Here is a 132,831-nt window from a genome sequence, read left to right as displayed (position 1 = left end):
TCTTGTCCATGAAGCTTCATGGTCTTACTTTTCCTTTCTCTTTTTTTACATTTTTGGGTACCCTGGTTTTGGGCCCTCCTCTTTTTTTGGCGCATAAGCCTTTACATTATATAACCCTTCTCAGTTGAACCTGACCTTCCATCTATTGATCAGGCAGGTAACTACTCGAGTACCTGTCCCATCAACCGCCTCCCCCTACTTTCTGTTAGTTGCAATAACCAAAACCACACTGTTCAGGAGTCTTTTCCCATCAATATGGCTAGGACGTTTGTTGGCGTATTCAATGCGGAGGTGACGTCTTTTCCTCGAACCATTCCCACTTCATATTCCCATGCGAGTCCCATTCTACTCGCCTTTTCTTCTGGGAGCACTTTGGAGGCTGCCTTTGATGACATGTCGTTCTTCCCTTTTAAGCCTTGGGATGCCGAGAACAGGGTCGTCCTCGGCTGCATTTCTAGGCTACTTGGTCTTTCATTACTTGTCCTCGGAAAATATTCTCCTCGGCACGGGCCTTGGGCCCTAATGAAAAAGTGGGCCGGGACCACAAATTCTCTGGCCTCACGATAAGTATTTAACACCAGTTTTTTATTTTCATAATTTTATTGGGGGGTGGGGGGTGGGGGGTAGGTGTTGGTTGGTTGGTTGGTGGGGGTTGGGAGAGAAGGCTGTGCTTGAGTGGTCTAGTTTCTAACTTCGATGGGACTGAAGTGATTTTGACTGGAAGCACACAATTGTGATTCTCGTGCGCATTTGCCAACTTATATGGATCCTTTGTGGTTTTCATATATTATAAAAATTCACATCATATATTATAAAAATTCATATGGTGAAATTATGTTCTGCAATTTATAATACTTACATTGAGTAGCATGTACAAGTGGGTCATATACTTCCCAATATTTATTATTAAAAACAAAACAATTGGTAGATTATTAAAAAATAGATAAATAGTACACATTTTATAGAAACTCTTGGTAGTAGAATTTTAGTGGAAGTAGTTAAAACTTTGAAATAAAGTATCAATTATAAAGATACCCCTTGTGGTATCAGGTGTGGGTCATTATCAAACACATCACATATGCTACGAAATTGACATTTTAAACCTTTATGACATTTATAATAACGCAATTGCCCCTTTTGTTAAGACTTTTGTCATTTTTATTGGATGAAAGATGACCATGCAAGCCAAAACAAGTGTACAACAACTAAGTCCTGCTAAACACATATGTTCACGACTTCACGTGTTTATTTTTCGTCTAATAAAAGTGATATGAATCTAATAAAATGGTCAATTACATCATTTTAAATATCATAAAGATTTAAAAGGTTAATTTTTGTACATAGAGAGTGTTTCATAATGACTCGTACTATAGGGACTCTCTTTGCATTTAACCCCTATTTTAAGGTACTTATAATGTGTCATATGACATAAGAAGAAGAAAATGAAGAAAAAAAAAGTGAGGGTGTCCACTTGGCACAAGCACAACGTGGATTATATAATTTTATTATAATTTTTTTTATAAAAAAAGGATTTAATTTGAAACAATCCCAAACTCTAATGATAGACTGTAATGATGATTATATAGGAATAAAAAATAGATATTACAAGGAATGCAAGATGTTGTAATATAATAATTATTCCTATTTAGTTGTTTGGTAATCCTATAGTAATAGAACCCTGAATCTGTATTCCACATTTTTGGTGCAACATCTTAAGACGGTGTAATGAAAGCATTTTAAATCAAATTGCCTAAAATGCCCTTATTATAATAAATTCATTTTTGATGAGAATTACTTTAATGAACCCAATCCTGAATGGAGACCTCTAATGAAAAAAAAAAAAAATATATATATATATATATTTTAATAATAAAGTTGCTTTCATTTTATTGCATTAAAATTAACTTGTCTTCTTCTCTCTTAAACAAGTTTTGCTTCTCTACGTGTCTAGGGGTGGGAAGTTGGTAAAATCTTCAATGGTCATGCTCATGTCTCACACCTGTAAAATTTGCCCAACAAACACTATCACCTGTAAAACTTTATTAACTCAAGAAAACAATACATGAAAAAGTCACAAATCAAAGTATTATATTATTAAACCATATTTCTCTCCTATTTCTCAACATATTAAACTTTTCATTTGTCGAATTGGTTCTCCATGCACTCCATTCACAATACCATTAATAAAATTTGTACATAATTTAAATAATTGAACAAGATGATAATTAAATAGAATATTAAATATGAATGACCTGAGTACCAAGTGCGGGGGTAACCCACCTCCAAATTCCTTGAGAGTAATGTTCATACTTCAATAAATAACTTTGACACAGACCCACACTTCAATAGATAACTTTCAACTCTCTGCCTCCTAATATTAATTAATTGATTTTGAATTTCAGAATTTTGATTTTTTAAAGTCACCCCATTGATTACATTTTGCTATATATCAGACACGTTAATATATATACTCCTAAATATAATGCCAAAATGCACAATTGAATAAAAATCTTTTGTTAATATATATATTGTGTGCGCCGAAAATGAAATTATTGGGCCTAACTTCACTTGGGCTCACAACTTATTTATGAGGTGGGTTTTAGGATTTCCTACTTTGGGTCGTTCTCTGCATAGAGACTCAAAGTAATATTCCCACTCTCTCTCTCTCTCTCTCTCTCTCTCTCTTGTTTTTCCCTCTTTTTTTCTAAACCACCTTTTCTTCCCCAACTTCTTCTATTTATAGTTCTAAGTGGGGAGGTCATAATTACTACCATTGTTAGTGCAATCAAAGGTCCAATATTATCTATTGTAAGTGGGTGTTTAGGTGAGAGTGGAATGCTGAGATTATGGCTTTGGAACTTGGTTTCAACTCAAGCTAATATGCTCGGTAGTGATGTTTCCTGGAACTGCCGAGCACCCTATGATATGTCTGGATAAAAGACTTTCTTAGTTGTTTGGGAAATTTATGCCGAGCATCGGTTAGGGGACGAGATTAAAACTCCCAGTTTATGAAGGTAGTTTAAAGCAAATATTTGAAAAATGGGGCCGTGCTATTGGGCCTGAACCTAGGGCCCAATTGAGTCTGGGTACCTTGGTGCCGTACATTAGCCCCCTCTTGATTCATGCCTGGCTGCCGGGAAGAATCAAGGAACCGACCAGACCCTCTTGTTTCGAAAGCCCTACAGCTAGGGACTCATGCGGTTATGGCTTCCCATTAATGCTCTTCTTAAAAGACGCGCTATTCCGAAGCGCCAAGTTCAGTTGTCATTATTGCCTGACGGTTCGTGAACCGAGGCGGCGCGCGTGTTGGTTATCATTGGCATTCGTAGGGTTTTTCGCGAATCGTGCCTATTTATTGCTGATTAAACGTTCCCATGTCCTCTTCTACTCCTATAAATAGTTATCTTTAGAACATTCTTTCACTTTTTACTTCCTATTTCTTGAGCATACTCTTTGCCGATCACTCCTTTGAGCGCTTACTCACCAGCCCAGAGTCCATTTCTTCCTTACAGCCCAAAGTAAGTTCTCTTCCCTTTCCTTTTTCTTCAACTTCTTTCTACGAGTTCCCTCTCTTAGTATTAGATTTCAAAAATGGGTTATTCTTTTCTCCTGGAGGCCCCGGCGGTTTTGGCCACCTTTAGGCAAAAGTTTGATATCCCTGGTGACGTGGAAGTGGCTTACTACCACGAAAGCGAAATCGCTCTCCATAGAGGGCATGGTACAACTTTTTTTTTCCTTTAATGGCAGTTCTAAAGGGTGAGGTTAGGTTCCCCGTGGACCCTCTTTTGACCAGCACACTTAGGTACTATGGGCTGTGCCCCGACCAACTCCTTCCCAATTTTTACCGGGTAGTTAGCTGCATTAGTAGGTTGAACCACACATTTGATTTACAGTTGGATCACCATGACATAAACCACATGTACAGTCTCTGTGGGAATAAAACTTCCAACTATTACTTAAAAACTAAGGATAATCGAGTACGGCTGATATCATGCCTACCTGATTCGAATAAGAACTCGGCCGGGGAATTTGTCTGGGTGCGCGGCAACTGGTTTATCGGGGAGATCCCCTACCCTTTTTCACGGCGTGAAGTGGGTTCGTACCAATCTCTGACTTAACCGTTTCTTTTTATTTATTTATTTATTTATTTTTTATTGAAGTAACTTTTTATTACTGGTTGTTGATATCGTATCTCATTCCTTTGCAGAGGGTAAGCTGTTCGTCCCGGACATTAGGACAGTCCACGTTAGAGACTTGAATTTCATCCTTCGGTCCGAGATATTTGTGCATTGGGATGGACAGCTCTGAGCCTCACATCTGATCCTCGAGGTTGAACCAGTTTATTCTACCTGGAAGTCCTTCAAACAGGCGCTGTTAGTTGACAGCCCGCTTTTGTCGTACATAGACGTTCGGTACGCGAATTTTCTATCGCTGAAGCTTATGATCGGTGAGGCGAGGGAATTTGGAAAGCGTTACACCTGCTCAGATGAGCTAGCGCCTCTGCGGGACGAGTCTGCGAAGCGCGTGTCTCGGCGTCTTCGAGAGTTAGCTCACGAGGCTATCCAAGAAGAAGCTCTTGTTTAACGACCCGCTCACCCCGAGAATCCTGTTGAACCCGAGGCCCCTGTAGAGGAAGTCGAGCACTTTGCAATTGACGTAACCAACTTGTTGGCCATTGATTCCTTTCTTGGCGAAGACATGGTGACCAGGAAGACCATGACCATTGATTGTTTCGTACCCGATGCGCGGCAAGCCGTTTAGCCTCCACCCTCTCAGAGCCAAACCCAGGCACCTCCCCCTCCACCCTCTCCTCAAGCTGGACGAGCTCGAAAAAGGCAGAGAGTCGCCGATCAGCCGCCCACGAGTCCGAGAGATGTAGCCACTCAGACTCCTCCCCAGCCAACAGGAGGTATTGTCATTCACGAGCCGCAAACTCAGGTCGGGCCGGGTGTTGCGTCCTCCTCTCAAGCCGTGCCGGCGTGGAAGCCTAAGTTTCTGCTGGACAGCAAGCCTTTGCCTTTAACTGCCTGTGTGCGGATGTGGGAGAAAGGCGAGGGGGGCCGCATTGTTCAGACCTTGGCCACGGGTCTCTTTCTGCCCGATGATGTACATGCCTTCGAAGAAGGGTCGGAGGAGTCCGTGGGGCGCAGGTTACAGTGGCATACTATCGCGGTAACTTTCTATTTGTCAATTACTTATCATCCTCTTCATTTCGTTGCCGTACTAATTTCTGTCTTTGTTAGGCTGCTTAATTGGCCCATATTCTGGGTGGTTGTGCAAAGGATCTTGCCGAGGAGGTTGATCGAGAGAGGGAGGCACGGGAGACAGCTGTCAAAACGGCTAAGGAAAAACTAAAGGCAGCTGATTCTATCGAGAAGAAGTCTGCTGCTGCGGAGAAGAATAGAGCTTTGGCGGAGAAGAGGTGCGTGGAACTCCTGGCTAAGCAGAATGAAACAAATGTCAAGCTGGCCCAAGCAATTATCTTAAACACGGCCCAAGCCGAGGAACTTGCCGACCTGAAGGCGGCTTTGGAGGCTTGCGAAGAAAAATGATACAACAAAGGGCTTGTCGATGCCGAGAATTCCGCGAAACCAGTGGTGAACCAAGCTCGAAGGCTGGGTTTTGAGGCCGGGTGGTTTGCTGCACTGCAAGTTTTAGGGGTTCCCGAGGATTCCCCTTTGAGAGATCCCAACCAAATTCCCTTTCCAAGCTCTGTCACTACCGTGTAGGATCCCAGTGCCCGTTGAGGAGGAGGAAACAGCAAGTATGAGGGAGCTGGTGGAACAGATCGACGCTCATGCAGAGCCAGATGAAATGGAAGCCACCAGCATCCCGAATGCCCAAGATTAGCTTGGTGGGGACCTACACTTTCCCGTGGCCGACCAGTAGCAGCTCGAAGCAGCAGATCAGACTGGACCCTCCACCTGACTAAGTTACTTGCCGTACTGCTTTTCTCATGCTTTTACTTCTTTTTACTGCATTTTTTTTTACTTGGTAAATTTGCCTACGTCATCGGGCTGTGGTGACTGAACAGCTTATTTATTTTGCGGGGATGACCCGTACACAGTTGTCGAGTTTTGGCGATGAGACATTAATTTTGCTTTTAACTTTATTTGAATGACTATCTATTCGTTGTGTGTTTGTTTGGACCATGCCTGTGAGTGCTTTACTTTGATCTTTGGTGTTGCTTTTCTTCATCTATTTTTGTTGTTGCTATTTATTCTTTCGCATATTTGGCCGGGAATTGCCTGCACGGTGGGTTAAATCAAGCTCCAATATATTGTGTTTATACAACGTATGTTTGTTTTCCTGAGAATGTGAATGGCACGGTGCCTCAAACCCTGGTGCATAGTTCTCACCTACTCGGCGATTTTGATTAAACCGAGAATGAGGTTTCTGTCCTTAGAATTTTTTGTAAGAATGATAAAATTTCCACCTACTCGGTGATTTTGATCGAACCGAGAATGAGGTTTCTGTCCTTAGAGTTTTTGTAAGAATGATAAGGTTTCCACCTGCTCTGCGATTTTGATCGAATCGAGAATGAGGTTTTTGTCCTTAGAGTTTTTTGTAAGAATGATAAGGTTTCCACTTGCTCGGCAATTTTGATCGAACCGAGAATGAGGTTTCTGTCCTTAGAGTTTTTGTAATAATGATAAGGTTTTCACCTGTTCGGCGATTTTGATTGAACCGAGAATGAGGTTTCTGTCCTTAGTGTTTTCCATTCGTACTAAATATGCAATTTGATTGAACCGAGAATGAGGTTTCTCGGTGATTTTGATCGAACCGAGAATGAGGTTTCTGTCCTTAGAGTTTTTGTAATAATGATAAGGTTTTCACCTGTTCGGCGATTTTGATTGAACCGAGAATGAGGTTTCTGTCCTTAGTATTTTCCATTCGTACTAAATATGCAATTACTTAAAGTGCAATAACGAAATCGGAAATAGCTTAGACAAGTAACTTCATCATTAAATTGATTACAGCGGAGTACAAGATTTGGACTTATGTTTTTGTGCATGAATGGTCATAGTTAAAACTTCTTTAGGTTGTGGACATTCCATGGCCGAGGGAGTGGCCTCTCGTCAAGGTCTTCTAGGTAGTAAGCCCCCGCGCTTGCAATGGCGGTAACTCTGTACGGTCCCTCCCACGTTTGAGCTAACTTCCTTGCACCTACGTCTCGCATATTTCCCACGACCTTTCTCAGCACCAAGTCCCCAGCGCTGAATTCCCTACCTTTTACATCTCGGTTGTATCTTTGGGCGAGTCTCTGTTGAAACTCCGCGAGCCGTTTGGTTGCTGCTTCTCGGTACTCTTCTAACCAATCCAAGTGCTCCATCATTACCGTCGTTTTGGATGGGTTCAAATCCCGCGACCCGTGCACTACACAAACTCACTTCGGTCGGTATCACGGCTTCTGCCCCATATGTTAAGGAGAACGGGGTCTCCCCTGTGGATTTTCTAAGAGTTGTATGGTAAGCCCACAAAACGTTAGGTAACTCTTCGGCCCACCTCCCCTTTGCCCCGTCCAACCTTCTCTTCAACCCGTTCAAAATGGTCTTGTTCACTACCTTAGCTTGGCCATTGCTTTGAGGGTACGCCGGGGTAGAATATTTGTTCTTAATGCCGAGATCGTTGTAAAAGGTCTGGAAAGCTTTGCTGTCAAACTGTAGCCCATTGTCTGATATCAGTGAGTCCGGCACCCCAAACCTTGTGACTATGTTTTTCCATACAAACTTCTTCACGTCCACATCCCGGATATTGGCCAGAGCCTCGGTTTCCGCCCATTTTGTGAAATAATCAACCGCCACCAACACGAATCGGCGGTTATCTATTGCTCGGGGAAAAGGGTCGAGGATGTCTAGCCCCCATTGTGCAAACGACCATGGACTGTTGACGTGGTTGAGATGACTTGTCGGCTGGTGGATTAGAGGGGCATGTTTTTGGCATTGTTCACACTTTCAGACATATTCCGCTGCATCCTTCTGCATCTGCGGCCACCAAAACCCTTGAGTCATCGCCTTGTGTGCTAACGATCACCCCCCAACATGACCACCACACACTCCGTCATGTAGCTCGGTCAGAAGTTCATTTACTTTCTCGGGATGTCCAGCCCCCATTGTGCAAACGGCCATGGACTGTTGACGTGGTTGAGACGACCTGCCGGCTGGTGGATTAAAGGGGCATGTTTTTGGCATTGTTCACACTTTCGGACATATTTCACTACATCCTTCTGCATCTGCGGCCACTAAAACCCTTGGGTCATCGCCCTGTGTACTAACGATCACCCCCCAACATGACCACCACACACTCCGTCATGCAGCTCGGTCAGAAGTTCATTTACTTTTTTGAGATGTAAGCATAAAAGGTACGGGCCTCTGAAAGACCTCCAGTACAATTTGCAATCTGCCGACAGCCAATACCGGGGAGCCACTCGACGAATCTTTTTAGCCTCTTTTTCATCGTCCAGAACTTTATCCCCAGCTAGGAAGTCTATGATTGGGTTCATCAAACACGGCTTGGTTATTGATACCACGACCACATCAACCCCGGCGAGGTTACAGTTATCTTCCATACCGATACTTGGCTCCCTTATAAGTTCTATTTTGATGAGCCCTCGGTAGTCGACGAGGCCAGCGTGGCCAGTGAGTCAGCGTGTCTGTTTTGTACCCGACCTACCTGGGCTACTTTCACTGTCCCAAACTTGCCAATGATTTGCTTAGGTGCGCTCAGATAAGCTTTCATCTGAGAGTCCCGAGCTTCAAAGCTTCCCAGGATCTGATAAACAACCAGTCGAGAATCTGAATAAATCTCCACATCCTTCACGCCCAGGCACAATATGGCCCTCAATCCGGCTAGAAAGGTCTCGTATTCGGCTTCATTGTTAGAGGCTTTGAATCCTAATCTGAGGGAATGCTCCAATCGTATGCCCTTCGGGGTGATTATGACAATACCGACTCCGGCCCCCACCATAGCATTTGAAGCGCCGTCCACAAACACCTTCCACGGGTGATTCTCTACATTACAGATTATCTTCCCATCGTTCTTAGGGGTGAATTCTGCAATGAAATCAGCAAGAACCTGTCCTTTCACCGAGCTTCGCGACCTGTACCTTATGTCGAACGAACCTAACCGAGTTCCCCACTTGGCTATTCGACCCGTGAAGTATGATCTTTTTAACATTGGTTACAGGGGATACTCGGTGAGGACGAACACAGTATGAGCCTGAAAGTAATGCGGCAGCTTTCTTGTTGTGTGCACCAGAGCCAACACTAACTTCTCCAAGGGCAGATATCTCGTCTCAGCATCTACCAAGGTTTTGCTTATGTAATACATCGGCTGCTGCACTCCTCAGTCCCTTAGCAATACAGTGCTCATGGCGTGATCGGACACCGAGAGGTACATGAACAAATCTTCTCCGGACTCCGGGGCCGTTAACATGGGCGCTTGCGTCAGATACTCCTTCGGGTCTCAAAAGGCCTTGTCACATTCCTCATCCCACTGAAACCCCTTCCACTTCTTTAGAAGTTGATAAAATGGTCTGTAGCGATCAACAAATTTGGAGATGAATCAATTTAGTGCGGCTAACATCCCGGTTAATACTTGTACTTCCTTGGGATTGCTCGGCGGTCTAAGGCGATTCACGGCCTCTATTTGGTCGGGATTGGCCTCTATCCCCCAAGTAGAGATCAGATATCCCAAGAACTTACCAGCCCCCACATCGAAAGTACACTTCTCGGCGTTCAGGCATAACTTATGCTGTCGAAATACCTCAAATAATCCCCGGAGATCTTCTGTATGTCGTGGTTCCTGTTTACTCTTTACCACCATATCGTCAATGTACACTTCTACCGTGCACCCAATTTTCTCTCGGAACATTCTCGTCATCATCCGCTGGTAAGTGGCTTTGGCATTCTTCAACCCAAATGGCATGACTTTATAGTGATAGTTTGCATCCGGGGAAATGAATGCTGTCTTTTCTCAGTCCTTGGGTGTCAGGGCAATTTGGTGATACCCCTGAAAAGCGTCCAAGAAACTCATCCTCGGGTGCCCATATGTAGCATCTACCAATTGATCAATCTTGGGCATTGGGAACGGATCTTTAGGACATGCCCGATTTAAGTCCGTGAAATCCACACAATCCCTCCATTTACCATTCTTTTTCTTCACTACCACTGTATTCGCTAACCATTCCGGGAAGAATATTTCTCTTATCACTCCTGCTTCCTTCAGCCTTTGGACTTCCAAGTTTACTGCGTCAATATGCTCCTTCGATGCTCTTCTCGGCCTTTGCTTTTTCGGGGGGAATGATGGGTCCACGTTGAGCTTATGGACAATGAACTCGGGATCTACGCCGGGCACTTCGTATGAACTCCAAGCAAATACATCCACATTCTGCAAAAGGAATAACAACATCTCTACCTTCTCTCGGTCATTCATGCTCGTGCCTATTTGGAAATACCTGTTAGTATCTGGAAAAATTATAACCTTCAAAACCTCCTCGGCACAATCTGCCTCTGTTTCTCTTCGGGGCTTCTGTAATTGCTATAAAGTTGCTATTTCGGTGGTTTCTGTTTGTCCAACTTGTTCGCCCTTCCACCTGACCGCGGCGACCAGACACTGCCTAGCCACTGGCTGGTTTCCCCGTACCACGACAACTCCATACTCGGTGGGAAATTTAACTTTTACGTGCAGGGTGGACGGAATAGCCTTCATTGCGTGAATCCACGGCCTTCCCAGGATTGCAGTGTACAGCGAGAACGACCTGACTACTATGAAGGTCACCATTACTTCCTTGCCTTCCATATTCACCAAGAGAGAAATTTGACCTTTGGGAATCACCACTCTTCCGTCAAACGAGACCAATGGCGTATCATATTTCACCAAGTCCTGATTCTTTAATCCGAGCCCCTCGAACAAATCTGGGTACATTACATCAGCTCCGCTTCCTTGGTCTATCATCACTCTTTTCACCAAGAAGCCGCTTATCTGTGCTGTTACTACCAATACATCATCATGAGGTTGGATCGTCCCCTCCAAATCTTCCTCGTCAAAAGAGATTGTCAGCCAACCAACTTTCATCCTTTTCTCGGGTGATTGTCCCTCCACGCAGGCCACTGTCAATACTCTCCTAACTGTGGCCGCACTCCTCGGGGCAGCGTGGATGACCTCGATCACTCCCAACGGTGGTGGGAGGGGATTCCCTTTCTACTGAACACCCTGGCCGGCATCTCGGTTACCAGAATCCACTACGAACTCTTTCAAATACCCTGCCTTTACTAGTTGCCCTAGATGATCTTTTAATACCCTGGCACTGCTCGGTGGTGTGCCCTTTATCTATGTGGTATGTGCAGTACAAGTTTTGATTCCTCCAAGATGAGTCGCTCCCCATCTTGTTTGGCCACCTGAAGAACGACTCATTCTTAATCCGATATAGACTTTTATGCATCGGTTCTTTGAACGCCACATTCACTCCTTCAATTTGCGCTTCTGATTCCTGTATCCTGAAATCCTTTTTTGGTATTGTCAGAATAATCCCCTGTCGAGATCTACTGGGCAACGGGGCCTTCCCCTTATTCTGCAGCCGATCATCTTCGAGACGCTTATACTCCTTAATACGCCTCATAAGTTGCCTCATATCCTCGGGAGGTCTTTTCATCAGCGACTCCCGTAGTTCGGAATCTTCGGGAAGCCCCATCCTGAAAGTGCTTGCTACAATCTTCTCATTTCCCAAACCGATCTCATTGTATAGTTCCCAATATCGACTGGCATAACTTAGAAGGGTTTCGTCGACCCTTATTTTTATGGAAAGTAGCACGTCCACCGGTTGCGGCACTCGGCTGCACGTCACGAATCGAGCGCCAAACTCCTGGATCAGCTCGGCAAAGCTGCAAATGGAACCTTTTCGTAGTCCATTGAACCATCTTAAGGTCGTGGAGCCGAGACTAGAGGGGAATACCTTACACATCAGTGTATCATTGTGTGCATGCAAGGACATCATGTGAATATAATGATTGACATGCTCCACTGGATCCGTTTTCCCATCGTAGGAATTGAATGGCGGCCGTGTAAACCGACTCGGCATAGGGGCCTGTTCAATTTCATTTGAGAATGGTGACCGAGCAGCTCTTCGTAAGGCTTAGCTCATGGCGTCCATGGCAGCATTGTGGGTTCGCCGTTCCTCTGGTGAATCCGAGCCTCGATCGTCATATCCACGTGAACGTGAACGATTCCGGTGCTGACGCGTCTCTCGGGAGTGCGAGTGGTTCCTGTGTCGGCATAATTCTCGGGAAAGTGACCAGTCCCAGAATCGTCGGGGACCGGACTGGCTAGAGCCCTCTTCGACTCGATTTCCCATGCTATCATCCCTCCTTTCTCGGTTGTTTCGGTTCCTTCCCTGGCGTCGACCCCTTGCTTCCAACTCTAGATCCCTCACCAGTCTGCGTAACCGCTCTAATTCTCGGTCTCTACCATCACGCTGCCCGTGTCCCGAGGCACTCGACATCGTTCAGTGAGTCTGGTCTGATCCTTCTCCCAGGCCAAATTCTTCTTCTCCTCGCACACACTCCCTATCCTCACGCCTTTTCTGTCTTCTTTCCTACCATGTGGAACCCCGAGAAGATCCTATCGATCCGCTCTCAGCTTGGCCTCCCGAACACCCTTCGGACATTTTCCGTGTTTGAGTCTCAATCGAACCACAGCTTCGTAGGATAGCCCCATGGTGGGCACCAATTGTGTGCGCCGGAAATGAAATTATTGGGCCTAACTTCACTTGGGCTCACAACTTATTTATGAAGTGGGTTTTAGGATTTCCTACTTTGGGTCGTTCTCGGCACAAAGACTCAAAGTAATATTCCCACTCTCTCTCTCTTGTTTTTCCTTCTTTTTTTCTGAACCCCCTTTTCTTCCCCAACTTCTTCTATTTATAGCTCTAAGTTAGTGGGGAGGTCATGATTACTGTCATTGTTAGTGCAATCAAAGGTCCAATATTATCTGTTGTAAGTGGGTGTTTAGGTGAGAGTGGAATGCTGAGATTATGGCTTTGGAACTTGGTTCCAACTCAAGCTAATATGCCCAGTAGTGATGTTTCCTGGAACTGCCGAGCACCCTATGGTATGTCTGGATAAAAGACTTTCTTAGTTGTTCGGGAAATTTATGCTGAGCACCGGTTAGGGGACGAGATTAAAACTCGCAGTTTATGAAGGTAGTTTAAAGTAGAGATTTGAAAAATGGGGCCGTGCTATTGGGCCTGAACCCAGGGCCCAATTGAGTCTGGGTACCTCGGTGCCGTACATATATATATATTTATATATATATATATATATATCATTGATATGCTTTGTCGCCAAATTGACTAGCTGATCAAGGTCACTGTTTCCAATCTCAATATCATAGAACCTCACAGCTATACAAATATCAAATATGGCAAATCTAAAATTGTTATGAATAACAGAAATAGAGGGTAGTACCTATAGAAATTACAAATCTAAGGGTAGAAAAAAAAATCCTGAGAAGAGAGAGCAACGACTTAGGGTGAGAAAAAGGAAGTACCCATACAAATAGATCTCTAGTAGCAAAAAACAATAGAGAAGAAGAGAGAGAGGGAGAAATACCTATGGAAATTGCAGACCTAAGAGAAGAAAGAAAGAAAAAACTTCCTTGAGAAGAGAGAGCAGCAACTAAGGGTGAGAGAAAGACAATACCCATATAAATAGATCTCTAGTAGCAGGAAAATAAAATTTTAGAGAGGAGGGAGATAGAAAATTTAGGAAGGAGATGAAATTTTGGAAAAGATGCAGGTAGTGGGGGATTATGAGAATTTTGTTAACAGAGCAAAGAGAAGGAATTTTGGAGTAGATGCGGGTAGTGGGGGATTTTGGGATGCGGGTAGTGGGGGATTTTGGGATTTCTGTTGACAGAGCAAAGAGAAGCAATTTTGGAGAAGATGCCGGTAGTGGGGGATTTTGGGAATCCTGTTAAGTAAAGTCCATTATATTTAGCAAGGGAATAGGAATTCAAAACTTTTAATAAGGAATGACTATTCCTCATTTTAAGGAATAGGGATTCATATGGAATGATTATTACATGTAATAAAAATATAACCAAACAACTGTATAGTTAAACCATATGAATAGTTATTACATTATAGTATCTATTACAGTTTACTAAACGTACCCTGAAAAACTTATGTAATTTACCAAATAAATAAATGATAGACACTTTGTGAAATGCACAAATACAATATAGGTTCATTGTAAAATGTTTTCTAAGTAATTATATTTATGGTCTAATATTTGGTATAAAGCACAATATGTGGTATAATATTTGGGAAATTAATTTCAACTATATTACAATAAAAAAAAGGGAGTGTGCAAAGTGAAAAAGTTCTAACGTTGTGGGCAATAAGCAGAACTTCTACTAATCACAAGTCCAGAATTATAATTTCCGACAATTAATCTCAGCATTTTTTGTATGGCCACAGATAAAAAGGCGGTCGGGAAAACGTTTTTGTCTTCTTCCCCTAACCGTTTCGTTCACCAAATTTTCTCAAACAAATAATTTGCTGGTCTTCCTATTTGACAATATAAACAGAATGATTAAATTCTGCACGACAACTTTTTCGCTAAGGCATCTTTATAAGAACCCAAAAAAAATAAAAAAAAAATCATATATAATTATTGACAAAATTTATCTATAAAATTAGTTGTAACTTAAAATTACAATCTTACTTAATATATTTTTTTTTATTAGAGGTGAATTTTGATAAATCTAACATTAAATTACATTTTTTTTCTTATATCTTCTATGCTTGCAAAAATTTTAGAAATTTAAATATCAATAGTTATGTCATCAATAAATTGTTTATGTGGGGACCGGCTCAAAATGACAGGCCGGGCCTTGGACCTGTCCGAGGACCCCGGCCCATCCAAGGAGGCAACGTGACTCAAGCCATCCATATTCAAACGTCACTAGAAACAAAGATGACATGTCCGAGGAGGTATTTCTCCTCGGATACTAAAAACTAGAGCTAATGTACATCCCAACCATTGAAACCCCTCTCCTAGATGCGTGAACAAGAAAAGAACACGAAATATCTAAATAAAGGCTGCCACCGCCACATTGAATGCACTCCAGCTACTCTCTTGACCACATTAATGTGAAAAAGATCCCTGAACAGTGCTATCTTGGCTACCGCAACTCACAAAGAACTGAGAGGGGTGTCTAATGGGACAGGTGCTCAAGTAAGGGTTTAGATGATCGACAAGTGTAAGGCCCAAATGATAAGAAATGACCTATATAATGTGTATAAGTCCCCGTAAGAGGGGGCATGAAAAAAGAGGGGAAAAAGAAAAGAGGAAAGATTATTGCATGTAAAAAGGTCCTGCTATATCATTTTGTACCCGAAAAATTAGGTTTTATCTTAATCCTTCTGGAGATTCTGAAACTCCAATGACTTTGTTTCTTGTTCATATATTCCCTCAACCCATGCAGTAATCCGTTTAACTTATCTAAACCTAGTTCTTAAACCTATACTCTACAAGAATTCATTGTGTTGGACTTTTTGGACCAAGACCAGAACCATAAGGACTGGGTCACCAAATTGTTCCCTTACAGTTTAAATTGCAAGTTTTTGTAATTTAAAATTATGTATAAAATATAAATTTATAGATCACATAATAAATAATATCCAATTGACACAAAATTTGACATATATATTAAGAGCATAAAAAACATGCAATTTAACGGTTAGATTTTCAAAATATATAGTAATATTTATTTTATTAAGTAAAGTTATAATATAAGATTACAACTAACTTTATAGCTACAATATGTCCTATAATAATTACCTAAATTAGCATAATCAAAATATTTTCATAATTTGTCATAGTACGAGTTGTAAAAAAAAATTATATGATTATTTGTAATCTGACATTACTTAGGAGGATCGACTAATCAAGTACATCTTTTTGACAGTAGTGTCAGGATGGTTATTTCTTGTGCTCTGAACTCTGAACAAAAACTGTTTGCTGATCCATTAACTCAAATGGGCATGTCAATGATTCTAATGGTGATTTGAAAGCAGCTATTTTATTTGAGCTGTTGAGGTGCATTCTAGTTCTACATAAGGCTTTTAGTAATCATTCACTCATTCATATGTTTATTATTTATTAATGCGTATTTTCAGCATATGATGTTTAAGAATAACATAAGTTGTGTCATAGAGAAGCCTAGCAAAGTCCTGTGCGCACAAATGCCATCATGGGTGTGAAATTAATAAGGATGTCATTTGTCAAGTTGTGTAGTCAACTTTCACGGATTGATGTGATTTTCCCAACAACTTACTTACAGTAGACGATCGTGAATCTCGTGCTCCATGTCTCGATCGTGAATCTCGTGCGCCTTTGCATTAAAACATTTATAGCCACCTTTTTTTTTACTGTTATTTGATTTTCATGGAGATTAACTTTTTTTACCACACAAGTAAATTCCCAAAAAGTCTTTGGCTACCATTTTTAGTTAGCAGTTGCAAGTATATATATTCTCAGCTCAATTACAAGAAAACAAGGTACCTTTTTTATTCTAAAGTTTTCCTAGGACTAGGAGAGCATGAAGTACCTTTATTTGTTTATTTATAATTACAATAATGAAAACATCCAAATTTTTTTTTTTTTGAGAAACTGAAAACATCCAAATAGACATATAGTCTCAACTCTCAAGCATAATCAAATATGATTCTGAAAAAAAGAGATAAAGAAAGAAGTACAATAAAATACAACTTCTACGTGGTGGTGGGGTAAGCTTGGCTTGATGTGGCATCAAGTGAGTAAATGCATGGAAAGGCCTCAAATCAAATGGTGGGTAGGTTGTGTTTCACTGTTCCCACTACAAAATACTGCAAAGGGATATTCAAAAGATTCCAATTCTAAAATACTACCTAGGCACTTCTTTCACAATAAGCCGTGAAGCATCAAAAAAAGTTTGCACTTGACCATTGTATTATGGTACAACTCCACTCAGTCCACATTCTTCATCTTCTTCTTTAATTTTGGTTCTTTTTATTTTTATTTTTTTTAGGACATCTAGATTGGGTTCATGAGTAGTTTTTTCATTAAACTTATTAGGAAACTATTTATTCGTATCTCTAAAAAGAAACATGGTTTAAATTTTTTTTGATTTAATTACTCATTTAGTCTTCAACATTTTTCTCATATTTCAAAATGATTTATAACATTTGAAATGTTTATTTTAGTCTTTATACTTTAAATTTGTGTAAAAAATGTCTCTACTGTTTAAACTTGTGTTTTGATTTTGAGTTGGGATTGTCCAAAGAAAGCCCAAAAATTTGATTTTGGATGGCATCCAAGAAGAAAATATTTTATTCAAATATTTTATTTTCTTCTTTTATGTTTGTTTGGAGAATGAAAAAAAATTAAAGCAATGACTAATGGTAGGGACTTTTTTAACAAAACGTTAAAATAGACTACAGTACACTTTTAATTCTTAAAGATTAAGGTAGTTTTTATTTTGACCTTCAAAATTAAATTTTTTTTATTTTAGTTCTTTATATTTAATTCTATTTTCATATTGACCTTTTCATCTATTTTCATTAGTTACTTTATCTTTAATGAAAAAGAAGAAGAAAAAAAACACATTTAGGATTAAGTTCAGGTTATATGTGATGTAACTCTAAATAATATTACACTACCTAGTAACTTGTTATTAAATTCATATTTTGAAAACTGCATTATTGGATTACATGTTCTATATATTCTTAAAATATACGTCAGTTTTCATGCCAATTGAATATTATTTATCATTCGATCTATAAACTCATCTTTTATGTATTATTTTAAATTACAAAAAATTAAATTTAAAAAATTGATTAACGCCACCACTATTGGTTTTTGATCATTTTAAAATTTTGCAAGTATGAAAAATATACAAAAATAATGTAATTCAACCATAAATTTTTCAAAATTTACGTTATACCAGATGTAATTTGATCTTCTCTCTCCATATATATATATATATGTGTGTGTGTTTGTATATATATATATATAGCAAAGTGAAAAGGTTCTAAAATATTGTGGCCAAAAAGCAGAACTTCGACTAAAGAAAAGGCTAAAGAACAAAAAGTTATAATATTGTGGGCAAAAAATTGCAACTTTTGTATGGTGCGGGTAAAAGATGCCAAGAAAAACGTTATTGTCTTCTTCCCTGACGTTGCTTTCACCAAACTGTTTCAAAAAAAAAAAAAAAAAAAAAAAAAAAAAAAAAAAAAAACAAAATTCAGAAAAAACATTATTCAGAAAATCGTTAAAAACAGAGGCCTGGGAAGTGAAACTCCTCCTACCACTAGTTCTAGTTCTGGTTCCTCCTCTAGATCCTTCCCTTTCACTCTCCTTGAAAAGCCCACTTCTAGCTCAGCTTTTAAGGTAAACTACAACCACAGGTCCACATTTTTAAGCTCTGTCTATAAAGCTCAATTCATTTTTGTATACAAATTCTGGCTTATCTGAAAAGCACTTTGTATTTGTAATCAAAACAAGTGTTTATTTCTGTTTTGGTGTTTTTAAGTGTTTTGTTTACAATTTGAGAGTTCTGGTTCTGATCATATAGTATAGAGTGATCAATACCCAATTAGTTAAAAAGACTAAAAAAAGGTAAATTTTGTTAGTTATTATTATTACTATCTTTTGTGAATATTTACTGCTAAAGTAGGAAACTTTTTTTTTTTTTTTTTTCGTTTGGTTGCTGAGAAAGTTTAGGGAACGAAAAGGACGATGATTTTGAAGGAAAATTGGTTAATGATTTATCAATTTTCTCAGCAACTAAACGGGGTGTACAATTACAAATTTGCAAGTAGTAATTTTGATGAGCTGAATTAATGTTGAATTACGTTTTTGAGACTCTGAAGGTGAACAGAAATGGCTACCGGAGCTGCTGTACCGGCTTCGTTTACGGGTCTGAAGAGCAGGGACCTGAGTTTGGGGTTCACGAAAAGTATGGATTTTGTGAGAGTTTCTGATATGAGAAGGGTTAAGGCTAGTAAAAGAAAGGTCTTGATGATAAGGAACTCGAATCAGGGCTCGGATATTGCTGAGCTTCAGCAGGCATCAGAGGGAAGCCCTCTATTAGGTATAATTACTTAATGCATGTGTTATGTTTAGTCTTTGGTGCTCTCTGTTATGTTTGTCAATGTCTTGGCTTCATGTTCCTTCGAATATTTGAAAAAGTAATGCAATAGTTTTGAGACTACTATGTTGGATGAATTGCTGATAGATATTGTTAGAAGTAATTAAATAGGCATGTGATGTTGTTATAGCTTTCCCATAATCCACTTACCGGAAAAATGTTTCCCCCATCAAGCACTAATAGATATTTTTTTATTTTGATTAGATCAGGAAATCATTCAAAACATGAACAGAAGCTTCTTGATTTTTTTTAATAAATTTTTTGGGTTTCCTATAATTGGACTCACAATTTTAATTAAGTTAATTTTTGTTCGAGAATTCAAATGGAGTTTCTAATTTTTTTTTTTTTTTTTAAGGAGTGTAATTACAGAAAGTAATTTTGGTTTCTATAATCAACTAAGCCAAAAGGTTGTACTAAACTCAATTTTGTTTACCTCAGTTGAGTGGTGATAAATTTTTTTAATCACTTTTTGTTCACTGTTTTTCATTCATGTTATTTAAATCGCTCAATATCTAATTGATAAGTATATCTGTTCTGTCTTTGTGGGTAGTTTTGTTCATGATGGATGAATAATTATGTGAATGTAGTTCCTAGGCAAAAGTATTGTGAATCCATACACAAAACTGTCAGGAGGAAAACACGAACAGTGATGGTGGGAAATGTGGCTCTTGGTAGTGAGCATCCTATAAGGATTCAAACAATGACCACAACTGACACTAAAGATGTTGCCGCAACAGTTGAACAGGTTCTTTTACTTTCCTCCTGATAGAGCCATTCTTATCTATGTAAAAAATTGCTATGTTTTTCTAAGATAGCAAAAGGATTTGGAGCAAATACATTTCCTTCCGTATCTGCAGATGTGATATAGGTTACTGGCATATGATGTAATATGTGTTGGGAACTGGATGACAATTATTTATATTTATAAAGCGAAGTTTATGTTGGTAGAATTATTACTGAATGGCCCATGTTGCTGTCTATTTGATTAAGCCAGGCAATAATGAGGAAATTTAGGTTTTACTGCTGGAGCAGCATGACGGGTCTGAATCAACAGCACCCAAAAGTGCTTTTGTTCTCAGTACTAGGTTCTAAATTTCAAATTTTGCAGGACATGACACAATGGTTTTGTGTCCAATTAACATCTTTTTAAATATCATAAACTACTTGAACTAAATAGAAGTAAAATAGGTGAAAGTGGCAGAAGAGTTCTAGCAAAAAATGTCTTGTATGATTATCATTCATTTCATTTTCCGGGAAACTTTCATTGAACCAAATGCCAATCTGCTGGTAGGTAATGAGAATAGCTGACAAAGGAGCAGATATTGTTCGGATAACAGTCCAAGGGAAGAAAGAAGCAGATGCATGTTTTGAAATCAAAAACTCGCTTGTGCAGAAAAAGTAGGTCTGAATTATTGTAAGGAATGTTGGGCATTATTTGAAACTTTATATTCATATTTGATAAAAAGATCAACTAGTGACTAACTACATATCTGGGCAGTTACAATATACCTCTGGTGGCAGATATTCATTTTGCTCCCTCAGTTGCACTGCGGGTTGCAGAATGCTTTGACAAGATACGTGTCAACCCTGGAAATTTTGGTATGCAGTTTGCCATTCATTAATTTTGTTTTCAGAAGCTTGAAGACAAGTATTCTGAATATAATAAGGTGATTCACTGCAGCTGATAGGCGGGCTCAGTTTGAGCAGCTAGAGTACACAGAAGAGGACTATCAGAAAGAACTTGAGCACATAGAGCAGGTCAAGCCACTTATATTTCGATTTTATGGGAACTCCTAAATTGTTTTTAATTACAAGCATGGATTCCTACGTGACTGAGAACATGTTATAGGGGAAATGAGAAATGCTGTGTGTCTCTGTTTTCAAATTTCTACCCTTATGTTCTTCTTAAAGTGACCCTACATATGTTACAACCTTTATGTTCTTCTGCAAAATTTGACACATTTTTTTGTGTGTAAATCCTGATAATACTCTAATCTCTTTATGGTTTTAACTTTTAAGTCCAGAACCTGTGAAGTGTAGAAGTAATTTATTTTATTTACAAGCACATTTTTTCACTTCAGTGGGCCAGATGGAACTCAAAGATTAAAGCTATTATTCTTCTACCATACTGCCATCTATTCTTTAGCTGTATTCATGTTTGTAGAAAGTTTATCTTGTCCAAAAGTAAAGCTGTCATGGTAAAAATGGGGGGTCAGTCAATATCACCTGTTCAACAATGTAAATGAGAATGTACTGAAACTTTTATTTTGGCTTTCAATTGCACCAGGTTTTTACTCCATTGGTTGAGAAATGTAAGAAGTATGGAAGAGCAATGCGTATTGGAACCAACCATGGGAGTCTTTCAGATCGTATAATGAGCTACTATGGGGATTCTCCTAGGGGAATGGTGAATAGTTATTTTTATCTATAGTTCTGCCAAACAAAACTTTTGTGCTTTTTTCTTCTACTTTCAAGTTCAGTGATGACATAACTCACTGAAAAATAAATAAATAAAAACTCAGTGATGCCATACTATTCAGCATTCCTTGAACAGGTTGAATCTGCATTTGAGTTTGCAAGGATATGCCGGAATTTGGACTATCACAATTTTGTCTTCTCAATGAAAGCAAGCAATCCGGTTGTGATGGTCCAGGCATACCGACTGCTTGTAGCTGAAATGTATGTTCAAGGCTGGGATTATCCATTACACTTGGGAGTTACTGAAGCTGGAGAAGGTGAGGATGGGCGAATGAAATCTGCAATTGGCATAGGGACCCTTCTTCAGGTCTGGTTTAACTGCATATTCAATGAAATGGATGATCATTTTGAATTCTTATACTGTTTTTATGTTGTGATGTGTTCATTTGCTGTCAAGTATGAATTATGCTATCTAGGATTATTGGTAATATGCTGTTCTTTAAACTTCAATAATGTTGTAGGCTTGTGCTGATTTTGAACTTATCCAAACAATGTGAAATTAAATTTCTGTGGATTTCAAACCCATCAATTAAAATTCTTTCATTTTGATAATTCTATAAATTTCTTAAATTTTTAATCCAAACATAACTTAATTGAAATTAGTTGGCACATATGCATGTATGGGATCCTGCACTTATAAAATCCTTTTTTCTTTAAAAAAATGTTTAGTAGTAAATTTTACATCTTAAAAAGCATAGAGTTTTCAAAGCCATATAATTACTGTAGTTGGAACTTTAAAACACACTGTTGGATTTGCAGGATGGTCTGGGTGATACAATTAGAGTTTCTCTCACAGAACCACCAGAAGAGGAGATAGACCCCTGCAGAAGATTGGCCAACCTTGGTATGAGAGCAGCTGAACTTCAGAAAGGGGTGGTAGGATACTTATCCTCTAAAAGATTGAATTAACTTGCTTAAGCACCTCAATAGTGATTTTAAGATGATCCTTTGAAATTGCTCTTGATGACACTATTTCCATCAGGCACCATTTGAAGAAAAGCACAGACATTATTTTGATTTCCAACGGCGAACTGGTCAATTGCCAATCCAAAAGGAGGTACATCTTAAATTTTTGGGAAATTGTTATAGAATTGTGCATTCATTTTGCTCTATTTACAGTTTTCTAACAGATTTAAAATTTAAAGTACAGGGTGAGGAGGTGGATTATAGAGGTGTCCTGCACCGTGATGGCTCTGTTCTCATGTCAGTTTCCCTGGATCAGTTAAAGGTACTACTTGGACTGCCGTTACCTTGTTTCCTTGTATAAGTACTTTTTTTTTTTTCCTCTCAATCTTTTTCTTGAAAGAAAGAGGTGCAGGGGTTTGATTCTGAAGAACAGTCTAATTAATCCTTTTTCTTTTCTCCTATTTTTATTCTTTGAAATACAGATGCCAGAACTCCTTTACAAGTCACTTGCAGCAAAGCTTGTTGTTGGCATGCCATTTAAGGTCTATTCTTACTCCATGTGGTTGCATAAAAAGATTGTTGAGCTTTACAGTTTGTGGGATTTATATGTATAATTTTAGTGACACATTGATTTTGATTTAGGATTTGGCAACAGTGGACTCAATTTTATTGAGAGAACTTCCGTCAGTTGATGATGATGATGCTGTAAGTAACCTACTTCTCTTTGGCTTCATTACTTCAGGAAAAGAATTCCATATGCTTTCTCTCTCTCTCTCTCACACACACACACACTCAATTCATCAGTTCTGCCTTAGCATATCAATAAACCATTTTGCTGCATTATTATTTTAATCATTGAAACAATTTTGGAATGAATTGATATCATTCTTTGTATCGTGAACAGCGGCTAGCTCTCAAAAGGCTGATAGATATAAGTATGGGGGTTATAACTCCCTTGTCAGAGCAGTTAACAAAGCCATTGCCCAATGCCCTGGTTTTGGTAAACCTTAAGGAATTATCAACTGGTGCATACAAGCTTTTGCCAGAAGGTGCCACTTAGCATTTTACTACTATCAAGTTCTTGCATGAACGCATGCTTGTTCTTTTCATTTCCCTATTCCATTACAGCCATAACTTTTATAACTTGTTTTATATTTCTTTGATTACCTCCCAGGTTCACGTTTGGTTGTGTCTTTACGTGGCGATGAGTCCTATGAAGAGCTAGAAATCCTCAAAGACATTGATGCTACCATGCTTCTTCATGAACTACCCTATACTGAAGAAAAAATCAGCAGAGTGCATGCAGCAAGGAGGTAATAACTGATAACGTTACTTATAAATTCCACAAATAAGTCAATTGAAGAAATATGGTAACCCAAGGCAATTGGCAAGTAGTTCAAGGCCAATTGTTTAGTTTATTTACGTCTTCTTCTTTTTCTAACTACTTTTATTTACAAATTATTGAAAGAAAAAAGGAACATAATGCACTAGTAGGGATTGCAGGGAATACCAAGTTCGGACAAACATTCCCCTTTGGCTTTTCGTAGGTTCAGATGACCCGTGTCTGTTCAGAACACTGATTGGATTCCCCTTGGTGCTGAAATGATGATTTATTTTATGCATAAAGTTATATATATGCTCGTGGAGAGAGAGTTACATCAAATATGGAGTCATGTTTTTAGTACCTGAGTTCCATTATAAAACCATTCTTGAATCAGTCTTCTTGTATTTGTCATTGGGTCCACCTCTATTGTCTATTGGTTTGGCTCCAGTGACCTAGACATTTTTTCTTTAAAAATTGCCTATAAGATCGAAAAACCGGTTCTGGTGTGAACCAATGAAGCATTAGCTTTAGGCAGCAGATAGACTATATTTGAAGAAGTTTTCTCTCTTTCTATCCAGGTGCTTAGTTGCAAATTGTACAAATCTTTCCTATCCTGATAATTTTACTTTTATCTGCAGGCTATTTGAGTACCTAGGAGACAATTCTCTGAACTTCCCTGTTATTCACCATATTCAGTTTCCAAATGGGATTCACAGGTAATTCAGCCCACGCTTGTTCAGGCAGATGGAATGAATGAGTAGTTTTTGATCATGTTACTTTTCTTCTGCTTGCAGGGATGACTTGGTCATTGGTGCTGGTACAAATGCTGGAGCACTTCTAGTAGATGGACTTGGGGATGGTGTCCTATTAGAAGCCCCAGATAAAGATTTTGATTTTCTTCGGAATACGTCTTTCAATTTACTACAAGGTTGCAGAATGCGGAATACGAAGACCGTATGTAGTTTCTATGCTGAAAAGAAAAAGGATCTAACATCTGAGGAATAAATGACACTATCGTACCATTTCTTAATATGCCTAAACATTGTTTCAGGAGTATGTCTCATGCCCGTCCTGTGGAAGAACTTTGTTTGACCTTCAAGAAATTAGTGCACAAATACGGGAAAAGACATCACACTTGCCTGGTGTTTCAGTAATTACTTAATCCTTTTGTTCTGTTATCAGATGATACTGAATATCAACTTCCTGTTCCAAGTTACCAAGATATATAATGTAGTTTCTTGTCATTGGTCTAAATTCTTTCTTTCTTTACTGTGCCAGATTGCAATCATGGGTTGCATTGTAAATGGACCAGGAGAGATGGCTGATGCAGACTTTGGATATGTTGGTGGTGCTCCTGGAAAGATTGACCTATATGTTGGGAAGGTTTGAAATCTTTTTGTGGATTTAACTGTAATATCTTTTAAGAAATTTTGCATCCTATAGAAAAGTTGAGCAATACTTGCCACTCTCGATTGCAACCTATGATATGACTTGCATGCATAATTAATTTTTTTTCCTTTTAAATACAGTTCTATGAATGAAGTGTGCTTAATTAAAGGGAACTTATTAGTTTAATTATTAAGTTGTAGTTTTTTTGACTGAATTTAAGTTGTAGTTAATAATAAGAAGTATGAAAGTTATCAAGTTTCTGAATTAAATCTGCACATTTTGCTCACTAAGTCAAGGTATCTAACAGCCAAACTTCAGTAGAGTAGGGATACTCTAGGGATACTACGATACAAGGACACAGTATGTCTTCATTATGACCAGGAAGTAACCTGGAATTTCCATATTGCTGACCTTCATGTGCATATGACCGTGAGATTTATTTGGTCACTGCCTGTTGAGTGATGTTATAAAAGCATGCTGTTCATAGAGATCAATAACATACCAGATTTGGGAACCAAGATAGTTATCATGTGATTGTCAATTACTGATATGATCTGGTCAAATGTTAATTACGAACCACTTGTAATGGAGCTCAGAAACTGTAGGAATGAGTGAATAGTAGTGGAATAATTCCCTATGCTCTTATAAAAACAGACTGAGTATCATTGCTATGTTTGTCATTTATTAGGAACATAAAAACCCAAAAATCATCAATAGAATGAGGAAATTTTTCAGTAAAAAAAAAAGAAGAAGAAAGAAAGAAACTATATTTCTTTTCTTGAACACAAATTTGGTAAACCATATTGATGCTATACATTGTTGGCATTAAATCCCTTTTATCCTTTAGAGTCCTAAACCACACAGTGGGACTTGACAAGGGCTTGTAAATGAATGTAAGTTCCCCAGATCCTTTGTCAATTAATCATGAGACTACTGAATGTATCTCCACAGCTCAGTTGGGAATTTCCCTGGAACATTTATTTAACCCATAACCACTTTTTCCTATTTAGTGATGCAGTGGAATGGTTATTCTTAAAGTACTTTGTTTTCTTAAATCAGAAGGTAGTACAAAGACATCTTTGAGTAGTTGGCATATCATTTGCAGTACCAGTACTTTGTTGTATTCATGATAATATCGTTCACAATCTCAACAATTGTGTGAACTTGACGAAAGTTGGATTGTATTTCAGACGGTGGTGAAGCGTGCAATTGAGATGGAGCGTGCAACTGATGCCTTGATCCAGCTTATAAAAGATCATGGCCGCTGGGTTGACCCTCCTGCAGAAGAGTAAGCGCTAGCACAAGCAGTTCCGGCTGGCTGATAGGAAGTAAGACTGTCAAAGGGAAACCACTGTCCCAATCCTGTTATATAACTCCACTCCCAAAAGTTGTAGTCAATACAGGATAAATAGAAGAGAAACTACATGTAAGCTTTGCATATGCAATATATGTTCATCAATTGCTATGCAAACATCCGTGTACTACTTCCATCATTAGAAATAAATTCAAGCTGCATATTTTTACTGATATCTGTGGATCCCTTTGATGCAACACTATGATTGTAAAAAAATCTTTCTTTTTCTCCATTTCCACATAATAACCACACTTAAAGAAGCAACTTAGTTCATGATGAGGTTAGGCCAATGATTATGAAGCTTTACCTCCATCAACACCAATTTTAAAGAATTCCCCACCTCATCAATCGTGATCATTACCTTGCCTTGGACGCTATATGCACCCTTCTTCCTTAATTCTTGCACGGTTGCACCACAATAAAATTTAAAATATAAAAAGGGATGTGTCAAATATTAGAGTTTCATTCTTTCGTAATTTTATTTTTTGCAAGTTAGAATCTCACAGCAGTCACGATGGACTGAACCATCCTTTCTTCACGTTTCACACAACCTTTATGAAGCCCAGCAATTTTGTCTGACCAAAGAAAATAAGATAGTTGCTGTCACTTTTTTTGCTAGGTGATTGCGGGGCTAGAACCCCCGAGCATCAGGACACAAAGGTACCTGGGTGCCAATAGGCTACTGAGGCCAATGGCAGATAGTTGCTGTCACTTGCTGCCCCATAGCTCTTTCTTTTACATTTTTTCGTAGGGCTTTACCCGGAGCCTTTTAAGTAATGACAAAATTTTTAAAGTAAAAGTTAGAAACTCTCTTTCCAATCTACTCAGTGGAAAAGAAACGGAAACAAATTTTTGGTAATTTTCTTTTTGTTTTAGATCACTTTGAGACTGACACGCGTATGATATTGGTTACCAAATTTCCTTTTTATTAATTGAGTAAACATTTGGGAAAGTTGAACAATTAGCGTATTCATCCCAAAAAATAAGTTGAACTATTACCCAATTAGCGTAGCAATAGCAAAAGTATCAAATTTCAACAAATTATATTAATGACTTAATAATAAGAATGAAATTGAAAACAAAAACGTTCAGTTGACTCAATCGGTTGGACTTAAAACACGATGACCTAGCACCTAAACCGATCCGAATGTTTAAAAATGGATTGTTTCTGCATAAGACCTAATCAACCCCGACAGGTTTGTGGCAACTTGAATAACCCAGATGGGTTTATATAACCCGATTGGGTTTGTGAAATTTATAAATTACATCTATAGATCTATTTTATTGACCATTTTTTTTTTACTGTTTAATGTATGATAATATGGTAATTTGAAAAATAGAATACTTAAATAAATGCACTTCTCTATTTGTCTACCTATTTCTAAGACTCATATTCTATCAAAAGACTACTATTTTATCATGAAACATTGATTTTGAATAATAATTGTCAGTTTAATTTAGAAATATGCCATTTTTTTTAATTTATATATTTATGTTATGATTTATTAAACTTATTTTCATAAATATTTTTTTTTTTAAATTTTGTTTGATGTTATGATTCGATTAATAATTCATTGGTTGAATCGATAACCTGACTTATAAACTAGGTTAATGTTTGGATTGAGTTTAATAACTATGGGAATAACAACAAAGAGCATTATTAAAGCCTAAGTAACCAAATAACTTATCACATGTGCTAGTTACATCGAATGTCTCTTTCATAAAAACTCACACATTTCATAGTTTTGAAAGAACCCCTTCTCACAAGTAGCAGGGTTCATGCTCTTTTATAATAGGGAATACTTTGTTTCACGCATTTTTACACAAATGCAAAATTGCACTGAAATTGAAATTTGAAGTTGCAGTCTCCAAACAAGAAATCGTGACTTGAAGTCATGATTTGAATGCAGCTGTATAACGTGTAGACGCTTGTGCAGCAAGTTGTATAATTTTGTAATATTCAAACCTCTTTCTTTTCTCTCACCTCAAACAAACCCTCATCAAAATTCAGATTTCAGACACCTTTCAGTTTCACCTTTAAGAATGAATTAGCACAGCTGGCCATTGTCAGGGACAGCTATAAACAATTTCCAGGAAAAGAAAAAAATACGACACTTTAGCACAATAATAAAGAACAGCGTTGCTTTGTGGCTCTCACGTAATTAACAAATGGTCCCACGAACAATGTTTTACGTACGGAATGGGGGTCATGTTCTACTTCTACCACATGTGCATTTGCATGACACTTTTGACAGGTCTCGCAGGTCGCACGTTAAAATTGTTCTCCATTTTTCATTATCAACGCAATGATATTCCAAGATTTGACAAAATTCCCCATAATAATAAAGGTAAGAATCCTTCGTATTCGCATTAAGAAATTTCTAACATCACAAGAACTCAATAATCCAATTCATTATTAACAAAAATAATTAGTGTCAAGAGACACTATAGTAATTTTTTTTTAAGACTATAATAATATGTTGATTCCAATTATTCAAAAATTTCATAAGAAATTACTTCTATCTATTATATATAAGTATATTTCTAAACACCTAACATCAGATTAGTGACACTTAACATCAGATTATATTTCACTAAAATATCAATCAGGTTTCAAATAGGTAAAAAAAGAATAAATTAACTAAATGTAAAATAAATTGTGCATAATAAATTTACTTGGTTACTATAACAACCAGATGCGCGGGTGAATTTTAGATTTAATTAGTTAAAATGTGATTTTATTTTTCTATTAATCAGCAACAATTTACTTACGTTTGGAAGTCCCTTTTCCTCCACCAACCAAAATGGAAGAAGAATCTAAAGTAGCTTAAAGATTAAAATTAATAGCATAAACCAACCACAATTAAAAAAAAAAAAACAAAACAAAACAAGTAAAAGGTAGACTTTTTGTATAACAATATTTTTGAACACTAAAACTGAACTCAATATCTGTAATTGTAAAGACATTATTGACTAAAAAAAACATATAAACTCCAAATATCAAATCCAAAAGAATGAAGCATGAAAATTCAATTAACTCCTAAACACCAATTCACCATCTCAAAATAATGTACCAATCATTTAAAAAAAAAAAAAAAAAGCTATCACAATGATCTGATATAAACTATAAAGCAATTAATTACTATAAAAGAAAATTATAGCAGTAATAATAAAGCCTCTAAATCATCAAGAAATTTTTGTAGTGTATGAAGTGGAATTCCATTGTTGAGAGAATGAAGAGTTAAATAGTTTCAGAGAATCTCTCTCCTGGCTCCGTACCCGTACTGAGCTCGCTGAATGTTGTCCTTGCGCTTCTTGTACACCATGCCTCCCACCGCCACCAAAACGAACGCGAATAACACTCCGATCGCGATCCCGACCTTCTTCCCAGCGCTCATTCCGCCGCCGGACGAGTGGTTCGAATCGGAACTCGCCTTGCTGTTGACGTCGCTCGCCACCGTATCATCGGCCGGTGCCGATATCGGAGTCGGAGTCGGAGACGATCCTGGTGCCACAGGAGGCGACGGAGGAGATGGACTCGGAGACTGATTCGTTGGAGAATGCGCCGGTGCCGGACCCGAAGCCGGAACAGGAGCTGGCGGAGACGACGGCGAGTCGGATCCGGGTTGAAGAACCGGAGATGGAGATGGAGATGTCGCCGGCGGCGAAGATTGAGAAACGGAGAATCCAACCAAGGAAACCGCCAAGAGTAAAGCGACGTAGAATTGTGCGAGTTTCGCCATTAGCGAGATATAAGAACTGATAACTTCGTGGATCTGAGAAAGTTGTATTGAGTATAACAGTGTAGTTCAGCAAAATATAAACAAAACGGTTTCAAACTTTGAAGCAAAATGTAGCACTGAGAAGTAGTAGATCTAAACTTCTCGGGCGGAGAGAAAAGCGGAGGGGCCTAGATTGATGGGAACGGAAATGGATCTAGCCACGTAGGCAGCGTAGAAGAGAAGAGAACTGAGGCAAAGCAGTGGATCGGAAGTGTTTAGAATTCGAGGTAAAATGGATTCTTGGAAATGAAGGGAATTTGGAATTTGGGGGGATTTTAAAATGAGAGAAAATGGAGTTAAGAAAGAAAACGAAATCCGTGAGGTGAGTAATTTTGAGTGTAAAAGGGAGAGTGTGATGTTTGTTTACGAACTGATGATAAGGCGTGAAGATGAAGGGAAAGAGACTGCGGAGGAGGAAAATCAAAATTTTAACCCTTTTACGGTTTTCCTTTGGTTTCTTTGTGGTAATCTTGTGTGAGTATATATCGGTGAAGAAAATTTGTTTTTGTTTTTGTTTTCGTATTTGGATTTCTTTTCACGGGTTTGGGTTTTCTTTCTTTTCTCTCAATCAAAAGCCAGCTATGTGTGTGTTGTGGAACGTGATTAGATTTGCACTTGCACGCTATTTATGGGATATACTTCGTGAATTCAGGTTTGGCCATTTAAGAAAGTCTAGTGGGTGATGACCCGTGTATTACACGAAAAATATTAATGTTATGTGGATTTTTTTTTTTTTTTTTTGGTTCAAATATAGAATTTGATAATGATGATGTTTATTTATAGACATTTTATATATGTTTATATGTTTATTATGATTGTGGATGTATGAGGAACTAAATATACTAAAGCTAATATTGATAATTAAGATAGTTATTAATAATATTTTTTTTTTTTTTGAGAAAGTATTTTATTTATTTTCTAAATATAAAAATTTAATAACTATGGTATTTATAGGAATTATGATCGTAGTTATTATAATAGTTTATTTTAATTGGGTTAATAACTTAATGGAGAGTATAAATACAGAATATAATTAAATATAATTTATTTATTTCCAAAAAAAATTGAATTGATTTAATATTATATATTGAGTAATGCTACAGACACAAACTAATTTACAAAAATTTTACAAAAATTTACAAAAATTTTCCAAAAAAAAATACTCTTATATATTTTGGACAATGACTTGTAGAATCGTGAAGCTTCAAAAGCTTATGCAACAAAATATTATGAGGTCAATTAAAAGTCAAATGTCTCGTGCTTTATAAATACTAATCAGCCCATCATTAAATGAAAAAAAAAATTGAATTGATTTAATATTATATATTTTGGACAATGATGTGTAGAATCGTGAAGCTTCAAAAGCTTATGCAACAAAATATTATGAGGTCAATTAAAAGTCAAATGTCTCGTGCTTCATAAATACTAATCAGCCCATCATGAAATGAAAGTTCAATAAAATATGATTTTTATCTATCAAAAAAAATTATATCTCTTTATTTTGTATATAAATCTAATACTTGTTCATAATTATGAATAGACATTCATTTTGATTATGTTTTTATATTGAACTCTTTATTCTATTAATTAAAAAAATGATGATACAAGATTTTAATTGATAGCTCAAATATAGAATAAAATTTAAATTCAATTAATATATATATATATATATATATCAGAGTATTGATGTGTAAAATTGTGAATAACAAAAACTTATGTAACAAAATATTAAGAGCTTAATATAAAAAAGACAAATGCCTTTATTTTTATATAGATTACTAGTAAAAGTCTTGTGCGTTGCATGGCTTTAATCATGAATTTTCTTTATATATATGTGTGTGTGTGAGAAACCTCGAAAAAAGTGTCTCAAAAATGAGATTTGGGTACCTTTTGGGACACCTCTCTTTTTGGATAAGTGGTGTGGAGTCGCTACTTATTTTTTTATGCAAAAAAATAAGAAAAAATAAATATATACAAATACATGACTGAATTATTCTCTTCATTGATTGAATAAAAAATTACATATCTTGAAAAACTTGAAAATTACACAGCTTTGGGTCCTTGTTACAATCTACCAAAAATACATGGCTTGTTGTCCTAGTTACATTCTACCCAAAATAAAAAGTAAAGACAAGGCTAGATCTACTTAACCAATGACCAAAATTCGGAGGCTAGGTTACGGAATGGGAAGGTGTTAGGCACCCATTCCGCCTAGACAGAGTTTGGTCTTCTAGACTCTTGTGACCAATGTATCTTTTTATGCATATCATGAATGATATGTTAAACATATGAAGCAAAGATCAAATCACATAAATTTATTTATGAATGAAGTCTCTTCTTTCGTTTAAAAAAATTTCAGATATGTTTTGATTGGTAAAAAAAATTGATTTTGATTTGTCAAAATACCAAATCTGTTTTGTAGTATGTAAAAAAAAAAGTGGTTTTTGGAGAATTCTGATCTATTTTGTGATGATAAAAAAAATGATTTTTAATGACATAAAAATTAGACCTATTTTTTATATGTTTTAAAAGAATGAAAAAGATTTTTTAAGAAGAGAGTTTCACTCATAATTTAAATTAATGCAACATGAATTAATCAAAACAAACACAAACACCATCATGCTTAACCTTTTCCTTTATTTCAAAAATCTGCATGTACTAAAAAATTCAGATTTACATCTAAGGAAGATGAGATTCGTTTTATTTTGAATAAAAATTCAGATATGCATCTAAGGAAGATGCAGATTCGTTTTATTTTGAAGAAAAATTCAGATTTGCATCTAAGGAAGATGCAGATTCGTTTTATTTTGAAGAAAAATTCAGATCTACATTTAAGGAAGATGTAGATCTGTTTTATTTTGAAGAAAAATTCAGATCTGCATCTAAGGAAGATGCAGATCTGTTTTATTTTGAAGAAAAAGAGTTGATTACATGCAGATCTTTAAAACTAAGAAACATATTTTCATAAACTAAATTGACAAGGTAGAAAATGAATATTTAAAACAATTAAGCACGTATCATCATGATAAGAGAAGCATAAAAACAAAAGGGTTAGAAAGCAACCTCTTGCATGAGCACTCTTCTTCTTGAGAGGATGTTTTAGGATTCAAAGAAATTTGTTCAATTCTCTTTGAAACCTAAAAACCCTAATTTAAGCAGCAACACTCAGAGAGGGGATCAGAAAATATGAGCAATTTGAGAGTCTAAAACGTATGCCCCCTAGAGCATAAAAAAAAAAGGTTCTGAATTATGAGGTTTAGTCTCTATTTATAGAGGTTAGAGGACTCTAAAAAATAGACACGGACAATTAGGGTGTGAATTTGGACACATCTTTTTGCAAAAAGATCGAAAAGAGTATGCATTATCATCACTTGAAGGCCTTTAGGCCAAAGCCCAACAAAGGAAAATTCAACCCTTTTAGAGTGTCGTTTGGCACTCCAAAAGTGCCAAATTGGCCTTTGGACACCGAACACTCTTTCGTGTTTGGGTGCCGTTTGGACTCTCTTTTAGGGTTTTTTGACTGGTCCTTGTACCTAGACATGTTTTCATCCTTCATCTATGATTTTTCATCTCTTTTTTTGGATAATTCAGGCTATTTAAGAACAATTATCTTGTAGATAAATACCCTAAAATAAATCTTGATGAAGTTCAGATTATCCACAATTTTATTGTTATCCAATCATCCCTTTTATTCTTATGCATACAATCCTATTTTAAACACCAATTATCAACCAATCATAGAATTATTTAATTAATTTTAATGGTTTAACCAATCAGAATTAATTTAAACCAATCATGTGTGGCCGTCCTTACCTAAACACAATGCATGTTGACTGTGCAAACTTGATCATACAATATCTTTCGATCCGATGGTCCGATTTGAAAACTGAAAACACCATTGCGACCGTTAGACTCTTAAGATCATTTTTATGATATGCAATGAATGAATTAATGCATGTAATGCAAAGACAAGTTGATGAATGTAATGCAATCATGATTTTTGAGGTACATGGATGGTCATTCAAGTTATTTTTCTTAATTAAATTATGGGTGCAAAATTGAGTGTCTACAGAATGCCCCTCATTGATAGAGCTTGAAAAGCGAATGTCAATGTAAAACAAAGACACTGATTTTAGCGACCATGATTTAATTGAGGTTAAATTTTCAAAGATTACCTAGCCCTTGTACCTAAAACCTTGGAACATAGAACTAGTGCCTTATCTTTTGACAAAAAATGAAAATACCGGACTTAGCTGGTAATTGATGACTCTGGACATGATTCTTGGCAATTGGGGTGACCAAAGGACTTTTCTACCTCAAAACTGGAATTTTGAAATGTTGATAAAAGGTCTTCTTTTACTTTGATCTGGAATTGTTGGAGTGTCGATCAAAGGTCTTCTTCTACTTCGATCTGGAATTGTTGGAATGTCAATCAAAGGTCTTCTTCTACTTTGATCTGGAATTGAAACGTCGATCAAAGGTCTTCTTCTACTTTAATTGGGATTTCTGGAATGACGATCAAAGGTCTTATTCTACTTTGATCGAGATTTTTGGAATGACGATCAAAGGTCTTCTTCTACTTTGATCTGGATTTGTAATGTCGATCAAAGGTCTTTTTCTACTTTGATCTGGAATTGATGGAATAACGATCAAAGGTCTTCTTTTACTTTGATTTGGATTTGTTGAAATGTCAATCAAAGGTCTTCTTCTACTTAGATCTGGAGTTGTTAGAATGACGATTAAAGGTCTTCTTCTACTTTGATCTAGATTTGTAATGTCGATCAAAAGTCTTCTTCTACTTTGATCTGGATTTGTTGAAATGTTGATCAAAGGTCTTCTTCTGCTTTGATCTGGAGTTGTAATGTCGATCAAAGGTCTTCTTCTACTTCAATCTAGAGTTGTTGGAATGACGATCAAATGTTTTCTTCTACTTTGATCTGGATTTGCTAGAATAATGATCAAAGGTTTTCTTTTGCTTTGATTTGGAGTTATAATGTCAATCAAAGGTCTTCTTCTACTTTAATCGGGATTTGAATTGTCGATCAAAGGTCTTCTTCTACTTTGATCTAGAATTGAAATGTTGATCAAAGGTCTTCTTCTACTTCGATCGGGATTTGAAATGTTGCCTGCAAAAAGTCAAAATTTAGAGTTAGACTTTAACTGATAGGTGCTTCATGGTTCCACTGTTTCTAAGATGTGTGATTTTCATTTGCTCATTCTTGATTTGAACTTTATCAAGAAAAGTTTAATTGACACAAGATTTTTGTTTTGAGAAACATTTGATTTTTGAAACTTGGAAGTTTTGTAATTCTTATTTCAAATTTTAAGACTTTGGAACTTAGAAATTTTTACTTGAAATCTAGAACTTAAAATCTGAAATTTTGAGCCTTAGAATTTTGAAAATCAAGGCTTGGATTTTTTATCATGAAATCTAAAATTTGAATTTTTTGAATACTGAAGATTTGAGTTTAAAATTTGGGCATTGAGAATGTGAAATTGAAAATTTGGGAATGAAAATTTTGAATTGAAAATTTGGATTTTGAAAGATGCTTGAGAACTTTGAAAAAGATTTTTTTTTTTTGGGGGTGTTGACTAAGTTTAAGTGTGGGGGCCGAAATTTGGGCCCCTCACTTCTTTGTCTCTTCTCTTTTTCTTTTTTGCTTCATCTTCCATCAACTTCTCTTCCTCTATTGGTACCATTCACCTTCTTTTTCCCCTTGATTTTTCTTCTTCATCTCACTATTTTTTCTCACAAAAAACACTTTTCAAAGCTTCTCTACCTTCCCTCATCTATCTCCATCAATATTTCTTTAGATCTTTGTGTTTTGAGAATTTTCATCACACACCCATTTTTGGTGAAACCCATTTTCCAAAACCCATTTTCTTTGCATCAAAATGGCTTCTTCTTCCAAGGGATCTTCTTTTCTTGCTTTTCATGGTAAGAAATATGATCCAACATTTGAGTGGCATGATGATAATGGACTTCTTCAAGACCCTAGGACCCATGCTCCATATTGTCATGTAGACACCAAGGTGAGTTTTTCTTTGGTTTCTTTACTTGGAAAAATGTTGTTGCATGTTTTATTGAAAGTTTCATGGTGAGATATTGTCATTTTTGAAATTTTGGGGCATTGTGTGATTGATCGTGTTTGAAAGTGTTGGCTTTGGAGCATTCTTGAAGTGTTGCTTTTTCTTTGATCATGGTGCAACTTGGACAATATTGGTGGCTTTTGGAATTTTGACAATGTAGGTAAATTGTGATGTTGTTGGATGAACTTTGGTTTGGATTTTGGGAGTATTGGCATTGTGAAAATTTTAGGTTAGGCTTATATGACTATGTTCATGATGTATGTAGGAATAGCTTACTGGTATATGTAAACTTTGTTTTATGGGCATGGCAAAACTTTGTGGGTATGTGCGTGGATATATTTGTGGAGATGGGCAAATTTTGTGGGTATGAAATTTTGACTTGTGGAAAAATTTCGTTGGGTATGTGATGTTGATTCTTGGAGAATTTGTGTGGTTATGATTTTGGCTATGAGAATTTATTTGTGCATGTACTTGTGGGAATTTTTATCTTGGTCATGTAGGAACTTTTTCTTTTTGCATGGCTATGGAAAAATTTGGTAGTTGTGTATAGATATGTGAAAAATTTTGATTGTGGTGAAATTTTGGTGGGGCATTGGTTGTGAGAATATTTTTTATGGAAGTTTTTGGTCATGTGGGTTTTAGTTATGGAAATTGATAAGCTGAACTTTTATGTTGCAGAGTATCAAGAGTTGAGGTAGTCTCTAAATGCTGAAAAGTGCATGGGCACCATTGTCTCCTAGCATCAAAAACATCATCAATGAAGCAGGCTTTGGTACTTTTTTTGAAACTTTGTTAAATCATGAGACACATGAGTACAAAGATCTTCAGTTACTTCTTGCCTTGGCAAAGCGCTTCTAGGACACAACCCGTACCTTCCATTTTCCAGGCATTGGGGAGGTAATGTCGACACCTTATGACTTCTCTGTTATCATCGGTCTGAGGTTGGATGGTAAAAGAATTCTCGTCAAAGATTCCTTTACTTCAACTGAGCTCAAGAAACTTCTAGGTGTAGTGCCTTCTAGAATGAGGAGTAACAATATTCCTTTGTCTTGGCTATATGAGAATATTCCCCAATGTGAGACTGTGGCAAAGGGTGCCTGCATGTTCATGCTTCTTTTGATTGGGACCTTTCTGTGTTCGGATTTAAGCAGTACTGTGAATCTGCACTACTTGGGGAGCTTGAGAAAAATTGAACAAATCCGGAATTATGACTAGGGTGGCATGGCCTATGCTACTCTAATGCATTTCATGACCCAACTCTGTAGGCGAAGCCTTTCAAGCTTGGGTGGGGCTCCATTTGTTTGGCAAGTGAAGTTTGGTATTTATTTTGGCTATGTGTTGGTGGTGAAAATTATTTTGGTTATGTATGGGTTATTTTGGCTATGTGGTAATGGTATTGTGAATTTTTCAGGTTTGAATGTATGAGTATTTTAGAGTTGGTCCTAAAATTCGGAAGGAAGTTGCTGGCATTTTTTCTAGATTTCTCCGTTGGTTGCCCAAACATCGTTTGTCTATACCCTCCAGGCGTTCTTTGGAGATTTGGCACTTGGTGATTGACAATCTGACAATTGATGATTTCAGTTCTTTCTTCCTTCTCCTTTTCAAATCTTTGGCACTTGGGTATGATTCAATCTCTTCTCTTTCTGAGTTCCTTTTTTGTGATTTTTCAGATGAACTTAAATCCTTGGGCTGGATGTGAGGGGTAGTTGAGTGTGAGCGAGCTCTAGAACTGAATGGCTGCCAAGTATTGTTTGAATGTGGGCATGGAAAGTACTAGTATCTTGGTGATCGGGTGTTGCCCCAAGTTGAACATGTGTATCCTCCTGCTACAATTCCAACTCCTTCTTGTCACACTGTTTGGTTGGCTGACCTTCTGGCTGATGAAGAGATTGATTGGACCCGTGATGGCTATATTGTTGCAAGAGTAGAAGGAAATTATTCTGAATTTGTCCGGGATCATCTGCAAAGTTGCTTGGTTGGCAGAACGGTATTTCTCTTCCCTTCTAAGATCAAACTTTTGAATTCCTTTTCCATATTTCTACTTGGTAACAATATTTGCATGTTGGACTTTCAGCCTCCATCTTTTGAAGGAGAGTAAGGGGGAGAGGAAGAGGAAGAGATTCCCTCTCCTCATTATGCTGGTAGCACTTCTAGTTCTTTCACGGAGACTTATCCTCATTTTCTAGCATGGCAGTATGATGTAATGAATCCTGATGGAATGTATAGTTCCATGAATTTGACCAGGCCAGAGCACGTACCAAATGTTCCCTGGCTTTGATCCAGTATGTTCTTGAATGTTCAGTTCTTTGTCCTTAGTTTCTTCTTAACTGAATGAACGGCTCTTAATTCGGTAGAGTTGCTTCAAGTTGATGTGGATCTGGTGGAAGAAAGCATGTGGATGATTGGAGGCTTGCAATCATTGGCTCGCACTCAGTCTTCCCAATATATGCTCAATGATTTGAACTGGGTATGCCATGTTGCTTTCTGAGCATCTTTTGCTTGAATTGTGCTTTGCTTGATGGTGGAATTAATAATTGATTCTGTTGGCTTTTTAGGCACATAGAATGGAAACTGCTAATGCTGCCAGAAGAACTTTAGAGGAAAGGATCAGGAGCCTTGAACTTGAAAATCGGCAGTACGACCCTCGCTTCTTCGCAAGTCAAGAAGGAAATACTGAAGGTGGCTCCTGTAGAGGTGGATCAAGGAGATCCTAATGCAGGCGGACCCGAAGTCCTAATGATGCATGACTTGTATTTTTATTTTCCTGCAAAAGAAAAGGAGGTGTTCCTTAGAAAATCTTGTATTAATTTTCATATTTAGCTTTTTGTCCTTGGAGTCACATTGGATCATGTAGAAACTTTAACTAAGACAAGTTTAGAATTCACCTGATGAGATCTTGTAGTACTAATTAAACCTATCTTGTTTAGCTCTGTTGGAATTTGCACTTACTTAAATGAGGTGGAGCCGAATGCCCCTAGTTTAAAGTGAATGTATGATTTTTGGAAATCTTGGTTATGATGATTTTTTTTTTGAAAAGATGATGATGGTGATCTCTTTTTTTTTTTTTTTGAAAATGAATGAGCCATGGGCGAATGCCCCTAGTTTGGAACATAAATCCATGAGTCTTGAAAAAAACTTGATTTGATCAATTTTGAAAACAATGATGCTGGTGATGATTTTTGAAAACAAGTGAGTTAGACATGTCCGAATGTCCTAGTTTGATTAAAAAAAATCTTTTTGAGTGTCAAATGGTCTTAAAAAATTACATGAGAACGTAAAACTGCATGGAATTGCATGAGTGTAGGACTAAGGGGTTGCGTGCCACTGGGCAAATGAGGAGTGCCATTTGGCACTTTTGGAGTGCTGTTTGGCACTTTTAGATTGCCGAATTGAACTTGGCCACACCGTGACGCTTACACTATTGTGGGCTGACTTCTCATGCTTTTCCAATGCGTGTTTCACGTTTTCGCATTTTTTGAAAGATTTTTACTTCGTTTGTGATCATGAAATACTCTCCTAGTTAGCTACAAACTCTCTGAAACCTATTTCAAACTTGATTAGGAACTGATGCAGTTATTTAAATGAATTCTCTTGTGACAAATCTCTGCATAAAGGTTAGTAAAACATAATAATCACAAGCAAAAGACATCCATGTCTAGCAATCATAATTTTTCTCATTCAATAATTCATGATATCAACAGATGGGTTCGTAGCTTTGATTTTAGTACCAAAACCAATTCTACAACCTTCAAACTAGAGGGAATCAAGGCTTTGAGGAATGTCAAAATCAAGTGGGACTTCCTTCGTGATGTTGTGAAATTCTGGGATCCCAAAGATCATGTGTTTCAGTTTAATATTGTTGAACTTTGTCCGACAATTGAAGAATTTTCTACTATCCTAGGATATGATTCGAACAAAAAATTTGTAGTGGTTTCTTGTGATCCCCGGTATAAGGAATCTTTGTCTGATGCTCTCGGTCTTCCTACTTCCATTATCGATAGTATGATTGAAGGTCATATGGTGAATCTTCATACCATTATCTCTCGGTTGATTGACAATATGCAAAAAAAATTCGGTTTGGATTTATGCATGGTGGGAAAATTTTTGCTTTGTTCTGGAAGGCATGGTTTTGTGGATGCTAGAGCCATAAGTGTTATGAATCAAATTAAGTATGGTGAGAACCTTATTTCTTTGATCTTGGCAGAAACTCTTCTAGGACTAGATGCTGTATTTTATGGTGGAGAAACTCAGAACTTCTTAGTCCTTCGACTTTGCAGATATGGCTGATGGAGTAACTGGACATAATTGCCAAACCCACAACTAATAATTACGGGCCTAGCAGTTTTCTTAGCAGGGCTGTAATCAAAACTGAGTGCTAAACTGAGAGTGACTGGGTGAAATTCTTAGACAATAAATCCAGTACCTCAATTCAATGGGACTATTATTGGTGGAAGTGCCCACCCCTTCTACTGAGGTCTCGAGGATCAAATCATATCTTCCTTATTGGATTGCAAAGGGCAACTTTCTACAAGGGAGATAGACTCTTGAGGCAATTCAAATATGAGCAGGGAATGCCTAGTGGCAAAAGAAGAAGACCTTTCTCTCATGTGGACACAAACCCTACTTCTGTAAAGAACATGCTATTGGGTTTAGAGATGGCTAACCGAGTGGACCAATCTTTTGTCAAGGTTCACTTTCACAAGATGACTATAGAATACTCTAATTGGTTGGTGAACAAGATTGTTGACAAGGAAGCTAAGATGGTTGCTATGAGAAAGCAATTTCTTACAGATAACAGGGAAAAACCTAATGAAGACAACTATGAATTCAAAAGAAGGGACAGTGATGACAAAGTACCTATCACAGAAGAAATCAATGACCAACAGAAAAAGAAAAGATTGAAGACAAAGTGACGTTCTTATTTTTTGGCTTTGAACATGTTTATTTTAGAAGTTGATGTAAAAACTCTTATGTTTAGGAATTATTTAGGACTTGCAGGTTAGAGATTCTATTTAAAGTGTAGGCTTTTGGGGTTTGGAATTTTTATGGTTTGGTTTAGGGTTTGGGCTCTTGGATTTTGTGTGGTGACATGGTTTAATAGGATGATTGAATTTTTGGTAATTTTGGTTAATGGGCAAATTGTGGGTTTTGGGAAATTGTGACCGAACCAATACATGGTTGCCTATGTACCCCCTTGATAGAAGGATCAGGTCATCACGTAATTCATGGATGATGATAATTTTTTATTTGCCTTAACTTTGGCCTAGGTAGCCTTTTCGGGTTTCCAACCTAGCAGGCTCTCTCACTTTTTTTTTTATTATTATTTTTTTTATCTCTCCTTTTGCATAGATTGCCCTTTCAGGTTTTCAAACTATCTTTTTTTTTTTTCCCTAATTTTTGCCTAGAACGCCCTTTCAGGTTTTCAGCCTAGCGAGCTTTTTTTTTTAGTCAAACTTAGGAAGGGAAATAACATAATTTACAACCATGTTGGTTCGCTACCACCTCAGACGTGGTATTTCTTCAATTGATCCATGTTGGTTCGCTAACTGAGGCTCGAATTTCTTTCAACATTAAGTCCTCTAACTTCAAATCTATGGTTCTCACTTTCTTGTCAAAAGCTTTCCTAAGCCTCCTCTGATAACCTTGAATATGTTACAAGGCCTTGAGTCTTTTCTCATCTAGATGCACAACTGATCATATCTGCTTTGTAACCAATCTGCTTCAGGGACTTCACTTTCCAATACTGTCCTTAGTGAACAGACACCCATTTCAATGGGAAGGACTGCTTCCATCCCATACACCAATGAATAAGGAGTGGCTCCTGTGGAAGATCGAATTGATGTTCTATACCCCCAGAGTGCATAGGGCAATTGTAGGTGCCAATCCTTGTAGTTCTTTGTGCTCTTCTTCAAGATTTGCCCTATGTTTTTATTAACAGCCTCAACTACTCCATTGGTTTGAGGGTAGTAAAGTGAAGACTTGTGATGCTGAATATTAAACTGTTGTAGTAGCTTCTCTGTTTCTCCTTTGAAGTGCAACTCATTGTTTGAGATAATTTCATGCGCTACCCCATATCTACGAATGATATTGGTCTGAATGAATTGAGCAATTTTCTTTGAATTCAGGACTTTGTATGAAGCAGCTTCTACACATTTAGTAAAGTAGTCAAGCTACAACATTAAATTCCCAAGAATGTGAGATTATTATGTATGGTCTATTCCTACGAATCTTAGATGAATTATTTATTTTTTTCTATACTATCCTTAGATTTGTAAACCCAATATCAAATCACTAATTTAAAAAAAAAAAATCTTACTCCAAATAAATAATAACAAACAAAATATAAACTATAAATTCTAACAATTTCATTAAAACTATATCAACAGAGTTGTCTTTCCAGTTATATTACTTTGACAGGAAGAGATATTGATGATTTGTTTTTTATTTTATCTCCATTAGTTAGACGATAAGGAAAAAGGGTTAAAATTGTTAATTCATAACAAATGTAATTTTTTTTAAACATGGGAATCTAGATACCTACCTATTTTAAAGGAAATCCACATTCCTACAAGAATGGGGTTGAATGGGAATCTAGATACCCAACTCGCGGGTACCCAGTCCGGCCCAACCTTAATGGGCCAAATTTTACCCGGTCCAATAAATAATAAGGTCGAATATGGATTAAAAAAAAAAAAAAAAAATGGAACGGGTCCAGGTCGGGTCCAAGTTTTATGCATACCTGACCCGAACCCGACCCGTATACATATATAATATTAAAAAAAATAAAAAACCATAGATATAAATACTCTCTTTCTCCTATCTGATTTCATTTCCCAAACCCTAACCCTCACCCTCACCTCTTGACTACCTCTCTCTCTCTCTCTCTCTCTCTCTCTCTCTCACAAAGGCTCTCACACACTGCCGCTGGCCACCCACTTTTGCTGATCTTAGAACAAACCACAATACAAATCCAAATCCTTGCTGTTGTCTTCATCTCTCATTGTTGTCGTCATAGTCGTCGTCTTCTTTGCTTCATTACTAACGTTACTGTAATCACCATCATCTTCATCGCAAATCTGATAGTGAGACTAAAACGGTGGCGTCACAGCATAGAGCCTCTCAACGATCCCATCTCTTCGTTGCTTCAACTCACTACCATAATCCATAAACGCCACCAAAATTGCTATCTCTATAAACGTCCACACGTCCACACTTGAAGTCTCTAGAACTGTTCCTGAAATCATCTATATCCTTTGTTTTGTCCTTTCTCTCTCTCTTTTTTTTTTTTTTTTTTTAAATTATAAATTTTATCTGAAACGAAACAATATCATGTTGAAGATTGAAAATAGTTTCTGTTTGTGATTTGTATTTCTTTTTTTTTTTCTTTTTTCTTTTTTTGATGGGTGTGATTTGTATTTTTGTTTATGTTTGTGATCGAAACAGTTTCTATGGTTGTAATTTTTTTTTTTTTTTAAAGATTGGATTGGATTGGGCCACAGATTAGGGCTTCTAAATAGGCGGTAGAAGTGGTTGGACGGGGCCATGGGCCCCGACGGGGTGGGTTTGGGCCCAGCAAAAAAACCTGTTTATTGAACAGGCCGAGTTTAGGTAACGGATAAGGCCCACGAGTCGGGTTTGGGTATCAAAAAACCCAGCCCGAACCCAACACGTTATCATTCCTACTGATTCTCTAATGTGATTTGCAATCAAACATGTGAATCTTTCAACATTTCTAGAAATCCTAAAACATTACCCCCTACCAAACGCCTAAAAGTTGCTGTGGCTTTTGAGTAAAGTTTGTTGTGTGACTTTATGTTAGAACTCATTTCTCTCTCCTTTGTGTGTATGTGTTTGTTTCTTTAAAAAAAAAAATGCTAAATGCTTCTCCTATGTATATTGGTTCTTTGGGAGTTGAGTTTTATCTAGTTGAGGCCCAAGAATTTCTGCTATTCCATTTTAAACTTACAAAAGTCTTTTTATGGCCACCAAGAGGTAAAAAGCTGTGAAATGATCTTTATATTCAAACAACAAGAACTAGACTAGTAAAAGGATTACTTTTCAAACAACTTTATAAACACCACAAAGTCTGAATTTCACAAGGCCCAGTTGAGTAGACCCCGACTAGTGTAATAAGCAAACAAACTTAACACAATGACTGGATTCTATTATATTCCATTGCACATGGAGTCACATGCTCACCTCCCACTTAACACAATTTCAATCAAAGTCCCTAATTTAATAAGAAAAAAAAAATCCTCATTAATGTCAGGGAAAATATGATATATATTTGAATTTTAGATGTTTTGTTTGAAAATATTAAGAGGTATTCATTGAGTTACAAGATTTTTAGGTATTATTCCTATGTTAACTTCCACTAATAATTTTTTTTGCAAAAAAATCATTTTTTTTTTTTAGATTCCTACATTTTGGGATTAGTCAATTTGATCATATTGTTAACTTATTATCGAAAAATGTTTATGTGACTAATAAAATAATAATATATATGTTTATGGATGAATAAAGAATGGGTAGAGGGGACAAGGGGCGACTTGAGTTGCGTCTTCCACCTAGACATGACTCTAATGCCACCCTACCTACTAGACATGGGCCTACAGAAGCAATGAATCCAAATGAGTCATAGTTGTGCACTTAGTAATAAATTTTTTTAATATATATAAATGACACTTCAACATTTAAAATTGAAAAAAAAATTATTTAATTTCTCAAAAAAAAAATAGAATCATAATTAATTAATTTCTCAATTTTAAAGACACAAAAGGAAAAATAAGGAACATTTCTCAACTCTCATTAGCGAAACCGTTGAATCCGCCATTAACAAAATGAAAATGAAAATTAATTACACCTCAAACAAGGAGAAGACAGTGAAGCATGTGGAAGAACATGGCCCCAATGAAAATTCGGACTTTCTTAATTGACTTTGATTACCTCCAAATGTTTGGTTTCTTGACAGAGAAGATCATGTCTAAGAGAGCTGCATTTGGGTCTAAAAGCTCAATTCTTTGGTCTTTGCTAAGAGCTTCACTTCCCTCTATCCCACACAATCGGAGAAATTAAACCTCCTCTTCATAATTTGCAACTTCATCACCCTTTCACAACTCTTCCATTCCACCTTTATCTCTTCAATTCAACTGCCAAATCACGTGTTCTCGAAGAATAATCCACCTCGTTCGTCTGCCATAGGCCATAGCCAATGATTTTGAGGTGTAACAAATTTTGTTAATGGTCGATGCAACGATTTATTTTGTCAATGTGGGTTGATAAATATGATTTTAGTGTTTTTGTGTTTGGTTGCTAAGAAAGTGGAAGAAAATCTGAGAATGTTGCTGCATATTTTTCCCTATCTTTAGAATTAAGAAATTAATTTTTGTTTTAATTTTTTTTTCAATTTTAAATGCCGATGGGGTGTTTTTGTATATATTAAAAAAATTATTTCTATTTAATGAGAAATGTTATGTCCACGATACTTTCGCAACAAATTATAAGTGATAAGTTGTTATTGGTTCTAATCTGAACCTACCACTAAAATTAATTTTTTTTATTGAAATAGAAAAGTAACAACTTGTTACTAAGAATTTGTTGTAAAAATGTTTTAAACATATAATATTAAGGGGGTGTTTGGTAGAGTAATTTGAGTAATGTTATTTGTAGTTTTTTTAAATAAATGAGGGTAAAAAAGTGTATAGAAATGTGTGTAATATTGTTTAAAATGTGAAAGTGTGAGTTTGAGATAGAATACCAAACAAACCCTAAGAGTGTTAGTTGTGCACGCCGTTAACCATGTAGGTATTTTCCCTAAAATGATATTTTTGTCGTTTATAAACTCACATTTTTGGCATCTAATTATTATAACAATAAAATAAAAAAATTTAAAAAAAAAAACTTGAAATAATTTAATAATAATAGTATAGTTATTTCTTTCAATCCAAATAGATATTTAAAGGTGCAAAATGGGTTTGAATAACCTTTTTTTTTTTTTTTTTTCTTTTCTTTTTTTGGAGAAACAAAACATAGTCCATTTTTTTATTTAAGAAGATGGAAGATCAGCATGAAATACAGAAGTAATGTTTGGTAGAACAAACTCCATCCAAACTAAGAAAGGAAAAAACAAACTTGCTCTCCTAACTAAATTATGTGCAACTACATTACTTTACCTGAAAGTACAAGCAAAAGAAAAACTCTGCAAAGAGTTTGATAACACTAAAGTGTCTCTAGCAAGATTACCAAAAGCTGAATTCAACATCTCACCTTTATTAAGAGAGTTAATCACCACCTCTAAGTTGCCTTCAAAAATTGAATTACGAATCCCAATTTCTTTGGCAAAAAGTGCTGCTCTTCTAGCTTCTAACATCTCCAAAGTAGTCATTGATGAGCACCCACAGTGGATGTGGGATATGTGCCAAATGCTAAATATTTGGCATATATCTCACACCAAACCCAATTTGAGCCCATTTAGCAGATGTGGGATATGGTATATTTTTTGCAACATTGAATAGTACCGTGACAAATTTGCCACGGTACGGAAAATGTGTGGTATATTATTTATTGTTTGTTTATTGTGTTGATGAGTAGTAAATATTATTTTAATGTGTAGTAAATATTATTTTAATGTATATAATTGAATTATAAAATATCTGATAAATGGGATGTTGTAAAATGATGTGGTAAAATAATAAAGTAGGCATTTGATATGGTAAAATGGCATAGTTTTTGGAACATCTGCTACGGATGCTCACGCTATTTTTCAGACATTGAAACTAAGACCTCGTTGTGGGAGTCTCTGACAATAACTTCTATGCCAGTTGAGCCTTCACTTTCGAAGAAAGCACTATCAAAATTAGTCTTGAAGAATTTGGCAGGGGAGGCTTCCAAGGTTTCCTAGCACGTCGGAGGCTTTTCACAGCAGGCTTATTGTACTTGTCTGACCCAGGATTTCAAGCTGGGGGGCGGAGATAAGCGAAAAAAAAAAAAAAAAAATTCAAATACGCATCCATATAGTATTAATAAACTATCAATCAAGACAAATACCCAAAAATCATTGTTTCTTCATATATTAAGATACAATCATCTACTAACAAAAACAAAAGACACGAAACACTATTATTTCTTAATACAATCATTTATGAAAAGGGAACTCGACAGTCTTTCAAATCTTCAAAATCATTTATTATTGAATCCAAACTAAATGTCGAAGCTATATCATTTTCAATGTATAACATCAAAGAGTCCGTCAAATTTCTAAATCCACAAACAGTGAATGTATTTTGTCCTACAACCCCATTTGGATTATGAAAGACAAAGCAAGGTAGACAATAAGCTGCATTTTTCGTAGGAGAATATTCAAGCCATGTTGAATAATATTCAAACCAAGAAGCTTGAAATCTACAATTGTGTTTTCCACTTTGGTTGTATTTCTCTAGACGAGGTTGGTGCTGACCATTTTTAATGTAAGCCCGTTGAATTTCATCACGTTGATTAACATAATATTTTTATATTTGTTTGCATGATCCGGGATCATAATCCAAAGAATCAAGATCAATTTTTTGAAATTGTGTTTGAGAGATATGGTTATTTTTCGGAATGTCGAATCTATATCATTTTCAATGTATAACATCAAAGAGTCCGTCAAATTTCTAAATCCACAAACAGTGAATGTATTTTGTCCCACAACCCCATTTGGATTATGAAAGACAAAGCAAGGTAGACAATAAGCTGCATTTTTCGAAGGAGAATATTCAAGCCATGTTGAATAATATTCAAACCAAGAAGCTTGAAAGCTACGATTGTGTTTTCCACTTTGGTTGTATTTCTCTAGACGAGGTTGGTGCTGACCATTTTTAATGTAAGCCCGTTGAATTTAATCACGTTAATTAACATGATATTTTTATATTTGTTTGCATGCTCCGGGATCATAATCCAAAGAATCAAGATCAATTCTTAGAAATTGTGTTTGAGAGATATGGTTATTTTTCGGAATTGGGATATTGGCATTTTTTGGAATTGGGGAATGAATATTTTTTGGGATTGGAACATTGACATTTTCCAGAATTGGGGAATGAATATTTTCCAGAATTGGGGAATGAATATTTTCTAGAATTGGAACATCCACATTTTCTGGAATTGGAATAGCAATATTAGTTGTTGGCAATCCTACGTTAACTTCTGAAGAATTTGAATTCTTTTTTTTTTTTTTATGAAAAAATCAAACATTATAGTTGATTTTTCATGATCTACAAATAAAATAAGAATCATATATATTATCTCACAAACGGTTGTTGTTTCTAACTAAAGAAAAATACTAGAATCTAGGTAATATGCATGATGAATTTAATTATAAATTTAGTATTTCTCACTTCTTTTCAATTTATAAATTTATCTAATTTAGCATTATGAGTTAACAATAGGCACAGGTGAATCACTACTAGTGAACAGAAACTTTTGGTTCCGAAAGGGTAGCTGTTGTGGATGATGTAATTTGGATAAGAGGGATAATAACAAGAAAGTATCAACCTAAATAAATAGAAAAATTCTTAAACTACAGCTCTTATTAGAAACAAAAACAAAATCTGCTACCTGGAAACTACAAAATTTTCAATTTACTTAAAACCCATCCCAGTTCAAATGAAAATTAGCAGTAAATATTGATGGAATGATTAAAAAAAATCATTGTTGGAATGTCATAAGTGCACACTAACAAGTGAAAAACCACTGCTAGACACAGGTGCATCTCAATTGTTTCAAAACTTGTTTAACTATACTAACTGCAACTTTATCTCACGCACTTTTTTTTCTCAAAAAAAAAAAAAAACATATATATATATATATATCCTACCAATTTACCATACATTATTAAATAAAAAAATAAACTGAAAAAGAAAAACATGACTAATAGAAGGTGGCAAGTACTAGCACAGACATGTTTGGTTTAAAAGCACAACCAACCAAACTTTGGTGCTTTGATTGTCAAGAAACACAACAGACAGCCATCTGTCACAAGTCTCCTAAGCCCAAAGGCTTAAGCAACTTACAACAAACTTATAACTGCCAACACAGAGTCACCAAACAAAGAGTAAGAAAGTTCAAACAGAGACTATCACTAAGAAGAATTAAGAACTTGTTATCCAAAATGGGCTCTTGAGTCTTGACTGGGCTGGCCGGCTGGGATGGGGGGGCCCAAGTCTTTTTTGGGGAAAATTTTAGCTACTAAAATTTTTTTTTTGGGCCCGGGGGGGGCCCGGGCCCCCTTAGGCCCCCACCTGGGTCCGCAAATGTGAAACTCCTGCAGATTTGATCGGGCCAACTTAGGCAATCTGTCAAGAGGTAAAAAGTCTCATCAAGGCGGATTTTATTACGCTGAGTCCAAATCAACCAAGCCGTGACAGCAAATAGTTCAATGGACATAGGATTGCCTCGGATTAGTGATACCAAATTAGAAAATGAGCCAAGAGTTGTCGTGTATCGATTCACCCAATTGAAATATTGATTCCACACAGGTCTATTGGCTTCGCACTCCCACAGAGCATGGAGAATTGTTTCTGGAGCTTTTGAGCAAAGGGAGCAAGTAACATCCTGCAAGACCTGCCCTTCTTGAGATTGCATCTTGTAGGGAGAGCATTAGAACAAGCTCGCCACATAAAATGCTTCACTTTACCTAGTACCTTTAGCTTCCATATACCATTCTAGAAATTGTTTACCCTTTCAATGGATGAACCCGCTACATCTCCCTTGGTGGCTTCCTCACAAAGAAGCTGATAACTTGTTTTGACAGAATACATACCATTACTGCTTCGGGGCCAAAATAGATGGTTGGGTTGGTTGAAAGAACTCAGCGGGATGGCCTTCATTTTCTGAGCTTCAAATGGCAGAAAATTATTGTCAATCAACATAAAATTCCACCAACCCGAGTTCATATCCATTAGGTGGGAAACAGTTGCATTGTGGGGCAGATTGAGTTTAGCAGAGATGATCCTTCCTTCATGGTTACCTGGTATCCAATTGTCCTCGTAAATCCGGACTAAAGACCCATCCCTCACCCTCCACTTTGAACCCAATGTAATAACCTTCCTAGCTTTTAAAATGCTTTTCCAAGCATAAATAACCCGAAGACAATTTTGCATCAAATATTTGGCCTTGAAAACCAGATAAAACAGAGAATCTGTATTATATAACAATCTCCAAACTTGCTTTGCTAACATGGCCTCATTAAATTTGCATGTCACGAAAGCCCAATCCTCCTATTGCCTTTGGCTGAATTAACATGTCTCATTTTTTCAATATGCATTAAATTATAAGCTAGTAGTCCTAATAATCAAAATCTTCAAAAAGAATAATTCAAAATCTGTCAAGTTCGATCGATCGAAGTGAAGGCTTGACCATTGCAGAATTTTAAAGAAGGTCCAATAGCCAGCAAAATGTATAGGCTTTGAGTTTAACATGGCTAGGTACAAAAGGAAAACCATAATACATGTTCAAGTCTTGAGAGTTACTCTTGTAAGATTAGTAAGATTTTGTACCTTCTAACCCTATCAAGCACCTATCGGAGATCAAACTCATATTGCTAATACTGGTGGAGTAAAGTTGCAGTCAAGCCTTCAATTATCAAGTGTACTATAGATCAAGACATGAACTGGAGTTTCATGTAAGAGCAAGTTCAAGATCAAAGAAGACTGAAAAGTTCAGGGCCCAATTTGGTAACTGTGTTAGATTTACTACGAATTGGTATTCTTGACTGTAAATCTCAATTTGATATAGTGAATTGTTCTGTAAGGATAGTTCCCCCTAAATTTTTTTTGTCATGAAACGAGTTGTTTCATTGGTTTTCTTAGGTTATCACATCAAGTTTGCATAACCTAATTACCTGAGAACAAAACCAATTCAATCCAAGTTAATTGGGTTGGTATGGATAAATATAAAGATGGGTTTCGTTGTAAAGTATAGAAGCGGTAGACTTGATGAAGTGGGTTCGGTCAGTTCTTTGGATCAAGGATCAAGATCCTCCACTTTTCTGACCTTAATTTTCCAGCTAGGCTGAAGAATTTCATCACAAACATTGTCCATATACAATCCATGGTACGGTATTGTACTCTTTTGGTATTACAAAAGCTAAGGGCAAATAAAACCCATTGGTACACTAATCGAAATATGATTAAAGATAGGATCGTTTTATTGAATTCTTAATCAGAACTTCGGAACATACATAGCAGGTGCAAAAATTAACATTAATTCATTTTTCCTTTTTTTCTGGTTTGGGGCTGAGGATTGAATCCTGATATTCTCTCTAGTCACTCTATCTCCATCTATTTGACAACTATTTCTTGTCTAACTCTCTGATGACAGATAAAAGATACTCATCGTTACATTAAACATCCTCACAATTCGTCCTTCAAATCACTGGTGCTGGTTTCTTTGCTCTCTTCGGCATCAGAACTCTCTGATTTTGGTGTTGAAGTTGGTTTCTGGAGCTTGAAAGGGATTGCTGCATTTTTCTTGATGAATTTATACAAGGCCACCACTGTGCGATCAGTATCTACAGTAACCTGCCAACACAAAGGAACCAAATATTCTTCATATCTACCGAGATCTATATATAACACAAAAAAAGAATGGAGTATATACATGTGTGATTTGTGCGTGTGTAACATGTCATCTACACAAGCAAAATAGAGAAAATATATGTATTAAAACTTTGAATGCCACTCACTGGATCAAAGCTCTTGTTTCCTGCTGGGAAGAATAGAAGTGTGGGGAACCCATCCGCCTGCAAAAACATTTGCACAACCATTAACAACAAAGTTTCTCTTCCTTTGTGCCTTGAATTTTCATCCAATGACCACAATATATACGTTATGCTCTTGACTTGAAAAAATGTCCTTGCATGGCATGACATTTACATTTTAAAGCTGGGAAGATTTAAATGCACGTGCTTGTTAAATCACCAGGGAACCAGAACCTATTGCTTTAATTTTAAACAAAGAAGTCCCTACGAGTCCCAAGTATTTATTTTTTTCATCAGTACCAAGTATTTCAGTAGGCAATTGCAAATAAGGTTCAAAATAGTGAGTTTGAGGTAATGTAAATCAATGATTCTGTAGTCCTTGACCAACACAAAATTTGATTTTGGGATTACCTTTGCCCTGGGATGCTCATTTGTTGTTCCATCCATCTTGGCTATGACAAGAGAATCAATGGAACGTAGATGTTTGGCGAGCTTGTTGTATGTTGGCTCCAGTGATTGGCAATGCCCACACCAAGGAGCATAAATCTGGTTGTGCAATTTATAAACTACAATGAGCCCCATATAAAGGGAAAATTTTTTATATATTGGTTATTTAAGCTCTGATGATAGATACCTCAAGGAGAACATCCTTTGACTCATCCAAAACAAGTTCATCGAAGTTATTCCCAACCACTATTTTCACATCCCCGTCATTCTGAGTCGATTAGAAATCAAAATTTAAGTTAGAGTAGTGCAAAATGACAAAAAATAAATCATCTGGAAAATGAGAAGGGAACCCAAAAAAATAAATAAATAAATACAAAATACAAAACAAACTTACAGTCTCAGGAATTGGATCCGACTTAAAGAAAGGTTTTAGCTTGTCTTCCAGAAAGTCCTCCCCAAATGCCTGCAGAACAAACATTCACAATATTCAGCACACCATGCCTCTTCCAATCACACAAAAAGATACAAGATAGCAACATTGATACATATAGAATGGGATCTCGAGAGAGGGGGGGGGGGGGGGTAAGTTTTAACCTTAAGTTTATCCAAGGCCACTTCCCCATCAAACACAAATTTCTTGGCATCCTCATTTCCTGTGTATGCAATAACCTGTACAAACAAATGTTTCAAAACCAATGCACTACTAAAAAATTGCAACCACTAATATCTATAATAAAACAAAATTAGAAATAAGGAGAGAGAATTTTTTTTTTTAAGAAAGTATGGAAAAGATTACTTTGGGATCATCTCCGCTGACACCAAAATACTCTGAAACAGGCTTTCCAACATCTTCATTATCCATTTCCACATGCACAAAGACAAGCTGCAATCAACCAATGAAGCAATTAACTAAACTGAAATTTAGCAGGAAAAAGAAAGGATCACTTCAGATGCTATTCATACATCAACGAGTTAACTTTCACCATCAAATCCTTTGATTCCCATTCATTCCTTCAAATCATTTTCAATAATCAAACCTCCACAAAGTTGATAGGATTTCTTACCCCATTTCTTTTTTCTTTTTCTTTCTTTTCTTTTTTTTTTTTTAAAAAAAATCTACACAAATGGCTATTATTTTAATTAAAATTAAAGCTTAACATAAATTCACTCCAACTGTCCTTTATATTTAAATCATATAATTAATGAAGAACCCCTAAAGAGTGGATCTGAGATCCTTTTGTCACACAAAAATCTCCCTTGAATTTTTTCTAAAATCATGAAAAGGGTATTAACATAAAGTCTTTTGTTGTTAATAATTATACCTTTCCCTTGAATAGTTTTGCTGCCTCCTGAAATATTGGTAAAACCTTCTCTGTGTCTTTTGATGCAGCAAATAGCAACAACTGAGAATACAAATTTTACAGATATGTCAACAAGATAGCATAAGATTGTTAAAATCAATTAACTATGAGAGAGCGACAGAGAGATTCCAAAGTACATTTTACCCTAGTGTCAAAATTAACACTTAAGACCTGTAGAGCACATATACCTGTTTCTTAATGGGACTTTCAAAAATTACAGAGGCACTTTCCCTAGTAAAGAGATTAACCAAAGGAAGCTTGTTTGCAAATACAAACTCAGCTATTGCAGACTTCGCAAATTGACCATCTGCAAAAATGAAAAACCAGATGTCAAAGAGATCACCCAGACAAATTCAATTTGCAATGAAGATGATAAACATGAAGATACTAACCAAAGTAGCTCAATTTCTCAACCTCCTTCTTGAGCAGAACCAAAGCAGGTCGTTTAACTTCAGGATCAAAATGGAAAAGCTTTGCAACATCGGGATTCACAGTTTGGTAAAAGCTGACATCATCATCAAGCTTTGAAGCAGCTGAGAGCTCCTCACTATCAGGACCCTGCATCATTAGGATGGTTGCAGTAATTCATGAGATCATAAGAAAAAGCAATGTAACCAAATACAAGAGTTAACTGTAAGAGCTTATTGCAACATGATTTTAGCCTCCATAACCAAAAAAAAAAGCTAATCACACCATGAGTTTCCCAAATTTATTTTATAATGCGACATGGCAGCTGAGCCACCATGTCCTGTGTCTAATCTAACCCTGCTAGTAATCTACCACATATTCGAGAGCAATGCTATGGACACAACTATTTTTACAACATTTTTCACAACTTGCTAAAGCGAAAAGTTGTGATTGGAGCAACACCACTACTTATACATGCACCAATCACAACAGGCCACATCAGCCATTGCGAAAAAATCTGCCGCTTATTTGAAAGAAGATTGATCTAGTATAGATCATTGTGCATGTACTCTTAAAAAGAAAGGAGGTGCCATTTGCATTACTCATCTAAGAAAGCAAATTCTCAAGAATCAGCACCGATAGTTAGCTATTATTTAAACTAGTACAAATATCAGGCAGTAATCTTTCCGAATCCGCATAGCACGATCAAATATGTATATGTGATTAACCAATCAAATCGAGCAAAGACAAAATCGAAATATTTAAGACATTGAAAAAGACATACCACCAAAGAGTTGAGGTATCCCAAAACAATTTTACTCTCAGAGGTCAAAATGCGTTCAGCATCCTCCAATGTTGTTATATTGTTTAATCCAGGTCCAGTCTTCTTCTTGATCCATGTCACTATAGACTCTCTGAATTCCAAACAAACAAGTCAATAATCAATAATTAAAGCTATTGATTCAAAGAGAATAAGGAAGAGAAAAAGGGTTTGATTACTTTGTTCTCTGTCCAGTATAAGGCTTATGAACACCATCAATGAAGAAATACACAGTAGGAAATCCCTGAACATCGTATTGCTGGGCCAAATCGTTCTCTTCCGACGCATCGACCTTAGCCAAAACCACGTTCTCGCCCTTGAGCTCAGTCGCGGCGGCGGCGTACTCCGGAGCCAGAGCTTGGCAATGGCCGCACCACGGCGCGTAGAATTCAACCATCACGAACTGGTTCTTCTCGATGAAGTCGCTGAAATTCCCTTCCCTCAAAACGACGACGTCCTTTTCGTCCACATCGGGGACCTTGTAGCCCTCGTCGTCGTCCTGGAAAGCCGACTCGTCGAGATCGGCGTAGTTTTCGAAGTCTTCATCGCCGGCGAAGTCTTCGTCGTAATGGTCTGGATCTGAGAGGTGTGCGGCGTCGCTTTTGTCCTCGGGTTCTTCGAGGAAGCTCAGGTCTTCGTCTTCGTCAATGTCATTTTCAACGGCCTTGGAAGAGAGTGTTACAGAGAGTGAGGAGAAGAGAAGCAAAGCGGTGAGAGAGAGAAGGAGAACGAGTCGACTCGGCATTTTTTTTGTGATGTGAGGAGTGAGTCTGAGATCTGAGCGAGCGAGGAATTAAGACTTAGGAGTAGGGTTTTATATACTAGTATTATGGAAAGTCAAGGGACTGACTGAATTACTAAACGAAAAGGCCACAGTTAAGGTTTTTACAACGTTAAACGTGAGGTTTGGTTTGGTTTGGTTTGGTTTAGTTTCCAATTTTCCAATTCCCACGACGTCGTTTTGATGTCTCTATTGTGCACTGTAAAAAGTAAGAAATAAATAAAAACATGTTTTGTTTTGTTTTTATTGTGTCTTTTATTATTGGCAAGTGGATAGGATGAAAATACAAACGTTACCATGATTTAAGAATGAAATTCTGTTTCCTTGTTCTCTCAAAAAAGCAGTTATGTTTCCTTGGGCGTTGGCGGTTTTATTGGGTGTTAATATCAGCATGTTCAATGGCTTCGGCTTACAAGCAGCAGCGAAAAGGAAGGTTCACCTCTTTCTTTCCCTTTATTCTAGAGGTGGGTGGTGTAGCAATATAAAATTCAAAATAATATCCGTTATAAATAAATCATAATCTGTCCAATTAAAAATCAAAATTTGGTATCAAGTAAACATCATTCAATTCTTATGAGAATTTTGGTTTATAACTTCAAATCTCTCTGCCCCACTTATTGTAAATAAAATTCTTTTCAAAAAAAAAAAAAACTTATTGTAAATAAAATAACCTTATGAAGGTACCTCCTTGAAATAAAAGTAAATATAGAACACCAGTGTGGTGATTAGCCACCAACTCTTCAAAGTTTTATTTTTTGAAAACGAAACGAGCATTATTCATTCATTCAGTGAAATAGAATTTAAGTACAATGCCTCAAGGGCTGGTAGTGGTGATTCTTCTAGCCATACAATATCCTCATCTAATTGACCAACTCTTCAAAGTTCAAGTTAGATATATTTAATCAGGGAATCACTCCAAAAGTGCTCACCTCTTCTTCTTCTTTTTCTTTTTTGGTTAAAAGGATGCATTAATAAAAACTAAGAGTTTGGCCGAGACCTTACAAAACATACACCAACATAATCAAAATACAAGAGCAAAGTGATTTCCCCAGGTGGAGAGTTAAAAATAGATAGATCTTCCACTTCAAGGGCACCATGTTTGGCAAGCATGTTGGCACATTGGTTGGTTTCCCTAAAGTTGTGCTTGATCTTCACACAGGGCAGCTGATTGAGGAGTTACTTGCAGTCCTCAATAAGAGAAGAGTGAGAATTATTTGGACAATTTGAGCCACCAACCCAATCAACCACAACTTTTGCGTCTAACTCCACTTCCATGGGTTGGATATTTAGCTCTATACATCTACCGAGTTCACCTCGGAGAGCCCATAACTCAGCATCAACGCTTGTGGCTTCCCTATGCCACGGGCAAATCCAGAAATCCAGTTCCCTCTATGGTCATGAATAAGGCCCCCCTCACCTGCCTTCCCCGGGTCCCCTATAGATGACCCATATGTGTTGAGCTTAAACCAATTCACCTCAGGTTTCTCCTAGTACATAGTAGCTTCAGCTCTAGACTTCTTGGTAAATGTCTTCCCAACGTAGAAATAAAACTCTGTGGCCATGTGTGTCGCTGTCCGAAGGGTATTTTGGCTGGGGGCTTTCTCCTTAAACACACCATTGTTCCTATTAAGCCACAAGTTCCAGATGGCAAAGGTAAAGAATATTCTCCAAGGCAGCAGCTTCACTTTGGAAACTTCTTTACTTCTGCAGTTGACTTTTAGCCGTCTACATAGATCCAGATTAAAGAAGTTAGGGACATGGGAAGTAGCCCTTATTACTAATCAATGTAGCATCCTTGACAGTCCAATGGAGACTGAAAGGAGCAGAGGCTAAGATTCCACCTACCAATCAATGTAGCATCCTTAACAAATAGTTCATGCTCATTCCAGTTAAGTGGGTCTTGTAGTAAACTATGTATTAGTCCATCATACAGCCATTTATCCACCCAAAACAGAAGCTTGCTGTTCACCCCAATCAGCCACTTCGAGCCTTTATCACATATTTCTTTCCCTCTCTTAATAGCTCTCCAAGTTCTAGATCACAACTTAGCCAGATTTCAGTACTTGTGGGCCATCACTTTGGCCTAGCTCTTATCCTTCTCGATCTTTAATCTCCACCCTAGCTTGGCTACCAAAGCTAAGTTTCTGGGTCGTGTTGCAGGTACACCCAATTCAACTTCCTCTTTTGGTTTAGTGACTTTATCCCACCCAACCAAGTGCATCTTCTTCTTTTTTGCCATGGTTCCCCAAAGGAAATTCCGACAAACCCGGTCTAGGGAATTAAGAATTCTACCTAGAAGGATCACTACTTGCATGACATAGTTTGAGACAGTTGCTAAAACAGATTTGGTAAGCACTACCCTGCCAGCAAAGGAAAGGAGGTGGCCTTTCCATCCAGCCAATCTACACTAGACATTTTCAATAATAAAGTTAAAATCTTGACTAGTAGACCCAAGGAGTAAATCAAGAATGGAGCAAAGCTCCTCCCTCACATTAGCTCCTACATTGGGGGAGAAATACACCCTAAATTTCCCTTGATTCACTTTCTGCCTTGATAGATCACAAAACATATCCATAACGTCTTTTACACTTTGGCAGTTTTTCTCATTTGCTTTAGCAAATAACACCAGGTCATCCACAAAGAACAAGTGGGAGAAAACCAACCTTCCCCGAGAGGCACACACCGGGTCCCACAAATTGAATCAAATTTATCCTTAATCAGAAATCCAAGTACTTCCATACACATAATGAAAATATACAGAGCCATTAGATCACCCTGCCGGATCCCTCTAGATGGTTGGAGGGGTTCTAGGGCTCCACCATTAACTAGCATTGAGATCAATGATATGGATATACATGTCATTATCACCTTCCCAAGGTACTCAAGCACATTGAACAAGCTAAGCGTATCTCTATAATTTTTCTCACCGTTATAATGTTTACGCTCAAGAAGGGAATATTAAGGCAAAGAGCCTTGTAACTCAACCCACCTCTTGGTGTTTTCAAAGAAAATGTCCATTGTTCAAATTCCCCCATCTCCAATTATTATAACTATTGAATTATTTTATATATGTGGGGGGTCGGGATCCAGGAGCCCCGTGGACGCTGGGCCAAGGAGAAGATTCTGAAGATCATCTTCCATGGAACGGCCCCGACCTATCTGTAAATGTGAGATAGCCAAAGCCCTAAAAAAGAGAAACCATTTGGGCCCATTATTGAGGTAGTCCAAGGAACTTGGTAATCCCAAGGTGAAACAAACCCTCAGAGAAGCGACAAGCTGGTTAACTAAGGATATTATTTCGATTACCTTCTTAATGAACACGAGGAAGATGGTGCAGATCCCAATGTCTTAAGTTACCTTTGATTAATGAGCACTCCTATCTAATGCCAACCACATTAATTGCTAAATGACTGGCTTGAACAGTGAGAACACCCTAAAAGTCTGCCTTCATGATTAAAAAATGGTCGAATGAGAGGCTGATGGGACAAGTATCCCCCAAATCCAACTAAGAAAGATACAACTGGAGGTAGAGGGGGAGGGAGTATAAACGGAGGAGGAGGCAATGAGAAGAGGGACCTAGAAAATTTTACAAAGAAGAACAAGAGAGAGAAAATAGAGAGAGCAAAAGGTTGTATTTTCCTTTTAAGTCTTCATTTGTACCTTGGGAAACCATTTTTCTTCAATCAAAGTGCCTATTCCTACTTTCTTTGTCTTCGATCACTTGTCTAGTTCTCCCATTGTGGAATTAAACCCCTACTTGATTACAAATTAGTTGTGTTGATCAAGAACTCAAGCTTGGTTCTTTTGAGTTTGTGTTTTTAACCCCCACAATATATATATATATATATATTTATTTATTTATATTTATATTTGAAACGATATCTTAATTAGTGTCATCACAATCAAGTAAAGTAACTTGACTCTATTTGGTTGAGGTGATTTTAGGAAAGATAGAAATGAAGGAAGGAAAATAACAGATAAATGGGCATTTTTACCTTCTTTTTTTTTTTTTTTTTTAATTTTTATAAGTAGATATCAATTGACACCAAGGTGGGTGTGTATTTTTTTATTTATCCAATTCTACAAATTTTTAGCACTCTAAAATGGAGTGAATATATGAAGGGAAGGAAAATTTACCTTTTTACCCCTAATCATTTTTTTTTTCTTTGTATTTCAGTATTTCATCATTTTGTCAAATATTAGGTGAAAAATATTTTCACCTTACTATTCCATTAATTTTTGTATTAGTCTAAATATATCGTTGCAATCTTACTATAAGTGAGATTTAAAATAAAAATAAAAATAAAACGAAACATACTGCACGTATAGTACAACAACTCCATAATAAATTTGAAGCATATTTCTTGAAATTTATATGTTGAAATACATTGTTGTAAGATTTTTGTTATTGTTATTAACTTCAAAGTTCAAAAATAAATACCTATATGATAAATTTATAATAGAAAATTAATAAAATTTAGAATTTATGTAAAAGGTTTGGCTCCAAACACTTTTGAAGCCTTGGGTTCCAACTAACAATTGAAAGATAATATGTGTCCAATTATTTGTGCAATGTACATAACTTACTTGGTTTGTTGGGTTAAGTGAGTCATGTATATTGTATATAAAAAGAACTAATGTCATCATCTTATTGGTTTAGAGCCAAACTGCCTATAATCTATTTCCTTTCGTACTTCTTTTTAGCTAAACAAATGAAATATATAATTAATTCTTATCCTTCAGTGCTAGTTTGGATAGCACTTTTATTTGCTGCGTCTGCATTTCCTCCTTCCTTTCTTTTTTTCTTTTTTTTTTTTTTTGCCTTTTCAGCCGCAATGGTTGACCCATTCTCTGGTGAACAGTGTATTTATGCACTGTTCACAGTCCCACAAACTCCACTTTTTATCAACTTTTTCACTAAAAATGGGTCCCACAATACTATTCACACATTTAAAAATTATTTTGCTACAGTGTTTTCAGTTTTCAGTTTTCAGTTTCAGCAAAATAAGTTCTATCCAAACACACCCTCAATACATAATTAAAAACCAAAAAATTTAGTACCACAAACAAATGAACAATTTTTACTACAACTCTTCACATGTCAAATTATAAATAGTATAGAAAAAGTACTGGGTATGAAAGTAAAAGTTAGTCAATCACAGTCTACCATGTACTAGAATTGTGGTAAGAGTTTTAAATCCATTTGTTGTACTGAAAGAACTCGTTAAAAACTAATTAGGATTCGGTATAATACCTAGGCTGCAATTATCCCCTTTCCCTCTTACAAATTTTTTTTTACTACTCTCACTTTTTAAATCTTTCTTATTTATTTATTTTTTATTCAATAGTCGAAATTGAAAGATGTTTTTCAATTCTTAATCTAAGCCATGGATTTTATTTATTTATTTATTTTCCCGGGAAATAGGAACCGAAATAGAGTCCAAAAGCAAAGCTTCTAAAACAACAGAAGAAGACTGAGAAAATACAATAAAAGGTTCTGCTTGAGAACAACCATATTTAGCAAGAGAATCTGTAGCTCTGTTAGCCTCTCTGAAGTAATGCATTGCTCGATTTTCACCTAGTGGAAAGCTTGAAGAATGGCCCTGCAGTCAGCCACAAGAGGCAGGGTTTGTCTATTTATAGAATTTGAACTAGAAACAAGTGATATTATATCCGCTGCATCCACATTCATTGACAATGAGCTTTTCAATCCTAAGAGATTTTGCCATAAATAGGTCATTTCTCAGAGCCCAAAGTTCTGCCAGAAGGATGAAAGAAGTCCCAAAGCATCCGTATTCAACTTACTCCAACCTGAGGGAGGTTAGGAGGTATAACTGGACCGTATGGGAGTTGACAATAGTGGCATTGGTCAAGGATAATTGGAACAACTGCGTCTGTAGTAGTCCTCCTCAAACTGTTTGAACAAATGCCTGAACCAAAGTTCCCATCACCAAAACTCATCATCAGCTCTTGGGTGCGTGAATTTCTAAGTAAACATTTTGTTGCTTATATAGTTTCAAAACACAATAATCTGAACTCATTAACCCGATCATACAATAATCTGAACCATGATTTCATAAAAAACAACTATAAACTCAGCCTTATTGACTTATAAATCTAAATTTTGTCATGCTTTTTGTTTCTGATTTGATGCTATCTTATCATACTTTGTTCAATTTAAAAGTGAACATAGTATGTGATTGCTTAATGCAAGAAATTTGAGGACTGTGTCATATACCAATTTCTGCTATTTGCATTGTTAGTATAATCTACATTTATCTGTGCTAGTCTGCTAGACCATTATAGGAGCAGTTGGTGATTGGTTCTTCGGTATAAGGGTAATGTTAAGTTCTTGGTAGTTCAGAGATTTGAGAAGGAAGGAATGAGGATTGAGGAAGAAAATCACATTTACTTCGAGGGTAACCAACCTCCTAAGCAAAGAAAGAAGAAGATAGGCACAAACTTGGGTTAATTCTCTGGATAACCTCTAATTGATCATCTTAGCAGCTTATATACAATGCAATCTCTGCTTAACCAATTCCCACCCAAAAGCTAACTAACTAACTAGCTGCATTACTGTAACTAACTGTATTACTTTGCTAACAATACTAGCATACAATACAATACATGGTAGCTTCAGTACATACAGCTAGAATCCTAACAGGTAACCAAGAATTCCAATAGGCTATTCCTGTTACAGACCTAGAGACAGGTTATTTTATGCAGTATTATTTCACAATCTAAACCATTTTATTTAGTTAGTTTCAAAACTAATCTATTAGGCTAGATTTATGATGAAAAAGATTCTCCCCATATGATAAAAAATTCATAAGGTTCCATATATTCTCTCCCCATTCATAAATATTCTGTTTTGTTAGATTTCTTTCTCAATTCCTCTTTTTTATGTTGTTTTTAGCTCCAAAAGATTGTACTAACTTTGTATTTAGTATGTTATTTGAAGAATTTACATATTATGTTATGCAGAGCTAAATGAGATTTTTACCTTTTCTTTTTATGGGTCTCAATTTATGAGATAAGAAGAACCTATAGAACTGAGAACTAGAAAAATCTTTGTCTTGTATTTGAGAAGAAGATTCATTTGACATAATTCTCCCCACTCCAATATATGTAGAATTGCTGAATTTAGCTATGTTGACAATTTCCACTATGGCATCATGTTGGCTAATATCATAACATTTCCTAAGGGTTTTAAAAAATATATGTATATATACACACACATATCAGTCTCCTAAAAATAAAAATAAAATTTGTTGCTGTTGTTTTTTTGGTCATAGTTTCCCCAATTGTAACCTCATGTAAAGATCCCTTATATTAGGATTGTGTGCCTCTATCTCAGATTAGTATTGATTTCCTCTGGCCTTTCTTCAATGATAAAGTGGGCTACTCCTTCCATTACAACTACATCTTGCAAACTTTCCCAAGAACATTTGTTTGCTAAATGAGCTTCAATGTGTTTCAGGGGAAAATTATCCTTGGAAAAAATTTTCAACAAAAACTTATTTTTCTCAGTATGTTAATTAGTTTTTCTTTTGAAGGTGTAAGTTAATTACTTATTTTCCTGTGTGCAAATTGGTCTACTATTATTGCTGCTCGGCTGCATATAATTTCATTCATGTGACATGCTTATTTAGTTTAAAATTGTTTTGCCTTTTCTTTTATTATTTGGAAATTTTATATTTGGTTTGTTAATGAAGGTGTTTCCTTTGGTGATGATAATACATACTTATCACCATGTTGCTGTGATTGACAAAAGCCCCACAATGACCAACCGTCTATAATCTTGCCGTCTGCAACATCACAGTGTTAATATTTCATAAAGGAAATTATAATGGATGATTAGTAGATGTCACCTTATTAGCTGCATATAAGAAATGGGAAAAACCTGCAATTTCTGAGATTTTTTTGGTTGCAGATGCTGCTCAGCATTTGGAGTGGGTTGCGACAGATAAATAGGTTGAACATAACCCAGATGCTCCAGGTGGGTACCTAATTGTTCTTTCCATATTCCTGAAGGGATTTAAGCTCTAGACACCTGAAGGTTTTGACAGTATGATTTGTTCCCAATCTAATTTCTAGGCCAAAAGGATTGTAATCCTGTTGGAACATTTTGCCTACCTTTTTTGCAAATTCTATTTGTTGATAAAAAGATATTCACTTCTATGAACCTCAAGCTTCAGTTTTTCCCAATTGATGATGGCACTTGTAGAGGCTTGAAAATGGTGATATTAAAAAAGAATAAAAAAAATTCTTATGAGTTTAGTATAATCCTTGCCTATAGCTCACTCTTATTACCTGGAAGAAGATATTATCGGTATTGGAACATCTAAATCGCAATTTCTTATGAGTTTTTTTATTTTTATTTTTTATAATCCATCTCCCTCTTTGTTCAAGGACCTATTTTCCTTCTCGTGTATATGTCAATCATTATCTAATCAAGTAGAAGAGAGGCATGATATCGGGCATTACTTGCATGTGGAAGACTTAAAGCCTAATTGATAAATATTACATAATTTAGCTTTTATTTAAAACTTGGTACGTCTACTTTCATGAGAAATACCATTTTGAATATTTTATGATTATTATTTTTGGTTAAGTTTATTATGATAGAAATTGTATGACTATCTTTTGTGAAACTGTCAAAGCCTAGTTACAAAAGTACACTAATTAACATGAATTTTTTGAAGCTCATGAAGCTGCCTTCCTTGAATTTTTAATAATTTCATGGGTTTTCACTATTAGATCTCATGAAGGCTTCATTGCTGAACTTTGAAATAATTAAAAAATATTTAGATTAGATTGGCACTTTGAAAAAACAATAAAGAGGAGTAATGTTTTATCAATTGTTGATGAAAATACTGAAGATCAAAAACCTATTGAAACAAAGTAGTTAGAGATAAGCATAATTAAATTATACCTTTATGTAAAGTTATTTTCCCGTGCATCACACAGGTTTGGACTAATTTTATTAATACTTGAGCACTACATACTTTATCACAAGCCTAATCTTATAGGCTTTTATAAATATTCAATAATTGGGTATAAAAGAGGTTTCCTATATAGAAAACAAAAAATGCCTTTAAGTTTACTAATTTTATTATAAAATGATAATGAATATCATTTATACCACATCATGGGCAGCTCTAGGCACAGTCCAGGGGTTGAAATGAACCCCTGAGCTGGGCCAAAAAAAAATTTATATATATAATTTTTTTTTTTTTTAAATTTGACCCTCCTAAAGTAAAATTTTGAACCCCTAGACCTAAATTTTTTTTTAAGCTCAGTTGAAATAAATTTCTTAATTATTTCTTACCACATCAATAATTTAATAAATTAATTTCTTAATTGATTTTTGTTGTCTTTAAAAATTACACATCCATTTATAAGAATTAATTATTTCTCACACACATGCATATATATGTTTGTGCTAGAAATCTTACCTTAGACATACACTGGTCACCCAACTAACTTGCTATTTGCTAAAAGATAATATCTCAAAAGGATGTGAGAGAAGAATGTGGATAGAATAAGTGAATTACGAAAGCATCGTGGAGATTTGATTTACACAAAGTTGAGTTCCTTGCACAGATATGATATGTGGTTAGCGAATTTTCACTAGTTCTTTTTTCTGAGTTATTTCTAGTGTGTGCTTGGAGGAATTTTTTATTTATAATAAATAGGATATATGGTTAGAGAATTTTCAATTGAAGTTCTTTTTTCTTAGATTTCTTTTGATTTGTTAAAGAACATTGGGGATTATACTTTTTCCTTTTTCTTCTAATATAATATTTTTACTTACCACCCCCCTCCAAAAAAAAAAAAAACATTCAATTTGAGCTTTGGTTATTTTAGTCATTCTCGTTGGTTTTTTTGTTCGTTTGGGATAGCATATTTTCATTGGTTTATTTGGCTTAAAAGATAATCTAGGAAAAAGTACAATTGTATCCTTTTTTAAAAAAAAAAAAATTGTACATAGTCCAAATAAACTGAATGGCAGATGCATGGGACTTTTATTCCATTTCCAAAGATCCAGTTTTCTCTTTTACAGTAGGGCAGATGTAATGTTATTTTCTCCTCTTTTGTTGTGTTGTTAATATTATGTATAATATCCCAATCTGTTATAATTATATGGATATCTCTTTCCCCAAAATACACACGTCCATACATACAAACATACATAACCTAAGCATATAATATCTGCATGTATGGACTAGGCCAAATGTTTAAGCAAATTTTTTTCTTGGTCGGTTTGATATCTTTCATGTGGTACCTATAAAAAAAAAAAAAATATATATATATATATATATATATCTTTGATGTGGTGCGTGTCATATTTATGTGGGAACTTGGAATCATAATTGTATGCTAGTCTTCATTGCATCGCACAAATTTATTTGGTGTACTGATTTTTGTTATTATCTTTGTTCAGGGGAATTAAGGAGTACTCTGAGCAAACATACTGGACCCATATTCTCCCTAAAGTGGAACAAGAAGGGTGATTATCTTCTTACAGGCAGCTGTGATAAAACTGCAATTGCATGGGATGTGAAGGCAGAGGAATGGAAACAACAATTTGAATTTCATGCAGGTGTTACATTTGAATGAATGTTGATACTCATTAGTGTTTGTCTGGTGCAACAATTGCCTTTGTTTGGGTTTCAACTTTAATATTTTTGTATCATCTAGGTCCAACACTTGATGTTGACTGGCAACAATGTATCATTTGCAACAAGTTCCACAGACAATATGATATATGTTTGCAAGATTGGAGAAAGCCGTCCTATCAAAACTTTTGCTGGGCATCAGGTTTGTTCTTGAATTCTACTGCTCATATTGCTCCCTAAGTATTGCTTCTATATTTTTCTTTTCATGGCCAACCTTGGGGCTTAGTGTGGATTTTTGCTGGGAATTGCCAGCTCCACCTTTAGGAATGTTTCAGTTTACTCAAAATTTATGCATCGACCCTAAGATTAATCAAGTAGCAAAACATGTATTTACCAGCTTAGTGCCTACATTAGTGGTAGTAGTTACTAGAATTGCCTCATTGTGTCTAAATCTGTTCACTTTGACTATCAAGTAGCGAAACCTGTTGGCTTCTGAATGTTTGGAAAGCATTAGATCAAACTGTGTGCATTGACTTATGAAGTGATTTCATTGTAAAGGTTTTTTTATTTATTTTTTTTAATGCTAATTATGAACTTTGTGCCATTTCAGGGTGAACTTAACTGTGTCAAATGGGATCCAACAGGTTCTTTGTTGGCCTCTTGCTCTGATGATATCACCGCAAAGGTTGTTTATGCTATTCCTTCCTTTTAGGAAATTGATTTACATCTTATGTTATATTTTTATTTTTATAAGTAATTACTGCTTCATCAAATAAAAAACAAAAGTACAGAAGGGACCAGAGCACACAGGCAGGGTGCTAGGGGCCAACAAAGAAAACAAAATTATAAAGCAAGAAAATTACAGCTATCAAGTAAATCAGCTGAAGAGTTAAAAGGATAAAAACCGGCATTTGTTCTTTCAGAGAAAGTCTGGAAGAATAGAAGCTTCAAATCATGAATCAACCTCTTGCTTCCTTCAAAAGTGCAAGTATTCCTTTCCCACCAAATACGCCACATGAGACAATGAGGGATCATGGCCCAATTGCCCAAATCGCTGCATATCTATATTTGTTAAACTTACTTGGCCAGCTTGCTAGAGGATCCACAACCCCATTGGCATAACCCACAGAACACCAAATAGAGAAAACACCAAATTCCACAACTCTCTAGCAACAGGGCAGTGCAAAAGTAAATCATCAATAGTCTCCTCATCTCTCTTATACATTCAACACCAATCAATCACCATTACTCTACACCTCCTCAAATTATCACTACTTAAATACTCCCCAGTGCCACAATCCAAAGAAAGAAACTAACCTTTGTAGGTACTTTTGGCTTACATATAGACTTCCAAGGAAAAGAGAGTTGAGTAGAAGAATGTAAGGCCCTATAAAAGGATCTAACATCAAAAGTCTGCTTGGAGGACGGAATCCAGCACAGCTCATCCACTACATTCTTTCTCCTCAGGCCAGAATCGATCCAATCCATAAAGGAGACAACCAATTCCAATTCCCAATCTTGTGCTGGTTTAACAAAACTGACATTCCAATGATAACTATCCCCTGAAAGAGATAACAAGTCTGCCACTGAAGCATACCTGTTACAAGCAAAGCCATAAAGTTCAGGGAAGTTGTCTTTCAGAGGAAGCCCCCCACACCAAGGGTCATGCCAGAATTTTATAGAAGAGTCATCTCCCACCTTAAAGTTAACAAAACGATAAAAAGTGTCGCACCCCTTCCTGATCCTCTTCCAAAGACAAACTCCGTAGGGCCCCTGCACAGAATTTGACCACCAACTTCCCCTGCATCTTATGTTCCATTGACATAGATTTTCACTGTTGGTATTATATATGTGTGTGTTTGTGTGTCTGCACTTTTGTCACTGCAAGGGTTGTTTATGGTACTATTATTACATTGATTTGCATCTTATGTTCCATTGACGTAGATGTTTGCTCTTAGCATTATCTGTGTGTGCCATCTTCAAATTTGTATTTCAATCTTTAAATTAATTTGACCTGTTTCATACAGTTTCATCACATTTCTTCTTGGCTTATCTTGGTTCTTGTCACTCCAAAATATATATCGTTCTGTTGGTTTTTTCTTTTTGGTGTGTTTTTGTTTTCAATTTCAACTGATATATAGCAATGTTGTAGATATGGAGTATGAAGCAGGAAAGGTATGTTCATGACTTAAAGGATCATGCTAAGGTACTGTGGAGATTTTGTTTCTCTTTTTAATCTCAATGTGTTTGCCTCCCAGCATATGCACTTTAGCTCTGACTAGATTGTTCTCAGAAACATTGAATAATTGTTTTGCAGGAGATATATATCATCAGATGGAGTCCCACTGGACCTGGTACAAGCAACCCTAATCATCAGTTATTGTTGGCAAGGTATATGCTGTTGATTTAATGAATTTGAATGCCCTTAATTTTCATCTACTTTTATGCATTTGCACCGGTTATCTAGTTATTCTATTTGATAGTTCTGGAATTGCTTTTTTAGTTGATCATTTAACTTTTTATTCCTTGAAAAGTGAATTTAATATGGATTATGAATTACGGATTTGTTCTAGAAAACCTGTTAATGTTATCAAAATTTTCAGAGGCACAGAATTATTAGCTACTGGCAGCCTGTAGTAAAACTCAATTGATTATATAAGGTGCTGTTACTTTGAATCTTTAGTACCCTTGACTTGTATTATTAGTCTTGACTCATCTTGTATTGTTAAAGAAGTTTGTATTTAATATCTTCATATATACAAAACACATTGAACTAATTAGTTTCATACAATATTATTAAGAGGTAGAGTGCATCAGGAGTTGTTAAGTGAAGCCACCGTTGTGTTGAAAATGTTCCATTGCCATTTGGTCTTCAATGATGGTCAGGCTTATTTTCTCAGACTGTAGACTTCAAAATTTATGACTTGGCCCATCTTCAACTCCTGTCTGTAGTGATGGATAACTTTATTGCATTAATATATCTTGTTGGTTTCACTATTATCATTTAACTTTCCTATCAAAAAAATATATTGTGCTGGTCATTGTATTTCTTCATCCCCACCTCCCTTTCATTTTTTGGTTGAGGAGGCTGCTTTTGGGTTAAACAATATATTACTGGTTTAGTTTCACATTTAGTCCTGAACCTTCACCCCATGATTTAAAATGGTCCTCAGGCTTTGAAATGTTTCAGTTTGGTCCTTATAATTTTAAGTTTATGTCTAATGTTCGTTGTCGTTAGCTCTTATTTTGATTCTCTCTACTCCAAAACAAAGTATTTGAATGGCCAATCCTTTCCCTTATATGCTGCTATCAAAATCCTTGGGATTTCACTGAACGATCTCTACTCAAAATCAAAGCAGGGGTTAACTGCAAGGACTTTTTTGTGACTTTTTTGACACAAACTTTTCTTTTTGATAAGTATTTTTTTGACACAAATTTAAAAATGTAAGAACTAAAATGAAGCATTTCAAAGGATAGGAAATTAGAATACTGCAACACCCATGAGGGTTGCCAAGCACACTTCACAAATGATTGATAGCTCAAAGGTGACTTTCCCCCATTCTTTTCCAAGTATTAGTCATTGGAGTGACCAGCAATTAACGGTGGGAGAGATTCACTAAAATGAACTAACATAGGCTAAATACTTCAAAGCTCAAATGCATTTGAAAAATGAAAGTCCAAAGTTTGAACTCACCTTCTGTATAATATCCGCGGGATTGAAGAGTGTATGACTCACATGAGAGAAAACCTCAATTACAGCAGTAGATGCATAGTCCTGTTTATATTTTAATGAATTTGAAACATGGGGCAAAGGTTGAGGACTACATGTGTAACTAAGCCTATATTACTGAGTTAAGATACACTAAGGTTTTGCTAGGACAAGATCTGAATAATTTTTTTTGTGCATCATATTGCATACAAACCTCTCTCTCTCTCTCACACACACACACACAGAGTTAAAATGTGTTGCAGTACATATTTAGGTCTTTATTCTTGTTTTACTTATTTCAGTTAAAATATGCTGTTGGTTGTGTTTCCAAGTAGTGCATCATTTGACTCAACAGTGAAGCTATGGGACGTGGAACTTGGGAAACTTCTATACAGCTTAAATGGACACAGGTACTGGCCCTTGCTGCTGTCATTGATGTTATTTGAAGGTGATTATAACCGATGAGATGCTTTTGAATTTCACTGATCTCTTATATTGAAACTTCAGGGATCCTGTATATTCTGTTGCATTTAGCCCAAATGGTGAGTATTTGGCTGGTGGATCTCTTGATAAATCCATGCACATCTGGTCATTGAAGGAAAACAAGATTGTCAAAACTTATACTAGCAATGGGGGCATATTTGAAGTTTGCTGGAACAAGGAAGGTGACAAGATTGCTGCATGTTTTGCCAACAATACAGTTTGTGTTTTGGATTTCAAAATGTAAGGTCTTGGAAAATGCTCTACAAATTTCCTGGTTTTCCAAAGCCCTATGACCTCAGGAATGATATTAACTTCTTAGTTGGTCTTCAAATTTTAGTTGTAGAGATGTTACTTTTAATGGGGATGGATAAAAAGTGTATTTTGGGTGGGTAGGTTTTGCGTTTTAACCATAGATCAGGCATTACTCACTTGTGTTGATCGCTTTTGAAATTGCATTTACTCAATTATCTGTCAGGCTTATGCTTGGTAGGAGTGAATTGTAAGTTTGTAACCCAATTATGTACAGAATTATTTGAATTGGACCATAATTTATGGTTTCTAGTTTACCATTTCTTTTCCCAATGATTGTTATTTGGAACGATGTTTGTTACCCAGTTACATTGCGTTTACTTTGTTTATCCTTTCAGTTTTTCTTTGCTGAATGTTTATCTTTTCAGTTGATATTGAGGAATGAGCCCAACTATCACCAGTCAAACAGATTAGGGAAATTTGCAGTTGGTCTACAAAAATTATTCAAATTATATGATCAGTGGACTGCTAAATATAGTAAAAGAGTGATATATTACAGTTCATTAGTACTTCCTACAAGAACATGAATAGTTAACGATATTGCAATTCACCAGTAATCCCCACAAGAACAAGAACCGTTCACGAAGTGGTGAAATCGATTACGGTCCCTCATCACAATCTTACGTCCAGTTATCTTTGAAATCAACTTGGTCACAGCATGACAGTCCAGACATACACGGAGGTTCTTCACAATCTTTATAGTAGTTCCAGGTTGAGTACTGATGAGCCCAAAAGCCATAGCTAGCTTCTCACTGTGAACTTCAAGGGATTGCTCCTTTTGTCTCTCCCCTATGTCATGTAACACAATTTCTGTCTGTGGGGTGTAGCCGTGTGCCTTGAGCCAACCATTTATCTCCTCTAGCATCATGTAAATTTCTTTGCTGTTTGGGTGTTTCTTATCTCCAGCAACAAACTCGTGTACCTTATTATTCACTTCAATTGAGCTACAGCCAGGTTCCTTCTGCACTCCACTGTCTTTCATCAAGGTCCTCACCCTTGCCACCCCATCCCAGTTGCCAGCGGCTGCATATATGTTTGATAAAAGAATATACGTTCCTGAATTTGCAAGGTTCTTGCCAACCAGAAACTCTGCAATTTCCTCTCCCAAAGCAATGTTATCATGGAGCCTACAGGCTGCAAGCAAAGTTCCCCATAAGACAGGATCTGGCTCTGCGTTCATGTTTTTGACAAGCGCATATGCTTCTTCTAAATGCCCAGCACGGCCAAGAAGATTTACCATACACCCATAATGCTCAATCCTTGGTTCAATCCCATATTGATCTTTCATTGAATGGAAAAAACTCCATCCCTCGCTGACTAAACCCGCATGACCACAAGCACTCAAAATGGCAATGAAGGTTACATGAGTAGGATGGTGACCAATCATGCACATTTCATTAAACAATTGCAAGGCATTTTGGCTAAATCCATGAATTGCATACCCTGTAATCATTGAATTCCAAGCAACGACATCCTTGTCTTTGATCCTATCAAAAACCAATCGTGCCTCCTCCAAACTACCACATTTGCTATACATATCAACCAATGCAGTACCAACATGAACATTGATCTCAATCCTATTATTCTCAATGTAAGAATGAAGCCATCTACCAGACTCCAAAACCCCAAGCTGCCCACAAGCAGAAAGTACAGACAACACCGTCACTTCATTAGGCTTAACTCTTGCCCTCAACATTTTTCTAAACAATATAAAAGCCTCATTTGGCATCCCATTCTGAGCATACCCATCAATCATCACATTCCAACAAATTACATCCCTCTCCTTCATTTCTTCGAACAACACACGGGCCTTGCCAAGCTCCCCATATTTTGCATAACAAGTAATCATTGCCGTCAAAGAAACCAAACTCTTCTCAGGCATAGTATCAAACAGTTGTTGCGCAGACATGACATCACCCCCTCTCGCATAAACGTCAACGAGACCAGTCCTAACGAATAAATCCGACACGAACCCAAGTTTGATCGCTTGGGAATGAAGGGCTTTTCCGGGTTCAAGCGGGCAGGATTTTAAGAGCGAAGAGAAGGTGAAGCAATTGGGTTCGACACCATGAACCAGCATTTGTGCGTAATAGAATAGTGCTTGGTCGTGCAGAGCGCGTTGTACGTGACCGTTAATAATGGAGGTCCAGAAAAAGACATTGGGGTTGTGGGTACGTTCGAAGAGGGAAACAGAATAGTCGAGGCGACCGAGAGTGTAGTAAGAGCGCTGGAGCTTGAAATTCAAGATGGAGTGGTGGTGAAGGCCGTGGCGGAGGAGTGCGGCGTGGAGTTGGAGAAGGTGGTTGATGGATTTGGACTTGTCGATAAGGAAGACGAGTCTGTCTAATGTTGGAAATTGGTGAGTGTTGGTGTTACCGGTGGGCAGTGGTGGTGGCGGTGGGGTTGAGTAAATGGTGGTTGAGGACATTATGCACGTCGGCGGCAGAGAATGCCCGGTCTTCGATGACGCGGGCGGCGGAGGAGGCCTCGTCGGCGGGGACGGGTTGGTAGTGGTTGGAGTCGGAGGATGATAGGGTTTCGGAGAGGCGGACGATCACGGCGTCGCGGATCCGCTGCGAGGAGGGCCAAATGCTGAAGGAGAATTTTGAGTTATCGGGTTTGGGTGCTGCAGAGTCTGCCATTTCCTTTGGGAAGTACTTTTAAAATGTTTATTATCATTATTATTTTTTAATGTATTTAAAAAATAATTCATTAAAATTCAAATTTCACTTTCTTTTCTTAAAAAAAACAAACGGCATTCACAACTATAATTGCTATAATGTGATCCATAGTAAAAAAACAGCATCTAAAATGTGATCCATAGTAAAGCTGCTATACTTAAACAAAATAACAACTAAACTATAGTAAGCTGATATCTTTGACAGGTTATTATAGATATAAACTTTAAAAGAAATTATAATATTTTATTATTTCTCCCTCCTAATTTACTTTTTTTTTTTTTAAAAAAAATTCTTCTCTCTTTCTTCTCCCTTTCTCTTCTCTCTCCCGCCATCTTTCTCTTTTTTTTTTCCCTCTCTTCTTCTCCTCTCTGAGCCCTCTCCCTACCTCATCTAACTCAAAAACTCAGCAACAATGGTGGTGGGGGTTGAAATCGGCAACAATTGTGGTGGTAGTTGAAATAAGCAACAGGGCGGTTCGGTGGTCTAGATTGGTGATGGTGGATTGGGTTTTCTGATGTGGGTGGTGGTGGTGGCTTGGATTTTCTGATGGTGGGTGGTGGATTGGATTTTCTAATGGTGGTGGTGGTGGCTTGGTTGGTGGATTGGGTTTTCTAATGGGGTGGTGGTGGCTTGGATTTTTTGATGGTGGCTGGTGGTATTCCAGAAGGATGTTTTTGTTTGGGAGAAGACAAAACAAAGAAAGAGAGAGGAAGACGCATAGATTTTTTTTTTTTTTTTTTTTCCATTTAGTGTTAATTTTCTAAGAATATCATTAGTTGTCTGGTTGCAAAACAAACTGGAAAACTAGCATCTTGAGTTTTTAAAACTTAAGACCCAAGCGGAGACCCAACCAGTGGCATCTGACATGGAAAATATTCCACGCAGAACTCGAGTTCCACCATTTTTTTTTCAGATCAGCCTTCGTCTTCTTCTTTCAGTGTATCTTCTAGAACACAAGCAGTGACACCCACCAACTCCAGCCTCCATTATCGCCGCCACGTCTAATCCCAGCTTCACCGGCAAAAGGCAATAATTTGTTGGGATGATGATGATGAAGAACATGGAAACGAAATTGAAGTAGGTGGGCAACTCAGACTTCTTCTTCCTCACGATCTTCTGAGTTCTTCGTGCAGATCAGACTCAGATTGTCCAATCACCCACTCAGATCTGTTCTTCCTTTGTTCTTTGTCTCTGTTCTTCGTCGTCAAATCGTTGGTTCTTCTTCGGTTTTGGTGTTCTTCAAGTACCAAAATCGAGTCTCAGAGACTTGGTTTTGCTTTTAAGAATTCAAGTCTCAAAGACTCAAGATCTATGTGGCATTTTCTGTCCAACTCATCTAGCACAAAGACTCGGAAAGCGAGTCTTTGAGACTCGAGTTTTAATATGGATCTCGAGTTTCTAAAACTCAAGATGCTAGTTTGCTTATACATTTCAAACGCGTATTAACTTACTACATTGTAGACCCTTACACAGCTACTCTGCAAATATCCCCAAGACGCATAAGAATAAAAAAGAATTAAAAAAAACAAAGAAATAATATTTTAATGAAATGGTAAAAAAAAAATAGAACTTTTGCTGTGGAGTGTATTATAAAGTGTGGTGTTAAAATAGATAAAGTAGTGTTTTGAGTTGCTAAAAGCTATAGTTTTTAGCAATCGTGAATGCTCTAAGTAAATAACATTTTCACAACAAATATTAGCCGAAAAGTTATTACTAATACGTAAGAAAGTAATTTTAGTAGTAGATTTAAATTAAAAACCTTAACAACTTGTCATCTAAAATTTGGTGTGAAAATATTGTAGACATAGCACTTCTAAAAAAAATTACACTTTCTAAATGAGTCTGGTTAATTTATGCTCTTACTAATCATTCATTTTATGAAACTCTTTATGAAAAAAATTAAAAAACTATAAAAAACTAGTCATTTTTCCATTTTCTCGTAAAAGTTTTCTAAAGTAAATTACTAACTTGTGTCTTAGATAATAGCATACATTAGTAAAATCCTTTCTAAATTTAGTGAATTTTTAGTTACCTTTTTTGTCATTTAGTCCTTCAACTATAAGTTTCGTATCAAATTATTCCTTTCGTCAAGTTATGTTTATAAAGTGATACCTCTCTGATCTTTGCTAGAGTGAACTTCTAGAATTTAAAAAGATAGTTTTCCTTCAATTCATTTGTAAAACTTGCTTGTGTGATTGTAAGGTCTCGTTTTTTAGCCCAATACCACATGGTGGGTGGGATCTTGGACTAGCGGGCCCAATACAATGAATTTGTAGAGAGTGGGCTAAAATGCTAGGCCTTGGTGAACGGACAGTCGTTATGGTGTTCATGATGATCGCACAGAGGTGAACTGAGCTTATCCAAGAAGACTTTCTCCTCGGCATGGCCTGGGTGGCTCCGGTTCTTGGACCTGGTCCCCCTCCCCTTTCTGGACTGCTTCTTCCTCCTTTTATACTAGTTTTTTCCCCTCTCTCGAACGTCCATGTGTAGGTTCAGTTTTATAGGGCTGATACTTGTCCCATCAGGCCATACCCAAAGTGGTTGGGGGTGGTTGTAAAAACTGAAAAGCATGACTCTGTCAGGTGCAAAGTACTTAATTGCAGTAATGGCAGCCTTTCCATTGTTCTTTGTCGTTTTAGTACTTTTCCTGTTCGGCGAAATGACCCGGAATGTCATCACCAGGACCGAGTTGCTCCCTTTGCCCTCGGCCACATTTATGGCCAAGGAGGGTCCTTCCCATGACCAAGGGGTGGGCCTTGGATCGGGCCCTGGGCCAAGTGCAGACATTGACATGGGCTTCCCGGTTTTATACCCCCCCCCCCCCCACAGTGATCATTTCACTTGAGTGACTGAATTTCACTTGAGATAAAATTCCCAAAATATGCAATTTTCAATTTACGTTATTTCCCATTCTTCCACTTACTTTAAGGAGGTTCCTTAAATTGTGAGGCTTTCGTTCATGTGAAAGAGGAGTTTGTGGAAGAAGTTCGAAGGTCTAATTGTAGTGTTGTACAAGAGTCTTGTAAGAATATCATTATAATTGCTTTTCCTATAGTGATATATATATATATATATATATATATCAATCTATTTCTGGGCATATCAATCTGTTTCTGGGCTAATTGCTTATATATCAATCTGTTTATCTATCAATTGTTTATATATCAATCTGTTTCTGGGCATATGTATCAATTTTTTGCTTTATTGCTTATATATCAATTGTATTCAAGTTGAGGTATTTGGGCAAGGAGCATTTTATTCTATATTATTTTATCCCATTGTTTGCATCTATACTTAAGCATTTCACTTCTAAGATCAACAAAATAACTTTCAGTTTGTGCATCGCCTTTTGAAGTGATCTTTTAAATTCATTGTAAACTGTAAAGAATTTATCGCTTTCATTTGATCTGGTTGTGACATTCATTCATTGAGAGTGAGTTATTTGACATTGTATTTAATAGATTTTTTTTTTTTTTTTTTTTTTGACATTGTTGTGGAAACTTTGTTTTTTTGTTGGTTGAAATTTTTTTTTATTAGATGGATGTCGATGCTCCAGCTAGATTTGGTGCACCTGGGGACCCCCCTCCTCCTAACCCACCTGAACCTGCAGCACTTATTGGACTTGGTGCATCACTTCCCCCAGTGCCACCTAAACAAGGTAGTAGGGACCCATCTATAGTATGGTAGCACTTCATTAAGTTGGCTGGTGGTGATTCCAAGAAGCCAAAGTTTGAATGCAAGTATTGTAAAAATCAATATAATTGCCATGGTAAGATAAATGGTACTTTAGGCATGTTGCACCACATGGAAGTGTGTAAGAAGTGGCATTTTTTTCCGTGATGATAAGCAAAAAATTTTGTCTTTCCAAGCTAAAAGGGAAGGGGAAAGTGGTTCAAATGTGCTAGTGGTTGCAAACTATAGTGAAGAGAGGATAAGGTTGGCATTGGCAAGGATGGTTATGAGTACTAGCATATAGAAACCCTTAAATGCTTTGCCCCCCTAACCTAAGAAAAAAAACAAAAAAGTAGTTTCTACTTAAACAAGAAAATAACTGACACCAAAGAAAGTGGAAAATTTACACGGCATAGAGGCATTCAAGGTACTTTATTCCACTTTTAAACCAAAACTGACATAGCCATTAAAAGAAAAAAAAAAAAAACTTTTATCTTCTCCTAGGATTTAGCATGTTCATGGTACTTTGGATGTTTATCCCAAATTTCCTTTTTTTTAAAAGAAATTTCAATGGTTTATGGCTCTATAACAAAGCATTTGAGTGAGAAAAAAAAATAGTATGATATATAATTATTGGGTCCATACTCCATATAGATGCATATTAATTGCTGCACTAATCAGAATCAGACAGCAATCAACCATATTAAAGAACAAAGCTGGGAAAATGAAAAATTAGATTACATGACTTGAGTCCCTAAATATGAATAATTTGACGTGTTGAATTGTCACTAAATTATGAAAGTTGCAAATACAAAGGTAACAACTATCCTAACTGGGAAGTAGGAAGAAATGGAAATGGAAGCATCAAATAGAGAAAACATTGCATTACAAAAGTTAAATGGTTGCATAGAACATACATTGTGGGTACCTAAGGCATGCTTGACAATGTCCTAGGCATGCTTGCAACGTCCTCGGCATGCTTTGCAACGTCTTCGGCATGCTTAACAATGTCCTTGGCCGGCCTTAGCATGCTTACAACCTAGGCGTCTCACATCAAAAGAAACCCCCCCCCCCCCCCCACTTTCTGCCTTATAAGCTGTGAAGTAAATGGAGTAGTGTACCACCAAGCATCTCTGTGATCATAAGAGGCTTGGTGGTACATTACTCCCTTTACTTCACAGCTTATAAGGCAGAAAGTGGGGGGGTTTTCTTTCAATGTGGGACGCCTAGGTTGTAAGCATGCCAAGGTCAGCCAAGGACGTTGTTAAGCATGCCGAGGACGTTGCAAAGCATGCCGAGGATGGCCGAGGACGTTGCAAGCATGCCTAGGACGTTGCCAAGCATGCCTTAGGTACCCACATACATAATACACCATAAATTAGTAAGGTGACAAATAGACAAGCTTCCCTCATGGCAAGATTTGACTTCTAAAGAGGTCTAGATGATAATAAAAGTACAACATGAAAGCAAGAGGCTTCAATATTTACTTTTAGCAATGTTGGGCAAACTGATTTTAATGTCTTTATGTATTTAAATTAATTTCTTGCTTTGGTTTTTATTTGTTAGTATAATTTTTTTATGAAAATGAAATACAATTGCTCACAATGGTTTATGCTTTATATCAATTTTTTTTTTTAAAATTTTAAAAATATATTTACTTTAAATCTTGCCCCCCAACTAAAATTCTGGCTCTGCTACTGATTTGGCCTAATATGTCGAGTATTACATTTCTTGATTTGATGGCTGAGCAAAGTAGATCTTACTCTACTCGGCTTATCCTTATCAATTGCATGTATTCCTAAGTCTGAGACATTAATGGGAGGGAATACTTTGCATTTTCATAATTCCACATGTAATAGTGGTTTCAAAATTCGTATAGGCAATTTATGGTGTTACGTACGAGCTTACTTATGTGACTACAATTGAGTATGTCATCTTGTTAATTATGATTAGTCTTTTTGATGTTATATATATGCTTTTCTCCATCATCTCCTTTTTCTTCACTTTTTCTCAACATCATTTTGTTGTGAGTACTTACTGATGCTTTCTTAGTTCTACTGGTCTATGAGTTATTTCTTGATTAAGTACGTACTTACCTTACTCCTCTGTAATTTCTTAATGTCACTTTGCGTTTCTATTTGTATCTTTTGTATTCTTGAATCACACAAGTGCTTCTCTTGGGTTCCATTTCGCTGGCTTTGGGAATTTCTTCAAAGTGCAACATTGTCCCTTGTGATTTTCAAGGTTTTGTCCTCAATCAGTCTTTCATTTTTATTTTCTTTCTCTCGCACTAGGTATATTGTTTCAAACTCATTTCATAAATTCCTATTGTGAGTTTCGTGCACTACACATTTTTTGTGCCTTTCAGCTTTTCCAGTCATGCGGGCAAGATGCACGATTCACTCAATCCCTCTCTCTGCAATTGAGCTTATTATTATATATTTTAAACAAGTCATATCACTTATTAAACAACTTACACGAATAAAAATATACATAAATGATTTTTTCAATAGCCACAAAACGGATGGGAGTTAAACTTTTTCCTTTTTTCCTAAAATCATCTAACTCAAATGAACTAGAAGCCTAGAACACTGGGCTGAACTTTGCCAGTAGCCCAATATTCGAGTACACCTTTGGACCTAAGCCCAACCACCATCTAAAACCAGGCCCTAGGCTTTTAATCAGCTCCGATATCTTGCGCTACTGCTGGCAAGGCAAACAAAAATTCTCTTCCTGGTTCGCACAATAACAAATCAAAACCAGCACCATGGTCAGCGTTCTAGCTCAGGTGATGCTCATTTATTCCTTAAAAAATTATTTGATTTTTCTTTCTAAAGTTTTATCGTTTTCTAAATTTTCGTAGGGTTTTTATGGTTTACTTATTATTATTAGTGTTTGGGAAAATGCAGGAGCGTCTACTTGGCGCAGCGCTGGGAAGCATATTGACGGGGATCGTGGTGTTTGAGCAACGCAGAACCATCTATAGATCCATTTCTCAATCCGATACCCACTCTCACGTAATTCCTATCTCCCATTTCTTTCACATTGCAATTTTCAATTTCGCTTTCTCAAAACCCTAGAATTCAGTTTCTGCTTTTTCATTTTTTTAGTTGGAAATTTAAATTTTGATTTTCCTGTTGTTTTTATTTCTATAGTTATGCTTTAATTTAATAGATTAGATGCCAAAACCAAAAAAAAAAAATTGAATGAGCACATAAATCTAATTATCATAAGTATTCCTCAAACAGAGTGTGATAATTTGGTTAATATGTACACTTGTTGCTATAACAAGGTTGAAGCAAAACAGGGTAGTGAGGGCAATGGGTTTGTTCTCATTTATTTAGGGAATCGAGTTTAATAATTTTCCTGTGCCTTACACTAGGGTTCCCAAGAGTTGAGAGGGTTGTTGATTGGTGTAAATCTCCCGTTAGTTATTGACCCTTGGGTGATAAGCTTGTGAAGTGGCGGATTTTATACTTTAGTCGTCAATTTATTGGGAAGTCTTGATCATGTAATAATGTAATCACATAAGAAGCTGATAAATGTGCGTTGAGATCATCCGATTGGTGTCAGCAAAGACCAAATAGAAGATGGATATAAAAACTTAGGTGTGCAATATGGGGTGATTGACATCACTTCGGCTCTGTCACATGTCTCATACACATATATTTCTTTTTTTTGATAAGTCACATGTATCATACATATGAAATAACTTCACATCAATTCGGGCGTGTGGGAGTGTTAAAGAGGAGCAGGCGATTGTGGTTGAACTTTTTTATATGCTGATGGCGTAAATAGAGAGATTTATTCTACGTGGGACTTCAGGAAATTGTCTCTGAGGTAGCTTATGAGAGGAGGTGGCCTTTTTTTTTTGGGACAATAGTTAATTAATATCTAGCTATTTGTTCTGCTACCAATTTGTTTGTAAGATTATGCGATTCTTATTATAAAAATGTCAAGCTTTCAATCAACACATCTTGTTTTTACATCTTCAATCTTGTTTTGCAACCTTTTATGGTCCTGCCTTCCAGGGACCAAAGAGAATATAAAAGGAGATATCATTGATAGATCAAGAACAGATTCAAAAGAAAAAAAGGGGGTTGTGGGGGGGGGGGTGGCAAGGGAAAAAGCTTGCAAGTTTTGCCAAATGAATCTAGAATGTTGTTGGTTGGGACAGTTTTAGGAAGGGAATCCTTCATGCACATTCCTCTTTGGCAACTTGCAAAATTCCCTTTTGTAAATATTTTATCTTGGCTGATGTAGGATAAATTGAGGAATTTGTTTGTGTGCTTGTTGTGGGTTTAGGGTTAGGAATTTGTGGATCTAAGGTTCAGAATTGTTGAAGAATGACAAGTTTGATATTTGGTCCTATTACAATAAGATCCGGGGTGGTTCTATCCCTAGTTTCCCTTGGAAGGGTATTTGGAAGATTAAGAATCCTAAAAGGGTGGCTTTTTTCATGTGGACAACAGCTCATGGTCGAATACTTACCTTGGATAATCTGATGTTCCGGGGTCTCTCTTTGGCGAATCGGTGTTGTATGTGCTGCTATAATGAGGAAATTGTGGATCATCTTCTCCTACGCTGTCCTGTAGCTCACTTGTTGTGGGTACGAATGTTACAGGTATATGGGATCCAATGGGTCATGCTAGGTTCTGTGGAGAGTTTGGTGTCTTGTTGGAGTTTTTGGCTGGGGAAATTTTCTTTGGACATTTGGAATATGGTTCCTGGTTGTTTGATGTGGGTTGTTTGGATGGAAAGAAATCGGCGCTTTTTTGAGGCTAAAGAGAAATCGATTGTTCAATTACAAGCTCTATGCCAGAGTACTCTGTTTGATTGGTCTAGGAGCTGGGGCTCTTCGACTTGTTCTTCCATCATTGAGTTTCTTTCTTCCCTTAGTATTATCCCCTAACCTGCTTTTTCTATCTTTGTTGTTGTTTGTTGCCTTTTCTTGTGTTCACCATCATGAACACCTTGTACTTGCTTTATTCGTTCTTTCTTCATGATTAATACTATTCTTATTACTTACCAAAAAATAAAAAAAGAATTGTTGAAGAAAGGGTTATGAGGTTGTGATAGGAATTAAAAGGTGATTTGATGAGTTATTTGGTAAAAGAAAGTATGCGAGGTTTAGGATTTTGATAGGTAAAAGAAAGGGCTTGATCTGGGGTTGTAAGGAAGAAGGAAAAGAGAATTTTATGGTGTCAAGGGGCTGCATGAATGGTGCCTGTGAAAAGTACCACAAGAAAGAGAAGAAGAAAGGACTCAAACCACATGACTTTTACTTCAATTAAACTTCACACTTGGACCCTATAAAATAATTCTTGAATTAGCCAATTTGGAAAGTACTAGCTAATTAGTCTTTCATGGCTGCAATATTGACTCAAATGGAACTTCCTCCTCTGACAAATGTGGGTGAAGGGTGACACTGGAGTGTCCTAAGCTCCAGCAAGCCCAATTTGATACTAAGCCTGGCCCAGATGTGCTTCTTGAAGAACAGAAGTGCAGCCCATCATTTTGAACTTTTATCATTAATAAAAGAAGTCAAATAGCATTTAATTGGGATTTTCCTAGGGAATGGTTACCTTTTATGTTTTAGTTCTCTTAGGTAGACAACTCATTTTTTTTGTTATAGTTCCTTTGAGTCAAGGTCTTGAAAATGTAATCTTTTAAATGCTATTTTCATTTTCCCATGCTTAGAGGGTTGTTCTAAGCTCTATATAAGCCTTTTGGCTGAATTAAATTCAATTAGAGTGTATTTTCAGATAAAAAAAGCTTTGTGTTTCAAAAGATGGTTTCTTCTATTAAGCTCTTATCCCATTGGTGGATTCCTTGGGTGGTGAGTTCTGGTTTTGTATCTCTTTGGGTGGTGCTTCTCTATGAGTGGTGAACTATTTATCCCTTTTATTTATTAAGCGTTTGGTTCAACCCATCGTATCATATTACATTCTAGCCATCCTTCACCCCCTTATCGGATCCGTTTGGTTTTTTCTTACAAATCCGGTATCTGTTTGGTTTTTAACAACCGACGGATTTGTAAGGGAAAAATGAAACGGATCCAATAAGGGGAAGAAGGATGGCTGGAATGTAATATGATATGATGGGTTGAACCAAACACTTAATAAATAAAAGGGATAAATAATTCACCACTCTATGGGATATAGAAACATCACCCAAAGGGATACAGAACTAGAACTCGCCACCTAAGGAATCCACCAATGGGATAAGAGTTTAAAAGAAGAAATCCATCTTTTGAAGCACAAAGCTTTTTTTATCTGAAAATACACTCTGATCTTATTTAATTCAAGACCTTGACTCATAGGAACTATAACAAAATAAATGACTTGTTTGCTTAGAAGAACTAAAACATAAAAGCTAACCATTTCCTAGGAAAACCTCAATTAAATGCTATTTGACTTCATTTATTAATGATAAAAGTTCAAAATGGTGGGCTGCAATTCTGGTCTTCAAGGAGCATATCTGGGCTGGGCTTAGTATCAGATTGGGCTTGTTGGAACTTGGGACACTCCGGTGTCAAAGGGTGAGATCATTCGTTCCAAACTCATTGGGTGCGTAATGTACCTTTTAAAAAAATCTTCTATACTTTGGTCACATCTTATAAGTGGTAAAAAAAAATGGCTTCACATGCCTCATTAACCATCCTCAATGCTCTCAATACTGTAGGCCCTTCATGTTGTCGAGCAAGTTATGTTGTTATTATCTTTATTGTAAAAGCTTGCAGTTTCTTCATTGCCTTGTGGGAAAACAACAGAAATTTGTTGTTCAGGGGTGTCAATGTAAGGGCAAAATTGTACTTAGCTACCTGATGCCTCTGCATCTGTAAACTTAAATTTCTCAATAGCTCTAAATGATTGTTGTTAGTGGGGAGATGGAAATAAGGTGACTACATAGGAATCTGATATGATTGAGCCTCTCATTATGAATCTGATATGATTCATTAGGTGGGGCAGCATTTGAGCATCAGAAAGAAATCCTTTCTTTTTGCTGGATTTTGGGGAGTACAATGTATTCAATGCCTCTATCGACAAAAAATTGAGATTTTTTATTTATTTATTTTTATTTTTATTTCTGTATATCTTAGATATAGATTCCATCAATACATATTGTTAGAATTTTGATTGAGGTTGGGTTTTTGTGTTATTTCCTCAGGAACTGTTTATGTTTAATCTGTTTTGGATCTTCTTTATCAAACTCAGCAATAATAATGTGATAATATGAATTTCATTGAATAAACAGATGAGGTTTGTATGATCTTTAATATAGCAATCATTTTCTTTGAAATGTTTTAGTACATAATTCAAACAGTGCTAGGCAGTAAATTCTAATAGTTTCAGCTTTGAACTTCTTCCAGGTGAGAGAACCCATATTAGGAAAGATATCTCGCTCAGAGTTAGCACATCTATGGAATAAAGCTGTGGATCGGACGTTTGGACCTGTTATTGAATCCCTTAGTTCACGTGGGTGGTAGAAATGCCAGGGTAGTTCACTACTGATGTATCATGTATGAGCGTATCTCTGTTTTTGTATACAGATGCTACGGCTTACCCACATTACATGTTCTGTGTTATGAATGGAACATGCAGGGTTATAGGCCATGATTGAGGACCTCCATAATAATATTACCTGCAATTATTATTTTCTTCTCGTTAAATGAGCAATGATGCATGCTATAGTTGTTTTTACTTCTTCAGGCATCTACTTTGGCCAAATTGGGCAAACACGCTACAAGTCTTTCCATATAGCATCTATTTCTCTTAGATAGAATGCATTTATTTGATACAATTTGGGATGGTGATGACAAGGTTGAGTTTGGATTGCATTGAAATTATTTCTCTCCTTGCGTTTGGTGTTTTTCTGTGGGTCTTGTACACTGTTCATGGAACCTACAAGTACGGATTTCAGCAAATCTAACTTTAAAATTGGGTCCTACGACACTATTCACACATTTAAAAATTATTTTGTTACAATGTTTTTACTTCTTCAAGCATCTACTTTGGCCAAATTGGGCAAACACGCTACAAGTCTTTCCTTATAGAATCTATTTCTCTTAGATAGAATGCATTTATTTGATACAATTTGGGATAGTGATGATAAGGTTGAGTTTGGATTGCATTGAAATTATTTCTCTCCCTGCGTTTGGTGTTTTTCTGTGGGTCTTGTGCACTGTTCATGGGACCCACAAGTATGGATTTCAGCAAATCTAACTTTAAAATTGGGTCCTACGACACTATTCACACATTTAAAAATTATTTTGTTACAGTGTTTTCAGTAATAAGCAGTATCCAAATAGACCTTAATTGTATATAGTAATTGAATCTATGGATATTGCATATGACCTAGACTAGTACGCACCTTATCACTTGATTGGCCATAATGTGTTTGGACTTTGGGAGAGTTGGAGACTGTTTTCAACCAACATGTTTGTTTCAAGTTCGTTAGACCTTACTCGTGGTAGATCTACAACTAAATGATGCTTGTTATAGTGATCTATAATTGCTGGAGAAGTAGTGTTTTGAGAATGAAGCTTCTCTCTTCCTATTTTCCTCCTAAGTTCATCTAGTTACACATGCATCACTCTTATTTTTGTTCCCTTTTCCAACTGATGAACGTTTGTGAGAAATAGTAAATATACCTAGATATTTCACTATTTCAGTTTCAAAGAGCACTAGTATTGAAAAATGCTAAAGTCATATTTAAGGCATTTTTTACATTTTAGAGGACAAAAACACTTGCATCAAACAATGCTTAACCGCACTATTGCAAAAATTTTTGCAATAGTGCTACAGTACAATTCTAAACTTAGAATTGTATTGTAGCAGGATGTTAAAAAAATATATATATATTTTATTCCCCTCCGATTTTTTCTCTCCAACCACAATTCTTTTCTCTCTCTTCCTTCTCTTCTCTGTTTCTCCATCTCTGTTCTTTCCTTTCTACGGACCCAAACGCCATCTCTTCTCTCTCTTCCTTCTCTGTTGGGTCCGGTGTTTGGGTTGTGGTTGGGTTGTGGGTCCGGTGTTTGGGTCGTGGTTAGGTTGTGGGTCCGGTGTTTGGGTCGTGGGTGACGGCGTGGGTGTGGTGGTTGTGGTTTTTTGCTATGACCGGTGCTTAAAAGGGGTTGTGGGTCGTGGTTGGGTCCGGTGCTTGGGTCGTGGTTGGGTTGTGGGTCCGGTGTTTGGGTCGTGGGGTGACGGCGTGGGTCAGTGGTGGTTGTGGTTTTTGGCGTGGGTCAATGTGGTGGTTGTGATTTTTTTTTTTTTTTTTTTTTTTTTTTTTTTTTTTTTTTTTTTTTTTTTTTTTTTTTCTGGCTGTGACTGGTGCTTAAAGGGGTTGTGGGTCGTGGTTGGTTGTGGCTGAAGTTGGTTGTTGGTCGTGGATCGGCGAAGCTTCACACGGCCTCTCTCTCATCTCTCATCGTGGATCGGCGAGCTGGGTTTGGATCGGTGGGCTGGGATTGGTTGATGGTGGGTTTGAAATGGTAGATTTGTTGATCGGTGGGTGGATCGGTTGGGTTGATCATTGGTAGCTCCGGTGATGATATTTTTTGAATGGGTTTGCTCTGGTGGGTTTCAAATCGGCAAATGTGGTTTCTGATCGGTGGCTTGGGTGGTGGGTGTGGTGGCCGTTGTTGGCTCTGGTTTGATGGTTTGTGTGTGTGGCTGTGTGTGGCTCTGTTGATGGGTCTGTGTGTGTGGTTCTGTGAGATGAACCGGTGCTAGAGGTTGAGGGAGGCTGAGGAAAAAAAAAAAACAGTTGGAAAGCCTAGGAAAATGGAACTGAAAAAAAGTATTGGTTAAAAAGAAATAATAAAGAAATATTAAAGAATAATATTTTAATAAGAATAGAGTTTTAGGATGTGAGAGGTATTGTAAAATGGGATGGTATAAGTAATAACGTGGTTTTTTGAGATGGTATAATAGGATAGCATAGCATTCTTTGATGCTGATGCTCCTTGTCATCAGGATCTTGTTGCAAGTTGCTAGACAATTTGGAAGGTGGACAAAGAATTTGAGTTGTTATTGAATTTGAGTGATTGATATTTTGTTTGCTACTGAGGGAAAAAATAGAGTTAGAGAAATAAGTTATGAGAATTGAATTTGGTAACCTCACAAGGAAGAATGTGACTTTTGATATTATCCAATCTATTTATCGCCATAATTCACGTGATATTGTTATAGTATTCTCTCAGGCAAATTTAATTCTATATACTTTTATTATTCAGATTTAGATAACAATAATGATACTGCTCTTTACTCTTTAGAGTGTTGTTTTTGTTGACTTTTAGAGCCTCTACTTCTCTGCGTCTTCCATTCTCTTTGACTGAAAAGGTCATATCCAGTGCACAAAGAGCTTTTACTAGACCTATAAGAAGTTATTGAAAGGTAACTTTATCTAGGGGTGGCAATTCGTGTTCGTGTGTTGGGCTCGTGTCGTGTTGACTCATAAGTATTCAACTATTTGGGTTAACCCTAATCCGACATGTTTATTAAATGGGTTAGGAATTCTCAACCCTAACACAATCCATTTATTAAATGAGTTAGTTGTGTTGACCTGTTTATCAGATTTTATCAAAATGAAGAAAAAAAAAAACTAATTTTAGTATTAATCAAATTGATATGAATTATGAAAAACCAAACAAATAAATATTTTTAACACAAAATTCAGAACTAACGAGTAATTGCATCACTAATAATCATTCAAAATTAAAGCATATCTCAATATCACAAATAATCAATCATAATATGTCAAAGAAAATAAATCACAACAACTAATAAGTTTATATACCTAGTGCTTTGAAGGGTATATTGGCAAAATGTCATTTAATTAGACGGGTCAAACAGGTTTCATGTGATGGACACTAACTCAACCTGTTTATTAAACGGGTCAGTCATGTCAACTCGAATATGATACGAACCCATTAAACCTCAACCTATAACTTACTAATTTCGTGTTGTGTCGGGTTCGCAGGTCGTGTCAAATTTTGTCACCCCTAACTTTACCCAATTTTGGAGACAGTAGCAGAGTCAGGAATTTTGAGTTAGGGGGGGCGAACTATATATTCTTTCAAGATAAACTCAAATAAAAAATAGAGCCTCCCCAAAAAAATCCACATAATATATATATGTGTGTGTGTGTGTGTGTGTGTGAAAATATAAAATATATAAATTGTTTGCAAAACTTCATCCATGTTTGACAAATCAATATCATAATGTTATAATTGAAGTATTATATGAACTTTTTTATTTCTTGATAAAATCTTGAGAATATGAAATTTCAACCAAATTGCATATATTACCAATGTTGAATGATTTGACCGTATTAATTGAAATTGAAATTAAGCTAAAATTTAGGGTTTCACACTTCCACTATTTACTCACAAAACTTACTACCTAACTATTTCATTCTATTGCAATTGTATATCAACTCTAAACTCTCTTTTTTTAGGAAAAATTACTAAATTATTTGATCTATGCTTTCTTTTAGGGGCCAACTCTTATTTTTTTCATATAACCTTTAAATATTTATAAAATATACTTAAATTATAAAAAAAATTAAAAATTTTGGAGGGGCAAGGCCCCCCAAGGATATATGTGGCTCCGCCACTGCCTAGGAGATATTGATTCACTTCTCTTTGACTATAGCTTAGAAATCATTCAACAACCTTTATTGCTCATGTAGCAAAAGTGGAACAATAAATGAACCGAGAGCCTTTTCTTTTTCGGTTTTTTTAAGGAGACCATGAGCCTTAATTATCAAGTACCATGAAGTTGATTACTACTAAAAGTTAATAGTTACATTCCATAACCCAAATAAAATGTATATGGGAATAAAAGGAAAATAGGTAAAGAAAGAGACAAGAAGAGGAAAGAGGGAGGGGGGGGGGGTTCTGGTCTAAGTTCCACAAGCTTCTTGCACATCAAGCATCAGGTTGAACAGAATTGGCTCGATTCATGTTGCCTCGGCGTGTGATCACCACGTAGTAGACACCCATTGCCAAAAGCACTACAAATGCAAAGCCAAAAACAATGCCAGCAACGCCACCAGCTCCCACTCGACTTCCACCTTTCTGGGACGATGATACTTGAACATCATTCGCTTTAGTGGCTGCTACTTGAGCTGCCATGGGCAATGGCGAGCAACTGGTTGATGAACAGGCATCCTTGGTCTTGGATTTCTGCGTGTTTGGATGGAAGAAATCATATGCCGATGGTGAAAATGCCATTGGGTTCTCATTAGCAAGGCCATGAGGGGCTCTTTCTTGAGCTCTAGTAATGGAGAGTATAGTTAGGGAAGAGAGGAATAGCAAGAAAGAAATCGAGGGAGACATATTTCTCACTTCGTGTTTAACTTGAAGCTAAGGTTCGTTGTTGCTTTTTGTGAAATTTTTGGGCACATTGGACCGGCTTTTATAAGGTCTTTAGGAAGTGGTTGTTGCTTCAAAGTGAGTTTTGTTAATGAAAAAGAGGGTAGGAAGGAGGGAACAGAATGATTGGGAATGTATATCTGTCGTCGCCAAGCTAAAAAACTGTTTACACTCCCCAAACTGCCCTTCTCATGGTCAACACTCAATAAGGTGATGATTTTGATGAATAATTAAAACTTCATTGGGAACTTTCATGTCAGTCCTTAATAGGACTATTGTAGGATGAAGGGCCTAGGAATGTATATTGGACCGTGGATCTTGTTCGAGGACGTATAGCTGTCTAGGGATGGTTAGACCTTAACGAAGACGTACAAATGAGTAAGTTATGGAAGTTTTTTGGTCATAAAGGTTTAGGAAAATAGTCCAAGAAGAAATGCCTCCTCGGTTAAGTAGAGTAGAGGTCAAAGGTTGACCTGCCATAAAAAACAATACACCAGACAATTTTACTGGTAAGGATAAGCATCAAGAGAGAATAAGAAGAAGGGAAGCTGAGAAATATTTAGGAGAAAACTGCTACCACCGTATTGAATGCTCTGCAGTTAACTCTCTAGTCACATTAATGTAGAGGTGATACCTGAATAATAAATTTTAGCCTTACAGCTACTCACAAAGAGTTCAGGAAGGTGTTGATGGGATAAGAATCAAATTCAGCAATTTGATCTACACGTGGGAGGCTAAGATGAAATAAAGAAGAGGAATATAAAGAAGAAAGCCCCATTACAGAGGGGGGATCTGAGAATCGAGAGAAAAAACACTATAGCCACAAGAACTGTAATTGTACATAAGTTCAAATGAAATATATATATATATATATATATATATATATATATATATAAGAACTACTCTCCTTAGACTTTGCCGAGGAATATTTTCCTTGCATAAAACTTGTTTATTTCCATTTTCTAGTCATCTTTGACCTACTGTGATTGTTATCCAATTCATTGAAGTCCAGTTTTTAGCACATTCTCTACAAATTTATTGTATTGGGCTTTTGTCCTTTTCATTTTTGGGCTTGGGACCTATAACGTGTCCTTACGGCTATAAATAATGAACCTTATCCAATAGAAAAAAAGAAAAAGGGGCTATAAATAAATGAACTCACTGGACTAATTTAATTGGTAATTTGATTATTGCCTATTTTAGTTGGGATTCCTGTAGTTTACATGATTATCTCCCATTTTAGTTGGTAATTTGATTTTGTTGTTAGTTGGTAATTTGATTCTCATTAGCGTATTTGTTGTTAAGCTGCTCTCCTTAACGTGGCTTTGAGAATTAGGTTATCTACTACTTGAGTGCCTTCTCGAAATCATGTTTTTTAGTTTTTTTTTTTCGCCCTTCTCAAGTGCATTTCTCAAACAAATATATGAGTGGGGACTGGGAATAAAATGATTTATGCATTAATCATCAACAATATTTCTTTACTACTTGACATTAATTCGTCTACTTGAAAGCCCATGATGAATTGATATGTATTAATATGCTTGCACACAAACTTTTCCTACTTATGCTGCACTTGAGAATGAGAACTCTTCTTTTTTAACAAGCCTGTGCTAACGCAACAATGACCTTCCCACTAAAGAAACAAAAAGGTGAAACCTCTTTTATTTCCTTAAAATTTTCGTGGCTGTTGCTCTCCTCTCACATCAATTTAACATGACAAATTACAGTTATCATCATCTATGACTATGAAGTTCAAACCATGAAAAAAAGATGGATAGCGTGAAAGAATGTTTTTCTTTTATCTTTGTGTCTTTCTTCTTTAAATGTAAAATAAAGTGAGCATGAGGTTTTCTTAGCTTGGGAGATCAGCAAAGAGGTCTTAAGATACAATATATTATGCGTGTAATCATAATGGCTGTATATGATATATCTATGTCACCTGACTGGACATTATTGCAAAGGGTCCAACGCATGCTGTAGCTTAAATCAAGCATTTTTCCTCCCCCACTTTAATACTAAAATCATGTCAGCCTTCACGCTTTTTACCTTGTGTTTTTCTATTTCCAACTTTTTTCATGGCCTCTCTCTTTCTCTCTCTCTCTCTCTCTCTCTCTCTGCAAGGCCCATTTAATATTTGCACAAGATCCTTGCTTGTGGTTAATCGGTTGTTAGGGGCTTCGCATGTATTAATAATGTACCTCTCAAATCACAAGACTCGTCTCTCTCGTATTTCCTATCAAATTTCAAGACTTGTCTACTTCCATTCCCAGCGTATGCTGTTCCTCGTGCGTTTTTTTTAATCAAATTATTTATGGAAAGCAAATTTTTAATCCAATGAATACCCAATGAAAAATATTTATAGCCCACCATCTTGATTTCAACCCCAAATCTCTAGTACAATGATAAAATAACTTACTACCACTAGTGAGTTGGCTCAATGGGAGGAAACTCTCGAAAGCCCCATTTGCTCAAAGGTTTGAGTCCTAGCTCTTGCAACTTTGTGTTGTGGCCTACTTCAATATTTGGTCCTAGTTAACTCAACAGTATAAGACGTGGGCGTGAGTAGTGGTATGTCATGATGTGCACTGGTAGTACCCTTGAACTTACTTAACCTGTACATTGTAGCATAAGACGATGATTACACATGAACACGTGAACCCCTTTTTTTTCTCCTCAAAAAAATAAAAATAAAAACTTGCTGTAAGTTTGGTGGCACCCACATCTTGGAATAGTTAAATACTGTTGGAATTTTCAGTTTTTATACCTTGCCAATGTTGGGGAAGAAACAAGGTGATTAAGTTTATTCTTGGTAGCCCATGAAGAATTTTTGGGCTTGAAAGGAGCCTACTTTCAAGATAAGGATTCGTAGTCCTACGCTTTCAGCTTCTTAATGCAAGTTGACTGTGGGACCTTTGGACCAAAAACTATCCAAAAGTTTTGATCATCTATGGTCCTACACATGTCTTAATTAACATAGTACGGAAACGCGACATGGGAACTGATCATGGGCCTACTTCTGAAATGCGTGGCCCATTACATTTTTTTTTCTTCATCTGTTTCTCTTGAAAAATTAAAAAAGGAGGAAAAAGGATTTTAAAAGGTGTCATCTGCATAGAGGGCTAAGGATATTAAGAATTTTTTTTATAAGAAAATTGGAAACTAAAATTGTACGTTGACCCCAAAGCTCCAAAAAATTATGATATTACCAAAAAAATTGGGACTTGGTTAAACTAAAAACCAATTCATGTTTCATTGATGTATGTAATTGTTGTTTGATAGTTTTCTTTTTCTCAAAAGTGAAGATTTTTTTTTTTTTTGAAATTTGAAGATAGAGAGAGTTAATCATTTTTTGATTAAGAATGATTATAAAATGACCCTAACTAGAAGGTGGGTAGGAAAGATAATTTAAGATTGTAAATGAACTAAGTCATTCACAAATAACTTGAACTTGACTTAATAAAAAGCTCGTTCATATATGTTTGTTTATAAACAAATCAAGTTCATATATGTTTGTTTATAAACAAATCAAGTTTGAGGTTTCGTTTTAAGTTTGTTTAATAAACATATCAATACCAATCAAAAAGTTGGAAAAAGAAAACTTTTAATACACTAGAGCATAACAACTAAACAAGGTCTCCAATAACATTTTCAAACTATGATGTTTGATATGGATGTACACGATAGAGGCCATGTCACCAGGTCCGCTTGTCCAAATCAATAAATGCTTACTTAACTCGGCCATCTCAATATATTTAGACTTCACAAGAAGACAATTGCCTGGCATAACATGTTTTCAACCAACCTAACAATGTTTTCAACCAACCTAACAAATCTACCCAGCTTGGATGCTTGACCCACCAAATATATTGTCTAAAACCAAAATCTACAACTATTTTTTTTTCTTTGGAGGAAAAAATTATAATTTAAGCATCAAAGTTCTAGTGGCTGGTATTGCACTAATGTCTTTTAGGCTTTTATAGCTTTTCTCATAATTGCATGAAAAAAGCATATGGATGGAGGACACTTTGCCACCCTGACCCGAGTTCAAGATCCATAGCTAGAAACCTTTGGCTAAACAAAAAACCCTTTAGACCATCTGGAAACCTATAATGCATCAAGCAGTGATTGATGAAATCATGTGCCGAGCATTTCCAACCACATTCAAAGGGTTAGCCAGAATATGATTCAATAACTTTATAAAGATATAAGAGACCAACCTTATATCTCAATTTTAAGTAGGACAAAGGTGAGCCACCTACAAGACCATGTTAGTAAATTTAATAGAGAAATGCTGCAAGTAGACAGGGCGAAAGAGAAGGTGACTTTAACAACTTTCATGGGAGTCGTAAATTATCAATTATGTACTCATTTGTGTAATCAATATTTTAGAAATTAAAGATCCCTATGCCATATAAAAGTAAATCACAGCTTTAAAATTGTAATTAAATATAGGGTTCTGTTAATAGGTGACCTTAAGGCAATTGATAACAAGCTATTTTAAGATAGTTTTGACACAACTTTGATTTAAAAAAAAAAAAGTCCAAATATTAATTACTTTTTTTTTCTTTTTCACAAAAACTTTCTTAAAATGGTTCACTAACAGATGTTCTAATTGTTAATATTTCCCTTAAAATATAATAGCGATTAAGGAGGTAGATCCTGGTTAGCTTGATCCATCAACACTCCGATTCCCAATCATGAAAGTTGTCTGGTATAATATTTTGATTAGTAATGATATAGCTGAATTTTGCTACCCTTGCATCTTGCCTCAATTTTTTTTTCTTTTCTTTTTTGGTTGTTTATAATCATTAACTTTTATGATTCATTGATTTGATCCTTCACCTAGATAATGTTTTTGAGTAGGACAGAATTTTCGAGAGAATTCGTGATGCGAATCTTTTAAGAAAAATTCACTTTTAAAGGGTAGCAAATATACTGGCAGTATATCTTAAAATACTTTCTCAATGCTAACATTTAATAATGTGAACAGTTTTGGCTTCTTTAATTTTATGGATGCCAAAGCGAAACCCATTCTCTAAATTTTATATTCAGAAGGATCAAATGAGAGTAAAATTTAGAACTAATTTTTTTTTTGTCCAATTTTTTTTTTTTTTACTATTGTTGAGTACCGACCAAAAGCTGAAAAAAGAAAAAGAAATATTTTTGTCATTTCCTGGTGGCCTTTGTCCTATTGTAGGGCATGAAATAGTCCTATGTCTTGGTCACCAACAAAATAGAAAATTTTGTGGCTCCAAAATAGTCCTAAAATATATGAACAGGACTGACATTGATAATCAACTCTCATTCTCATACACGCACTCCAACGGGAAAACCTCACCTTCTCCATTATTTAAGCCAAAGTGTGCATCATCAAACAGCTCAAACTTCACCTACTCGTGTCTAGAAAATTGTCTGAGAGCCAAAAAATAATGAGGACAGGAATATAGGATAAGAGAGATTGAAATTAAATCACTAAAACTATAATTTATCTAGGAGAAAGAGACAAATTACCTTTTAAAAAAGCTAGGAATCCTAAGCTCTATTTGACTAACATGCTCTCTCTTTTCCTTTCTTTTCTTTATATATTGGTCCCCTCCGCAACTAAAAATATTACAAAGATTAAGAATTGAATGCATTATCTCTTCCAAGAATCACCACCACAAAAGCCAACTTATAAATAAATAAATAAAAACTCAAAAAACAAAGGGCCAACTTATATAATCTCTTTAAAAAAAACTTATATAATCTTGTGGGCTATCACTTTCTATAGTGCAACTAATATTAATGTATGGTACATTGGTACTACGCTACTTGATCAATACTCATTTATGATAATCTAACCTATGAGGATAAGAATGCTTCGAACAAAGCCATATAGTTTCAATTAAACAATTATTACAAGATTAAGACTTCACCACCCTGAATTGATACCTTGAAGAGCTGGAAAGGGTCACTTATCCTAATATAATATATAGTAAGGGAAAGAGAGATTGGTTAACAATAAAAAATTATGTTAATGTTGTTTACCAAAAAAATAATAATAATAATAATGTTAATTTCGAATTCCATATAAAAATAATGCTATACTCATCCTAATCTACTTATCTTAATAGTTGTGAAATTTGTTGCATATGTAGCATTGTTATTTCCAACAAACATGGAGTTGAAAGTGTTGATTTTTTTTTTTTTTTTTTTATTTATCAATTTGCCCACTAGCTTTATTTAAGAATAATTTGTAACCATGACAAAAAATCACTGAAGACCTGTTAATAAATTCCCTAGCCCTTATCCCTAATGTCACAAGAGATGCTACTATATATATGCTTTATTGTGAAGTCTTTGTCTTTGTCTCAAACTCAACATTGCAATTGAGAAGAAAATTCCGTGAAATTTACTTCAAGGAAAGAGCGATGACCCTATACAGCGTAATTAGCAAGTATGAAGAAGACTTGACTATAAAGCAAATGAAAGGTGACTGAGAATTTGAGATTGAGACTGATGAACACAATTCCATTTTCACTAGCTTTTGTGAGGAAACAACACGAATACACAACCACATAGAAAAAGCAAAAAGTAAAAGATGATTCAAGGATAAACAAGGACAACTATCACCACATAAATACATGAAAGAAAAGAAAAGAGAAAAAGGAAAGGGATACACAAAAGGCAGCCCCCCCTGTCCTGTCCCACAGACACGTTTATCTACAATTCCATGGACCTCCATGACTATTGAGGATTGCTAAAGGGACCCTCAGACAGACTTGCACTCCTTAGTATTGTTATTCACTTTGAAACACCCATCTCCATCTTAATACATAATTGGTTTGAAAAGCTTAAAACTTAAGCATTGCTCCTGAAGGATCCTAGAGCCTTAATAGCTGCTGCTCTAAGAATGAATTGGTGGTAGAAGGCAGCAATGGCAGCTCCAACAAAAGGTCCAACCCAGAATATCCACTGAAAAACATCATAAATAGAATTATATATGAGAATCTTATATATTAAAAAATATATATAAATAGTGAGAGGAAGAAGGAGATGGCACATACATGGTCATCCCAGGCCTTGCTTTGGTTGAAGATCACTGCGGCTCCAAAGCTTCTAGCTGGGTTGATACCAGTACCAGTGATTGGGATTGTGGCTAGGTGAACCATGAATACAGCAAATCCAATGGGAAGGGGTGCCAATACCTAAATTTAACCAAAACAAAAAACAAAATCAACCAAGTGACAAATACAAAGGCTTATGTATTTTTTTTGCTGAATAATACAATGGCTTATGTAGAGTATACACTATTCAGCCATAAATTTATATGTTTAGAAAATTGCCATAGGCGTGTGGATTTATTTTTTAGCAAAAATAGACACGATAATTTTCACAACTGTTAACAAGGTTTATTGTGAATAGAATAACATATATTGCTCTCATTTGGGTCGATACAATTTTTAGTATGCACCAATTACAATAAATTATACCAACAATATATGGTTTTTTTTTTTTTTGTTATATATATAAGTGATTATTTATACAAGTCCATGGAGTTAGGTAAAAAAAAAGTTTAATTATAAAATAAAATCCATATAAATTTAGGATTAGGTGAGGAAGCATAAGTAATACCTACCAAAATGGGCCTACACCCTACAGTTTTTCAATAAACAAGTGATCATTTTGTAAATTTTGAAGGGACAATGATTGTCTAAACAACTTATTCCTAATCGTCCATATACATTAATTTTCTACGTTTTAAAATTGGACGTCACATTTTCATATTTTAAAATATGTACATTAATATATGCAATTATGAATATAAACAAATATTTACTGATTTTTCTTGAAGCATAGAAACAAGTCAATAACAACACTAGCTACCATAGAATTTTTGAATGAACCCGTTGGGATGAGAAAATCTTGACATGTTGCCTAATAAAATTGTATTAAATTAAAATTAGAGGGCATGCTTACAGGAACATGGGAGTCTCTAGCGTTCCTCTTAGGGTCGGTGGCTGAGAAGACAGTGTAGACAAGAACAAAGGTACCAATTATCTCTGCCCCCAATCCAGTTCCCTTGTTGTACCCAGCTGCCAGCTCATTGGCTCCACCTCCATACCTGGTGTAGAGTGACTTCTGGAACGCCTTCACCAGCCCAACACCGCAGATTGCTCCCAAGCACTGTGCTACCATGTACAACACCGCTCGGATCAGAGACACCTTCCTCGCCAAGAACAGCCCGAATGTCACAGCCGGATTTATGTGTCCTCCTGCATACCCAAGTTTTCGTACTTATCAGTTATCACTGAAATTTCTCTATCCAGCAACAATTAAAACACACCCTTGCCAAGGAGGGAAAAAAAAAAAATTGTATGTGTATGAGAAAATTATTAGGTTTTTTTTCACGTACTTTTTATTTTCACATAAATTTAATTAGTAAAATTTACTATTATGTGATAGAACAGAGTATTAGAGTATTAGCAAGTACTACCTCGCTGAAACTTGAACACATATTAATACTCTCTTCTCTTATATGAATAAGAATTTCATCATGAATTTAAGTGCTGAGGCTTGTTATTACTTAATAGAAGAGAATACTAAAGTACTAAATAATTACTTGCCATGAGGTCTAGAGGAAATTAAGTTAACCTACCAGAGATACCGGCAGTGCAGTAAACAAGGACGAAGATCATGCCACCGAAGGCCCAAGCAATACCAAGAATACCAACCCCACCACATTGGTCTGCGTTCTTGAGGGGGTCAGTCTGGCTCTTGTACCCAATCACAGTCAAAACTGTGATGTAAAGGAAAAGAAGTGTGGCAATGAACTCTGCAATAAGAGCTCTGTAAAAGGACCACTGGGTTAGCTCCTCAGGGTCGATCAAAGGTGCTGGAGGTGGGTCATGGTAGTCTTTAGCTGAGTACTCTCCTCGCTCTGCAACTTCAACGTCCTTTGCCATAGTGATCACTTAAGCTTTACAAGTAGTATGAGCTAGAAATAGAGAGTTTTAGAAGGGAAAGAAGAAGTTGAAGCGTGTTGTGCTGTGGTTTGTGGATGGAGGAGTGAGTACAAAGGTCTATTTATGGAGGACCAGACGGTATAGGCTCATGATTTGAAGTCTATGTTTTTTTTTTTTTTTATATAAAAAAATTAAAATTAAAATAAAAATAAGAGTGATTATGTATGGTTGCTAATGATATGATTAACATAATTTTTTTGCCGACCATATAGCTTAATTTCGCTTGCATGGACCCACTTTGCCCCTCCAACGGCTCTTGATTCATTATTTATTTATTTGGAAAACTTTCTCCCTTTTTTCTTTTTCCTTTCACCTTTGTTGATGGTCCCAGGTCCAGCATCATGAGGAAAATTCAACAAATTCAACGGTTATGTGTGATTATTTAATTTAATATTATTTAGAAGAATGTGTGATTAAAATTAGGAAAGTCATTTGATCGAGAAAAGCAGGTAAGTTGCAGCAACGGTCTACAACGATAACGTTCTCATACTTTTTTTTGGTACATAAAATGATGCATAAAAAGTAAGACAAATAATTTATATTTCATGATGGTTTAACACATGCAATGTAAAGCAATTATGAAGAGCACACAAATAAAAGGAGCAATTATGCAATTATGATAAATTTAGTGTAACTACTACATTTTTATCAAGTCTTTTTAATGCAAAAAACACTTACTAGAGTTTGTAGAGAAATTTAATGCATCTTTGTCAGAACCTGATCGAGTCATACATTCGATAATCAAATTTGTTTCTACTGAAGTTTTAACTACAAGTATTTCTCAAATTTATATTAAGTTGGCATAATTGATTAATTTCCCATAATAGGCGATGAGATTTGATAGTTATTTTCGGCTAAAGTACTTTGATTTGTGGAATTTTGTGTTTGTTAGAAAGAAAAACAAATCAAAAACTACAGGGTCCATTAATGAAAAAACCAATAAGCAATCTGCAAATTGCAATTAATCTCAGGACCAATCACTCTCCAACATTTTATTTTCTTCCATAGACATAGCACTTAGAATGAGGTTTGAAGTGGAAGAATTTAAAAGGAAAAAAAAAAGTGTGACCAAAAAACAAAAAGAATATCCTCAACACAAGAGAAAGATATGAACTAAAATGTCGTCAGTTCCAATAGCATTGACGCAACCTATTATATATGTTATCCCAAAAAAAAAAAAAAAAATTATCAAAATGATTATTATATTGCTAACAACGTTGTCATATTAGTGGGTGATGATGGTTTGCCAGATGAACTTATCTGGATGTTACCTAAAACAAATGATTTGAATCATAATTCATAAGGTGGTTATCAATGATATTCGCTACAGTCATGTATGAAGTTGCTAATGGTTTTTATCTATAAATTTAATATTAATCAACTATTCGAAGAATATTTTTATCCCTTGCATTATTGATTTTCAGGCGACCACACAGAAGATCAGTTGTAGAAAATAAATACTAGGAGAGCATATACTATCTATTGTACGATTTTGACCACAGAAAGGCAGAATTACAAGCTAACCAATTTCAATAAGTTGTTATTATTATTATTATTTCTAATGCACATCTAATTATTGTTTTATATATATATGAAAGTGTCATCATAGGATAGCCTCAAAATTGTCACAGTATAACAGTAACAGTTTAACAGAACTAGAATTTTTTTTTTTTTTTTTTTTTTGAGGAAACAGAACTAGAATTTTATCATGGGTACAAAGAATGATCCAAAATTAAAGTAATACATAAAAAAATAAAATCATTATGAAAAATACACACACATATATATTGTATTTTAATTCATTTTGACTAAATCATTTATAATAGTAATAAAAATTAATCTTGAAAGTTATCTATTATTGATTCTATATATACTAAAAAAATGTCTTTCAATTAACAACATGAAAGAGCTCATTAGAATATCTATATATATATATATATATATATATATATTTGTAAGAACCAAGTATAAGACTTCTGGTCCTTAGATCACTTGGGCTCACAATTTATTTGTAGTGGGTTTAAGGGTTTCCTACTATGGGTCGTTCTCGGCAGAGAGACTCAAAGCAACGCCCAGTTGATATTCACTCACTTGACTGTTTTCTCTCAATTTTTCTGAACCCTTTCTTCTCCCAACTTTCTTCTATTTATAGCCAAGGTTAGTGGGGAGATTATGATTACAGCCACCGTTAGTGCTACTGAAGGTCCAATATTATTTGATCAAAGTGGATGTTTAGGTAAGAGGGCGGTGCTGCATTTATGATCTTGGAACTTGGTTTCATCTTGACCGATTATGTTCGGCAACTCAGTTTCTTGTGCATACCACATTTTCCCGGGAACGGTTCATATACTTGACTGGGAACGTTTGACCGATCACCTCTTGGAACTCAATGCCCTACACTTGTCTGCACATTAAGGAAGTTTCAAGAAGGGCGCAGGATAACTGGACCTTTCTACTGGGCCTGCGCCCAAGGCCGGTACGGGACTAGGCCCAGGGCCTGTATGGGCCTGGGATCTCGGTGCCGTACAATTGGGACTGGGCCCAGGGCCTGTATGGGCCTGGGATCTCGGTGCCGTACAATAGCCCCCCCTTGATTCATACTCGGTTGCCGAGAAGAATCAAGGAGCTGCTTGGGCCTTTTGACCTCGGGAATCTTCTAGCCAGGGACTTATGACTGTCACTTCTTATTAATATTCATCTCAAAAGACGCGCCGTTTCGCGGCACCAGGCGCAGTCGTCATTATTGCCTGACGGTTCGTGAACCGAAGCGGCGCGCAAATCGGTTACGCTTGGCATTCGCTGGGTCGTTCGTAAACTGTGCCCATTTATTGCTTGATTAAGTGTTTCTTCTTCCCCCATTTCTTTTTGGCTCTATAAATAGTCCCCCTCTGAACACCATTCCATTTTTCCTTCGCCTCTGATCTTTAGTGCTTACTCTCTGCCGACCACATTTCTGTGTGCTTGCTTGCCCAGTGTTCTTTTCCTCCTTAGAACCCAAAGTAAGTTTTTCTTCTCCTTCCTGTTCCTTCAACTTTATTTCTTTGAGTTCACTTTTGTAGTTTTAGGCGTTATAGATGGGTTACTCTTACCTTCTAGAATCCCCGGCTGCTTTGGCCACCTTTAGGAATAAATTTAACATTCCTGATGACGTGGATGTGGCTTACTGCCATGAGAGTGATATTGAACTCCACCGAGGGCAGGGTACAGCCTTCTTTCCTTTGATGTCCATTTTAGAAGGTGGGGTCAGGTTCCCCGTAGATCCCCTCTTGATAAACACACTCACTTACTATGGGCTGTGCCCTGACCAGCTTCCCCCCAATTTTTACCGGGTAGTTAGTTGTGTCAGTAAGTTGAACCACACCTTTAACTTACAGTTAGACCACCATGACATTAACCAAATGTATAGCCTCTGTGAGAACAAAGCCACCAATTATTACCTAAAGACAAGAGATGCTCGGGTACGGCTGATATCATGCCTACCTGATTCGAACAGGAACTCCGCTGGGGAGTTCGTTAGGGTGCGCGGCAATTGATTTTCCGGGGAGATCCTTTGCCCCTTTACACGGCGTGAAGTGGGTTCGTACCATCCCCTTCATATAATTGCTTTCCTCCACCTCTTCTTTTCTTCTTATTGGAGTAAGAATTTTTTATTATTAGAGACTAATGCGTCACCTGTTTTTTTGCAGACGGCAAAGTGTTTGTGCAGGACCTCAGAGCCGTCCACGCCAAGGATTTAAACTTCGTCCTCCGTTCCGAGATATACGTGCATTGGGACGGACAACTTCGGGCCTCGCACTTGATCCTCGGAGTGGAGCCGGTTTATTTTACTTGGCAGCCTTTCAAGCAGGCACTGATAGTTGACAGCCCCCTGCTATCATATATAGACGTCCGGTACGTAAACTTTTTGCCGCCAAAGCTTACAACAGGGGAAGCGAGGGAATTTGGTCGACGGTTTACTTGCGCGGACGAGCTAGCCCCTTTGCGAGACGAATCCGCAGAACAAGCATCCCGGCGCCTCAGGGAGATAGCCCACGAAGCCATACAGCAAGAAGGCTAAGCGCAAGAGTAGCCCATTCCCGAGAATCCAGCCGCCGTGCCTCAACAACAAGTGAAAGAAGCGACTGCCTTGCTAGCTGAAGCTATCCAACCTAGTGGAAGGATGGTATCTAGGAAGGTGATGACAATAGAACGGTTCGTGCCCAGTGCCTGGCAACCCAATCAGCCCCCACCTTCCTAGGGCCGGGGTCAAGTGCCTCAGCTCCCACCCTCCTCGCAGGCCGGACATGCCCGAAAGAAACAAAAAGTTACCGATCAACCTTCCACGGGCCCGGGAGATGCCGCTATCCAGACTCCTCCCCGACCAACAGGTGGAATCGTTATCCGTGAGCCGCCAACCGAAACTGGCACGGGGGGCGCGTCCTCCTCCCAAGTGGCTCCAGCGTGGAAGCTAAAGTTCCTTTTGGACGGCAAGCCATTGCCCTCAACCGCCTGTGTTCGGATGTGGGAGAAGGGCGAGGGCGGCCGTATTGCCCAAACTTTGGCTGAAACTCTCCTACTTCCCGAGGACGTGCATGCTTTTGAGAAGGGATCCGAGGAGTCTGTGGGGTGCCGGTTAGAGTGGCACGCCATTGCAGTAATTCTTTTGTCTATCTACTCCTTCATATAGATTTTCTTTTGCTTCTTTTCTAACCTTTGTGCTTGCTAGGCCGCTCAAATGGCTCACATTGTGGCTGCCCGGGCACGGGATCTTGCCGAGGAAAACGAGCGCGAGAAGGAGGCGCGGGAGTCAGCGGTGAAAACGGCTAAGGAAAAACTGAAGGCTGTTGAGTCTGCTGAGAAAAAGGCTGCTGCTGCGGAGAAGAACCGGGCATTGGCCGAAAAGAGGTATGCGGAGCTCCTGACCAAGCAGAATGAGACGGAGGTCAAGCTAGCCGAATCCATCAGCCTTAACACTTCCAACGCCGAGGAGATAGCTGACCTCAGGGTAGGCTTGGCGGCCGTGGAGCAAAAATGGTACGATGTCGGTTTTGCTGATGCCGAAAATTCCGCAGAGCCGGTGGTGGCTCGGGCTCGGAATATGGGTTTCGAGGCCGGGTGGTTTGCTGCTCTCCAAGCAATGGGAGTTCCCGAAGATTCGCATCTGAGAGACCCCGGCCAAATTCCATTTCCGAGCCCTGCACTTGCCACCCAGAATGCCCCGGTTGCTATTGACGAGGAGGAGACGGCCAGTATGAGGGAGCTGGTTGAGCAAATCGATGCTCACGCCGAGCCCGAGGAAACGGAAGCCACCAGTATCCCGACTGTGCAGGAGCTTCTCGGTGAAGACCCGCCTTTCCCCCTGACCGTCCAGCAGGAAGTGACCCCGCCGACCCAACCTCCCAGCTGATTTCACTTTTATTTTCTATCTTATTTCTAATTTGTTGGTTTTTATTTGCCTACGTCACCGGGATGTGGTGACTGAACAATTGCCTTTATCTATTTAATTGGTAGACCGTTTTCTTTTTCCGTTTCAATCTGTTGAATGCATTTATATCTATTGCTGTGTTTTGCTTGAATCATGCCAGTGCTATGGCCGCTTAATGGAATGGTACCCCAAAACCTGTTGTGCGGTGTCTTGGGTAATTTGAGAGCGCTAATGGACTTAGTATTTGTAAAAGGGTTAGGTTTTCATCATGCTTTAGTTTAACCGAGAATCATGCTTTCGTCCTTAGAGTATTCATTTGTAAGGTTTCCACCCGTTCGGCGATTTTAGTTTAGCCGAGAATCAGGTTTTCGTGCTTAGAGCATTATTTGTAAGGTTTCCACCTGCTCGGCGATTTTGATCGAGCTGAGGGTCTGGTTTCTGTCCTTAGATCATTATTTGTAAGGTTTCCACCTGCTCGGCGATTGTGATCGAGCTAAGGGTCAGGTTTCTGTCCTTAGAGAATTATTTGTAAGGTTTCCACCTGCTCGGCGATTGTGATCGAGCCGAGGGTCAGGTTTCTGTCCTTAGAGAATTATTTGTAAGGTTTCCACCTGCTCGGCGATTGTGATCGAGCCGAGGGTCAGGTTTCTGTCTTTAAAGAATTATTTGTAAGGTTTCCACCTGCTCGGCGATTGTGATCGAGCCGAGGGTCAGGTTTCTGTCCTTAGAGAATTATTTGTAATTCCCTTGGTGTGCGGTTACGGAGTCAAAAACAGCATATACAAAAAAAAATTCATCATGCTCTTAATTTCAATGGAATACAAGCTCTGGCTTACACGGGTGATCATGCATAGAATTTCTTCAAGTTGTTGGCGTTCCATGGTCGGGGGAGCGGCCTCTCGTCAAGGTCTTCCAAGTAGTAGGCCCCTGCACCCGCGATGGCTGTGACTCTGTATGGCCCCTCCAAGGTTTGAGCAAGCTTCCTTGTAGCCATGTCTCGCATGTTCCCCACTACCTTCCTTAACACTAGTTCCCCGGCACTAAATTCCCTCCCCTTTACATTTCAGTTGTACCTTTGGGCCAGCTTCTGCTGATACTCGGCAAGCCGTACGGTCGCGGCCTCCCTGCATTCTTCTAGCCAATCCAAATGCTCCATCATCAGGTCGGCATTCTGTACGGGGTCAAACCCGGCGACCCGTGCACTGCATAAGCTCACCTCGGTTGGTATCACTGCTTCTGCTCCGTATGTCAAAGAAAACGGGGTTTCCCCCGTGGATCTTCTAGGGGTCGTGCGGTATGCCCACAATACACTAGGTAGCTCTTCTGCCTATCTTCCTTTCGCTCCATCCAACCTTCTCTTGAGCCCGTTCAAAATAGTCTTGTTTACTGCTTCAGCTTGGCCGTTGCTTTGTGGGTATGCTGGGGTTGAATACTTGTTCCTGATGCCGAGCTCACTGCAAAAGGTCCGAAAAGCGTTGCTGTCGAACTGTAGCCCATTGTCTGTTATTAGCGAATTCGGCACCCCAAACCTTGTAACTATGTTTTTCCATACAAATTTTTTCACGTCAGTATCCCGGATATTAGCCAAGGCTTCAGTTTCAGCCCACTTCGTGAAGTAATCTACAGCCACTAATACAAAACGGCAGTTCCCCGTTGCTCGGGGGAATGGCCCGAGGATGTCAAGCCCCCATTGTGCAAATGGCCACGGGCTGCTGACAGGATTTAGACGTCCTGCAGGCTGATGGATCATTGGGGCGTGCTTTTGACACTGTTCACAACTCCGAACGTATTCGGCGGCATCCTTCTGCATCTGTGGCCACCAAAACCCCTGTGTCATCGCTTTGTGTGCTAAAGATCGTCCCCCCGCATGCCCGTCACACACTCCCTCATGCAGCTCGGTCAGAAGCTTTTTGACTTTTTCGGGATGTAGGCACAAGAGGTAAGGGCCTGCGAAGGACCTTCGGTATAACTTTCGGTCCGAAGACAGCCAGTACCTGGGAGCCATCCGCCGAATCTTGTTGGCCTCGGCCTCATCCTCTGGAACTTTATCTTCGGCAAGGAAGTCTATGATCGGGTTCATCCAACATGGACCAGCCACTGCCACCTGCGCAACCTCTACTCCGGCCTGGTCGGGAATACTCTTCACACGGATGCTTGGCTCCCTTATAAGTTCTATCGTGATAAGCCTCGGCGTGTCCTCGGTGGCCGATGAGGCTAACGTGGCAAGAGAGTCAGTGTGCTTGTTTTGTGACCGAGCTACCTGGGATATCTTTACCGTTCCAAACTGACCGATAATCTGCTTTGCCGTACTTAGATAAGCTTTCATTCGAGGGTCCCGAGCTTCGAAGTCCCCAATGATCTGATAAACAACCAGCCGAGAGTCCGAGTAAATCTCTACATCCTTTGCACCCAGATGCAATACTGCCCTCAACCCGGCCAGTAGGGCTTCATACTCAGCTTCGTTATTCGAGGCTTTGAACCCCAATCTGAAGGAGTGTTCCAGTCGTATACCCTCAGGGGTGATTATGACAATACCAGCCCCGGCCCCCATAGCATTTGATGCGTCGTCCACAAATACCCTCCACGGGCGAATCTCCGCACTACAGATTACCTTGCCTTCATTCTTGGGTGTGAATTCTGCGATGAAATCAGCGAGAAACTGTCCCTTCACCGAGCTTCTGGGTCGGTATCTTATGTCAAACGATCCCAACCGAGTCCCCTATTTGGCAATCCACCCTGTGAAGTCAGATCTCTTTAACAGTGACTACAATGGATACTCGGTAAGGACGAACACTGTGTGTGCCTGGAAGTAATGTGGTAACTTCCTCGTGGCGTGCACCAGGGCCAAAACTAACTTCTCAAGGGGCAGATACCTTGTCTCGGCATCGACCAAGGTTTTGCTCACGTAATATTCTGGCATTTGCACTCCCCGGTCCCTCAGCAACACAGCACTTACGGTATGATCGGTGACTGTAAGGTACATAAACAGATCCTCCCTGGGCTCCGGTGCCGTCAACCTCGGCGCCTTTGCCAAATATTCCTTTAGTTCTCGAAAAGCTTCATCACAGCTCTCGTCCCATCGAAACCCCTTCCATTTTTTCAGAAGCTGATAAAACGGCCGGCAGCGATTGGCAAACTTAGAGATAAATCAGTTCAGGGCGGCTAACATTCCAGTGAGCACTTGCACCTCTTTGGGATTGCTTGGTGGTTTGAGGCGGTTCACAGCCTTTATTTGGTCGGGGTTAGCTTCTATTCCCCATGTAGAGATCAGATATCCCAGGAACTTACCAGCCCCCACTCCGAAAGTGCACTTCTCGGCATTCAGGCGCAATTTGTGCCGTCGAAGTATCTCGAATACTCCCCGGAGGTCTTCGGTATGCTGTGACTCAACTCTGCTTTTTACCACCATATCGTCGATATAAACTTCAACCGTGCATCCAATTCTTTCTCGAAACATTCTTGTCATCATTCGCTGATACGTAGCCCCGGCGTTCTTCAATCCAAACGGCATGACCTCGTAGTGATAGTTTGCATTCGGGGAGATAAATGCTGTCTTTTCTCGGTCTTCGGGCGCCAAGGCAATCTGGTGGTAGCCCTGGAAGGCATCTAGGAAGCTCATCCTTGGGTGCCCGTATGTTGCATCTACTAGCTGGTCAATCTTGGGCATCGGGAATGGGTCCTTGGGACATGCCTTGTTCAGGTCTGTGAAATCCACACAAACTCTCTATTTCTCGTTCTTCTTCTTCATCACGATAGTGTTTGCCAACCACTTCGGGAAGAATATCTCCTTTATGACTCCGGCCTCCTTCAGCCGCTCAACCTCCAGGTTTACTGCATCGACGTGTTCTTTCGACGCCCTTTTCGGTTTCTGCTTCTTCGGGGGGAATAATGGATCCACGTTGAGTCTGTGGACAATGAACTTGGGATCTACGCCGGGCACTTCATATAAGGGCTCCATGCGAAAACATCTATGTTCTGCAACAGGAACAACAACATCTCTACCCTTTCCCGGTCATTCATGCTTGTACCTATCTGGAAATATCTGTCAGTATCTGGAAGAATTCTTACCTTCAGCACCTCCTTGGCAACGTCCGCCCCAGTTTCCCCCTGGGGTTTCTGTAATTGCTATGAAGTCTCTTTCTCGGTATCCTCAGTTTGACCGAGCTGTTCCTTCTCCCACCTGACCGCGGCGATAAGGCACTGCCTCGCCACCTGTTGGTTCCCCCTTACCTCGGCAACTCCATTCTCAGTAGGAAATTTTACTTTCACGTGAAGGGTGGACGGAACAGCCCCCATGGCGTGAATCCACGGCCTCCCCAGGATTGCAGTGTACGGTGCGAATGATCGGACTACTATGAATGTAACTATAACTCCCTTACCTTCCATGTCCACTGGGAGAGAGATTTGCCCCTCGGGAATTACAACTCTCCTGTCAAACGAGACCAACGGCGTGTCATACTTTGCCAAATCTTGGGTCTTTAACCCGAGCCCTTCAAAGAGGTCCGAGTACATGACGTCAGCCCCGCTACCCTGATCAATCATCACCCTCTTCACCAGGAATCCGCCTATCCGGGCTGTCACCACCAAAGCATCGTCGTGGGGTTGGACCATTCCTTCCAAATCGTCTTCTCCGAACGAGATGGACAGCCGTCCAACTTTCTTTTTCTTCTTGAATGATTCTCCCTCCGCGCAAGCCACTGTCAATACCCTTTTTGCAGCTGCTGCTCTTCTTGGTGCGGCATGGATGACTTCGATTACCCCCAGGGGTGGCGGAAGGGGGTTCCTTTTCTGTTGGGCGCTCTGCCCAGTTTCTCGGTCAATGGAATTTGCTACAAACTCCTTCAGGTACCCTGCCCTCACTAGCTGGCCGAGATGATCTTTTAATACCCGACACTGCTCGGTGGTGTGCCCCTTGTCTCTGTGATAGATGCAGTATAGGTTTTGGTTCCTCCAAGATGGGTTGCCCCCCATTTTGTTTGGCCATCTGAAGAATGGCTCGTTTTTTATTCGTTCCAAGATTTTGTGCACGGGCTCTTTAAACACCACATTAACCCCTTCGATTTGCACCTCTGGTTCCTGCATTCTGAAGTCTCTCTTCGGTTTCGTCGGCAAAATGCTTTGCCGAGATCTCCCCACTAAAGGAGCTTTCCCCCTGCTTTGCAGCCGGTCATCCTCCAGGCGTTTGTACTCCTCTATACGTCTCATCAGTTGCCTCATATCCTCGGGAGGTCTTCTCGTCAGTGATTCTCGTAATTCAAAATCTTCAGGGAGCCCCATCCTGAAGGTACTTGCTGCTATTTTCTCGTTTCCCCCACCAATCTCGTTGTAGAGTTCCCAGTATCGGCTGGCATAGCTCCGAAGGGTTTCCCCAACCCTCATTTTCATGGAAAGTAGTGCGTCAACCGGCTGTTGCACTCGGCTGCATGTCACGAACCTGCTGCCGAATTCTTGAATCAACTCGGCGAAGTTGTGTATAGAACCTTTCCGCAACCCATTGAACCATCTCAGTGCAGTAGAGCCGAGACTAGAGGGGAATACTTTACACATCAATGCATCGTTGTGCGCATGCAAAGACATCATGTGGATGTAATGGCTAACATGCTCCACGGGGTCTGTCCTCCCCTCATACGAATTGAATGGCGATCGTGTGAATCTGCTCGGCATTGGGGCCCGTTCAATTTCATCGGAGAATGGTGACCGGGCTGCCATCCGCAAGGCTCGGCTCATGGCGTCCATGGCGGCATTGTGGTGCAGTCGTTCCTCCGGCGATTCTGATCCTTGGTGATCGTAACCATGCGACCGTGAACGGTTCCGCCGATGACGTGGTTCCCGTGGTTGCCGGTGTGACTCATGGGAACGCGATCGGTCTCGGGATCGTCGCATACTAGATCGGCTGGAGCCCTCGCCCTGGTTTCTCCTTTGCTGGGGGTTGCGATTTCTTTCATGCCGTCGACCCCTTGCTTCCAGCTCTAAATCCATTACCAGTCTGCGTAACCGCTCCAGTTTTCGGTCTCTATCATCATACTGTTGATGCGCCGAGACGTCTGAAACCGTCCAGTGTGTCTGAGCCGACCCTTCTCCCAATCCGGATCTTTCCTCCCCTCTTGGGTGCTCCCTATCTTCCCGCCGTTTCTGCCTTCTCTCCCTCCACGTTGACCCTCGAGAAGATCCTACGGAGCCGCTCGGTGCACGCTCTCCTGAATGCTCCTCAGACATTCCTGTCGTTTGAGTCTCAGTCGAACTACAGCTTTGTAGGAGGGCCTCACGGTGGGCGCCAATTGTAAGAACCAAGTATAAGACTTCTGGGCCTTAGATCACTTGGGCTCACAATTTATTTGTAGTGGGTTTAAGGGTTTCCTACTATGGGTCGTTCTTGGCAGAGAGACTCAAAGCAACGCCTAGTTGATATTCACTCACTTGACTGTTTTCTCTCAATTTTTCTGAACCCTTTCTTCTCCCAACTTTCTTCTATTTATAGCCAAGGTTAGTGGGGAGATTATAATTACAGCCACCGTTAGTGCTACTGAAGGTCCAATATTATTTGATTAAAGTGGATGTTTAGGTGAGAGGACGGTGCTGCATTTATGATCTTGGAACTTGGTTTCATCTTAACCGATTATGTTCGGCAACTCAGTTTCCTGTGCATACCACATTTTCCCGGGAACGGTTCATATACTTGACTGGGAACGTTTGACCGATCACCTCTTGGAACTCAATACCCTACACTTGTCTGCACATTAAGGAAGCTTCAAGAAGGGCGCAGGATAACTGGGCCTTTCTACTGTGCCTGCGCCCAAGGCCGGTACGGGACTAGGCCCAGGGCCTGTATGGGCCTGGGATCTCGGTGCCGTACAATATTAATATTGTATTTCAATTTATTTTGACTAAATCATTTATAAAAATAAAATAATTTTTTTTAATCTTGAAAGTTATCTATTATTGATTCTATACTAAAAAAAACTCTTTCAATTTACAACATGAAAGAGCTCATTAGGAAATCATCTTCCATTTTATGTGTAAAGCTTAATTTTGAAAATATTCAAGCCTAAAAATACTAAAAAATAAAACCTCATACATGTAAACAAAATAAGAAACACGATCACTTGGTGTCACAATCCAATGTAGCACTAGCCACATTTACATTAGACCTCAAAAAGATTAGTCAAGTTACAATTGAGACTTCTTATAATCATTTATATAACCTAGGTCGACCTAGTAAAAATTCGATATGGAATTTATCACATGCACCCATAACACAATATAGTGAAATCTACATGATCTAGGATCATAATTTTCTCTACTTAAATTATTGATGTTCCCATTAGGTCTTAAATTGTGTTGAAGTACCCCAAGTCACATGGTAGAGGTGGCAATGTTTGACACAATACTCAAACACAACATGAAGTTAGTAAATTAGGGTTTAGGTGATGTCGCGAAAGTCTAAAGAAAGCACACACGATGCTCTCTTGATGGAATAAAAACTAAACTATTAGCTTCTAGTAGTAAACTTCGAATCTATGAGAGGGTTCCCTAAATTCACAAGGAGATAAATTGGAATCTACCAGAAAAAAAAGTTTGAAAAAAACTCTACAATTTTATTAATCTGATTTGCCTCTGACACCTACAAAACATATAGCAAAACCCTAAGACGATTAGGAAACGTTCGAAACCCTAATTCAAACTAATTATGAGATTAGGTGACAAAATACCGAAATTTATCAAAAGTGGCAAAATTGAGTTAAATGCAAAATCATAAACTACTGACCCTAAGTGTCGTAAGTGAGACCTTATTCTGACTTTTGAGCAAAAAGTTATTAAGTAAACAAAAATTACTATAAATGGCAAAATCGTAGTTTTTGGGGGCTAAACAGAGGAATTTGCCAATTTCAAGGGATACCTCGTGGCAAAGCTACAACTATTAATCAGAAGGCCATTTTGCTTCAGCCTACCAAATTTCATGCGATTCCGACTCTAGGGCCCATGATTTCTACTAGTGCATTTTTGCCTTGAGCAATGATTTCAGATGCACGTGGGATTCCAGAAAGGCCATGGCGGTCTGTTCTACATCATTAGGCTTAATAGTTTTGTGTTTGATTCGGGTCAACATGGATTAAACTGTATATAATAAACAAGTCAATTTGAGTTTGACATGTTAAACCTGTTTAAACTAGCTTAAACTCATTTAACTGAAGGTCAATTTTATCAATACCCTTCAAAATTTTATGGTTATAATTATGTTTTAATTGTTAGTGATTTTGTTTGGAATTCTAGTTTTGTACTTATACATTCTATAAAGTATGATAATTGTTTACAATTATTCGTGTAAAGTAAATATGTTAATTTGATTAGATGATCGATCTATTTATCAAATGGGTCATGTAATTAGGTCATGTCGACCTTAACACGACTTATTTACTAAACGGATTATTTGAGTTGTGTCGTATCAACCTGTTTATAAACAAGGCAAGTTAGGGTCAAGGGGTCCTAATATGATTAATAAATGTGTAGTGCTCGTATTGACTTATAAATTATATTCAAATACTCAAAAGTTGACACAACACATCAACATGAATTTTACCCCTAGCATATGGTGTTATCAAGATGGCTCTAATATCATTTGTCACAACTAGGAAAATGCTAGATGTATTTGTTCTATACTCCAAAAGACTAGTCAAGTTACAATTGGTGTTCCTTGTAATCTCTTATATAAACCAATTTCAACTTAGTAAACATCTAATATAGGTCTCAGCACATGATTGCACAAAACACAATTGTCTAATTAATGCCATCTAGGGTATCACACTAAGACACACTTTATATGTCCAATATTCAAACATTTGAAACTATTGAGAATTAATATTATTTTCTATAAATTGTCCAATATTCTTTCACCTAAGGTTATCCAAAAAAAAAAAAAATTCTTTCACCTAAAAAATAAATAATGTTTCCAAGTAAAAAAAAAACACACCAAAAGTGATAATATCTAAAGGACCCAAACAATTGAACAAACATAATTTTGTTCCAAGAATCTTAGATATATAAACACCCAAAGCTTGGCTTCTAAACAAATAATCACGAACACAATTTCAAATAGAAATTAATTCCACACAAAAACACATACACTCAGAGAGAGAGATCATCAGCTTAATTGGTTTTGAAAGAATAAAACTATCAAGAAATTTAAAATTTTTATCATGTGTGATATAGGCCTTAAACATTATGTCTATTGGGAGGAAACTTCGAGCTAAAAGAGAAAAAGAGAGAGTGGAGGGAAAATAGTAAAGGATGGACTTTTCTATCTTAGGGCAGGGCTTACATATTCATTTCCAATTCCACCCAATTTGGACAGAAAATGGAATTTTTTTTCAATTATCAATAATGTCTTTTTTTTTTAATCTTTTTTTTGGTTACTGTGAATAATGTCCTTACTTTTTCTAATGACCACACATTTTTTTTAATTATTATATAAGCACATAGGCCAATCAATATAACATTGTACATCTATCAGTTCAGTGGTACGAAGTACCAACCTATACAGCCTCAACTTTGTACCTCTCAAAATGCCATTGAATCTTGCATGAGGAAATTCACCAGCAATGGTTTTGGAAATATCAAATCCTTTGTCCCTAAAAGTAGGATAAAATCTGTTAATAAAGCATTGTTAGCAAAATTAGGCTGCGCAGCAACATCAGGACAAGATAAAATTTGGTTTCATTTGTTGATATCAAAATACTTGAGAGGTAAAAAGTTTTCAAAAGCTAATAAGAGGGATCAATTATCCTAGTAATGGAAAGAAATTAGACAAGCAGGGCTCTAGTAATGGAAAGAAACATTATTCTTATCCCTTTAGGAACAATCCCAAATGAAACTTGTTGGGTTTTTTCAATTAAAAATCCAAAATCCCAAATACAATGTATATCCCAAATCACCACTCCATATTCCTCCTCACCTGAAAAATTCCTTTGGACAAAAAAATAAGCTTGGGAACTTTGCTGTCAAGTTTGCTTTCCATTTAGATCAATCCCTTAGATTCCAAGACCTAGGACCTCGAAACAAATTGGAATATATGGAACCATCTTTGAAAACTCAAAATAAATGAAAGACTGAAGTATCTACTTTGGGGAATAGCTTGGAACATCCTTCCTCTCAAATCTATTTTAAATAATAGATGGCCCAACTAGACACAATGTTAGTCCATTAACTTTGATAACACGGTCATTTTAGTTCCACCGTTTGTTACCATTAAAAATTTAAAAGTTTTTGTTAACTTTCTTAAAATAATGTCATTTCACATTTTTAACATTTCAAAATAATTGTAGATATTATTTTATTAATTTATTTAAAATGACAATTCTTCGAAGTTATTGGACTAAATTGACAATTTTTAAATTTCATGGACTAAAATAACAATTTTTAAACTTATTGAACTAAAATAGCAATTGATCAAATTTATAAGGTGTAAAATGTATATTTGCCTAAAATTTATTATTCATAAATCATAACCTTGCACACTAGGCTATTTATTTATTTTTATCTTTTTTATTTTTTGTAAATGGGATGAGCCTTTTACCAACTCCTCTCTTCTCTTTTGGGTTTTTGATTCAAATGATAGAGATGGTTCCAAGCCCTCTCTCATTTTTTTTCTTGGTAATAAATTATTTTTAGTTATATAAAATGTATATAACATTGCTCGTTTATCTTTTTTCTCTTTCTAGGAACCAAATAAAAAAAGTACTACATTTCTATTATTTTCATGTAGCCAAACATTTAAAAAGAGACATATCTTCATTCTTCCTTCCCGTCACACACACACATAGATTGGAGCTTACTAAAATCATCAACAACGGCAAATTGCCTTCATTTGGATGGGATTGAACTCAGGAAGATCATCTTGTTGTTCTCACCATATCCCCTTGCCTAAAAGGCAATGCTAGTCGTGCTAAATAGTGGTCATTTTCACATTTATTACACCCCTAACAACCTCCCATTGCATTTAATGCACTTCAATATGTTCCCTCCCTAAACTTAGGCAAGTCAGAATATTGAGCCACCCAATTGTTCCCTGGACATGGTCAGACCAGAACAACAAGCATCAATTCATCAATTAAAGTAATCTAGGCTTCGAGGCCCGGCATGTGGAGGTGGGGAAGATGTCTTCTACAAGTATAAAAGGCACCTTTTAAGAGTATGAGGTATAATCCATTTTCCATCCACAAAAGTACACTTTCATTCACATAAGATCATGAACTGACTTTACTATTGGAGTGTGACCGATAAACCCTTAGTGGAGAAGCTGATCTCATAACAATCTTCTAGTAATTGTGCAGACAACAGCTAAAGATACATCCCAACTTTTGTTGTCTTCCTTATCCAAGGAATCCCTAATACCGCAATGGGCTTTTGTTTTCAGTTAAGTTGTGTTGTTCTACTAGAATGGTAAACGAAAAAGAGAATTTTCTCTCGTTTATATTTACTATGATAGACAACTCTTTGGGTCTTTTTAGTGTTTGATTTTGTTAGAGTGCCTTTGTGCCAACTTTGTAATCTCATATTTTCTTAGTGAAACTTTCTTCTAAACGACACCTGATGACATAGGACTAACGTTGAGCCATATAAGTCTTTGTAGAAATCTTGTATAACTAAGTACACTCACAATGAAGTGATTAAAACTTTCAGCTATCCCAACAAGAATCTAAGATTTACGATATGAAAATTTTCTAATTTCATAGTGTTTTTTTTTATAAATTATTTATTTTATGAACCCCATAGAGTAAGAGTGAATTTATGTACATGATACATCATACATGCCCTTTCAAGTGGAGCCATCAGATAGTGGAGACGCTAATGACTTAAAAAAAGAAAAAGAAAAGAGTTGCACTAATAGCTGATTGATTGTAGCTACTAAAACATGCCTAATAATCTATAATTACCGCAGTCGGTGACACTTTAATTGAAAAACAAAATCTAATCTAGTGGTCCATGTTTCATTCATGAATTCGAACAAAGAAAATAGACCAAAAGAGCCAACTATGTGAGCGTTTGGTTTCAGCTGAAACCAACGCTCACGTTCTCATTTTCACGTTTCCGTTCTTTTTTTCTTTTTCTTTTTTTCAGCGCGTGAACTGTAAATTTACTGTGCAGAGACAAAAATGACTGTTTATGCACTGTAGGAGTACTGTTTACGTACTGTAGTAATACTGTTCACGCATTAAAAATATTAAAAATGGGTCCCACGGTACTTTTCACACATTTAAAAATTATTTTGCTACAGTGTTTTCAGTTTTCAGTTTCAACAACAATAAGTTCAATCCAAACGGACCCATAGCTCATTCACAATTCAAAAAAACAAAAAACAAAAAACAAAAAAAAAATCACAACAGAAACCACAGATGTGTTTTTGTGAAATGGTGATGTGATGATGAAATCGACCAGCATCACCGCCCCACTCTAATTTTAATCTCTTTCCCATCGCATTTCTTATAATATGTTTCAAAAATTGTGGAAGTTGCTTTCTTATTTTTAAGTAAATCTATTACATTGTGGTTCGAAGTTCACCACGTGTCCAAACACCATATGTATGATGAATACTAGTTTATCTTTTGGTTATGTAAGGTTGAGTGTGACCTATCATTGGTCGGTGAGTCCTTTTGTTTTATTTTTTTCCAATTAATCTAATGATATGATAATAAAGTTATGGATTATAATATTTGTGAAAGGCTGAATCAGATTGATGGCAACCATATAAGAATAACACATTTTGAGTCTTGACAAGAGGTGGGGGTTGAGTTGTGAAAGCTTGGGTACGTATGTAGGACAAGGAGTACGATTAATATTATATATTGAGCCATATTAGGAAAAGAAAATGTGTCTTACTTCATTTTGGTTTAATTATATATTTGGTTCTTCACCTTTGTCTTAAACTATAGAATAATAGAAATCCAAACAAAACACCATTAAGTAAATAGAAAATGATAAAGTTACCACAAAATACTTACAAATTGATGTGGCAAAAATAGATGAGGACTTATTTTATAAGGCTTATGTGATCAAATTTGCAATGTTTCTCGTATTGTTCAAGTGAATTAGTCAAAAACGTTAGGATAATGAATTTTAAATTTTAAAAAAATTATAGTGCAGAACATTGAATAAATTGATTGTTAATAAACTAAATATTATTTAATTAATATTGAAAGTTTTCGCCAAAGGCTCCAACTTGTATTAAACCAACCTTGGTATGGTAATACCATGTGGGCTTAAAGGCATTGCCCCACAAAATGGGCTCTAACTAGGATGATAGAGATTTAAGTGGGGAGACTATGACGCCCTAGATTAATTGAAGATTGATTAAGTGTGAGTGTGTGGTGAGTCCCACATTGCGCCTATGTTGGATTAATCTAGACTTTATTAACAACTACAAAGAGTCTTAATTGTGACTAGATTATTCGTTTTGGGGTATAGTGCAAATGCAACTAGTGCTTTTTTTTGGATTGTTACCATAACCCAATAGAAATAGTGTTGGTTTTGGGCAAATTCTAAACCTCACACAACTTTGGACATCGTTTTATATACATTGATGTTGCTTTATTGCTAGTAGCATCAAAAGAGGAGACAAAAGTTCACTCAGTAATAGAATATGGACAATAGCTTAACTGGTAAAATCTCTGATGGTTAAATAAGAAATCTGTGATTTAATCCCCGCCTATACTAAAAACTTATTGGTGTCTTAGTTTGATGATAAAGAACTATATTATCGAGAGTAGAAACCATAAGTTGAAACTATTTAAAAATAAGAATATGAACAAAGGTTGTTTATGCAGTAGAAGAGGGGCAAGGGGCATAAGCCCATTATGCAGCAATGCTAAACTCAACTCCCCTCTCTCGTATAGGGCCCAGACCATCAAACGAACACCCTCTTTGTGGTATGTGAGAAAAGAACTCAACACAAATACATGGGGTAGCACCAGGCGTGCCAATAGCACAAGGGTTTGGGATCCTTCAGGCCTGAATACAGCACCAATCCTTAGGCTTTCCAGGCCAAGTTTGTTTCATCTAAATTGAATTAAAGTACTAACCCTCGAATCGATCTGAAGGGCCTAATGCGAGAACTACATCGACTTAGAAGTTAGGAAACCCATCTAAGTCCATTTTTGGCGTATTATGCATGGCATTTTTACAAATAATTAACAATATAAAATGTATGTGATGTACATGATGTTATAATAACTAGATTCTCATTATATATACACAAAGCAGTGGCGGTTCCAAAATTTTTTTTAAGGATGTTCCTTAAGAAGCATTTTTTTTTTCCAATGGCGACTCTAGGAATTTTTCCCAAATGTATTGTTGTTTACTTGTTTCATTAATTTGTTTGTCTTTTATAATTTATAATTTGTTATATTGTTGCTTCATTAATTATAAAATTATTAATTGTTGTTTAATCTAACATAATTTAATTTGTTTGTCTTTTATTTTTATTTTTTTGAGAAAGAATTTGTTTGTCTTTTATAATGTATTGGTTAATTAAATTATTAATTATTATTTATTAGTTGCTTTCCCCAATTAATTATTGGTTAATTAATATCCCAAACAAACAAATTTAATTAGTTGAACTAATTACTATGATTGTTTGATACTTGGAATATCACACTATTACTTAACAAAAAAAAAAAAAAAGTCAATAAATTGTGCAGCACAAAAATATATATAGGTTGTATAGCTTAAATCCAAGTCTAAAAAAGAGTGATTTATTACATATTTTATGACCATTAGTTGAACTAATCAGCTAGCACATAGCACACAACCATATTTATTAATTATTAGTTGCACACTTGCACTAGCACTAGCACACAGTGAATCAAGTAAAGCCAATTGATTGTTTCTCACCAAAAGACACCAACACCAACGCTAAAAGACAATTAATAATCTCACCTACACCAACACCAACACCGGATAAAGCCAAAAACAGGGTAAATATTGAGAGAGAGAGAGAGAGAGAGAGAGAGAGAGAGAAATACCTTGGGGGAGCACCGGATCGGAGCAAGGAGGCTGAAGGCTGAGGCTGAGACCATCATTGACGAGTGATCTCCAATGTGGGGCGAGCAAGTGACGATGTGCTCTGGACTGCGACTAGACCGATCTCCGATGAGGGGCGACGATGTGTTGTGAACAGATCTCCGATGAGGGGCTACAATGTGCTCTGGACTGTGACTGGACCGATCTCTGATGAGGGGAGGCGTTGCTCTGTTTTTAGGTTTGCTTTAGCCTTTAGTGATTTCTAATTTAGTGATTTGAGGTTTCTGATTTAGTGATTTGCTCTGTATTGGGGTTTTTTTTTTTTAGAATCTATGGGTTTGCTTCCTCTGTAATCTGTTGGGCTTGCCATGGGCTTGATATTGGGCTTGCCTTCCGTTGTTTTGCTTTATTACAATTTTTTTTTTTTGGGCTTTTTTATTTATTTTTTTGCTCGAAAGTAGAATAAATATATATATTTAATTTGAGGGTGTTCTTAATTTTGATTGAGGGTTATCCTAATTTTAAGGGTAAACAAATAAAAAAAATTAATTATTATATATAATTTTTTTTTCAGGTCAGGGTGTTCCTAGGAACACCCTGAGCATAACGTGGTGCCGCCACTGACACAAAGTTACAGAATATATTACAAATCATATAATAAGCCTTACCAAAGATGAAAAAAAACAGTACACACTTTCTTTTCTTTTTTTTGATAACAACACACTATTGAACATCTTTGATAACTCTCCCACTCAAAATCATATTATTCCATTGCGGTTGAAGTTTTCTTTTTCTTTTTTAAATTATTATTGGATATATCTGTTAGAAAAATTGTGGAGTAAATAAGAAATTGACTCATAATGTCCACTTGAATATGATATTAAAGTGGCGAGAATCCTTAAGTCCCACATAAGAAATGATAGAGAATATGAATTTATATGCTCATAAGTTGGATATTGGGTTAGGCTTTAGGCATGTGTGGACTAGACCCTCTTATCCAAATAATAATATTTTAATATTTTATTTTTTGAGTCAGTAAGTTTGTATATAACAGTTTTTCCTGAAACAGTGTGTTTGTTCAGTAATATATATATATATATATATATATATATATATATTCATAGCCCCTCGTTCATGAAAAAAAAACTTTGGAGAAACTCTCCCAAAGAGAAAATGAGTTTGTGTATTATCATTTGAGTTAAAGAGAGAGAAAGAGACAGATTAGTTTGCAAAGATTGAACCTTGTGTGCTTTTTTTTTTCTTTTTTTCTGTGTTGTAGATCATTTTATCCTAGGAGGTAGATATTCGTAAGTCTCAAAGCATCACAGATTATGTGAGAGGCGAAATCTGCTTTAAGGAGATTGTGTTAAACATAAGACTTGATCTGTATCATTCATCCTTTACGCATTTAAATTTGGTCTGTGATTTTTTTCAGTTATCTTGTAGATTTCTTTTTATATATACAATATCTATTTATTGTTTTGCCTATCACATCTATTTGTGTTATTGCTTATAATTAGATCTATATGTTGTTATTTTTTGCTTAATCACAAAAGTAAATTGTTGAAATATATCTAACAATATCTGCTCACCCTTACCCCAAAAAGAACTTTAGCCCATTAACAAAATGAGCTCATTTGCCATTAGGATTGAAACAAATTTGGATGAATTCATTAATGTGTAATGGGGATGGTTTCAATTTGATCTCTCTTTCTCCTCTGTTTGGATGAGAAAGAGAGTCATACACAAGATGGTGAATAAACTAGATACAAGTTAAATGTCTCAGAAAGTACAAGAGAAAATATCTGAGAGTTGGAAACACCATCTCCATCTTAATTTGGGAAAATACATAATTGTTGGAAAAACTTAAGCATTGCTCCTGAAGGATCCTAGAGCCTTAATGGCTGCTGCTCTAAGAATGTATTGGTGGTAGAAGGCAGCGATGGCAGCTCCAATAAAAGGTCCAACCCAGAATAGCCACTGAAACACATCATTAATATAATTATATAGAGAATCTTATATATTAAAAAATATATATAAATAGTGAGAGGAAGAAGAAGGAGATGGCACATACTTGGTCATCCCAGGCCTTGGTTTGGTTGTAGATCACTGCGGCTCCAAAGCTTCTAGCTGGGTTGATACCAGTACCAGTGATTGGGATTGTGGCTAGGTGAACCATGAATACAGCGAATCCAATGGGAAGGGGTGCCAATACATTAATTCAAAAAAAGAAAAAACAAAATCAACCAAGTGACAAATACAAAGGCTTATGTATTTTTTGCTGAATAATGGCTTATGCATACACTATTCAGGCAAATATATTAGCAAATTTATGTTTAGAAAATTGCCATAGTATCCTACTTATAGCGGTCAACTTGCCATATCCTTCCACAATCCAGTGACTTGTGACATGGTGGTACAGTAACTATGTTATGTTATAAGCATGTGGATTTATTTTGGAGTAATATTAGAGACACAATAATTTTCACAACTAATATGCATGGTTCATTGTGATTAGAATAACATTACTTTCATATGGGTCGATACATTTTATATTATTCACCAATTACAACAAATTATGCAAATAGTGTGCCAAACTTTTATCACTTTATAAAAATCCATGGAATTAGGTAAAGAAGTATCGTAAATAAATTTAAAAAAAAATTAATTATCAAATAAAATTCATATAGAGTTAGGATTAGGTGAGGCAGCATTAGCAATACCTACCAAATAATGGGCCTACACCCCACAATTTCTTAACCAAACCAGTGAGTTAATATTGCAAAATTTGAAGGGATATTTGTATCCATTCATTTTCTATGTTTAAATTCATAGGCTAAAATTTTCTCCCAAAAAAAAAAAAAATCTATGTTTAAATGTAGACGTTATCTTTTCGCATTTTAAAATTTGTACACCATGATACATATAATTGTGAATATTATATATGTACATGAAAAAAAGAAGTGTAGAAAAATATTTACTCATTTTTCTTGAAGCATGGGAATAAGTCAATAGCACACTACCCTAGAATTTTTGTATGGAGTAATTCTTTAAAAGAAAGTAAAAAAATGAACCCGTTGGGTTGGGACTTAGGATGAGAAAATCTTGACATGTACGTAGTCTAATAATAAAATTGTATTAAATTAAAAACAGAGGGCATGATGAGATGAGATGAGATGCTTACAGGAACATGGGAGTCTCTAGCGTTCCTCTTAGGGTCAGTGGCTGAGAAGACAGTGTAGACAAGAACAAAGGTACCAATTATCTCTGCCCCCAATCCAGTTCCCTTGTTGTACCCAAGTGCCAGCTCATTGGCTCCACCTCCATACTTAGTGTAGAGTGACTTCTGGAACGCCTTCACCAACCCAACTCCGCAGATTGCTCCCAAGCACTGTGCTACCATGTACAACACTGCTCGGATCAGCGACACCTTCCTCGCCAAGAATAGCCCGAATGTCACCGCCGGGTTTATGTGTCCTCCTGCATACCCAAGTTTTAACATTTATCAGTTATCACTGAAGTTTCTCTATCCAGCAACAATTAAAACACACCCTTGCCAAGGAGGAAAAAAAATTTGTATATGTGTGTGAGAAAATTATTAGGTTTTTTTTTACATGCGTGGTACTTTTTATTTTTACATGAATTTAATTATTAGAATTCACTGTTATGTGATAGAACAAATTACTAGCTCATTTTTAGAGCGGGCAAGTTGAGAAAAAATATTAGGTATTTTGAAGTACAGCGAATATTAGGTATTATAATATTAGGTATTATAAGCATAATGAATTTCATCATAAATTTAAGTGGTGAAACTCATTACTACTTGATAGAAGAGAATGCTAGAGTACTGAATAATTACTCACAATTAATAAGAGGTCATGAGGATATTTAACCTACCAGAGATACCGGCAGTGCAGTAAACAAGGACGAAGATCATGCCACCAAAGGCCCAAGCAATACCAAGAACACCAACCCCACCACATTGGTCTGCGTTCTTGGCGGGGTCAGTCTGGCTCTTGTACCCAATCACAGTCAAAACTGTGATGTAAAGGAAAAGAAGTGTGGCAATGAACTCTGCAGTAAGAGCTCTGTAAAAGGACCACTGGGTTAGCTCCTCAGGGTCGATCAAAGGAGCTGGAGGTGGGTCATGGTAGTCCTTAGCTGAGTACTCTCCTCCTTGCTCTGCAACTTCAACATCCTTTGTCATAGTGATCACTTAAGCTTAGAAATAGAAGTGAAAGAGAGTTTTAAAAGGGAAAGAAGTTGAAGTGTGTTGTGCTGTGATTTGTGGATGGAGGAGTGAGTACAAAGGTCTGTTTATGGAGGACCAGAGAGTATAGATTCATGATTTGAAGTCTTATGGTTTAAAAAAAAAAAAATTAAATAAGAGTGATTATGTATGGTTGCTAACGATATGTTAACATCAATTTTTTGCCGACCATATAGCTTAATTTCGCTTGCATGGACCGACTTTTCCCTCCAACGGCTCTTGATTTATTATTTATTTATTTATTTAGAAAACTTTCTCCCTTTTTTTCTTTTTCCTTTCACCTATGTTGATGGTCCCAGCTCCAGTGTAATGGGGAAAATTCAACGGCTATGTGCGATCATTTATTTATTTATTTATTTTAGAAGAATGTGTGATTAAATTTAGAACGGTCATTTGATCGAGACGAGGCAGGCAAGTAGGGCAACGGTCTGTAACGACATTATTCTTGAGTTTTTTTTTTGAAGTGATACACAAAAAATAAGACATAATTTATTTTATTTTATTTTTTTTGATAAGATAAGACATAATTTATATTCCATAATTGTTTAACACATTCAATGTAAAACAATTATAAAAAATACAAATAAAAGGACAATTATGATAAATATGGTGTAACTAAGACTTGCTATAGTTTTCTTTTTTTAAGTGATACACAAATAATAAGACATAATTTATATTCCATAATTGTTTAACACATGCAATGTAAAACAATTATGAAGAACACAAATAAAAGGACAATTATGATAAATATGGTGTAACTAAGACTTGCTATAGTTTTTTTATTGTTTTTTTTTATTATATATATATATATATATACATACAAAATAAAAATTCTACTTGAGCTTAATTTAAGTATATATTGTAAGGACACAATTCTCTGGCGGCCCAATAAGGATGTTGGGCTCGCGCATGAAAGATCCCTCACAATATGATTTGTAGAGAGTGGGCTTGAAAAGCTAGCCGTTGATCACGGGGCGGTGCCCGGTCCTGGTTTTAGAGGAATTCGTGTAGAAAAAGGATTTGGGCTTGAACGTTTAAGCCCTACGGCATCGCATCCTATGGGATAGGCCTCCTCGGACTTGATCCGAGGACCATTAGGGTCTTACCCCGGTTACCCGACGATGGGTTTTTTTTGTAATCTCAAGTGTTGTTGAGATATTCTCACCCAGATCGTCTCCCTTTTTCGGAGGTGGAATGGGAGTCCCCTTTCGATTTACTTACTTTCTTCTTTTATACTCGTCTGCGTTAACTGTCCTTCGTCCACGTGTAGGGTCAATCTTTACAAGACTGATATTTGTCCCATCAGTCTAATTCCAGAATTGTTGAGGATGGTTGATAAGGCTGCAGAGTACGGCTCTGTCAGGTGCAGAGTCTTATCTGGAAGGGTAGTAAGGATAACTTCCCCCAAGATATTTTGGATCTCCTCACAAATTCGTTCCTATACCAGTTTTACCCCTTTATTCTGGTGGGATTCTGGATCTGCCGAGGACTGAACTGTCCTCGGCTGCCTCCCAAAACTGTTTTGTGCTCTGTATTGTAGAGTTTGGACCACAGCTCTCCTCGGCTTGGGCTTTCGGATTTTCCAAGAGCAACTGGGCCTGGCCCTTAAATTATTGGGCTCCACAATAGCCCCTCAAAACCTGCTACCCGACTTCTTAGTTGGAAAGGAGGGTTTTGGTAAACCCGGGCCTTCAGTATGGCTTTATTTAATTCAGCCCTGCATTTAATGTGGGCGGTTTTCCACCTGTCCAGGAAACTCGCCGGTTTACCAGGTATTCCCTTTAATCCGTTCGTAATCTACTCCTGCCGTTTGGCTGTCCAAGATGCTCTTTTAATGACTTCCCTTTACGAGGCTAATTTGCGTTCGGCGACTCATCTGATGAGGTGGGAAAGTGGAACGGACACACCTTTATTCTTCAGATTCCTTTTGGAAACCTGAATGAATTTAATTCTCTTCGTTTTGCCCTTCCTATAAGAAGGCAAGCAGGAGGCCATCACTTTCGTGCAGACTCCCTCTCATCCTTCTGAGATCTGAAACACCTAGCCTCCCTTAGCGTTCACTTAACCCCATTGTCATACACCCAATCAGAATGCGTTTACCATAACGAGTGATGAAGGAACCATACCCCTCCTCAAAGCACCGTGTTCTAATAAAACTCGAAATGGCTCGGTCAGGGCAAGGCTGGCGGAGACTTAAGATTCGTCTCACCTTCCCTTCAGCCAAAATCCGAAGTAGGGACTCATCACGTCCAACTTTCAGCATGATTGAGTCGAGAACTCCCATCATCATAACCAACCGCTCTCTTATGAGCTCACCTAGTATGGCCCCAGCGTGTTAGGAGTCAGGACCGAGGCAGGGACTAAGTGTCTCTGCTTCTTCCTTTCTTCGTTCACTGGTGGCCCTCTCCGCCTTCTTTTCCTAGTCTTCCCAGCACCAGATCCATTCTGGTGCTTTCTCTTCTCCCTCTTTTACTCCCTTTCTTTCTTTTCATCTCTTCTCTCTTCTTCTCCTCCTTCTTTACTCATGTCCTCCATCTTCCTCATTCATCTCCTCCATCTTCTTCATTGATTTCTTCCTTACTATTTCCTTCTCTTTCATCTTTTTCCAAAGAAGGTTCTTATCATAACATGAGCAGCATTGAGGCAGAGATTGGAGAGACTTTTGAAGACGAGTTTAAAAGACGCCTGACTGTTTACATATCTGTACTACGGATGTTATTGTTGCTTAGGCAGTTCACATTTTGTATAGGCTTGTTTGAGCCCCTCTTTGTACGTTGTAATGATTTTTCGTATTAATAAAAAATTGTTGTCATTTCATTTCGCATATTCTGTCTCTTTGTTTTTATAAATTTGCAAGTGCTGCTCGGCTCAATAATATCGCATCTAAATCAATGACGACTAAGACCAAGATACTTAATAATAAAAAGATGTTGCCATAACTCCATAACTTTAATAGAAGTGCTTGGCACAATAAGGCCGACCAGTGAAAAGTAATACTTACCCACGCTAGCCGAGGAGAGAACCGAAGGCTTGATGCCGTGTGAGAAATAACCATCTGAAGACATATCACCCGCCAAATGAACAGCCCTCTTAGGCTACTGAATACTGGGGCGTCCCACCACCGTCCTTACACCTTTGTTGGCCTTAACCTTTTATGGTGTTTAAGCCGTGGACGGAGTAACCTGACATTTTTTTATCAAGTAGCCCATCTTACGGAATTCAAACCTCTTCTTATCCAAGTAGTTGGTTTCTCCCATTGGCTTGGGTCCGAGGACCATACAAGGCCTTGGTTCTGTCCAAAACTTGTAATAATAATTTTCTTTTTTAGTTGGTTTCCCCACAGGCTTGAGTCCGAGGACCATACAAGGCCTTGGTTTTGTATAAAACTTGTAATTTCTTTCTTTTTTTTTACTCGGTTTCCCTATAGGCTTGAGTTCGAGGACCATGCAAGGCCTTGGCTCTGTCCAAAACTTGTGATTTTTTCTTTTTTGTACTTGGTTTCCCCATAGGCTTGAGTCCGAGGACCATGCAAGGCCTTGGTTCTGTCTAAAACTTGTAAGGTTTATTCTTTGTACTTGGTTTCCCCATAGGCTTGAGTCCGAGGACCATGCAAGGCCTTGGTTCTGTCCCTGGGCCCATATGCTGAACGGGCCTGGGCTGCGAATTTACTGGGCCCACGAATTAAGAGGTATTTCCGTAGTCTTTGATCACGCGGTACTTTTTGGCGTCCCAGTGTTCGAGGTGCGCCTTCTCGAGACTCCTTTAACCTCAGGGTTGCAGACGACGTTGGAAATCGAGCCAGAGACATTTTGTCTGTAGCGTTCCTTGGGACGCTGCGTAAATTAAATGCCACCACCTCGTCTTTTTAAATAAATAAGAGAGAAAGTTGCTTTACCTACGCACAAATCCTTCAGTTTCCTCCCTTAGCACATCATGTTTGAGGCGAGGGTTGGGGAAAAGGAACTTTCTCCGCCACAGAGGTGCCATGTCCTCCTGAGGCTCAAAAGAGTGATGTACGGGCAAAGGAGGCATAAATTCAAGAGAATACTCCAGTTCGACAGAGGGGAAAGGGTGTTTTTCCCTCTTTTAGTCAAAATCCGAAGCAGGTTCTGGTCATGCCAGATTTTTGGTATGTCAGAAGAAGGAATTTCCGCCATCAGCGCCGTCTGCCTTGTAGCAGGCAAATTTTTGTGGGGGCTCCCCAACTTCCGGTTCCCTGCACCTTTTCTGTAGATGGTGTTAGCCTGAGGTCAGGTTCCCTGCACCTTTTCTTCACCGGTGCAGGCCCCAAGTTGGGTTCTTTGGCTGCCTGAGTTATGGGCATGTAGAAGCGTCGAGGAATAGTTTCCTTAGACGACATCTTGGAACAGTAGCCAACCTCTCATCTGCGCCTTTTTTCTTCGGCTTTTCTTCATTCTATTGTATCTTTTTTCTTTTCACTTGCATAGTTAGTTGTAATGTAAGCTTGTTTTAGCTTTTCACTGTACACTGTACTGTTCCTTTGTCTTAATAAAAGATAAGTTCATTTCTTTACACATGTTTTTCTTCTCTGCAACAACTACTTTGCGCATGAATATTAAAGGTAAGCTTGCCCTTAATAATATTCCGGGCAGAAAAATGCCTTAACGCAAATTCCTACCAGTTTAAACTCACAAATATTATCAAGTATAACAAGGGTAAGCCTTAATAAATTAAACTCTTGGAACTAACCGGGATAACCGCTGAGTGCTGCGCGATGCATGCTAGACCAATGTCCGAGAGGGTGGCCGAGTAGCGAGGGACTTTGATTGTGTTTTTGGGTAATATATTGCACTATATCACATCGATCCCTTTGGTGTTGGGGATCCGAGGGTAGACTGGGGGATCCGTGCAGTTTTAGGGATCAACCCTACTGTCAACGGGGAGTTCTCCTCGGATGGATTTTAATGTTCAAGTAACAGTTTTTCTTTTATGTACTTGGTTTCCCCATAGGCTTGAGTCCGAGGACCATGCAAGGCCTTGGTTCTGTCCAAAACTTGTGGATTTTCTTTTATGTACTTGGTTTCCCCATAGGCTTGAGTCCGAGGACCATGCAAGGTCTTGGTTCTGTCCAAAACTTGTTATTTTTTCTTTTCTGTACTTGGTTTCCCCATAGGCTTGAGTCTGAGGACCATGCAAGGTCTTGGTTCTGTCCAAAACTTGTAAAATTTCTTTTATGTACTTGGTTTCCCCATAGGCTTGAGTCCGAGGACCATGCAAGGCCTTGGTTTTGTCCAAAACTTGTTAAAATTCTTTTATGTACTTGGTTTCCCTATAGGCTTGAGTCCGAGGACCATGCAAGGCCTTGGTTCTGTCCAAAACTTGTGATGATTTTTTTTTTCTTTTTTGTACTTGGTTTCCCCATAGGCTTGAGTCCGAGGACCATACAAGGCCTTGGTTCTGTCCAAAACTTGTGATTTTTTCTTTTTTGTACTTGGTTTCCCCATAGGCTTGAGTCCAAGGATCATGCAAGGCCTTGGTTCTGTCCAAAACTTGTGATTTTTCTTTTTTGTACTTGGTTTCCCCATAGGCTTGAGTCCGAGGACCATGCAAGGCCTTGGTTCTGTCCAAAACTTGTGATTTTTCTTTTTTGTACTTGGTTTCCCCATAGGCTTGAGTCCGAGGACCATGCAAGGCCTTGGTTCTGTCCAAAACTTGTGATTTTTCTTTTTTGTACTTGGTTTCCCCATAGGCTTGAGTCCGAGGACCATGCAAGGCCTTGGTTCTGTCCAAAACTTGTAAATTTCTTTTTGTACTTGGTTTCCCCATAGGCTTGAGTCCGAGGACCATGCAAGGCCTTGGTTCTGTCCAAAACTTGTGAAAATTTCTTTTATGTACTTGGTTTCCCCATAGGCTTGAGTCCGAGGACCATGCAAGGCCTTGGTTCTGTCCAAAACTTGTGATTTTTCTTTTCTGTACTTGGTTTCCCCATAGGCTTGAGTCCGAGGACCATGCAAGGCCTTGGTTCTGTCCAAAACTTGTAAAATTTCTTTTATGTACTTGGTTTCCCCATAGGCTTGAGTCCGAGGACCATGCAAGGCCTTGGTTCTGTCCAAAACTTGTGAAATTTCTTTTATTCGGTTTACTTTTCGACCATAAGCCCCTATACCAGGGCGGGGAAAGTTGGCTTGAGGCCGGAAGCCCCTAGAGATGCCCGCGCCCTTGGCACTGTAAGGCGTAGCCCCTAGCAGAAGCCTATGCCGGAGCAACAACTGTATGTCGCCGGAGTCGGAGGAAGCCCCAGGAATTTCTGCTTGCTAGAGAGCTGACTCCACCGCCACCTGCGCCAACGCGCAAGCTTTCCCACAGACGGCGCCAATTGTAAGGACACAATTCTCTGGCGGCCCAATAAGGATGTTGGGCTCGCGCATGAAAGATCCCTCACAATATGATTTGTAGAGAGTGGGCTTGAAAAGCTAGCCGTTGGTCACGGGGCGGTGCCCGGTCCTGGTTTTAGAGGAATTCGTGTAGAAAAAGGATTTGGGCTTGAACGTTTAAGCCCTACGGCATCGCATCCTATGGGATGGGCCTCCTCGGACTTGATCTGAGGACCATTAGGGTCTTACCCCGGTTACCCGACGATGAGTTTTTTCTGTAATCTCAGGTGTTGTTGAGATATTCTCACCCAGATCGTCTCCCTTTTTCGGAGGTGGAATGGGAGTCCCCTTTCGATTTACTTACTTTCTTCTTTTATACTCGTCTGCGTTAACTGTCCTTCGTCCACGTGTAGGGTCAATCTTTACAAGACTGATATTTGTCCCATCAGTCTAATCCCAGAATTGTTGGGGATGGTTGATAAAGCTGCAGAGTACGGCTCTGTCAGGTGCAGAGTCTTATCTGGAAGGGTAGTAAGGATAACTTCCCCCAAGATATTTTGGATCTCCTCACAAATTCGTTCCTATACCAGTTTTACCCCTTTATTCCGGTGGGATTCTGGATCTGCCGAGGACTGAACTGTCCTCGGCTGCCTCCCAAAACTGTTTTGTGCTCTGTATTGTAGAGCTTGGGCCACAGCTCTCCTCGGTTTGGGCCTTCGAATTTTCCAAAAGCAACTGGGCCTGGCCCTTAAATTATTGGGCCCCACATATATGTATGTAAAATTCTCTCCTGAAAACTTGAATCTCAGCCTCTAATTGAATCATACAATAGTTAGTCAATATTTGTTTCTATTGTTAGTCAATATTTTTTGAGAGAGAGAGAGAGAGTTTCAATTAACCAATGGCATTTGCTCCTAATAATAGCTCTTTATCATCAGACCAAAACACCAATCAATTTTTGGTATAGGCAAGAATTGAACTCTATATCTCTTATTCAACTATCAGAGAGATTTTACCAATTAAGCTAATTGGAACTTACTTCTCAAAGTTAGGAACTAAAATATCCCCAACCCATGAAAGATAGGAACTAAAATAGTAAAATGTCCTCAATTTCAATAGTATTGAAGCAACCTATTATATATGTTATCCGAAAAAGAAAAAAAAAGGTTTATCAAATTGATTATTATATTGCTAACAATGTTATCATATTGGTGGGCGACGGTGGTTTGCCAGATGAATTTATCTGGATGTTTGAATCATAAGGTGGTTATCAATGATATTCGCTACAGTCATGTATGAGGTTGCTAATGGTTTTTATCTATAAATTTAATATTAATCACCTATGCCAAGAATATTGTCACAGTATAACAGTAACAGTCTAACAGAACTACTAGAATTTCATCATGGGTACAAAGAATGATCCAAAAACTTTTGCCATTAACATATGAGTAATATATTTAGATTCAAAATTAAAATAATACATAAAAAATAAAATCATTGTCAACAATATATATATATTTATATATATATAATATTTTTTATTTTAATTCGTTTGACTAAATCTGTATTAAAAAAAAATCAACTTTTTTCTAAAAATAAAATCTTGAAAGTCATCTATTATTGATTCTGTGGGGGGAAAAAGACTAATAGACTCGTTTGAATATTTATACTGGGCTAGGGGCCTAGTCCATGGAAAAACCCCTCCTCAGCCATGGAAAAATCCTCCTCGGATGGATATAGTCAAGGGTAAAAGAGGTAACAGACCATCAATGGCAAAACCCCAGACCGTTCCACATGGCAGGGAAGGCACGAAAGTGGAGAAAGACAACAGATAGAACGAAAGCGTACCAGGGAAGGCAGCCTTTATTGTATTTAGTGTCTTGTGCCTGACACAGCCATACTTCTCTGTCCTTAAAACTACTCCCAACAACTGGAGGTAGGGGTGGATGGGACAAGTACCTGCCCTAGGGACCCCAGACAGGAGGAGGAAAATGACTATAAAAGGGAAGTAAAGAGAAACAAATGGGATGGATCCCCAACACACCGGAAGCACCAAGAAAAGCTCCTCGGATTCTGCTGAGGACTAATTCTCTCTGTTTAATTTAGCCTATGGGAAATACCTTGATGGACGTCATTCACACACCAAAGCCCAGTTTTGTAACCCACCCTCTACAAATTCATTGTCTAGGGCTCCTTGGGCCGGATCCATCTAATTGTTGGGCCTGGACCTCGAATCGTGACGCTACAATTGGCGCTGTCTGTGGGAAGAGCTGGAGCGTTAACAAATGTAACGACCAATAATGGTGGGGTCGAGCTCCTGCCACCAGGAGTCCATCAGAAAGACTGTTGTGGCGGTGGTACAAGCTACATGAAAGCCCCTCCCTTGTCTTCTAAAACACATTGTCGTTGTCGTCACTCAGCCTCCACTCAGGCCCATACTTCGAAACGTTGATTACGTGGGAAGGGTTGTTAAGTGAAACGTGGTCCTAGGGGTTTCTGACGTTAGAAATTTGCCCCGGGCACCTGACAAGGGGCTAACTCTCGTGGGCTTAGTAGTCCAGTCCGTTGAATCCCCTATGGAGAGAGAAGTTAATAGCCAAAACCTAAGTGCTAGACAGAACCAAGGCCTTGCATGGTCTTCGGACTCAAGCCTATGGGGAAACTAGAAACATTGAACACAAAAGCTAAGTGCTAGACAGAACCAAGGCCTTGCATGGTCCTCGGACTTAAGCCTATAGGGAAACTAGGCACATTGAACGCAAAGGCTAAGTGCTAGATAGAACTAAGGTCTTGCATGGTCCTCGGACTCAAGCCTATGGGGAAACTAGGCACATTGAACGCAAAGGCTAAGTGCTAGACAGAACTAAGGTCTTGCATGGT

At 37.4% G+C, this 132,831-nt stretch overlaps 8 protein-coding genes and 1 pseudogene across 12 annotated transcripts; 3 read left to right on the top strand and 6 right to left on the bottom strand.

Moving 5' to 3' along the window:
• Positions 1 to 18,266: 18,266 nt before the first annotated feature.
• On the top strand, positions 18,267 to 26,817 carry LOC115983521 (4-hydroxy-3-methylbut-2-en-1-yl diphosphate synthase (ferredoxin), chloroplastic). Of its 3 annotated transcripts, none has more exons than XM_031106232.1 (20): positions 18,267 to 18,431; positions 18,914 to 19,134; positions 19,779 to 19,936; positions 20,483 to 20,589; positions 20,690 to 20,790; positions 20,873 to 20,949; positions 21,479 to 21,598; positions 21,746 to 21,976; positions 22,429 to 22,545; positions 22,652 to 22,726; positions 22,820 to 22,897; positions 23,058 to 23,117; positions 23,218 to 23,280; positions 23,480 to 23,624; positions 23,750 to 23,888; positions 24,538 to 24,615; positions 24,694 to 24,853; positions 24,951 to 25,049; positions 25,178 to 25,282; positions 26,479 to 26,817. In XM_031106232.1, the coding sequence occupies exons 2-20, from the start codon at positions 18,924 to 18,926 to the stop codon at positions 26,578 to 26,580; spliced, it is 2,226 nt and encodes a 741-aa protein (XP_030962092.1). In that variant the 5' UTR covers positions 18,267 to 18,431; positions 18,914 to 18,923; the 3' UTR covers positions 26,581 to 26,817. The 3 variants fall into 3 exon arrangements, with proteins under 3 accessions (XP_030962092.1, XP_030962102.1, XP_030962096.1); XM_031106242.1 differs by having other exon boundaries at positions 18,303 to 18,431; positions 18,905 to 19,134; XM_031106236.1 differs by lacking the exon at positions 18,267 to 18,431 and adding an exon at positions 18,463 to 18,659.
• Positions 26,818 to 29,642: 2,825 nt separating this feature from the next.
• On the bottom strand, positions 29,643 to 31,038 carry LOC115987445 (vegetative cell wall protein gp1). Its single transcript, XM_031111020.1, has one exon. The coding sequence runs from the start codon at positions 30,383 to 30,385 to the stop codon at positions 29,894 to 29,896; it is 492 nt and encodes a 163-aa protein (XP_030966880.1). The 5' UTR covers positions 30,386 to 31,038; the 3' UTR covers positions 29,643 to 29,893.
• A 20,634-nt stretch (positions 31,039 to 51,672) lies between these two features.
• Positions 51,673 to 56,111, bottom strand: LOC115983510 (protein disulfide isomerase-like 1-4). Its single transcript, XM_031106223.1, has 12 exons — positions 55,463 to 56,111; positions 55,248 to 55,377; positions 54,448 to 54,613; positions 54,244 to 54,362; positions 54,017 to 54,097; positions 53,491 to 53,577; positions 53,289 to 53,363; positions 53,089 to 53,157; positions 52,882 to 52,962; positions 52,659 to 52,793; positions 52,233 to 52,289; positions 51,673 to 52,068 (listed from the first exon to the last, which is right to left on the bottom strand). The coding sequence occupies exons 1-12, from the start codon at positions 56,026 to 56,028 to the stop codon at positions 51,901 to 51,903; spliced, it is 1,734 nt and encodes a 577-aa protein (XP_030962083.1). The 5' UTR covers positions 56,029 to 56,111; the 3' UTR covers positions 51,673 to 51,900.
• Positions 56,112 to 65,672: 9,561 nt separating this feature from the next.
• LOC115950904 lies at positions 65,673 to 71,430 on the top strand (annotated as a pseudogene).
• Positions 71,431 to 71,660: 230 nt separating this feature from the next.
• On the bottom strand, positions 71,661 to 73,818 carry LOC115983491 (pentatricopeptide repeat-containing protein ELI1, chloroplastic-like). Of its 3 annotated transcripts, none has more exons than XM_031106206.1 (2): positions 71,961 to 73,818; positions 71,800 to 71,893 (listed from the first exon to the last, which is right to left on the bottom strand). In XM_031106206.1, the coding sequence occupies exons 1-2, from the start codon at positions 73,613 to 73,615 to the stop codon at positions 71,884 to 71,886; spliced, it is 1,665 nt and encodes a 554-aa protein (XP_030962066.1). In that variant the 5' UTR covers positions 73,616 to 73,818; the 3' UTR covers positions 71,800 to 71,883. The 3 variants fall into 3 exon arrangements, with proteins under 3 accessions (XP_030962059.1, XP_030962066.1, XP_030962074.1); XM_031106214.1 differs by having other exon boundaries at positions 71,800 to 71,896; positions 71,964 to 73,818; XM_031106199.1 differs by having other exon boundaries at positions 71,661 to 73,818.
• A 6,402-nt stretch (positions 73,819 to 80,220) lies between these two features.
• LOC115983484 lies at positions 80,221 to 85,243 on the top strand. The gene is made up of 3 exons (XM_031106190.1): positions 80,221 to 80,328; positions 80,450 to 80,557; positions 84,913 to 85,243. Exons 1-3 carry the CDS (start codon positions 80,308 to 80,310, stop codon positions 85,027 to 85,029), a joined length of 246 nt encoding a protein of 81 aa, XP_030962050.1. The 5' UTR covers positions 80,221 to 80,307; the 3' UTR covers positions 85,030 to 85,243.
• Positions 85,244 to 89,478: 4,235 nt separating this feature from the next.
• Positions 89,479 to 89,784, bottom strand: LOC115950891. The gene has a single exon (XM_031068172.1). It carries the CDS (start codon positions 89,782 to 89,784, stop codon positions 89,479 to 89,481), a length of 306 nt encoding a protein of 101 aa, XP_030924032.1.
• Positions 89,785 to 96,381: 6,597 nt separating this feature from the next.
• Positions 96,382 to 98,975, bottom strand: LOC115983477 (aquaporin PIP2-7). Its single transcript, XM_031106174.1, has 4 exons — positions 98,564 to 98,975; positions 97,885 to 98,180; positions 96,972 to 97,112; positions 96,382 to 96,879 (listed from the first exon to the last, which is right to left on the bottom strand). The coding sequence occupies exons 1-4, from the start codon at positions 98,868 to 98,870 to the stop codon at positions 96,766 to 96,768; spliced, it is 858 nt and encodes a 285-aa protein (XP_030962034.1). The 5' UTR covers positions 98,871 to 98,975; the 3' UTR covers positions 96,382 to 96,765.
• Positions 98,976 to 120,995: 22,020 nt separating this feature from the next.
• On the bottom strand, positions 120,996 to 123,712 carry LOC115983472 (aquaporin PIP2-7-like). The gene is made up of 4 exons (XM_031106169.1): positions 123,244 to 123,712; positions 122,531 to 122,826; positions 121,421 to 121,561; positions 120,996 to 121,326 (listed from the first exon to the last, which is right to left on the bottom strand). Exons 1-4 carry the CDS (start codon positions 123,551 to 123,553, stop codon positions 121,213 to 121,215), a joined length of 861 nt encoding a protein of 286 aa, XP_030962029.1. The 5' UTR covers positions 123,554 to 123,712; the 3' UTR covers positions 120,996 to 121,212.
• Between the last annotated feature and the right edge of the window lie 9,119 nt (positions 123,713 to 132,831).

This window comes from Quercus lobata, chromosome 1 (genome assembly GCF_001633185.2).
Source record: "Quercus lobata isolate SW786 chromosome 1, ValleyOak3.0 Primary Assembly, whole genome shotgun sequence".
NCBI lineage: Eukaryota > Viridiplantae > Streptophyta > Magnoliopsida > Fagales > Fagaceae > Quercus > Quercus lobata.
This window is presented reverse-complemented; position numbering and strand designations above follow the sequence as displayed.

What these genes read in the sequence shown, in the direction of transcription:
- LOC115983521 (XM_031106232.1), top strand. Translation starts at nt 18,924, where the DNA reads ATGGCTACCGGAGCTGCTGTACCGGCTTCGTTTACGGGTCTGAAGAGC. An exon ending in AATTGCCAATCCAAAAGGAG is followed by an intron (nt 22,727 to 22,819) that starts GTACATCTTAAA and finishes TTTAAAGTACAG; the next exon opens with GGTGAGGAGGTGGATTATAG. An exon ending in CACACTTGCCTGGTGTTTCA is followed by an intron (nt 25,050 to 25,177) that starts GTAATTACTTAA and finishes TTACTGTGCCAG; the next exon opens with ATTGCAATCATGGGTTGCAT.
- LOC115983477 (XM_031106174.1), bottom strand. Translation starts at nt 98,870, where the DNA reads ATGGCAAAGGACGTTGAAGTTGCAGAGCGAGGAGAGTACTCAGCTAAA. An exon ending in CTGCACTGCCGGTATCTCTG is followed by an intron (nt 98,181 to 98,563) that starts GTAGGTTAACTT and finishes TTGGGTATGCAG; the next exon opens with GAGGACACATAAATCCGGCT. An exon ending in CTAGAGACTCCCATGTTCCT is followed by an intron (nt 97,113 to 97,884) that starts GTAAGCATGCCC and finishes GGTTAAATTTAG; the next exon opens with GTATTGGCACCCCTTCCCAT.
- LOC115983491 (XM_031106199.1), bottom strand. Translation starts at nt 73,615, where the DNA reads ATGTCCTCAACCACCATTTACTCAACCCCACCGCCACCACCACTGCCC.
- LOC115987445 (XM_031111020.1), bottom strand. Translation starts at nt 30,385, where the DNA reads ATGGCGAAACTCGCACAATTCTACGTCGCTTTACTCTTGGCGGTTTCC.
- LOC115950891 (XM_031068172.1), bottom strand. Translation starts at nt 89,784, where the DNA reads ATGGCATTTTCACCATCGGCATATGATTTCTTCCATCCAAACACGCAG.
- LOC115983510 (XM_031106223.1), bottom strand. Translation starts at nt 56,028, where the DNA reads ATGCCGAGTCGACTCGTTCTCCTTCTCTCTCTCACCGCTTTGCTTCTC. An exon ending in TCAGCGGAGATGATCCCAAA is followed by an intron (nt 53,364 to 53,490) that starts GTAATCTTTTCC and finishes TTGTTTGTACAG; the next exon opens with GTTATTGCATACACAGGAAA. An exon ending in CAAAGGATGTTCTCCTTGAG is followed by an intron (nt 52,794 to 52,881) that starts GTATCTATCATC and finishes TTGCACAACCAG; the next exon opens with ATTTATGCTCCTTGGTGTGG.
- LOC115983472 (XM_031106169.1), bottom strand. Translation starts at nt 123,553, where the DNA reads ATGACAAAGGATGTTGAAGTTGCAGAGCAAGGAGGAGAGTACTCAGCT. An exon ending in CTAGAGACTCCCATGTTCCT is followed by an intron (nt 121,562 to 122,530) that starts GTAAGCATCTCA and finishes TTTTGAATTAAT; the next exon opens with GTATTGGCACCCCTTCCCAT. An exon ending in CCAAGGCCTGGGATGACCAA is followed by an intron (nt 121,327 to 121,420) that starts GTATGTGCCATC and finishes GATGTGTTTCAG; the next exon opens with TGGCTATTCTGGGTTGGACC.
- LOC115983484 (XM_031106190.1), top strand. Translation starts at nt 80,308, where the DNA reads ATGGTCAGCGTTCTAGCTCAG. An exon ending in TGGTCAGCGTTCTAGCTCAG is followed by an intron (nt 80,329 to 80,449) that starts GTGATGCTCATT and finishes GGGAAAATGCAG; the next exon opens with GAGCGTCTACTTGGCGCAGC. An exon ending in AATCCGATACCCACTCTCAC is followed by an intron (nt 80,558 to 84,912) that starts GTAATTCCTATC and finishes AACTTCTTCCAG; the next exon opens with GTGAGAGAACCCATATTAGG.